Here is a 144179-nt window from a genome sequence, read left to right on the forward strand (position 1 = left end):
TTGCTGTAATAATGAGTCAAATGCTGAATATCTTGAACATCTCTGAAGAGTTGTGGATTTGATTTGCTCAGTTAACGTAAATTTGGTGCTAGACATGTATTGATTTGCCTGCGTATCATGGTTGCAATGTTTCATGGCCAGGGAGCAATTGAAGAATACAACAGGAATTGCTATGTTGCAGCAACATAGTTTAACTTGTGCTAATGACGGAATCAGTAAATTGTGTCCTGATTGACTGTTGTGACCTGCCCTTGGTAATTATGAAGTATAAGAAAAGTGCAAACGTCCTGAGAAGGAAAACAAAGTTTAATATGAAATATCAGTAGCTGTAAAAATGTTCACTGCAAATTTGTACCTGGGTACAAATCCCAAAAACATTATCAGGCAGTTAACTTGAAAGGCTCATCTATAGCCATGGTCACGCTGCAAAAATTCTTTAGGTTTAAGTGCTCAAAGTTTAAGTTCTTGAAGTTTGGCCTGCCTGAATGCAAACTTCACTAAAAACTTTGCGCAAAACTGTCCACTAAAATTGGGGAAATTTCCCTGACCCTTGCAAATCCTCTCAAAACTTGTGCAGTGTGAACGCATGCAGCTGAAACTACGCAAAGTTCGTCACGTGACCAGTCCACTTCCTGTGTGTGGTGCCTTCCGAAGCTGTAAGACAGCACCACTGATCTGTCGTAAGAGGGTAGAGATCAGTGGATAGGGTGCATATTGTTCTTTGTTGCGCATCATGCACACCAGTGACCCAAACTTAAAGAACTGATCGAGAACTGAAACTTTGAGAAGTTTGGCCACCATCGTAAACAGACAGGCAAACTTCGCAAACTCTTCCCAAAGTTAAACTTCTAGATGAATTGCCAGTGTGACTGTGGCTTGTAGTTGATCATAAGGATTAACCCTGTCATTGCCAAGGCAACTACATGTACGTATGATGTGTTTGATGTCAATGGTGTTGAATCATTGGTACTGAAAAGGATAATGGGGCCATTGGTTGCATAGTTGTTGGTTTTGAGTATTTACCTGCGATTTTTTTTTTCTTTTTGCCCATCCATAGAAATCAAAGACTACCCTCACATAGCCAATCAATAGACAAGTTTACAAATGTATTTGAATTTTATGCATGCGTATCATAGAGCAAGAAATGTGGATTCCTTGAAAAGAGAAAATTTCCTAGAGGCCTGCCCACGTCTTGCCTGATGCAGCAGAAAGTAAGGCTGGTATACAAAATTGACATGACAGACTCTTTCAACATCAATGAGATCAAGTACAAATGTAGATTGAGTTGGCATTGGTCCTTGCAGAAGGGAGGGGAATATTCATGAGTTTGATTACATTTGTAAACTTGGCCTATCACTCTTGTGTTTCATAGGGATTTGTTCTAATTTGATCAAAACAAAACCACAAATAAAAACATGCATTTGTCTCATATGTCAGAAATACAATTAGGTCAAAGAGGTGAACACATAGTTAAGAGAATGACAATCAGTTATGATTAGCACTAGTACATGTATGCCTGTGTCATCTGCCTGGTAACGTAGAAATCATACTGTATACGCCAAATATTTTGCGAGGTTTTTATTTTTGCGAATTTCGCGAGTTAGGTGCTATTCGCGAAATTAAAGACACACGAAAATATTGACTCTGATTGGGATGTGAATGTGACGTACTGGTGTACATTTCTCTGTTCAGTGCAGGACTCCACGATCGTGAATTTAACCACGCGCGAAATCGTTGGGAATTCCTGAATTGTGAAAATTTAGACTCGCGAAATATATGGCGTGTACAGTAATGTATAGGGGTGCTGTTGAATTCCTCTTTAATATCAAATGTGCAATAAAGATAAATTTTCTACCCATGTTGGGGAATGAGTGTGATGAAGGAGGGTAATTGATGATAAGTAGAGATAAATTGTATGTGAAGTTAACCATATCAAATATGAGCACGGGGGTCATCAAGTATGTCTTTGTTAGCTGTGGTTTAATTACATATTACATTGTTATGCACTCTGTGGAGAATACACAAAGTTTGTAACTGTAAGATAAAGAGGACTTAACATGGAAGCTGGGATGTAAAAGCTTTACCTGTTCTAAAATTTGAGAAAAGTTGGGGTTGATACTGAGGAGAATACTAACTTATATCCATGTTTTTTTTTTTTATGGTCATATTCTGTGCACATAGAAAAAAAATGTAACAATGTGTAAAATAGAAAGAACTGACCTTTTTTTTTTCTATGTATGAGTTAAAAAAAAAAATGTCCTTCACGTATGCTATTCAACTCAGTGATTAAGAGTTTTTTTATGCCCATAAATTAAAAAGGAGATCATTAATGTTTTATGCAAAAAAAAAAAAATATGGTGTAAATGCAGCATTACTGTTTGTAATAATGCCTGGATGAACTAAACATAATACAGTGAGCAGAGGACAGAATATTAGCCTGTGTAGGTTTATTATCAGATGTTGAGATTAAATGGTTGGTGGTAAACTAGCTTTGAAGAAAGAGAAATAGACTAGGTGTCATTCCTGTAAATGTCATTTAAACGTGCATTCTGTCACTGCAGGTACATTTTTGTGGTAAACTCAGTGACAGTGTGTTTCATTTTACGCCTGATATTACCTTCCTAATCCTGTTCAAGTGAACTGGTAGACATGTCCACCTTGGTAATGCAGGAATCCTTGCCTTTCACTTTCTTGGCCTCGTTTTCATCTTTGTCACTCCTTCGTAGATGGTACTCATTCATTTTGGAAAGTTTTATTTCCTGTCATCTCAGCTAACGTTCATTTTAAGTCTTTGTGTGTGTTCCTTGTGATAAATGGGCTGGAACAGTTTCATAGTGTGATTTGACCATACGCCAGCTTTACTGGACCAGTTTTCTGATACATTCATGTCATATTTACTCACGTATTGCATGCTACTATGGAGCTCTTGCAATCTCATCTATCAGAGTGCTCTGTCGCAATTGGTTGTTGCTATGTGAGACGGACCACTGGCAAGCAGCAGATTTTTTTTTTTTTTCCATGGGTAATGACTGCCCTAGACATTTGCCCAAATTTCAATATGTACAAGAACAATCGACTGTTGACCAATATTGTATTTGTGCACCCTTCAATCTTCACACAATATGTGTGAAAGCGAAACTTACAGCCTGTTTCATATGATCCCATCTCCTTTCTGATCTTGCGTTAGATAACATCTGTCATTGAAATTGCAGTACATGTACATTGTATCATCATTATTTTTTGTTCATATTCAATATATCAGTATTTTTAACATGGAAGCCAAAGCGTTCTTTACTTTCACCCTGTCAGCCAAATTTATCTGATGTTAAAAAATGGGATTACTGCAAGAAATGTATTGCTCCATGGAGTCCAATGTACAATGTATCCAAGGTTATTCCAGTCTAAACTATGAATGTTACTGATATGTTCTGAGGAGCATCGAATACACCATGTAAGCACCAGAGTTATGAAGAAGAAGTGAACACTCTCTCATGTATGACTGTTCAGATATCATTCTTGCTGTTCAAATGGCAGAGCAGAGTGATTGTTGTATCTCGGTACTGTGATTGACTTCAGAGTGTATTGTGTATCAAGAACTGAAATTTGATTGGAATAATGGATCTCTTCTTGCATAATAGAACTAAGTAAAATTGACCCTTATGAAATTGTATTGCATTGTTTTCACCCTGTGGATATATGTCCTTTGCTTAATTTTTGTAAAAGGATTATTCTTGCTATCAAGCAGAAAATTGTCTTTGATAAGCCTTCTAGATTAGTTTTCAACTCAAACCAGTTTTTTCTATATTGTGAAGAGAATCAGTCGGCACTTAAATTAATCAGCTGAATAATTGAGTATGATGACAGTCGTGTCAAAATGTTCTGATAAATCTTGTTTATTGGTAATATTCTGTCTTGAAATAGTAATCTTAACATATAAATGCTATCCTCCTGCCTTTTCTTCCCTTTACACTCAACTTTGAAATAATAATGATAATAATAATTTTAGAGAATCAGGAGGACAGTCTTAGTTATCTAATGTCTGTTTTCAACTAAGTTTCTCTAGATTAATGTGTCTCTAGTAATTCTAATGAACATGTTTCAGCTGATAAAGGATGAATGCGTTCAAAGTTTGCTAACAAAATGTAAGTCAGATGGCAAAGGCAAGCCCCTGAGAAAACTTATCAGAGGTGACAAAAACGTGCATTTATTATCTTCGTAATATATTACATTTGGGATCTCTGGGGTCAGCGACAGAAAACCATTTTGCAAATGTTGACTGCACTTGATGTGTAGCAAACCACTCTGTATAGTGGATATGTAGCTGGGCAGTCATCAATGTTATTATATCAATATGTAATGGTACATTGTAAGTGATCAAGTACCATGATTATTTACAAGTGAGTCAAGTATTAATCAACTTGCTGGAATTGGTTGTATCAAGATTATGTGGGGCATTTAACACTACATTTTGTCTTGAAAGCACGCATGTTATGATTATTATAGACATTTTGATAATCATTATCTTGACTTGCCTGATACATGGATAAAAGTCAGTCTTTTGTCACTTTTATCTACCAAGAACTGCTCAGCAAAGCCTCACCGTCTCCTTTTTTCTTTCTCATGTATCTTTATACAGACTGTGCCACAATGTCTAACCTTCAACTTTATTTGTCCATACCAGAGATAATGCATGCCTGTATTTCTTTATTTTACGAGTGCCATAAACTCCCAAGTTGATGAGGCTGACTTTGAGCCCCGTGTGGAAACAATCGGGAAGATCCTTAAAATTTGCAATGAAAAAGTGACTGTCGATCTCCATTTTGAATTTTTGTGTCAGAGCAAAGTTTTACAATATTGGTGAACAATTTTCAAATTAGTCTGTGAATTTTGATGTGTATTAACATGCATATTTTCAGGCACGGAAAATGCGCATTGTTATTCATCACCTACTTAATTGTGATATACTTTAGATTTACGACGGTACTCCGGATTTCTCAATCATCCATGCTTGAAAGCAGAATTCAAACAAATAGACAAAGTCAACATCTGAATAATATTAGTTTTGGCAGAGCCAGAAGGTGCCCTCTTTGGTGACCTGAAGAGTCACAGTTATGTTCCTAAATAGACCTTACAGTGTGATGTAGGATTAGATATGATCACAGACCTCGTCATGAAAGTCGTAATAGCTGCCATAGATTTACGTTAAACTTGATGCTTCATATATATTTTGCCTTCCAGTGACATCTTGGAAGAAGAGCATTCCATAATGCTGCCATAGAGGCTTGCGGGAGGAATGGGGATGGGGCGCTGTTACTTTGTTTTTGAATTAAGTATCACGATGTTCTTTTTTTTTCGCCAATATAGAATCTGTATGTTCTACTCAGACTACAATGTTTTCTTCGCAAAGATACGAAAATACGCAGTACTCGGCTACATGTTAAGTGTTTACAATGTCTGTGATTCACCACGTAATCCTTTTATTTTTGTATTTGGTTGCAATGTTCTGTCGAATATAAACTTAGAATGTGGAAGATGCATTTTTTTTTTTCGTTCTTATTTTATACCCGAAACATTATATTGGACACGTTTTCTCCAGATCTGTCAAACTGAAGTGAGTTCTGTAATCTGTTGTGGCAGTGATGGTTTAACGCAAAAAAAAAAAAAAAAAAAAAAATAGGCTGCATAATTCACTAACGTTTAGTGACATGTTTGTGTGTACATAAGAGGGAATTATTAAAAGGAACTGACGAATTTACAATATACACATGCTCTTGATCTGTTTCTGTTTTGTTTGCGTTTTGGTTTTCACCCAGCATTGGTGTGTGTTACATGTAGCTTGGTGACTGCTTGCTAAATACAATGTTAACATGAATAAATAGATGAATAAACATGAATTATGCATTTACATGAATTATTGTAAATGTATAAATGAGAGTAAATTACCTAATAATGATGTGTATGTATATATACATATATATATGTATATATATGTATATACTGCACATAGACCCCATATATATATATATATATATATATATATATATATATATATTTAATTCATATGCAGTTAACAATAATTTGACGATATAATACGAGTACTCCGTAAGGAATATTAGGTCTAGTATCATGAAGGAATTAGACATTTTCATTTTTTACACAACTTTTTATTCAAATTTATTTTCACTATTTTCACTATTTGTTAGTACATAATTATGTACATAATGATATAACATGTCAGAAAATGTCATTCAAAAAACAGTTGTCCATATTAAACATTCATGGCTTCATGCCACTGACAGTTTTTTCATACATACAAATTTAAGTACATGTACATTTTTACCTAGCGAATAATTCACCAAGAAAATAGTGTGGCATTGTATCCAAGGACTGTCTTTAGAGTTGGATGCTTTAAAAACGATTGTTCTAAAGTAAGAGCTCAGAGCTACATTGAAAATCTTTAGTATTCGTAAAAAAATGTACTGTACTCTCAATAACTGCAATATCAATAAATATCTTCTTTTTTTTTTCATTTTCATTATCTCAACCACAAAACTTGCTCGCGTAATTGTCATTATTTACCAACGATGGAGATTTTACTTCAGTTGAATTTTCTCACAGAAATTATCTGAATGAATGATGCCATGTTCATTTCACAACTTTAACCCAAGCTGATAGTCACGTGACCACCTGTGAAGTCGTATCTTTCACTGAATACCCGTGTCAAACAATAAGATACTTTGAACTTAACTCGTGAAGTTTGCCAAATTTAGGGAATATACTATGAATCGTCATTATCATTTATCACACAAAAGAATGGGCATGTAGATGACCAGAAGGGGTATATTTCTGAGGCAGATGGAATATGATGAATATTGACACAGACACAGACATACATTACGCATGCACACACAGAGACACACAATCAGAAAGCCCTCAACGGACAAAGTATTCTTTTTCATTCCGATTGTCACACCCGTGATTATAATATGGTTGTGTGTTCTGCTGGTTGGGTATTTGTTGGTATGTTGTTGTTGTTTTTTCTTTCTTTAGGCAAATCAATCAAACACTTTCACAATATACTGAAAAAAAGCATCTGGTTTTATGCTTCCAATGTAAACAACTAACTTAGGACACTTATAAACCGGTTTACTTCCTTTTTTTCCTTCTAATTTATTTGTGTGTGATTGTGTATCTTTATGTGAACTTGCACCGAAACAACAGGATGGTAACCTATATCTATCCTCCGGATGAGGAAGATTTTACACAAGAAATAATCCACCCTCACCATCTACGATACTTGTGAAACGGGTGTTCCAAATCAGCCATTGTTTTCACTACAGTGTCATATACTCTTCAGCTCATTCTGTTTTCTTGGGGACGGCCTTGCGATAGGGTGCAGAAATGACAATTTATCTTGTAAATAATAATAATAATATGCACACAGAATGTGAAACTAAAGAACTCGATTAGTGTCGATCAAGACACCTTTCGAGATAACCATTATCATGTATTATGTTATTCATTCGCATTTGAAGTTTTATCTTTCTCCAGACGACCAATCAATGACGCAATCCGGAAAGGCGTTCTCGGAAAAAAAAAAATAGAGACTTTCATGTGGATACTTGAATCAATGAACACGTGCTAAATTTCTTCAAAAACCAGATATGCGGGTAAAATAATTGCATTACATGGACATAGGTCTGATGGGCAAAGTTAATCGGCCATTAACACGATTAATGGTTAACCGACTCTGCGCAAGATGTGCTGTTGTTGTAGTGCAATAATTCTAAATAATTGGTCTCTCTGTCTTTGTGCGATGGGTAATGATGCTGCATATCATATTTGTTCAAATGTACAGTCAAACTGAAGTTCACGTGCCGAATAAATTAACAACCAACTAGTTAATACATGGAGCTATAATTATAACGCCATGATTGGTATAATTCGTATTGTAAAACTTCCTGTATACATTGCTTAGTAATTTTGTTTGTCATGTTCATCCAACCAACCTCCAAACAAACGGCTATACTGTTATTCCTTTTTGTTGCTATTGCTACATAGATAATAATTTCAAACATGATTATGTTATGATGAACATTCATATCATTTAACGACTAAACTCATTTTACGGATGATAATCATCATAACTTCACAAAATTTCTAATTAGCATGTGCTGGCGTTATTCCCTTAAATAACATTTTTAAAGCGAGTCTAAATTGCTCAACTGTACATGGTCAGTTGCCTCGCTATAGAAAATATACCAACACTTAACCTCAGTTAATGAAATTACACATGCCATCATTTTACTTGGGACCCGTTTTATAATTACGACTTCAGTTACTATGGTAACCGCCAGATAACAACCAACCAAAGTTAGCATTCAGGTACTTGCCATGGTTACTTGAGTTACCGTTTCTTGCAAGAAAAGCAATCCTGCTCATCCAATTGCCAAGTTGTAAGTTTGATAAAAAAAGAAACCAGAATATTGTGTACATATGGCGTACAAAGACATTAAATCGATCAAAACGATTCAAGTCTGGTCGACAACAAAACTCGAGAAACCAAGAGATATACAGTATATAAACATCATCTATGTGTATACAGATTAAATACACAGCTATGTTTTCTTTTTTTATTTCTGTCTTTTTGGTATTTTTCTTTTATCATAAAAGACAATTACAATAAGGTGACACCATTATATTACAACTTTTGTACAATATAGTTCTGTTAAAAAACTCCAACTTGCTTGATGTAATATCACACGCCGTATACTCATGACCGCTTTAAGTGGTTACCTCTGCGTGTAACCAAGCGATTCAAACACAATGAATACACGTAAGAATACACACCAACACTTCACATTGTTATAACCCGCAGAAAAGAGAGAGAAAAAAAAAAAGAAAAGAGAGAAGAAAATAACTGGAGACAGGTTTGGCACTGTGAGAGCAATACATTTTAGACTTCCATTCCAGTTATGAAGAAGATTCACCATATCAATACGCCCTTAAAAGCCACGAGAAAAACGCCTTACGACAACACAAAAGTGTGTTACTTCCTTTTGGTCTCTTTCTAAATCTCTTTTACATATTATTCACCATGACTAATCTTCACATACCTTTCTTTATTTTCTATTCATATCATCACACACTGTCACACACACACACACACACACACACACACCATACCCTCTCTTTTTCGCTCTTTCTCTTTAAGTGTCTCCTTGTCCCTCCATCCCTGTTGCTTTCATCTTCTCTTGCGCTAAAATAATGTATTCACAAATCTTGATAAGCACATCCTGTATTTAGACTTTCACGATGTACTTCTGACCGACTCTCAAAAGGGAGAAATTAGTAGCAATATTTATCGGACATATAATCATTTGTCCTTGTCCAATATATGTGGGATATGCATCTCGCATGTTGAGGTCACCACTGTTTAATAAATTAGTCGCGTGTATTGTTCTACTTCAAAGCCGGTCCGATCAACCCGCAGTTTCATCCGACTCTTTCCCCGCCCTCCTGCCAGAAGGTCCCGCGCCAGCCGACAGGAGGAGAATCTCATCGCTCATGTTCCGCGGCGTGAATTCGCTACAAGTCGTATAAGCTGATGCTTCTGACCATTACCAGCCTTCAGCATTGAGTCACCGGCTTTTTCTTTGGGCAGACTCTACCTTCCTTCCAGCTTCTGAATTCTTATACACGTATAGCCAAATAAGACTTCGCCCAGAGTTTTATGAATGAAAGGATCACTCACGACACGTCCACATTCACCGAATCCGCCCGACTGTTCCGGCAACAAAGAATTCTGTCGACAGTGTTCATACAAATTCACAAAGCAGGGCAGTAGAGTTCTTTAGAGCTCCGAAACGTTCATATGCCGGCACATACTCAATGATCAAAATTATCACGCCGAAGAGAAAGAGTTGTTGTCAGTCAGAGTTTTAACTCTGTTGATACCAATTGAAATGGTATTGTTAAACAATGGTGCCGAAAGAGTTAATCTTCCGGCCAGTACGATATCCGCTACTCCGTAAGCGGCGCGCAGCCCAAGAAGTCCGCGGTAAACTTCCGCGGGTATCCCGGCTCGGCCTCGTACTTGCCTTTTGCTACCAGGTAGTACTTCTTTCCTCGGAGCAGATAGGAGTTGCCTGCGAGATCGGGTAAGATCAGACGTGAAAAACAGAGTTCAAAGATGGCGGCAAAACTTCAGCTTGACGACTTTCTTGTTGAGATCATGTATACCTATGTAACAGATTTCTGATCCCAAAACCCGAAAAATCTATTGATGGAACATCTTTCCTTATAATAAATGTTCATACCACTTTGGCGCTTAGAGACATTTTAATGTGATAAGCGCTTCTTATTGTGAATTATTATTCTTATTTAACACCTTTTCCAGACAATTTCATTTTCCTAAAATGCACCAGTAGCGTATTCACGAACCTACACGAAGCCGTCCAGATTTCTGCGTAACAACAACTCTTCATGAATATTATTTCATTTGAAAAATTTCTTGATCCCTATCATCAGGTATCAAAACATACACATTCCTTATTTTTCATAATCATTTTATCGTTAGACATATTGACGCAATTTTAATGTGCTTTGTTTGTATGCATTTTGTGTGTGTGTGTGTGTGTGTGTGTGTGTGTGTGTGTGAGTATATGTATATGTGTGTCACAGTTTGCTGATTTTATGTCTTAAGTTCGATACGGGTAAACTGAATTCAAAGAATCCAAGCATTTCTGCTTGCCTAGACACCCTCGTTGCTCTTGTATACAATTTTCCTTTTTCATAGTTATGTATTAAGTTTGTGTTTTTACTGTGTCTTCTCAAGAATGCTGAATAAATTTGAAAGTGAAATGAATCGATTGACTAGAAGGAAGTGGTAATGATGCCGGCTTACCATCATCGTGACGGAATGCCGCCGTGACCTTGTTGCCGATTCCCTTGAAGACCTCCTCGATCATCTTCGGATAGCCCCGGTCCACGGCCTGCTTCTTCTCGTCGAACCGCCACACCTGGTTGCCCTTGAAGAAGAACGTCTTTGCCTTGGTCTTCGAGAGGGCGGCGTCCACCCCCTTGGGAAGGCCGAGCTCGTCCACGGGGCGCGGGTAGCCCTCCTCCATTCGGGAGCCAAAGTAGACCCAGTACTTGGAACCTTCGCAAACAAAGAGAAACACAACAAAAACTCAAACAATTAATTATTAATTGTTTGCTTTCAGTTCTACAAAGGGATTTTCAGTAAAAGGTTATAATACTCTTTCAGTATAAGCCGTTATCAAACAACCAGTACTTTACGATATAGATCGAAGATGACAGATATCATGATGATCTATTATTTACTGAATATCAATGTGCTGCCACTAGTAATTCTTTCTGTTTAGATATCTGTAGCACGTTGCTGAAAAACGATTCTTTTCGCGGAGTTTCAGTTTTTCAAAATTTTCTGCCGTGTTTTCCGTTCTGAACTTATTCTTAAGGGGAAAAAAAAGAGAGAACTATTTCAGCAAAAACTTCATATATCTAGCTTGCTCTGTCTGAAGTTAATCCTAACAAGGACAATGGAAAGGCGGCGTGAGGACAGACTTACAATGTAGCCTATCATTAGCTGATCAGAATGAAGCCGAGACTAGGGGAGTGGAGACTCCACAGCGATATACCCGATATCTCATTCAATTCAATTCAATTCAATTCATTTATTTTTCATTCTTCTTTTTCCAACAAAACATAACGCATAATATATTTGGAATTACATCATAAACATAAACATTCGACTTTGTAAAAGATAAATGATACAAATAAACAAAAGAATGCATACTGGCAAAAAAGTACAAAGTTATGCTTCAGTTGACAAAAAAAAAGAACTGAGAGGTCCACTAAAAAGCAAGCTTGTATGTTGTGAACCACTCAAAAAATGAACAAACTTATGAATTACTTACTTACAAATACTTATCACAGATATAATTTACGACAGAACGGAACAAGACAGGAGAAATACAAAAGACATGACACGACTTGACAAAAAAGACGGAAAGAATGGGAAGAGAGAAAGGAAAAGAAAAAAAAGAGAAAGAGAATAAGAGAGCTTTACCAGAATTATACGCCGACAAAATTCATCGTGTGAATGTTGTTCTAAATAGTCGACTCTTACCTCGGAAGAAGACCGTCCTGTCATCCCTGCGATGATACACCGCACGAATGTTGGCGGGAAGGTTGTACCACTTGTCGTAGATTTTACGTCCGTCTTTAGGAGTCACTAATAACCGTCGCCACGACCGCCAGTAATTTTTACCCTGATTGGGAAAATGCGAGAGTCAGTTTAAACATGACTGTATATGTGCCCTATTTGTGATAAAAATATACATGTATCATGTGTATATAATCATATTTGCTGTATCTTGACGAAACGGTGCAATATCACAACAATGTGATGTTACAATCTTAAATACAAACAATCAAACAACTGGAAAAAGTGTGAAAACCCAACAACCAACACGACCAAGGGCACTAAACATCGATAACAAGGACATTAGAATTTTATATTGTAGAACTTGGCGAAACTCTCCTGACATAACTGTTTAAACGAACCAATCGACACCAGAATAAAAGAGTCTTTTTAGCCTTTTACCAGTTTGACTAAAAACGCTATCGTCATGCTATGGCTGATTTTATATCAGTTGTCACCCTCTACATGCCATCTGTACAAAAAATAGTTAATGAATTTGTAAGATCACAACTGCTGATCTACATTCTAACACACATGTCGGAAAAAAAAAAGAACCGGTAGGATTTGAACCTGGCATCTGCTGCATTAATAATGTCTTTCTAAAGCTAGTGTCAGTTGGTACTTCAGTACTCCTAGGGTATGGGTATTTTTTTTTTCGCCTCAATTACCTTGAATGTATAAATGCTTCCACTAATAGAAGTCACAGCACTAAACCCTGCCTGACAGTACGATTTCCGTGAGGGTACCGTAGGGGCTAGCTTCGGCCGGGTCTCCACAGCATTCTTCACAACACTAGGTGTGCTGCCTTCCGGTCCTGTATTATTTGGGAAGAGTGAAAATGGTGATGAAACATGATGTCCATAAAAAAAAAACCTATAAGCTTTTGAAAGAAAGACAAAACAAGTTTGAAAAGTTCGAAAAAGTCGACGAAACGGCTAAGAAACGTGCATATACGCACACGCACACACACACACACACACACACACACACACACACACACACGCACCCTTCCGAGGGTCAAATTCACACGCAAACACATTCCTCGTTGAATGAACATAAAAGAGAAACGGAAAAGAATGAATATTATGAGAAATCTCTTCGGGTAGGATTTATAGATTCATGACTGTCGTGCTTGAAAATTAGAAAGAAAGCAAACATGGATACAATGGGAACATTCGACAAGAAAACACGACGGATATCGTTAAAAAATACAAAGGAAAAAAAGAGAAAAATACAGACATAAAACTTAAGAGAGAAAGAGAGAGACACACACAGTGAGAGATAGAGAAAGTGAGAGAAGGAGAGGGAATGAGATAGTGAGTGTGCGTGCAAAGTTAATAGTGTGGACAAACACGTTTTGAAGAATGCTTGGTCACGCCGAAAACTGTACGGCAGACACTCAAAGACAGAAGAAATTAAATCAATCCCAAGGCAAAGTCAAACTTGATGCAGAGAGACAGAAAAACAAAGAAGGAAAAGTTGGAAGGAGAATCATTTCAGTAAAGGCTATGAGGTATAGGAATTATGAACTTATCACTGCAATTGTCTGAAATGCGAGCATCACACTCATTAAAACAACGTGAGTCTGTCGGGCAAAAAGGAACTTGAAATCCACTCGTCAGGTAAGGCATTCCTTGAAACTGCTGCAGGATTCTTACTTTTGTGTTTTCGCCTTTTGCGCATTAATCGCAACCATTTCAGGCTAGGCCCTGAGGACCAACAGACACAAACACACAGACATGACATTGTTTAAACATTTGCTTATCATTGATTATTACATTTGGTTAAACACGATGTATGGCCTTTACTGTAAGACAACAGTGGTTCTAAGTACAGAAGATCGCCTCAAATCGTATAACTACAGTGGAAGCAAACGGCAGGATGAATGGCGATCGAGAGTATAGATCGCTGCCAAATTGAAGATTAAAAGGATGAAATCTAGAACACTTCCAATTCCTCATTAATGGCTCGTTATGGTGAATACTGATGACGTTTACTTCTTTTGTAGATGTGAATAGAGCGAGTTTCTCTGTGTAAAACAGATCCTTAATGGCTATTTTTTTTAAAAATAGTATAATTGTGTTCAAATGCGAACGGAGTATGAAAACAAGCACGAGGGATGTGATACTTTTACGTAAAACTGTAGTGAAAACTGTATCACCACGATAGTTAGTAAATGTGAATAATTATGCGGCAATGGTGATCTGATCGGGTGATCTGCTTTCATTCGAGAAAACTGTGTATTTCAAAATTAATATTAGCTGCTCCAAAGTTGTTTTGTTTTCCCATACAGGGAAAAAGAGCATGAATCTTGGCGTTATTTCATCACGTAAAAAGTCATAAACTGCAAAACACGGAGGACCAGAATCTGGGTGACGGTGTTTCACAGAGTGGCGAAAACGGCTCTGGTGTTTCAATGTGGAAAGCGCCATCTCTCGACTTGTCTTGTACATGGGAATGTCGGACCCTGGATGCAGCTGACGGGTGAAAGAGGTCTGAGGAAGGGAACTGGTGCGAGTTGCACAGTGAAGACTTCTCCCCTACCAGGGAGGTGGAAGGTTACCTCCCCGTACCCTACCAGTGCACCCATCCTGGTCTCTGCGGGGTCCTAAGTGGAGCCAATCAGTGACGTAAAAGACCAGCATCCTCTCTTCGTGAGTAAACAGGTCTCAGGAAGAACGGAGGATATTGGCTGTGCATGTATCAAGTATGTGCTCTGGAGATCATTCTGAGATAGTGTCTACCATCTTGCCTCGAAATGCATCCATGTCATCCAGGTAGACCTTTACTCTGACTGATAGTCTCGCTCCCAGACGTCTCTCTTTAAAAAAAAAAGCCTGAACGAGAGAAGCTTCTCACGAGCCGAATGCACGAATGTGTCTCTTTTTCAGATTCTCATTACAAAAGTAGTGCATGTTGAGGTGTGAATTCTCTTCAATTTGCCTCCCTCTACAAATGAAATTTGTAAGATCGCAACTGCTGATCTATACTTTAAAACATGTCGGAGGAAAAAAAAAATTCCCACCTCAACCGCCACCGCTCTGCTTGAAGATGCTTAAGAGATAAAAGGATGGAGAGAGAGATGAGGGAGGAAAACTGTAAGATATAGAAAATTAAAAAAAAAAATGTATACTAGTAAACAGACGACACAAACGCGCACACACAAAGGGAGGGGGACGCGCTGCAGATCGTACTTACCGTATAAAGCTTGTATCCCCAGGATGTCGTCTTTTGGTAGTCTGAAGTCTCGCATAAAGTGGTAATGGGGCCACATGAGCGCCCCTGGGTCGTCGGAGTGGTCCAACCCGAGTGCGTGGCCGATCTCGTGTGCCGCGGTCTGGAAGAAGTTATAACCTTTACAAGACAAAGAACGAGCAAACATATTTCATTCATCGTTCATCTGCTGATGGTCTGGTCTGTTTACGCCCTCTATTGTCATCTTTATTTTAATGAGAGCGCAGTAGAAGCAGGGACTCACAAAAGAGATAACCTGCAGAACATCATTTTGTAAAACTTTTCGAAAACTGGGTGCAGGTTGGAAACCCACGCACCACTCACCCATCCCTTGAATCTCCTGAGCCGCCACAAGATTTCATGTAAAGCCACACCAGAGACATACGACTATACATTGGATTACTATCAATACATAACATTCTGATCTGAGGACAGTACTGCTTAATTCGCAAGTAGGGAAAAGGGCTCGGATTCTGTATGGGTGCGGCATATTTTGAAGAGTATTTTTGTCAAACCAGACAGTCAAATCGCTTTGTTGATACCCCCTCTCCTTCCTCTTCTCTTCCTCTCCTCCTCCTCCTCCTCCTCCTCCTTCTTCTTCTTTTTCTTCTACTCTAGCATAAAGTCTTTTTGTTTTGTTTATCTTTCTACCTATCATAACTGAAAGGAAACATAAAATCAGACCACCGACCCCCATGACAATGATTTCTAAATTTCGCTAAATCCGTTTGCGAGATTGCCTGATATGAATACTCTGTGGGTTTAACATTTGTGTGTCTTGTGCAAATTATGGTTTTGACGTCATGAATGACTTTTGGAGAAAATGTATGGTTTCATATTTTTGAACATTAGATTACATGAGTAGCGGTCGTCAAGTACTTAACTCAAATGCATTTCACGAAATGATAGCTGCTGAATTAGTTCCCATCAAAACTAAAGTCTAATTTACATTAACGAAGCAGAGACAGCAATAAAGGTAATGTCACATTGGAATTTGCTTGACTCACAACAAAGAAGTAAACAAAGCTTTGCAGTGTGAACAGGACTGATATAGACCAAGAAAAAAAACCCTTTCCATTTCCATTCCTTTCGTAAAATGATGCCTTTGTGGTTTGTTCGTGGTGGTTAGATTTTTTCGGTGTGAAGTGTACCTTTCATAGATGGTTTGATCGAGCTGATAAATTTCTTAGGATTAATTATGGCAGAGAAAAGCCTGAAGATATTAAGCCTTTTGAAATTATAGTCAAAGTGCGTCCCCATCGTCTAGTTACTACATACCTCTATCATCGTCGTCCATCGTGAACAAATCATCGTCATCGAAGTGGATGTCGCCGTTGACTTCGCCCCAGCCGCTCTTCGGCGAGAAGGCGTGGGCGAGGTCTCCGTCGGGGCCGTCGAAGATCGGGTGCTCGAGGTCGTGCGAGTGTCGGCCCTTGAGGAAGGCGATCCGGATCATGGCCTCGTTGACGCGATGTCCGGTGAACTCGGTGAACTCTAGCGGGGTGACGTCACTCCAGACCCGGAAGGCCCGTTTGATGGTGTTCCGGAGTTCCCAGGGTTTGATCTGACCCCGAGTCGGGTAGTTGACGATGCTACATGCGAACGACATGAAAAAAAAAATGATGCTGCTGATAATGATGATACTAATAATGATGATCAAATGATAATGATGATAATAATAACATAAGTGATAAAAATTTTATCAAGATGGTAATAATGATAAAAATACTAAACTTTAAAGGTAATTGTAATGACTGATTAAGCCAGGGTAGGCCCTCTCCTTCGTCAAAATCGTGTCAAAGAGTTTGACCTTGCCTTTATCATTCATTGTGGTCTCGGTGAAATTCATAATCATCGCTGAACTCCAAGTGAACATTGTCTGTCATGTCAGCCTAGCGTCCTCGTTGAAAATGTGGAGGCTGCATCATAAGTAATTAACGAGCTGTAGATCTGCGACACTAATGTTTATGACACGTCTTCTCCCGGGTTGGACAGCGTGAACAGCTGTCTCGCGCATGTGTGAAACAGCATTCTTTTTTTTTTTAATTTAACAACCGCGTCGTATACGACCGTGGCAGATCTAAAGCTCGTAGGCCTAACTACTAGTCAGAACGGAATGAGATTAGTTTCCACCTTCTCACGTACTTGACATCATTTAAACTTTGAGAACTATCTGTGCTTAAAACAAAATGTGTTCTGTTCCAGGTAAATGCTATTCGGAGAGAATGCTCAACGCTCTCTCGTTTTCTCTATCCTCGCCTGCTCATAAGGTCCCCCTAATTTCCCTGAATCCAAAAGAAAGTGCGTCCACGCCTCCAAAACCAGAGAAGGGTATTTTGCAGAAGGATTTACCGTCATCATTCACACCCAATACTTTTTTTTTTTGACTGGCTCATGTGGATCTTTTTTTTAAATCTTTTTTTTTTCCTCAGACTTATTTTAGTATCTTTGGTTCGCAAAAAGTAAAACCAATATCAATATCCTTGGTTAACTTCCGGTCGAGCTCAGCCCACGTACAACGTGTGGAGGCGTCGTACTGGGAAGAATGTCTACTCAGCTCAAAAATAATTGTAGGTCAGTGTCACTGTCTTCTCAACAAGCTAGTTTAAAAAAAAAGAAGTAAAGTGATGAGATCTTCTCGCTGGAAAACAAACCACAAGAATAAATCCCTGGAATCTAAAAGGTTAAAAAGTTGCACGCGAATAAAACTCTTTGCCGCCGCAGAGCTCAGGTTAAGAATTCTGACGACCAGCTGGTTCTGACCGCAACCAATCAGAAGAAAATCCTCGGGCATGAATGGGAAAATCGGATGACTAATTAGATAACTTGTAGACCGCGTCTGGAGTCGCTTCCATTTGATTTGGTTCGAAGGAAACCAGAAACTGGAGAGGGTGAGGCTGGGCGGGTGTGAACGAGATGCGGACGAAGTGAAACAATCACAGCGATGTGGAACCGTTGTTTTATTTAAAGTACAGTCAAACTTTTCTCGCCGCGGGAAAGACGGCTGGTTATGGCTTAATGAATCGAAGCGAGAGGTGCATTATGTTAGCCGGGGGGGGGGGGGGGGAGAAAATTGAAGAAATTAACGACTTAATGATATCATTTATGTCGCAATCTCCTCTAGGAAGTAAAGCTGGCAAATTTTGGAAGCCGATTGAGATAGGGAGGGGGCAGATTGTTGATGAGAAAGGGGACGGGTGTGGTCAATGACTTCTTGGATGAACTTTAGATGGTTGCAGGATTTGTTTAACCTGTTCTTCTCCTTGTCCATTGTGTATGTGTGTGTGTGTGTGTGTGTGTGTGTGTGTGTGTGTGTTTTGCGGCGAGTCAATTTGTAAGATTAATGTGTCTGGATTTCTTTTTCATTATTTGTCTAGCATAATGTAAACTCTTGGCTGAAGCTCTTCTTAGAAATTCATCATCGTATAACTAAGTAAGAGAACACCTTTCTCTTGGGTATCGTGACTTTTCAATTCCCTGCCGACCTGCATGACATCGAGAAACAAATCCATGCTCCTTGCCTCGAGCGTGGCACGAACTGGGTTCGGGCTGGCATCCTCTGATTAAAAACATCCATATGAATTCATCCCAAATTCGTGCGATACAGAGGGTATTAACAAAAAGTTTAGAGAAAAAAACTTTATCCCTCTTGAACATTCATTCTGGAGCGAGTGAGGTGTAGATTTCTGAGGCTGGAAGCACAGGAGACAGGTAGAAATCAAAACGAAGGAATGCCAGTTTGTCATACACAACATTATCCATCCCCTGCGTCATTCTCAAACGATTTTGACGTTTCGTTGGAATGTTTCTCATCTCACGCGAGATTTCCCGTGACACGCCTGGTTAGACTGGCTCACATTTTGATGACACGGACACGCTCCTGTCTTTATCCGCTTCAGATCTACCTCCTCCTCCTCCTCCTACTCCCCGTCCCGTTCCTCCATACGTAGTTTAGGATCAACATCCTTCTGAAACACATTTGAAGCTTTCTTACCGGTGTCGTCACAAACAGTTTAATATATCAAAGTATTACGGTGCTAACGACAACGTTATAAAAGTACAAACAAATGGTATCAGCTACGTTTAATACAGAGAAGCAGTAAAGAACCCATTCGTCTGATATCGTATGTGCATTGCTACCACTCCTTTAAAAATCAGAAACAAGCGAATAAATCAAAGACATTTTTTTCTTCTTCTTCTAAAAAGGTAGGAAGACGCGACTTGGTCCCACTAGTTCACGGAACGATGATTTAACTTTGGCAATTATTTGTAAGGGAACTTATGTCAGAGCTGAAATTATCATTTCACAAACCAATCATGAACCATGCGCTCAATCGCCATGATTCTTCTGGGAGTCAATTCGATGTAGTGGTCCAAATCTGCTGGAACGCTGAGTCATGCTAAAATCAAAATGTAGAGCCATTGATAGAAACTTATAACACTATTTGCAAACAGATTATAAGCGACTTTAGCTATCCAAACGATTCATTATAATCTAGCAAACATTCCCAACAGGCCCCGGAGCTTGAATCCCACCGACTCCTAGCCAACTTGCCTCCCCGACCGCCTGGGGTCAGGGGTTAGAATGCACTCTCCTGTGAGGACATGACGAGAGCGAGTAAAGGTAATCGACGTCACACAGCGTATTTCAAGATTTGTCTTCTTATTTCTACAATTGTCCCTGGGCCTCTCCACGAATAAACACCGCTTCGAGCGTGCTGACAAAGCCATGAACGCAAACATGTGTATTTGTAGTATGTAGAGAAATCAGTTGCACGTGATTCTTTGTCGATAAAGTGTCAGGCGGCATTAGTTTCACTCCGTTAACAAGCGGAGGACGCTCCTCCTTCAAAAGCATCATGACACAACGTGAGAAAAGGGAGGAAAGAAGAAATTCCTACACATTAGTTAATGGATATCTTTCGGGAAGAGTATAGATGTTGTTGAATCGGTTACAGCTCGTTATTCCGAAGGTTCGTTATTCCGAAGGCTCTTTAGTCCGAAGATTCGTTATTCCGAAGGTTCGTTATTCCGAATTTCATTTTCGGATTAACGAATCTTCGGAATAACGAACCTTCGGAATAACGCCACAAATGTTCGGATTAACGAACCCTTTATCATTTTCGGATTAACGAACCTCTATAGGTATTGGGAATTTGTGTGTTTCGGATTAACGAACCTTCAGAATAACGAACCTTCGGAATAGCGAACCTTCGGAATAACGAACAGCACCCGTTGAATCAGCGAAAAACTTAAAATCAAATTCATTTTGGCATCTTGCTGATCATACACTTGTTATGCCTTGTCTCCTAGCCAACTGCTTGCCGAAAGTTTATTGTTAGGCTATGACAAGACGGATGGCTGCCATTCCTGAACATTAACATGCAAAAAAAAAAAAAAAAAAAAAAAAGACCTTCTCTGAGTTTGTTCACGCAAAATATATAGCAGTGATTGACAACGATGAAAATAACGTCCATGTGATGATAGCGGGATTATACTTCCCCATTAAAGTGTTTCACGATAAGAATTACGATCAATAAGCCCAATGATAATGATGATAGTTATGAAAATAAAATCATAATTCCGGGAATAATTCTTATCGTCATCATCATTGTTACTATTACTATCATAGGCCCACCTGTTTTCAGATAATAGGCCTATGATTGGCTATTTTGCCTCTATAGTACAGCTCTAGTACCTCTATCATATATACGTCACCCTGCATCCTTTTCTTTAACCATTTATTTGTACTGTGTCGTATCTTGCTTCTCGAAGTATTTCCCTTATATCTCTGTCTTTACTGGGGAATCAGGCAATTTACACTCAATGGCTGGAAATTCAAGATCAAAAGTTATACACTGGACCCCACAACAGAATGGTACACCCTAGGGGTCAAAGTTCACGGGGGTCAGCAGCCGGGGCGTAAATGCGATTATCGGTGTCATCTATGCCTGAGATTAGGTTTCAAAAAAAGGCAATGAATCAGATTTAATAACCATGCCTGTTTGCAAGAGGAAAGGAGATTGAATGCGATGTCTTCAAATATCAGCAGATTTTCTTCTTTTTTTTTCTCCCTTAAAGTATCACTGTAAAAGACTGACAGGTACTAAATCACATTTGAGGATCCCCGTGGGTGATATTAATTTTGTTTTCCTTGTTGCGTGAGAGAAGTTTTTCTTCGAAGTGAAGACATATTTTGACACCAGATTCCTGACAGGACCACAATAAAAACTAGGTCAGTTCATGTTAACGAAAGAATTGCGTGTGGCGGAAATCCAGTTCGAGGCTGACAGTTGAGAAATTGGTGGCGCTATACCATCAAAGTGACAGTGTTTTGCAAGACAAAGATGAGTTGATGTCCTTGTTTACCCCTTTCTCTGCCAATGAGTCAAATCTACACATCGGTCACACACATACCTATTGAAAGGCAATTAATGTGGCAGCCAGAGAATTAAAGGTATTGCTTACCATGGGAGCAGTGATTAAAAAAAGAAATGATCATGTTATCACATTTGATGCATATGTTTATGTTAGTTCTATCACAAAACATCCTACCATAATATTCTAAAAATCTAGCAATAAAGCATAAAAATATATAAGGAGATATCATTAATGTTCTTGATAAACCATAACTGTATCTTTTCTAAACAATTCCGAACAATTGTATTATAAGTACTGTTCACACTTTGTATATCTAACAGCAATTATCATCGATTGTAGTGATTGACATTTTTACATTGGTTGTTTCTATCCCTAACTCACATTCTAAAATTATTTTGAAACTCTAGAGCTGGTTTTGTTTCATCTGCAAATGGTAAATAATGCCTTTAACTTGTTAACATATCTAAGCGATGGAGGGAGAATAAATATGAACACCAACGCTGTGAACATTTCTCTCTTTTTTGTGTGTGTTTTTGAATATGTTGCAAGGTGCTTTTTTTTTTTTTTTTTTTTAATCAGCACGAAATTTCTAGTGTATGCGTTTGGCACAATTAGCAAAAAGACATTGCTTTTATCTTGACGGAGCAAGCGTATCAACATGGCAAAGAATGCAGAATAGTAGAAAGGTTATAGGTAAAACGTGTAAAATGCCACGAATTGTCCGATTAACAAAATCTTCATGAGCATCATTCGACATTTTCGCTGGTAAAATGTACCACTGAACATTATTAACTGACACTCTACCCTGATGGAACGCCCATTTTGATAATAGTACTCCTTGTCAGGAGGAGGTTTTTGTAGTTTGCGGTTTTTGCGTGTTGCCGCACGATCCAGTTAATCTAACCACATCCAGTTATTATAATAACGCTGCACCCCTAGTTATCGTCATCTCCAAAAAAGTATGTAATTATACTCATCCATGGTCAGTTGTATCCCCCCCCCAAAAAAAAAAAAAAAAAAAGCCAAATCATGCCCCCTTGAGGGCAATCCCTTACCGGCACCGATCACGGTGACAACAGAAGCATTCATCGATTCGTAGATTACGTAGATCTCTTATTATTATGTTTTGTTATAGTTGTTGTTGACTGAATATGGAATTTTGTGGGGGCGGGCATGAAGATTAATGGGGTATTACGAGTAATCTGTGGCGATCCTTGTTCTCGCAATTGTTGATTGATCACAGAAGTCTTATACACAACAACCTTCAAAAAAGTGCGCAAAATGTCAAAAATGGCAACAACAAGAGTAGCTTTCAGCAAAGGAGTGTGCTCGGAAAAAATGTAGACTAGACAGAGACGACATTCTACAGAACAATTCCATATTTCAAAGGGATGGTATAGTATTAGTTGAGGTGAGGATTCAGCTTTTAACTTTTTGCGAGATACGTATAGAATTCACTCTGTGATATGTTAAAGAGCATACATATTCTAGGAGAAATCCAAAGTTTATTTGATGAAAATCGGGTTGAAATGGATGAGATGTCCTAAATCAAGGTAAAACAAACGATCCTAATACAAAGTGGGTCCTATCTTTTGTTAGGATCGCTTTGTTTCCGATATCTCAGCCATCTCAAAACCAATTTTCATCAATTAATACTCTTTCAAAGTTCATTAGAGGTTTCTAATTATCTCATTAAAAAAAAAGTTGAAAACCTGAATCCCCATCTCAACCAAAACTACATCATCCTTTTAAGATATAGGCATGTTTCCCCCGTTACTATCCTAATGCTTTAAATGAGAAATTATAAACTTTGTAAACCCTCCAAACCACGTGCAAAAATTACAAACAGACACATCATCGCCATTTTCATCTAATACTGTATTTTTCGTACTATTTCGTAATGTATTGTTATGCATGCAATAGTTCAATGTTCAAAAATAGTTTTTGATTGTAAACTGTCTTTAGATTGTTTTTAAGTAATACAGGGTTCTCTTGTAAAGCAGTTTTGTGTGTTGAAGAGACTATGCGGCTGTATAAAGAATGCATAAATAAATAAATAAATAAATGAATAAATGAAGAGATAGATAAATTAACAAATGAGTAAAATAATAATGAATATATAAATAAACATATGAATAAAAAATAAAAAATAGATAAGGAGATAAACAAATACATCAACAAACAGAACAATCATCGTCATTAAAATCACAGTAATAATATCATTATTAACAGCAACAACGATAACACCCATAATACTGGCGTAGTAATAAGACTCGCTTGCTTCTTTGACAGTAATCAAATCTTGAGCTTTGGAAGCGTGACTTGGTCTTAAAAATCCTGCGCTAAAGTATCCCCGATTCAGTTGCTCAAAGGGAAGTGTGCTGATGCGAGATTTCTCTGCTCTCTTCTGGGTAGATTCTGATTATGATACCAAGCGGAACGCTTTGGATGACAACATCGACGTTTATTTGATGTGTGAATGGCCACTTCTCCCGATGAAGAAAATTCTTAAAAGGTCAGTATCATTCGTCGACTGACTGCTCAAGTTTATTTTATTCCCCTGAGCTTTGGTCGTGCTGTTGCACATGGGACTCATATTTAGGAATGTGTACCACAGATATATCTAGCCCTTTATGTAGCTGTAAATGCAGAAGGTTACGGGGTATTTAATTCTTGTGTCATTTTCAGGATAAGTTCAGAGATCATTATCAACTCAGTATCACAGATCTGTTGATGCTGTGTTGAGTAAGAAAAAATGTCATCACGTCTTCGCCTGGATCCTCCCATTTCTGCTAGACATCCTCCTATAAACTCGACGGGTATGACCAGTATACGCAGATGTAGAAGATTTCCAAGACATTGGTTGTGATTGGATTCTTCTCTTCTTTACACACATCAAAGATTATCTTGAGAGATCTAGCTTTCTTAGAATTGACCTTGATATTGCTTGTCACCTATTTTTATCAAAATATCAGCCCTCCTTCAAGATCCCAATGCATAGTACCACCAACAAAGGTTACATGCGAGCGTTTCTCGAAGTACGTGTTCATTCATGAAAAGAAAGGGATGGTGTGTATTATTAGGATGAGGGGTTGACGCGATATGAAAGGAAAATGTGGTTTTCATTCGAGGGAAAATCCCAATTCATCCGGGGAGATCAAGAACAAACTAGACACACGTGTTCTCAGTTTTAAAAAAAGACAAGATCTGACAGACACACACACACACATTGTCGAAGCGAGATTAATGTGTTCCTTTTTTTTTCGATGCACGTAATAGCCAAAAGAAAGGAAAAGAAAAACAAAGAAAACAAGGAAAGATTCTTTCCCGGAATCCATTGTTGTTGTTGTTGTTGTTCAACTGTCATCAAAGTTCAGGAAAGGCAGCGTCATAATAATGTTGTGGACTTTTTCTTCTCTGCGAGTATACCTCACACATCACATCTGTGACCACATTCAGTATATTCGGTTTCATTTTTTTTTTCTTCCACTTGCATGACTTACAGCCCTCTTGAACATATTAGCGGAAAGCAACAACAGCAACAGCGACAGCAACAACAACAAAAATAAACAAACAAATAAACAAATAACAACAACTGAAGTGAGAGAAGTTATTTCATATTAGAGTGGATGCAAAACCTCTGTAGGGTTTGAATATATACTGTGGTCGTTCACCCTAAGATGGAATTCTTCTTCTTCTTCTTCTTCTTCTTCTTCTTCTTCTTCTTCTTCTTCTTTTTTAACTCTAGTGGTGTCCGACCATTCGTCGACGTTTTTGTTTGTTTGTTTGTTTGTTTTTATTCTGTTTCCTTTTCAAAAGAAATACTTCGTGTAGGAATGTCCATAGTGATGACGACATTAAATTAACGTAGGCTTTATGACATAGACATGAAAATTATTAGAATTTCCACTTCTCTTTAAAGACCAGATGTACAAGTATGATTACCGTGCCATTCTGTCATTCATTCATATCCGTATTCCATAACTGTTCTAAACAAAACATAAAGGGGGAAAACACTGGAATTTTAAAACATGAGTGGAAGAGGATATTCCACCTCCCTGCTTAAACCAGCTCACGCACCTTCACCCTCCCCGAGGCTTACCCACTCAGGTACATTCAGGAAACCGTAGGGCAGCTCGCTTAAAGTTCATGGGTAGCGAGCTGTGAGCTCCCACGAGAAAAAGATAAATAACTACAGAGATATGTCATCCCACCAACAACTTTTTGTCGCCCCAAAACAGACGGTGCGTGGCAGACTGGCTTAGGAGGGGAATGCCCTTAAAATCACACATTATACCCGAACACTATTCTTCAACTTTTGTTGTCAAAATAATCTACGCACTTTCTTTTCTGTCTTCCAAATGCAATGGAGCCTAGATTGGTCAAATGTTGTGGTCAGGTGTTTTGTCTTTACGGTGTAATTATTATAAAGTTATTCAGCCTCAGCTGAAAGTGAAATCAACAGTTAATTCACAACGAAACAAGAAGATTTGAATGCACTATAGGTCAGGTATAGCTCGGCGTTGAGTTCTAAATCTTGCCCGTTCATCTTCTTCATTCATACCATATATAGTAAATACCTGCATCGTAAATGCTCTATGAACACAGTTCACTTTGGAAACGGGTCAGTCGGATTTCATTGAGTTGATTATTTCATAGACGCATCTCAACGCGTGTCCCGTCGTGGTGAAGAGTCAAACGGTATTATAGCAACTTTCCCGGTAGATTTTCTAATAACGTCGCAGACCCTACCTATCCCGTTGCTCTTGAATTGGTCAATTTCATTTCAAAATATTCTGAAAAAAGTACATTTTCCTTTAAGATATAAGGAGTTTATGAGAGAGACGTTTCCGAGGAGCGTAGAATGCGCAATTCACACCTAGGACCGTCTCGGCGGCGCGACGACCTAGTGAATGTCGTAGGGTGCAGGGGGCTTACGGTCTAGGGGCCCCCTTCAGGGACGTCGAACCGACGCGACGGAACGCCTCCTTGAGAGAGCGTGCAGCGAGTCGCAGTGATTAATGACACTTATGACGTCATACCGTCACCATCTTTCTCGACGTTAGTTCTTGAACTCTCCTTCTGCCTCCCATCCCTTGACTGTTTGTGTATTTCTTTCTGTCATGCGACGGGCCGAAAAGAGCTGAACAAAATACCTAGCCATAATATTTACCCCTTTCTCGCCAATGAGTCGAATGTGCACGAATTCCACAGACAAACCTATGGACAGGAAATCAATATGGCATGCAGAGGAGTAATAGCTCCATGCGAGTCGCGGGAGTGAAAAGCGACGAAGTAAAATGTCATTCCCGCCATCTTGAGGCAAAGACGCTGCTATAAAATTTACTTTCGACGTCGTCATGACAGATGTAGGTTCATCGTCAACGTCATACCAGACTATAAATCATTAATATGATAATATCAATATTCAAAATGTAAAACTGTATTCTCACATTTCTCTTCGTCTTTCAGGGACAGAAAGTCGCTGGCTGCGGGTTACAAACAGCGGCGGACTTACTTCCCCTTTACAATGATTGACACGAGACGTACTCTAAGGAATGCTCGTGGCATTTTTGGTTCCTTGTCAAAATTGTCTCATCTTTGTTTTCTTTTGTTTTGTTTTGTTTTTGTTTTTCAGGGAGAGGATTTGTCTAAGGTTGATTTTGGTCCGATTTGGCTAAAATCTTCGCTGATCAGGTACTTTTGTGTACTTATTCGTTTATGCATTTCATAATAAATGTCTCTTTGAGGTACTTCTAAGTAACATTAATTTGCCTAGTTTCTATGCACAAAAAACCGGGGGGGGGGGCAGAAGTGTACCACTAGCGAAAACTAATCATCAGCACTTTATGTCTATGGGAGCGATCCATGTATTCCTGGGACACTATCCTGGAGACTTTCTGGTCCATTCGTGGATTAACCATTAACCATCAAAATGAATCGAAGGCCCTACCGTGGTCTGTTCATGATTCACTTTTTGATCACTCATGGCTACTTCATGCATAATATATCATAACTCATTCTCTACCCACGGAAAATTCGTGGTGATAAACTCGTTCATTCATTCTGTAATCTTCGTCTGTTCATTACACATTTAATTCATAATTCAGTCAGGGTCTAAAGCTGGTCTAAATTTTCGTCTTTTTAAGGTCAACTTGAGGTCTAAACTCAGTTGTTTTATAGTCCATTAACGGTTTATTCATGTCAATGTAATGGCCTTCTTATGGTATATTCATTGTTCTTTTCTTAGATAATTATGGCATGTACTCGTTATCATTTATTACAATCTAAATGTGTGTAAACATAAATTAGCCCGAGAAAATTAAAGTAAATCCATCAAGATTCTAAGGCAAACCGAACATAGTCCATTTTTAAAAGTTTATACCATAATGGCTTTTAATGGCCAACAGTGCCAGGTCAATGGGACAAATGTGCACAAATCTCACGCACAAATCTATGGACACGTAATTTATGTGGCACAAAGAGAGTTGACACAAGTCGCTGAATCTCCTGAAGAGATTAAGAAACCCAAACCAACGTTACCACAGAATACAATCAAAAATTTCCTCTCTCACTGGATTGCAGGGGTGAGATTGATAGTCGTGGTTTACCACACGTCACGAAGGAGTAATATTCCCTTGATTTTTAACTAGAGTTTCGTGGAAACCTCACACCACTTCCCCCATTTACCCCTTCCCCTCAAAAGGTCACGAGGTCAGGACGAACGATGAGAATGGACATTATTGTTTCGCTAACAATTACCATCACAGTTAAACCCAATGATGAGAACAAAATTATCGTAAGGAACGTTGATTTGTTTGCCTTACTATAGTTGTGGGACTAGGTGACGAAATAATTGCTTATTGCATGCACGCGCGTTGTAGTGCCAATCGGTGGGGATGTGTATACAGAGACAGGAGCTATCGTGCTTAAGAAAAACCAGGCCTTCGGCTTCATTCAGGCTTTGGGTAACACGAGGCTTCGTTGTATTATACGGTCATTTCCGTTTATTACGACTAAACAGAAGAAACAAGATGAAGCGAAATGAAATGAATGAGCTAGAAACTAGATCTGTAGGCTCTGTCTAGTGTTTTCTTCTATTTTCAATCACATAGGTGTATTTGACTTCCAATGCTTGCAATCAACCAAACGAAGGGAACACACGACTACAGGGATTCATCACAGTTGTTCAGTTACTATAGTTCCTCGTTGAGATAAAATGGAAAATTGTTATAGTCAGCATTTACCGTACTGAATCAGACTAAACTATACTTGAAGTTCTGAATGAAAACAAAAGTCAAAACAAAGTGTCTCCCGACTTGTCGAGACACTCGTAAGGACCTGGAAATCAAAACGGACCTGGGAATAACAGACACGGAGACGCGTGACGTCACATCACACCTTGGCGCGATAATGTCATGGTTGACCACTCGTCTCATGGCCGAGCTTATCACCTTCATAGTGTCCGTCTTGTTCCGAGGATTCGTCTATACATGGACGGCGAACTAAAACCCCGGTGAATTCTCTGTAGCTTTCACAGACTACGAGTGCAAATTACAGAATGAGATGTATCTATATCTTAGCTCTGACAGGTATTCTTCCCATGAATAGAAGGAAAAATACAAATCTCTCTTCTACGTTATCTTTCAGGACCAACGAATATACATAATATCAATATCGTGTAGCGCAAAGCGCAAGAGAATAGCGGAAACATCGATTGTGGTAAAATACGCTGGCTGCAGACACATGCCCCGTGAAAAGTGGATAAACGAAGACCTTCATCGCTCTTTCTTTATTGCTCACTTTTAGAAAATACACCAACAAATAAACAGAGACTGGGTTTTTTCCAGTTTGCAACATTCACAGAGGCAAAATTGTAGTAGATACTATACGTTATCCATTTCTTGCATGTTCTCGTCTCCCCCCCCCCCCCCCCCCATACACATCTCAACCGACCACCACTACCACCACCACCAACATTGAATGATCTGGGACACCTCGGCTGGTTTCAAGTCATTTGACATGAATCGAAACTAATCGTACTCTAGGGGGACCATATTATAGTTTGGAAAAAGTTTGATTCAGGTTGTCATCTTTTAATACGCCCCAATCGGTGTCACATTAAACCTCCCATGTATTCCATTACCTCGATGAGAACACAAACAGTGATGACATATTACAGCTCCGGGATTTCGAAACAAGTTGACTAAGTGATTGCAATGTCAAAATGCTTCCCGTGGGATACTTTTATATCTCTCTATCTCATATTTATGTGATTTCTTACCATCGCAAGAACGATCTGAGAAGGACATCAGTATTTACTGCAAATTTAAAGAGAGCTTACGGGAAAAAGCCCTTTCTACGCGGCTTTACTGAACCTATTTAAAACGCCGCAGGCATACGATTATGTTGTTTTCAGAGACTTCAAAGTACGTATACAAAACCGACAACAGCAACAACAACAGCAGCAGCAGCAGCATCAGCAACAACAACAACAACAGAAACAACATCATCATCATCATCAATTTGGACGCATAACGCACAATATCACAATTTATGGTTTTATGGGAGTCATATGACGATACAGTATAAGTACATCAATGACTGGATGTCACAACTCTAGTGCGGGGATGAGTAATTTCGTTTTAGTTCAGAACTTCTATGAAGCTGAGGTGTGAGTTGGTTAAAGGGATGATACAGTTTTGGTTGAGATGGGGGGGGGGGAGGAATTAAGATTTTAACTTAAAAAACCCCCAAAAGATGAAATATAACAAAGTTGTCTTCATAAAAGGTGGGTTCCACCTTTTATTAGGACCACTTTGTTTTCGGCTATCTCAGCCATTTCAAAATCGATATCCATCAAATAAAATCCTCTTAGAATTATATGCTCTTTGAATTTCAAATGAGGTTTCTCGATTGTCTCACAAAAAAGTTGGAAACATGAAGCCCCATCTCAACCAAAACTATCCCATCCCTTTAAGTGTGTCACAGCAAAGAAGGTACAGTACCAGTGACCCTACCTGTAGGTGATGTGCGTCGAATCCCATTTATAGCGCCCTCCTGCGATGTCATACCGCCTAACTCGATGGTGACGACGATGTGGCCACTTGCGTGCGTAATCCGCGTTGTTCGATTCGTTGTGAATCGCTTCGCCAATATCCGGATAACCACATCTCGGTTCCCACATCATACTCCGCGTCCTGTCGTCCATCTCACCGTTCATCGGTATCCGATAAAACTCTTGAAATCTTGTAATTGCATCCGAAACCGTCGTAATATCCTCTTCCGGTTCGAATGTAAATTGATAATCCTTAGGTCTGAGGAAACCATTGTGTACGAGGTAGTTGTATTCCTGCAAACACAAAATTGTATTGAAATGTTATGTAATCTCCATGACAAACAAGTTTCTAAATGAAAAAGGGAAATAAAAATGTTGGGTATAAGCAATATTCTGAGGAAGTTTGTTACCTTGGAATAACGGATTAATTGCATGAGCGTTAGTCATTAATGTTACATTTGTCATTTCGTTCCCCCTTCATACTTTCGTGAGCAAAAGTGTAGTATAGCCTGTACTATGCACGGGGAACATTTCCCTGGTCTAAGAATCAGAATGATAATCCTGATCTTATAGGTTTGAGACCTGCTCGGCACATACCCGATGGGACACGTAGTCTTTCCAAAGTTTTTTGTTTTTTCTCCCGACCTATAGATGTGTTAGTGAGTACCTGTCAAAGTTTGGGTATCATAATGATAACGACAGGGCGGTCTGGGAGAAAGGCTATTCCGGTGGTAAAGAAAAGAAATCAGTGTCATCATTTTGCATCAGAATTCTCTCAAGACTTTGTGGATGAACTGCATATTTAATATTGAAGTCACATGACCGAAAAAGCGTTCACATCTCGCCGCCACCGCCACCACAACCATCACCATCATCACATCAACAACAAAACAGATTCCACTTGTGCAGTGTCTTGTGACGATTGCTTTTTGCATCAGATTCAACAGGTGAGATGAAGCAGTCCCTCCAAGACATTTTCCGATTGATGCTCCCACTTAGCAATGCTTATAGAGCGTTCTATTTTCGGACTGCACGTCGGTGACACCCTTGACTTTGCTGCTGACACGTGGGAAGAAGCATGAGCAAAGGATGGAAACCTGCAAAGTTGGCGTAACGAATCCGATTAGACCGGAAAAAGCACCCCGATGAAAGACGGGTCTGCTCCCAGACAAAGGGACGAGTCACCGGTCCGCGGTCAAGGTGTCGTCCTGTCACAACACTGCCAACCGTGGTGACAGCCAACCGAACTGTTGACGAAGAATTAAAATCCTCATCGTTCGAGATAGCTGGTGGATCCGTGACAAGTGATGGACCCGGAGTAAAACAAGACTCTCGACCTTCGATGGTGGCCCATGCCCTTGGATACGGCAACACAGAAGACAGTTAAAGGACAAGTCCACCTTCATATACATAAGGATTGAGAGAATGCAGCAATATTAGTAGAACACATCAGTGAAAGTTTGAGGAAAATTGGACAATTCGTTCAAAAGTTACGAATATTTTAAGTATCTGCGAAGTCACTGATGGAAGAGAAGACTACTACAGTGTATGATGTCACATGCGTACAACTACATAAGGAAAATTAAAAGAGAATTTCACAAAACTTTACTTTTTGAATAAAGTGCACATTTCTTCGACCTGCTACTAATGTATGTTAAGGGTAATATTATTCCCCCTGCCTTCTGAAAGAGAGAAGTCGAGTGCTCTTTTGTTATGCGAGAAAAATGGAAACATGTTGAATTTTCTTTATTCTTTCTTTATATCGTTGTACTCATGTGACATCACAAGCTATAGTAGTCTTTTCATCCAGCCGTGACGGAGCAGAAACTTAAAAAATTCATAACTTTTTAATGGATTGTCCAATTTTGCTCAAACTGTCACTGATGTGTTCTACCAATGTTGCTGCATTCACTCAACCCACATGTCTATGAAGGTGAACTTGTCCTTTAAGTTCAGCGGTACATTTGTTTTAACGATACATTACTGCAATGAGTTCCACCTCGCAAAACGCAATGCAGCAACATTAACGCAAATGTAAAACGCAGTCCTCCTTTTGTTGGCATACCTTGTTTCTTTCTTTCGTCATAGGCCCATTCCGTCGAAATAATACATAGAGAAATACAACGGAGCAAGATACTGGAGTGAATGGCCCGAATTCATGAAGGTGGTACAAATAAAACCATGGTATAAACCATGGACAAAAATCATGGAGCGCCAAGTGTCGCACGGAATATTTCGTTACGAAATTGGTCATTTCGTCGACAAAATGACCGTTTCATTAACAAAATTATCATTTCGTGGACGAAATGTTCATTTAGTTACAAAATGTTGTCATTTCGTTACAAAATAATCATTTCATCGACGGAATGGCTGATTTCGTAACGAAATATTCTATGCGACACTTGTCGCTCCATGGTTTTTGTCCATGGTTTAAACCATGGTTTCATTTGTACCACCTTCGTGAATTCGGGCCATACTGGTTAAAAGAACGTATGGATAGTTCTCTTTCACCTGTGCCTCTACTTGGCACAGCTGCTCTTCCTAGGGGTCCAGAAAGACAATGAGAAATAATAAAAAAGATACAAAAGATACAAATAGGAAAACAAAACAAAAGAAAATTAATATGAAATACTTGACCTCGAGTATTGCTATCAATGAGCTTCAGTGTGACCGATATCTTGCGTGGAAATTATTGATATTACACATTTGTTACCTACCCAGTGTAATAAAGTCTGAACTTCCCTTTAAAAAGTTCTGATTTTTGTTGAAGATTCGCAGGCATCTGGTCTCTTTGATACCTAAACCTCAACGAAAGTCCTCGATCTAAACAATTTGCTACGCACGCCTGACAGATAGAGAGTATTGTTTAAATCAACCTGCCAAATAGTGATAGAGTGTTACAATGTTCCAACATGCTTAAAACACATTCTGTAAAACTTCATAATCTAACTGGGTTTTGACTAAATCGTAAGAAATAGGCCTACAGAACAAATAAACAAACAATGAGGAAAAATCGTGGTATAATTATATAAAATCTCCAGAGGTAAAGTAGAGAATGATCCATACTTGAGGTAAACTCCTCTGCCTTTTTCATACCATAATCATGCGATGAAAGTCTATTTCGAGAAACGGCCAGCCAAACAAGAAGTCCGATTTGAAATTTGCTGAATTTCCCCCCAGTGTTGGCTGAAGATAAAGTTCGGTTGCCCCTACAGACTGACATCGATACGGGACCAAAATACGATCTAAAAGAGATACCCAGAAGAGCCCCCGATGACTTCGCTCATGGCTTTTACTTCTACCCCCTGCGGAAGAATGAACGAATGTTGGTCGATGTTATCAACCCCGGAAAGTGTTCGGTGTGTGTGTGCTTTTTGAGGCAAGTTTATTTTTAAGTTTCGTATGTGAGAATGCGACAAATATTTTTGCGAGACACCCACGCGAATCCCGTGACTTTTTCGAAGTTTTGCGGATTTAGTTGGCGACCACATGGAAGCACAGAGAGAAAGAGAGAGATATGGGATTGATTCTACTGATTAATAGCTGTAGACGATGGTTAGGTGACCATGAGATATCAGGCCAGATGAAAGGTCCTGTTTACCTTTCTTTGGGAGCAGTAGGTCAGTTGTATCACAAAACATCCTACCATATACAATTTTTGCAATAAAGCCTGAAATATAAGGAGATATCATTATTTTTCTCATTAAACCATAACTGTAGACAGTTTAGTCTGGAAACATTCTTATTATAACTATTGTTCACATTTTGTATATTAAACATTACTTAACATCGATTATACTGGTTGAAGCTTTTAAATTAATTATTTCTATCCCTTACTCACATTTTAGGACATTTGAAGCACTAATGCTGGGTCTTTGTTTCATCTCCAAATGGTAAATTATGCCTTTAACCTACGTTAAGCCGTTTAAATATAGTACCGAATTGAAGGTTCTCTCGTACCTCCTTGGTTATAGGGAATAAAGCAATTCATATTCTAAAGAAGCTAATGCCTCTTGTGCATTAATTTTCAGAGTATGCACCAGCTAACAGGCATTGACTGACCTGCAGTAAACAGTGATCAAGTATTTTTATTCGTTTACTTGTTGGTTGATATGATTCATAACGGTGATGGATTTGATAAAATCATTTTTTTCTCTCTCTAATCAGTTTATCAAATGTTTCTTGCAATGATTTACTCTATTTGTTGCGATCGCATATTCGACTGCCCTTCCTTTCCCTGAGCGCATGGTACATAATTATACACTATAAGCCCTAAATAAGCATCATTTATTGTTATTATTATCATGATCATTATTATGATTATGATGATGACGATGATGACGATGATGATGATGATTTTCATCATCATCGTCATCATCATCATCATTATCATCATCATCACTATTATTCATAAAGACAGAAAAGGACAAGTACACAAAGGTCAAGTTGTCCGAACTTTGTAGAATGACCGAGTAGTTGGGTGAAACGGGCAGATAAAGACAAAGATGATATAGACGAAAAAAAAATGATTCGATCTATAGCGATCAGCATTGAAGACTGCGTACCAGATGGGTGCATGGTGTCTGTGTGTCGCAGCAGTATCACAGAGATAGGATGATCTGACCAGGGAGGTAGGCATCTTGGTCTACCCCCTTGATCTGTCCATGGGGCTACAGTGTTAGCTCTATGGTCTGTCTCTCAACATTTCTTTTCATTATCACCCACACTGCACACAGCATGTGCAAAGATTCGCCAGAAGTTGCACGAGTGGGGGCAAGCTGATGAACGCCAGAAAACCTGAATCAGCGCAGACGTCTTCGACATGACAAACCGTGCAGGTGTGTTTGTCTGTGCGACAGTTTTGTCCTGTTTATGTGCTATGTGTATCCCTCCCTGTAGCTTTCTTCCTCCCCTCTCCCTCTTTTTGTCTGTCGGTACGCAGCCAGCCAAGCTGTGAACATTCATGTGCTCATCTAAACCGCTGAATGATTGCTGCAATGTAACGGTGAGTAAATGTTGAGTCAGAGCTAGAGTAGAGGTACAACTTGTTTTACACCTTATATATTAGCACCGCACAATGCATATAAACGACGCAGCGAGGAACCTTATGACATCAAAACATTATCAGGTTCCTGTTTCATAAAGTTGTTCATTAAGCCACGCACAACTTTACGAACATATGGCAAGCCGAGTGGGTTTCCTAATCATTGTTAATTTATTTCAATAGCTAAAGGTGAAATTTGCAGATGATAATGGTTATTCTTACATTTTAATACACGTTTTTAGTTGAAAGTGTATTTTCCCCACTGTACATGAAGTATTGACATACAGTTGTAGCCTACTTTGTTAAAACGTAAGAAAAAATGGGCACATATGTATACTGGCACTTCATATTCCAGTGATTCGTAAAGTCATGAGTAACTTTACGAACAGCTGTATGAAACAAGACTCTGAAGAGGTCTACCTTTTCACTATAGGTTTGTATGATAGCTTTGAATTACACATCATCACAGTCCTATCACAGATTACAGTGTTGCTCCTCTCACTGCTTGTAATGGTCACCTTGACAGCAAGATGTAAACTTGTTTTGATTTACAGACGGCATTCGATCGGCAGCCAGATTTTAATACAGCAGTACGTTCTCGATCCCCAGGGTGGTACGAGCCGAGAGCGAAAAGAAAGACATTTATAAGTATTTTACTCGAGTAGCAGACGTACAAGTCGGGGCGATGAAATGTCCGTGCCACTGGCGCGCGCAGTGCGCCAGACACCGCCGTACAGAGTGAAAGATGCGAATAGATGTCCAGCAAATGATATGATCGTCCTAATGGTTCAACCCACTCCCTCTTACAATTATCAAACAACAACCCCCTCAAAAAAAAGAGGGGTATTGAAACATACACAACTCAACCCGTTTAATAATATGCTTGTTGCAGAAACTTCATAGAGCTTATACGGCTTATAAAAATATAAAAGTAAAAGAAGGTAAAGTTCGCTCATCGATTTTTCTCTCGATAATCAATAAAGCTCGTTCTTTGCTTACCTGGCTGCACACCCTTCGACATGTTCGACCAATATTTTCACCAACCATGCCCCCCCCCCCCCCAGTATTCCCTCTCCCCTCTCGACCCAGGTGTATGAATAGGGTACCTAGCAACTCTATTATAAATGTCAGCTAAGGGCCCTTCCGGTAGAGCAGTGCCAACACTGAACAAACCTGAAGAGGCTACCCTAGATAGACGAGACCACAATATTATTATATCATTGTTATAATAATTGTTTTGGATATAAAGTCCAAATTTTATTGTCCAAGAATGGAAATTCTTTTTGCCCAATTGATCGTGGGCCCGGCAGCCACTGAGCAGCGCCAGATCGACGTTGCTCTAACCTTTTCAACTGTTGAACGGCAAACAAGGTAGCAGCAACTCCCATCTTTTAACGTCTTTTGGTATGACGCGGCCGGGGTTTGAACCCACGACCTCCCGATTGTGAGGGCAGCCGCTCTACTCACTGAGCCAACACATCGTTATGTAATTACCATAAGCTTAAGGACATTTTGACAGGCTGTCAAAAAAGCTATGAAGTTTTATTGTTTTGCTTTTTTAATGCCATGACGGATGGGAAGAATTCAACAATACGTGATGTTTAAAAAAAATAAGTACAACGTTAAGGCATAAAGAGAATCACACAAAATTTTATATTCTATGAAAAAAATACACAGTCCCTCCAAAGGCATATCCTACTATTCCCTTTGCCTTCTGAACGGTCGAGGCAAGTCAAGTGCTTTTCCATTATGAAAACAGAAACTATATGGTATTCGCTCTTCATATTTTCTGTTTATCGTTCCATTACTGTGACATATTATGAACCGCTGTTGCCTTTCGATATAGCGATGACGGCATATTCATTAAAACAAACAAACAAACAAACATACAAACTTAAACAATCATAACTTGTGAATGGATTGTCTAGTTTTCCTCAAACTTCTCTATTTTTTTCCTACCGGATATTTCTGCATTCACTGAATCTAAATATTCCCTTTAAAGGGATCGTATAGTTTTGGTTGAGACCGAACTTCAGGTTTCTAACATTTTTGGGCGAGATAATGAGAAACCTCTTCTGAAATATGAAAAAGCATGTAATTCCAAGAGGAACTCAACGTTTATTTGATGAAAATTGGTTTTGAAATGGTCGAGATATGCAAAATAGAGCAATCCTAATAAAATGTGGGACCCATCTTTTATTATGATCGCTTTATTTTACTTTGTTTTTGGATGTCTCAGCCATTCCAAAACCGATTTTCATCAAATAAACTTTGGATTCGTCTTAAATGGTATGCTCTGTACTATTTCATAAGGGGTTTCTTGGTATCTCACAAAAGGTTAAAAGCCTAATCCTCACCTCCACCGATACTGTACCATCCCTTTAACAATGAAGACTCCGAAGGATGTTTACTTGGCAAGGGGTATGTACAAAGACAGTTGATGATGTTTGCTCCCGTGGAAGTACAGACGTGATGCGTTTCATTAACACATGATTATTACGGCATAAGATGACAGTAATAAAACCCTAGCGAAAAACATGAATTTCTAATCATCTTTTGTCCACATCACTGGTGTTTTTAACAATACAAACAACCCGCTGAAAGACATGTTCCCCTTTTAAACTGAATGATTTCCTCCGTCAGCTGTTATCCAGTTGGCAAGACAAATAAAAAACTGGTTTAGAGCCCATGATCTCTCTTTTTGGATTCTCGTAATCCAGGAAAGTAAGGAATGCCGGAACATCGCTGTACTATTCGGGCGATTCGTTAGCCCACTAAACGTGGCCGGGGTCACATCCTTTCGGATCGGAGAAGCCGGGAGTAGACGTTGGGTCGTCTTGGCGCACAACCAAATATAACAGCTTGCGGACGGCGGGAATGGAAGAGGGGGAAAAAGCATCTTTACGTGTTATCGTCTGCTGCCGTGTAGTTCACAGTCACCCCGGTTATTTTGACAGTTCAGGTCAAGAATATTGAGAGCAAACAAACGAGACAGTGATGCGATCACCGAACAAGCTCGAAAAGAACCGAGATGAAAAGCCAATGCGAACAAAAGCATATGAGAAGCTTTAACATCAGTACGTACAGGCAGTAGGTAAGAAAGAGATTCACGAGTCCGAATTTACTCTTGGATGCTCCAGTAACTAGGACCTGAAGCCCGTCAGGGAAATGTGCGTGCAGAACGAAATAAGACATTCGAAATTGTTTGAGAAAGACATTTTTGTAATGCAATGGGAAATACACGAGAAAGTCACATAGTCAGGAGATGGACAGACAACAGAAGCATCACTGCATTCATTTTTCATGAAAACTACGCCTTCCATCAACTTGATACTGACATATGTAGTTACATATAATTATTCCCCCTGCTTTCTGAAAGCGGTTAGTCAAGTGCTCTTTCATAGTGCTAGAAAAGAAAATTTTTGTGGAATTTTCTTTATTTTTTCTTCATATTGTTGTCAACACATACGTCATAACCTCTAGCAGTCTCCTCATCCAGCGGTTTCAACACCAAAACTTTAAAAATTCACAACTTTTGCATCGATTGTCCAATTTTCTCCAAACTGTCACTGATGTCTTCTACTTATGTTACTGCTTTCACTCAATCCACATTGCTCTTTAGGTTTGGGTTCCCTTTAATACATAAGTTAACACGTGTATGAAATTGGCATCAGTAACTACAAGTTGGCATAAAATTAGTAACTACAACAGCCAACAACCAGGGCGGTTCCAATATTCTTTGGTTCCGATATTCTTTAACAATGGACTTTTGAAATTGATTTACAAACGTATTTGTAATAAATGCTTTAACCTATGTATCCTTTTGATGATGACATTGGTTGTTCTTTTAACGGCGTCATCAAAATTACAATCATTATTCGTCTTTCCAGGGGGTTCCTCCATTTTTCGCGCATTGCACATTGATTTTCTTGGTGACTCAATTATAGTGTTTCGATATTACGATGATATATCATTATGTTTCGCTATCGAGTTGTGTAGTCTGTTCCTTCACAATATGGTATCAATTACATTATTCCTTTATTACAGAAAAGATTGATTCTGTCGAGAATGGGAATATATTTGAATTGAATTGAAATTAAAGTAAATATTCAAAAATATAGGCCTATGTATTTTGAATTAAATGATGGCAACTATTGTGACTTGAATTCAAAGAAATGACAAATAATCTCAATCAGATCGATTGGAAAAGGGAGAGCAACATTGCGGTAAAATATTGTGGACTGAATAAAGTATACTTACTTTGGGTGAGATATGTAGTCTGTCTGTGAGAAATTGGGGGATTCTGGGCGGAACCGCGGCGGGGAATGTGATACCAATCAAGTTGAGGAGAGCGAGAATCTGTAAAACAGTTTCCATGGTAACCGTCATCCTGCAAATGAAAGAGGCAAGAAAAATGAAAAGACACACCGCGTTACAACTCCTGCAAAAATCTAAAGTGAGCGGTATATAGGGATGGAACTCGTGTTCTTGTTTATAGATTTCAACAGAAATTGTTCAGAGTTGGAGTTCTGAAGAACCACTTACACTTTTAACATTCTTGTCCAAATCTGCTCTAATTAGTGGTTGCGATCTGGAGCTAATGGTAATCAATGGCCAAGGCTATATACCACTTTAGTGTCTCCATGCCAACCTTGAGTGCCCCCATTACCGAAAACGAGTTATCTTCGCGAGTGCATTCCGGCTCCTGACCTTGTTGCTGACACAGCAGATGAACAGAACAAGGGACACAATGTCGTTGACCTTCTTCCTTTTACATTTGAGATGTCGCTTAAATAATAAACGCAGAGTCACCCACTGAAGTACTTTTCATGGTTGTGACGTGGTTACTTTGGATATTCATTTACCCAACACTGTCCACATGGCATCGGCTTCTAGCAGCGGGTCTGTCTCGTAGCTGTGTCTCGTGAAACCATTCTTTCATCCGGTCCTAATTGCTCTTCGACGTCTAACTCATTACTTTGCTACAAGTTCTTTTTTGAAGGTGGGTTCTACGACCAATGAAGCCGAGTTTGAAGTTTCCCTCGCCATTTTGCAGCCTATATCATCACTGTCATCCATCCACCCTTATACACTGTAGCAACTCTCGCGAGCGAACGAATGACGAACTTATGGCACATTAAACTGAATTTTTTTGTACCTGACGTCTCTTGATTTGAGAAGAAATAAGATCACGGAACATTGTGAGAGATCCTCAATCCACGAAAAAGTCCAAGTTAATTACATCCACTTTGCCATAAAACTATGTTAAAACAATTTTGAAAACATTGCTTTTTATGCACAATCTAATTACCCCACACTATTTATACACGCTTTAGTGACTTCCTGCACTTCTATTGATGGTCCATGATCATCATTGTTTGATCGATCATCATTATTGTTCGGCACGTCCAGGTCGACCATTGGTCGGTGTAGTGTGCAGTAGTGTCACCAGGAGCCGAGTATTTTGTAGGCGACCTCCCTTCACCATGGCCATGTGAGCACATGGTCAAGATCCCGAAGCCAAAATGCCATCCAAGAGAACTTGGAAGCAAAGGAACGTCGAGGAGAACAACGACAACTGGATCATTCGTATCAAGTAGGTCTCACACTCAAACATCTTGGTGAGGCGGGAGCTGCCGAATCCTTTGCTTCTTAGATAAGAATTCCCATGCGTGATTTTCTCTTTTCTCATGTGTTTTCCCTTCGGGCTTCTGCACAGGAAGCAGGCTAGGCCCCCCGTTCCTTTCCCCGGACGTTTCCCAGTGACAGCGGTGAGATGTAGGAGGGATCTACGCCACCCCTCTCTGAACTCAGTGGCCCGGGAGAGGTGTTTCTGAAGATCAAAGTCGGGATAAGAGTTTGAAAGCTACCCCATTAAAATTTGAAGGAACTTGAGCCCGCTGCAGAGAAACGGAGTAGAAGAAAGAAAAGAATCGGAGAACATGGCGCTGAAATACGAGACTTTAAGCCAGGCAATGTAACCCAAGCCGAGAGCAGTAGCGTATTTGGGTTAAGTTCAACATGTTACACGTCCTCGGTTATAGCACACATAATCTGATCCTGACACACCGCGCAGGATACACGCTTAATTTCGGTCGACGACTTCGAATGTTTACCCCGTCGTGGAAATCATTCGGTTTGAGAAGGGGTGGGGAAAAAAATTCCTATAAAGAAGAACAGAATTAGCATGCCTAGTGAGGTGATCTACCGCTTCTTCCTATATCTCAAAGGAAATGGCACGCTTTCTTGAACCAGCTCACCTAGTTAATGACGTCCTCCAGTTTCGCGTTGCTTCTGACTGAAAGAGAAAACACACAAATCCGTTCTCATGCACAGTATCAGCCTCATAAATGGCAAAAAATTGGTTTATATTTAGAAAGTATGTTTCCGTCACAAAATGTCCTCCATAGTCTACATTTATATTTACACTTGATCAAGTTTGGCACCGTTTTTGCATAACTCTTATTCCCACGGGTTCCATGACAACAATAAATAAATACACACAGAAAAACATACAGGTAATTTCAAAGTGAGATTACGATTATCGTGAATTTAATATACGAGAATTACAGACACAAAACTGGGAACATATCTAAAATAATGGGTCAATACTGCAAACATTTATACATACATATTCTAAAATCAAGGAGTTACGAGTCTGTTTGAATTCACTGCAGTTTTTTTTTAGGTTACTCTGTTGTGACGGATTAGAATAACATGTTTGGTACATGTATTGATGTTTTCTTCCAACTAATAGGTCCTACCATCTAAGTGTGAAAGGCTCTCATGAAAATGGTTTATTTTTAAGTAGGGCTAGGTGTAATCACTTTCATCAATGAAACTCATAAAACATTGTGTCAGAAACGAGAATTGTTGAATATCATAAATGAATTTTGAGTAGACAAGAAACATTAGGGCACTGAAAATTGAGCACCAAAATCCCTAATTCGTCTTTTTTTCTGTGCGTGCTTATAATATCTACATAATCTGTCTCTTCAGCTCTTCTTGAGTGATTTTGAAAACCTCAATGTCCTTTTTTTTCTCCTCCATCGATCCGGACATTTCAGAATTATGTACGAACTAATACATCATGAATCTAAAGGGGGAGGGGTAGTATCGGTGAGAATGGAAGATTAATTTTTTGGAGGTGCACCTGTTGAGACAAACAGTTGTAGAAACTTTTCTCATGCTGTACTTCGTATGAACGCGTAGTCCACTTCCCTTTAGAAGATATAGGATTTTTCAATCTGATAGGTCAATTGTTTCACACTGCTCCCCGTTACCGACGGCCTCGAAGGAAACCGGTCCAGCAGAGCAAACCGGGGGAGGAATTGGGAGGACGTCGGTGATGAAGACGTCACGAAACAAATTTTCTTTTCGAGATTTGGGCCAAAGAGTCGCCGTCAAGGATAACTGTAGAAAATTGGTAAATTAGATCACAACAGATGCAGAAACAATCTGATGCGTAAACACAAATAGGGAAAGGTCACAGAGGGACATATCGCTCTCCAGTGCGTGTTTGATTCGCTTCCCCGCCCTGAAGGTTTGTTTCACCCGCTTCTCTTGGTGTAGCTGTCAGTCGAGGGGAGACAGTCGACATTTCCAATATGATTCTAAACATTGGCCCAAATATTCTTGTCTTTTTAACTCATCATCTGGACGTAAAGTCTACCAATACGTCATAAATTGACTAGGCAGTCACACCTAGCAAACCAAACACCGGCTTTGTACAAACGTTTAAAGCGGGTTCTAACTTGGGCATCGATGAAGATTGTAAAAATGACCTCGTTTCGATAACCTCAGTCACTGCCACTCCTCAAGAGCGCCCTCCGATAGATTCCCTCATGACCGCCATTGATGGCCATGAAAGAGAAACCGCTGAATTTTGTTAAGTGACATGAATGATTCCGCCTTATAGTGGGCAAGCATATGAGATCATCATGGTGCACGTGAGTCGCAAACATTGCCCACTGACACCGCGAGGATAACCAACCCATGTTTGCGGGTTGGACCATTTGACAACCATCAGATATTTACAAAAACAGATATCGCATTCTGGTCGCAACGGTACATTTTCATACAGGTGATGGAGAATATACAAGCGACATAGTGACATTCCCCCTCACTACCCCCACTACTTACAAGAGTAAAAACAAACAAACAAACAAGCCAGAAACACCCACCAATCTCCATTTATCAACTACGACTGAGAGAGGGCGTACAGTAAGGACAACAGAAGAATGATAACAAAACCATAATGACAAAATGAACATCGTTTACCTGAATCTTGTGGATGAAAGAATGTTATGCAGTCTGTATTTCCAGGATGTACGGAATGAAACTTTCCAACAAGGCTTACCTCACTCGACAACGCATCAACATCAATGTAAAACATCGGCTACCGGCAGCAGGCAGTTCATTCTTCTGAGTATAAGTCCATCATCTCATCGAGACATTAAAAGAATCTCCAGTATGACATCTTAATACAAAAGCTTCCTGCTATCTTTATTTGGCGCTTGATCGTCCCTCTAGTATTGCACGTCGAGATAAACGCAGTCACAGACCACAAATAAAGTGCGTTTCGGATTTTTTTTCCGTAAATTTGTCCGTGGGAGATGACAAATAACTAATACATGCAGATATTTTCTGTGTCTTCGTTTTGCTGTGACTGCGTTCATGCCTATACTCGTCAGCTGCGGTGATACGGTTGTGTATTTTCTTCAGCATCAGTTGCCTAGCAACGGATGTCACCGCAGAGCGTCATCATCTGTAAAGCCGATGGAGTATACTAACTATCATTTTTCTATCACGAGCTGCTGATGCACTCTTTCTTTCTTGAGTTGGATATCCGGTGTGTCGGATTCCTCTGACAGATACAAGGGAATTTTGTTACACGCTGATTCAGTGTTGATGTACATCCAAGGATGGGCTGCATTGTTATAGCCACGTGCGGTTTGGGTTTAACCGCCTCAGAATTGTTTTCCTTTTTGATACATGATACCACCGAAAAAACAAAAATCCAGAAAGAAAAAGTTTGCCATGTTCCATGAGCTTTCACTCCGTTGCAGTATAGTTTGAGAAATGGGTTACCATCTTCAAATCACAGCCAGCTCTTAAGTAGATTGCCAATACGTTGTGGGTGGGGGAAAATGCAGGAAATGACTCCATTCTCTATCCACAGAAATTCAAGCAGCATCATCTTCGAACAAAGGCATCCTGTCGATATGAAATCATGAGAACACCTGTAACGGTTACCATGGTTACTGAAGGTGTTCACAGCACACAACCTTTAGATGCGAATAATGAATGAAAGCCACTACAGTCTAATTATGTATTGGTAACATGTTTGAAGTGGGTTCAACAACCGACTGTGTGACTGTTAAAGGGGTATGGAAGTCATACCGCCTTGGGTACGCTACATCAGCCGATGAATGAGGTGAGAAGAGTTGCTGTTGTGAGCTAGCCTTTAAAATCTTACACAGCAGGTCTGCATCACAGCAGCCACAATTTGTGCCTCTGGACCGAAAACTGCCATGCCCTCACACCTTCAATTGATAAGAAATGATGCTTGCATCGCTCACATGCCAATCATATTCACGTGGCTATGACGTATACTTTGTACTAGAATCATATTCCTGTATCTATTTCAGATAAGCTGAGAGCCACCTCGAGTATTAAAGGACAAGTTCACCCTCATAAACATAAGGATTGAGAGAATGTAGCAATATTAGGAGAACACGTCATTGAAAGTTTGAGGAAAATCGGACAACCCGTTCAAAAGTTATGAATTTTTGAAGTTTTTGTGTAGTAACCGCTGGATGAGAAGACTACTGCAGTGTATGAATAACTTAGATGTCACATGCGTACAACAATATAAGGAAAATATAAAGAGAATTTTACAAAATTCCATCTTTTGAAAAAAGTACATATTCCCTTGACTCGTTACCGACATATGTAAGGGGTAATATTATTCCCCCTGCTTGTAGAAAGAGACAAGTCAAGTGCTCTTTTATTATGCGAAAAAAGTGAAAATATGTTGAATTTTCTTTACAGTTTCTTTATCCTGTTGTACGCATATGACTCACAAGCTGTAGTAGTCTCCTCATCCAGCGGTTCCAACACAAAAATTTTAAAAATTCATAACTTTTGCATCGATTGTCCAATTTTCCTCAAACTTTCACTGATGTGTTCTACTAATATTGTTGCATTTTCTCAATCCTTATGTTTATGAAGGTGAACTTGTCCTTTAAAGAAGAAAGCTGAAGAATTTTATACGCGCAAATCCTTTTTTGCCTTCACAAACGTTTGATATCAGGGACGGTTTTCTGTATAGGACATATACATAGAGCAATCTCATGCCAGTTGTTATCCCTGCAAGTAGCATCTTATGGATGTTGATAAATCACCTTTTCCTGTTTGCTTTCTTGTTTCTGATTTCGTTGCATTGTCAAGCTATAATTACTCAAGGACTTTGAGTTAAACTAGGTGTTTTCCTCACTTTTGTTTGTGCATGATATAGCGCCCATTCCTTTATAGACAAATACACCCATCGTCGTCATAAACATCCAACGAAAACAAAGAAATCGGCATGACAAATTTACTTTCATAACGCTATAAATATTCACAGCACACGCCGACTGCACCTCTGATAGCATTTGATACCATAAACGAAATCGGGTTCATTGTGACGTAAAATGCTACATCACCACGTGCTGCATGTAAACCGCATCATGTCAGCCGACCACAATTTCCTGATTATGGTGTTTGGATTATCTGCAATTCACACAAGAAATGATCGATTTCCTTCAGAGGTGATGAAGAGAATTTCTACTTAATGAAAGTAAGAACAAAACAAAATAAAACATAGAAAGAGGTTTAAGTGCCACGTGAGAACTTTCATGTTATGGACTTTCTATAAGCTTTCATCTAATGCAAAGCTTCCGATAATCATATTATTCAATACTAATGATTAAAATCTTTGCAAGAAATGCCATCTATAGTATAAAACGGGAAATGCGTGACTTCTGCATCATTGCACCCACTTATATTTTAGATTTACGCCATTCTTTGTTTTCTGAAACACGATGCCAGATAAGGCACGTTTCACTGACTGCACGTGCCTAAGTCATATCTCTACCGAAGAAATGATTCTTTCCTTTTCTAACTTGAATTAAAATAAGAGGAACAATCACAACATGATCCAGGCACACAGAATGAAAGCACCTATAAGCTTACTTCCTAGAAAATGCCATCCTAGCTCGCGAAGTTAACTTAGCGAGGTCACATCGTAAACTTCTGTCCAGTAAGAACTTTTCTCTTTTAGTTATCAGCAGACCATGACTACAAAAGAGAACCTGTAAAATTCCATAGGACGAGCAAGAGTGGGGTGTGTCCTAAACAAATGATTGATTCCATAGGTAAAACACCTAGCCCATATTATAGCTTCCACCCCTGCCGACCTGTAAGGTCAGACATTATAACCAAATTTCAAGTCAGGGTTGAGGATAGGGATTAATAGGAAAGAGAGAATACATATGTCACCATGGTGCTAGTTCAAACTACTTTCGATTTCAGTTCCGAAGAAGAAAGCCAGTACTCCACTGATTTCTCCTTGTCGTCATTGAATGCTGCGGGAGACGTCCAGATGGCTTTAGATAAACGGATCTATGTTTGAAGTAAACTTAAGACCGTTGCCATGAAACAGCGCTAGTTGATGTTAAACACTATTTTTTTTCTCTCTTTCTGTATTCATTGAAACACAATATACGTGAACATATCAAAGATGAACATTAAATCTTGATGTTTGCGATGGCTGGACAACTCTGATAGACAATGTGGTTGTCAACACGTCGAGAGAGAAATCCTGCACTCAGGCTAAGGCGAATACATTTGTTTTCAGTCTCAATCTTCAGAATAAACTGACGCAATTCAGCATGACTGAACATTCAGTACCTCAGGAGTGTTTGCGGACGAGACTCACAACAAACTTTCTGCCACCAGCTTGCCATCGATCTTCTGACCACTCATCGCTTGAGCTACTCATACGTCGACACGTCGCAGCAACGTCCACAATTCATCATCACGGCTGAGCGGTGCTTGCATACGTAATGAGCAGATACATGGTCATGAATAAATCCGTGTAGAACGAGTATTTCTCGTCAGTTTTCGACACTTTTAGTATCGACTGAAAGAGAAAACATAAGCAAATATGCTCATGAGCAAAATAAACGGAAAAGAAGAATATAGAATATCAAAATCCCTCTCGAAGTTCGGTATTGTATTCAAATATATTCCTTCACGTTTTAAATCCAAAAAACTAACCTGAAATCTTTCATGCCCCTCTAAAATATGGTGAAGACTATGTCCGCTAAAGTATATAGTATCACAATAAGGGCACGTTTTCCCATCTTCATTTCAATACGGGTCAGGAACTAGCAAAATTCAGAGACATGTCTAGCGTCGAGTTTAAAAAGATTATCCTCGCATTCGCACCGGAATTCCGGGTCTGTGATTGGTCGAAATCTGTCGCAAGACGCGGCGTGTCGCATTGCGTAGTATCCATTGGCTGCTGACTCAATGCTGTGAGTTTTAAATGTTAGGTTCCAGATTGTGATCGAATTTTCACTCTCTATACAAAACTTGAACTTTACACAGGAACCAATGATGTGTATGTGAGTGTGCACTTACAATGACCCTGAACAATGGACCTGGCTGCCACCTGTCCCGAGCTCTGCTGCAAGGCACATGAATGCTTAATCAATTATTCATGTGGATTGTCCCGAGCACTGCTAGTCTGAATTCTTGACACAGGGTGAAATGCATGCACATGAAAGAAGTAAGCACATGTTTCCATGTGCTTGCACACACCACATTTCAGAATGAACAAAGACTAGCTGCGATAGTGGGATTCCTCATGAAACATTCCAATCCTGGTCATTGTCCACGACCATTGTCTGGGTATCAACAACACATTCCACGCGTGTTCATTCACTACCCCACTTCCAGTAAGAAAACATAATTTGCCTTGTTTTCAACAGGAAAATTCACAACCTTAAGAATGGTGCCCCTCTTCATTTTTTAAAAGTCGTCAGGATTGAGATCGCAAGATTACTTTCAGGGACCATTCTGCCACCGACCATCCACTGACCAATCATCGCTAGACACTCGGGGGAAAGCGGCTTCGTCAACTGGCGTCAGAACGCAGTTACAAAGCGGCGACTTTGTCAGTCCTATTTTGTTTGCGTTCATTGATCATGGTTTTGTCTCTCTTTGTATCTGTATGTTGTTATCCACTGACATTTAAAAAAAACAGCTGTAATCCACATGGCAATAACAAAACGTATTTACTTTAATTGAGCAACACTTTTCCATTGACATTTGTCTATTCGTATTTCTTTGCCCATTCACAGATTCACGAGGACCCATGGCGTGCAGTCCAAACGTGACGGAAGTACCGTGAAAGGTTTTACGAGCCTGGCCTCCTTGCTAGGCCCTTTTTTGGCATGGCTGTCTTTGTTAAACTATAATAAGCCTTATAGGCAATACCGGACCGTTTTGATAATGTCAATTAGCAGTTACCCTGATCTATCCCTGAGGCACATCTCAAGACGATAACACTGTTAGCTGCAAACAGACAGATCCACAACAGTTCTAAATTCTGACGACTTAGTCATGATGTATTTCAATGATACTCAAGGATAATTGTCACTTTTGGAGGCTCACTCGTACTAAGCAAATCCCTTCGAAATTTTCACGTGGTACTAAGCTTAGGCTAAGAGAGAAAAACTATTAATGCCTATAAAAACATTCAATTTGCAATTGACGAATATTTAGATGAAGGTAGTCATTTTCATGAGGCAGTTTCATTCGACTCGTAAGGTTCTTAAGACTGAATGTAGGTTAACAGGTACATGTGTCATTTTTCTCGACGTAAAATCGTTGGTACATGTAGTTTTTTTTTTCTATACATATATTTTCCCCTATATCCATCTTTTCTTTTATTTTGATCTACTCTCAAAAAATCTTTCCTTCACCAACCCTACACAATTCTTTACACATGCTCTCTGCAAATGTCTCCTTGAACTCGTTCTTCTTCTTCTGTTTCTTATTAAACTGTTGTTCGTCATTCTTATTCTTCGTTCTTTTGACTTTATTCTGTCTTCCTTTTCCTTTATATTTTTCTTGTTCCCTTTCTTCTCATTTCAATTGTCTCTATTTCTCGACCCTCCTCCTCAATTTCTACCATCCTCTGTTTCTTCGTCTACTCCATCGGCAACTACTCGTTTGATGTTATTTTCCTCAACCATGTCCACCGTTATCCCCTCCCCACACTACCCCACACACATTCAATTCCTTTTCAATAACGCGCCACTTAACACCACCTTCCCTCTCGGCCGCCTGTTGGTTGGATTAATCTTGACACCTCTCTGCCAAAAAATCCCTTCCCCCTCTTCCCTGTCTTCACCATGCATTTAACTCTGACATTGCCAAAGGCGATCAGTTCTTATACAATGTCAATAACATTTTTCGATCTGAAGGTTATGAAAGGGTTAATTGTATGCGAGTGGCGACTGATTGCTATCAACATCGTCGGGACGAACGCTGCTGAGATTCCTCCCGTTGGAATTCGTCTGGGACATGCTAGGAGCGCGACGGAGATACGATCATTTCCCTACAATCTCAAATCCTTACTCAAGTATCTCGTCGGGTATATTTTAATGCGGCGCAGTTACGATCGTCACATTCCGTTTGTTCACACGAATTAGTTAGGCGCATGATGTCAGGAGTGCGATGGAGATACGATCATTTCCTTCAGTCTCAAATCCACATTCACGTATCTCGTCGGGTATGTTTTAATACGATCGTCACCTTCCGTTTCTTCACACGCCATTTCTTCTAATGCATGCCATCAGCGCGCGTGTGATGCAGGTACGATAGCTGTCATCCATTTATTGACAAGCCATGATCGGGGCACGTTTTCAGTGCGATCCAGATTACGGTAGGTGATAGCTTTCTCACGTTTGTTCACAAGCCAGGCCGGGCACGTCTTCAATACGATGTAGATAAGATCGTTGACTTCCGATCAATCTCACACCGAGGCCGAATCCAATGGCTGGTAACATCCGATGGAAAACAGAAAAATAAAAAAATTGCAGTCACTGTTTTTTGTCACTGTCAACATCAAAAGAGTTATACACTTCTACATAAGATACCCACAGGCTTCATAAGGATTTAAGCAGTTGCTGAAGGCACAGTAAGAAGAATTATTTCTTAATTCGTACAGGATTTTAACACGTGAACATCCGCTTGTTTCTAGGGGCGAATCGAGCGATTATCACTATTAGTTTCATTGTCATCATCAGCATCATCATTCATAATGATTGTCTTTTTCTATGATGCATCATACCGTGGCTCGTTCCTTTCCTAAGAGACTGTGAGGAAAACATACTTAGCTCATCACGAGGAAGACAGCTAACTTGCTAAATGAATGCCCGAGTAGAGTTAAGATCAAATCTGTGTACACGTCTTGTCGTTGCGAGCAAACCCCTAGAGATCATACAATTTATCTATGGGGAGTAGGGCGGGCTAAACGTGTTATTTGGCGGTAACAACATTTCTTTCCACGCCCATACAGGAAAGTTCAAGATCGAGACAGGTAAACATTGCAGCGGCGCGCTGTAATTAGCACCGACGAATGAAGCCGTTCCTTACAAGTGTTAGAGAAGAAGTAGACCATTAGATTGTGACCGACAGAGATAAGCAGCCGCAAAGTCAATTACAGTGAGATATTTTCTCTCTCACTGTCGAGGGAATCAAATCACAACACGACATTAACCTTCTACCCCCTGGAGCATTCGTGTTGGCATGTGCTCCTATACTCCGTCACTCCCCCCCCCCCCCCCCCCCCCCCCCCCCACGTTTCCCCCAATGTTGTTCCTTGGTGTCAAAAGCAAAGATGACAAGTTTCCCTTTCTCGGTTATTCGGTTAACAGGACTAACAATCCTAACACTTGTCCCCTTTTCTCTCTAATATGATTACACCAGATGTTGTTAAGACGTCTGTTCGAAGAATAAGCACGCATAGAGAAATAATCGCCCACCATCGATACCATACAAAGAAACAAAATACACAAAAGGAATGGTCCAAAGTACGCCAAAGCCGTGGTGCCATTATAAACATATTATTAGCAGAAAAATAACAACAACTGAATTTGTTCGCGCTCTTTCTTCTGCAGGGTCTACTCTTTATATAACCACGTTGCGACGGTGTACGACTTTAATAATGCTATTTTCCCTTCTTTTATGCAGTCTTTCCTATGAGAGAATTTGCATGCACGTGGAGCTTAATCCATGTGATGAGTAGAGCAATAACACTTGTGAGATGGCATATCACAATAGAATGCGACGAGAGCAAACGGGCAGATACCCTACGGGAAGGAAAAGTGCGTAAAAACTGGCAGATTAAAGCCAACAGAGGGCGGTATAGGGAGTGACCATTGGAGGATGGTGTCGCCTGAATTGAGGAAACTGCCCACTGTCCAGTGTTAGTGAACTATAAAGAAGAGGATCCAGCTTTCACACTCATCATGACCAGCAACTTTGCTCAATTCAAAATGTTTTTTTTTCTTCGTTTGTACGATTGTATTATGACCATAAGATCAATATACATATATCTACCAGGTAACCATGGTAAAGGTTGCTTTCTTCCTCTCTCCTTCATTGAAAATAAACTATGTGATTACAGACTGTAATCTAGTAATATAGTTATAATCATTTAGGCTTCTGGCACCCATCGAAAGTCTCCAACACCTCTGCAAGAAGTATGACACCGACAACAACATCAAGACACAATTTAATGGGATACGTTTTAATCCGTTTGTTAAGTTTGGAGACAAAAAAAAAAGTTGCGCCTTGAGATGTTTTCTGAAGACTTTTTTTGGGGGGGGGCGGGGGAGGGGGGATGGGGGATTTCATTTCTGCTTGTCTGCCAGATTTCTAGGTTGATTGATAGAAAACACGTAAGCACATGCACTGCAACATAGTGGCACTGGGAGAATTTCCTTTCCTTTAAATCACTGTGCTTGGTCCATAAATCACCAGTTTGACGGTTTTATGGGTCCGGCTTCATTTCGGGCAGCTCAACGTGACCGTCGCAGAGGAGGTTTCTCTTACAACAACTTCCGACCAATCAGAAGTCTCGAATTAGCGCAAACTTTGTTTGGACACTTACATCACGGAATCCAGTCCAATCTCCCAAGAGACGAGGAGCTTATATCCCTTTATTTCGTGAAAGACGTCAGTCATACTAGCTGTATCATATTCAAAGTAAGACTTGTGACAGAAAAAAAAACAACCTCCAAACAGCACAGCCTTAAACGCTGGCCCATGAACTTTCTTCGATGCGTGTACGACATCAATCACGGAATTACCTACTGATTTCATACCCACAGTGAAGCACAGTTTCCCTATACAGCCTAATCATGCTAATACTGAAGAAATGTTAGTCATACTAAATAAGCCAGTGAATTATAAAAAAAAAAGTTAGCCAGGCTAGAACATGTACGGTCCTATGATGACAACGTATAAAGGGCTAGAAAAAAAAAAATCCAACAACACCCTATTCACACCCAAACGCAAGTAGATTGAATCAGAGATACGAGTGACTCAACAAAATGAATGAATGGACGAGAGGATATCTAATTTTAGTTCGCAAGGTATATCTCACATGAACAACCTGACCGCAAAGTCTATGTCAACGGGACGAACATGGGGCAAAGTGTGACTGAAAATAGATTTAGTAAAGGGCTGAAGAAGGTGACTTAAGGATCATAACTATGTGGAAATTGAAATAGCTAGGGCACGATTGTTCGTCGTTTCTTTCTCACTCTTTCTCTTACTCTCCCCCCCCCCTCTTTGTCATAAAACTCTGGGGAAATAGTATTGTCAAGGGTGACTTAATACACAGGATATATCTTTCCATTTCTTCATTGAATTCTACTCATGACAAAACCACACTGCCAAAGCAAGCAATCATGCCATCAGAAACAAACAAACAAACAAACAAACAAACAAACAAACAAACAAACAAACAAACAAACAAACAAACAAACACAAACTACAGTGTAAATAAGACATCAAAACTCTGCAAAACAAATTCCATTCACCAAAAGTAAAAAATTGTCAAATAAAATGTCGAAATTGGATTGTTTGGCATAGGGATTGGAAACAAAATTCCACTCATTGTATTTCATAATATATTTTCACTCATATACTAATCTTTTTTTTTTCTCAACTTCAATAAGTGTCTCTCACATCGCTCAGTTACCCTTATTTCTCTCAGCCAGTAGCACAGCTGTTACACAGCATTATTACATTTCAATTTTACGTTTTACGTTACAGTTTTTTTTTCATCGGATTTTCGTCTCGAATGATCCTTTGTATTTGCACTGAACGAGTCAAATGCACACAATTTGTGTGCGTTGGCTCGGTGGGTAGCCTGTCTGCCTCCGACCCAAGCGACCCGGGTTCGAACCCGAGTCTAGACTGAGCAATGTTGTGTGTAATTATACCGTCCCCTCTAGCAAGAGGCAAAACACTCTGTCCCTCGGATAGGACATAAAATGGAGGTCCCGTGTGTTAGAGAGTCACAAGTCACAACTCATGCACGTATGAGATCCCGCTTCATTTATCTCAAAGAGCAGGGTGTTTAACCCGGACTGAAGTGGTCCCGCCTCACATCCAACTGGACCCCATGGAAGACCAGCTTAGCGTAGCTGAATATGGGCTATCCAGCTATCTTCTCAGATGGAAAATGAACAAAAAACAAAAACAAAAACAAAACACAATTTCACACCCTATAGACACTAACTGAATTTGGCACACGTAGACGAAACTCTGAATCTCATCACGATTTAAGCCGACATAATCTTTACAAGAGTTCAGGACCCATTCTAATTCTCTAAACCAAATGACATATCATTCGACAGTTCTAAATGTTAGCCATACTGTTTGGCAATATAGATATATCATGGCAATAGATATAATCTTATACATGATACAGTGACGTGTGCTGGAAACCGGTGACCTGGGGAAAACTCGCTGGCATATTGTCAATTTCAGCGATTTTGGAATTTACTCATCCACCCCAAAGATGACGTCAGCAGAAACATATTTCCAGGTTTCGTCATAGCTACTAATATAATCTCTCTCCGTATCCTCTATCTTATTCCCCCTCTCTCCTTCTCTCTCACTCGATCTCTACCTCTCTATCTCTCTCTTCCTTGGCATCTTTTTTTTTTCTATCTTCCCAAAAGCCTTTTTGACTGTTATCGCTGTACAAGTGTTTGATTCTCTTAAACAGCCCATATCGTTCTCACAAGAGTATTTCCTCTCAGGGGAAATACACCCTTTCCGACAGGGGATCCCGACCGAACTGAGGTTACCAGAGTGTCTGTCTGTCTGTCTCGAAGTTGTAGGTATAACCACGGCTTCTCTGCGACTATTCACCCACATCCTCGTTGAATAGACTCGTCCCAAGGAGACAGATTCTAAAGGCTGTCGGCCATCACTTCGACAAATCACTTTTTATTTGCCGGGCCCCCTTTTTAGAGGCTATTCTCGAATCGTACAGTCTCGCTGAACCTCTGATTGTATTCCTGATTTTGAGTGATAAACATCGAGGTCATTCATACTGATTGTGCGTCACATTCTTAGATATCCTTTAATGCCATTGTTGGGGAAACAGCGTCCAGTCTTTTCACGATGGCATCTTGTATACGAAGCATTATATGAAAACACGACTCACTTGGGATTTTTACCAAGGCGACTGCGTCAATACATGGGTCAATTATTTGGGGCATCAACAGCATATTTTTTCCTTTTTTATTAGCTGACCACAAACGTATGGTGTTTTAGACACAAATAAAACAGAAACACCGCTGGTCAGAGTTTGATACAGCTAAGATATCAAAAAAGAATGAATTACCTACATATAGGATCAATGTTTCCTCATCATGTTCATCCCAGTAGTATTTCACGAGTGGATAAAGTTGAAGACGATATTTATCATCATGTTTAAACACTGTCTGTAGTGTATACTTAAGATACCACAATGACGCTGCAGGCAGAGCGACTATCATTAAAGGGATTGGTTAGCCAACGAAAAAGCTACTTCTTTCAACAAGGATGCGACGATTCAACGATTCAGTTATTAGCAAATTTCTTGATAGATTTGTGTTGTTGAAATCACAAGAGTGACGCTCGAGGTGAAAACAAGCCCTGTTCGGTCCTGACGTAGTTTGTATGATTAGATATAATAATGGACTTTCTAGTCGTCGATTAATTTCCTATCGTTGTTCAGATTTCACTCAAACGTGACATAACTTGTCTTATCATACCTATTCTGATTATACTGTCAGACTAACAATCAGGTTCAGATAACATATCTTCATGAAGATTTTGCTTCACAATAATGCGCTCATTCTGGGGGAAAAAAGAGTATAAGCTTGTTCGAATTCAAGTCATCTCTCCAAACGTTTAGATTTAAAAGACTCCAGTTAGAAACTTCTTAACATGAAAAGGCAGCGTATAAAAACAAGAAAGATAGAGAAGTTCTATAGGAATATGCAATAATAAGTGCAAGCATTCAAGCTGCAAGCATATCATGTAGGCCAAATGTGTTGTCTGAAGGAGATGTTTGTGTGAGTGTGTGCGTAATGTGTGCGTACATGTACAACCTTCAGGAGTCGAGTGATTAACACAAACCGCAACACATTGACAAAGCTGTCAATTTTTCAGAACAATTATTATTCACAGCCCAGGACACAGGTGTGCCTGTTTCATCCTATGTATATGCCATCATGGAAAACAGAAAAATCTACGAGTTCAGTCTGGCAGAAAAAGATTGCACAAATGCCATATTCCACCATTCTAACTTACAGAATGACTGGTAAGCGTTGATCTATTAAATCTATCTAATGTGTGATAGTTAAATCTTGACACCAAATGTTGGCTTGCTACGGGAACGCAGTGGAGATTTGCTTCTACAGGTGTACCTTTAAAGGAAACCTTCATTGCATGTAATGATGACTCTAATTGCGTTAAGCTAAAGAAACAAAACTGTAAATGTTTATTGAGTAGGAATGTAGAGACAGAAATACGCCCAAAACGTTACAAAATTTACACACTTCTCATTTTCAATCACGTGATGTCTCTCGTTTACAGGTGATGACGTCATGGCCTTACATCTTCTTCATCGGTTTGTTTATCAACAGTTTTGTCAATCGCAATATTGTAACTGCTCTCCCCCCCCCCCCGAAATTAAAGTTATCGGTATGTCATGATTGTCACCCAACCCATTGAAGCTATAAACACTGAAAAAAAAAAATCGGTGATTTTTTAAATCTACGATTCTAATGAACATTATCTCCTGTTTGTTTTTTAACATTTCGCTCTCTTGCTTAAAGTAATATCGACCTTAAAGTGGTGGAGCGTTTCGCGTACATGTAATTCGAGCCTGGGAGGAGTGAAAGAGAGGGGAAGAGGTTCCCTAACAGACAAGGTCAAAATGAGAAGCATGAATAGACTTTTGTTATTGGCAGTGACAAACCGTAGCGGCGGTGAGTGAGCCAAAATTTGCCGAGGTGTTGGGGGAAAGGATGGGATGTCTCGCGGCGAAGCTTAAAGGCATAATTTACCATTTGCAGATGAAACAAAAAAAAAACAGCATTAGTGCTTTAACATGGTTCAACAATATGAGTTAGGGATAGAAACAACTACTGTAAAAATTTGAATCCGAATTATCAATGTTAAGTAATGTTAAATACGCAAATTGTGAAAACTATCTATAATAAAAATGTTTCCAGACTAAACCGTCTACGGTTACGGTTTATTGAGAAAAACACTGATATCTCCTTAGATTTTAGGCTTTATTGCGAAAATTTTATGTGGTTAATAGGATGTTTTGTGATACAACAGACCTACACATACACATCAAATGTGATATCTTGAATATTTTTTTTTAATAAACTGCTCCCAAAGGAAAACAGGACCTTTAATCGTCTGGGGTTACCACGAATCGAAAGAGATGTATGTTGTGAAGCGGGATGAACAACAACAGCTCAACAGTTTGCCTTTCTTTTTTTGTCATCGGTGTAGCTTGTAGTTAATAAGATCATCGTGATAAAGAGTCTTTTCGTTTATACTCGTTCTCTACTACCACGGTATGTCACAGTAAATAACCCTCTTCTAAACCAATATTAGATGTATGTTGTTCTGTCTTTATTAATGGTGTGTTAATCGATTCGAAGCAAAATGTCGCAATGAGATCATCATACCAGAGATATCCGTTTCCAATGCATATTTTTTCTCACAAGATATTACCCTCCCTCCCCCATCTTCTGTTGAAGCCGCAGCGCCACCGGTCGCTTGATTGATTGCCAATGAATTTCAGAATGGGGTTGGGCAGCCCAAGGAAGCTCCTTTGGTAGCCATGAGACATGTGAAAGTAGGATACATTGTACTAGTATAATATCGATTTAGCGTTGATTTTTGTTGCGGTTGGTAGTCCCACTCCCCCCCCCCCCCCCCCCGGGGGGGGGCGGGGGGGGGGGGGGAACTGCACTTACAACGTATTTTGGGGGAGAAGAGAGGGATTATTAGGCTACTGAGTGACTTACACGTGACAAGTAGGCCTATATCATCGTCTTCCACGCAGCCATTATAAAATCATACGTAATACCTCCTAAATCAGGTGATGAAAAATCAGCACTTTGCGCTGTATTTATATATAATGTGTGTGCCTGAGCGGGGATGTGAATTTGTGTTGGGATAGCACAATTTCTATCATCTTTTGAGTGGGATTACATTGTCCCGTACTGTTACATATTTCCGAGAACTCGGGTAACATCCTGAAAAAATAAACTCAAGCTTCAACTTACTTCAAATTCAACGGGCGATGAGCTACTCAAATGAAAAGAATAAGGACATCTGAAAATCAAATCGTGTCTCTGACATCTGCCAGGCGCACAAAATACCTGGGTGTCCATATCGATTCAAGATTGAATTTCAACAATCATGTGGATACCGTCACCAAGAAAGCTAATGGTACTCGAGCCTTCTTCTCACGCAACCTACGTCATAGCAGCCAAAAAGTCAAAGAAGCTGTCTACACAACATTCATCCGACCAACTGTCGAATACGCAGCGACTTCATGGGATCCGCACACACAACGGAACATACACAAGCTTGAGCAGGTTCAGAGAAGTGCAGCTCGATTTGTCACGGGCGACTTCGAAAGATCTAGCAGCGTCACAGCCATGCTCGATCATCTCAAGTGGCCTCCACTGCAGGAACGTCGCTCCCAAAATCGTCTGCTGATGATGTATAAGATCAGACATCACTTGGTTGACATCCATTGGCAGACTTACCTGACCCAGCTCTCAACATCTACCAGAGGACACTGTTCCCGATTCACTATCCCCCACACCAATACTACAGCGTATGCCAACTCATTCTTCCCACGCACCATCCGGGACTGGAACAGCCTGCCTGTTGATCCTGCCACATACCCATCCCTCATCGCCTTCAAAACTGCGCTGAGGGAACTCTGTAGGATGTAACTCTTCATCCAGAGATTTTTACTCGCACCTGTAAATATTTTTCACCTGATTTCAAATTTCTGTTGCCCCGGTGCGGCGTATGCGCATGTTCTCGCAGTGCGTTCATCCTCGACCATTTGAGGGCAGCACTTTATCGGAAGAAGAAGAAGAAGAAGAAGAATTGATGTTGAGGAGTTGAACATTTCTCACAGTTCCCTTTATTTTCCGCGACAGTCTGCCGTCGCGAATGTCTTCTTCGCACGAAATGATTCCACATGATGCGTCTATAAATGCGTTTATGTGAATCCCCACCCAGCCTGTTCAGCAAATTATTGCCGAAAACATGATTTCTTATCTTTTTTACCCTTTTGTTCCCCTTCGTATCCCGACATTCTCCACGTGGTTTCCAGCACCGCAAGAACCGTCACCTGTATCGAAGTACAGATTTTCAAACGTATGCACCACGGGTGAGAGAGCACATAGAGACCCACCTACTGAGCAGAGAAGTTATTAGATTACTGTGTAGGGAACAGTGGCTGGCAGTCGTAACGCACGTGAATTGATTACCCAGATACACCAAGAAGTCAAGGAAAACGGCCTGATTTAATTTTCGACCCTACCTGAACGTGGGGAGAAGTATTTGGGGAAAAATAAGACCTTCTCAACTCTTGCTATACGCAAGTGAATGCAATTTTATTTCGTGACTTTTCAAGTTGAAAACGCATCGTGGGAAGTCAGGGTACGGAAGAACCGAAATAAATTGTTCCGTGAGGGGAAAAAAGTAAGAGATGATAATATTGAGGCAGCGAAGTACAGTGTAGGATCTACTACGCTGTATTCCGATCACTGCAGTTACTGAACTATTTTACATTGCTCACTCAAGGATTGCTATATGTTTCTCATTATTGGCCGAATTACGAAAAGTCTGATACAAAAACAGTAACTGCGACGAGAAAAACAAAATCCTGCTCATCTGTGCGAGGTTTGTATGACAAAGCGCTTGCATTTGCCTGTAATGTTTGAAACATTAACGGTACACTCGCTTGATACCGACCTAAATACACACGATAAATTATAGTGCAGCATGCAACAGAATTATACATCTAAGTCGTAACAACTATTTTCATGATTGTCATTTGTATTCAACAAGGCTATTAAAATCTTAAGCAGGGAAAAAGCGAGAGCTATATTCCTGTATCACGAATGGCATGAAATTGATAAACCGGGCTGTTGGAGTATATGTGATTAAAAAAAAAGAAAAAAAAAAGAAAAAAAAAACCTTTTGGAACCAGCAGGCAATTAACTGAGTATATACAATAGTATTCATTTCAGGCTGATGCCATTATTTCGCGCTCCTATCCTCGTTTGTCAAGACAAATATGGACATTTAATGGGACAATTATTGCCACTGAGGTCACTCCGCCGACGACAGAATGACCCTCTCGAGATCCATCAATCATGGTCATTAGAATCAGTTTACAGGTATAGACAGGACATGGATGTGCGCAAAGTTTGAACTCGGGTACCTGGGACGTTCGAAAGGCAAATAGTACCCTTAACAATGAGCTCACCGTCGAAGCCATTCCCGAGGGCACTGTGTATAGTAAAAGTATAGCCGAATTCAGGAATGAATCGGAAGAATGAATTTGTCCTATACCGTGAAGCAAAGATGTGATGCAGAGATGCTTGCAGGCATGTAATCACATATCTCTGGAAGTCAGCAACGAAATTAACCCATTACTTACCAGGATTGACGTTTACGAGGATTACCATTGGAGTCAAGGAGTTAAGTGACTTTTAGAACTTTGCAGCGGACGCGTCGGCTGCAAATTTTTATCACCCGTTCACTATTTACACTGAGTATCAGTCTACCTTTGGCGGATGGTGATTGTGGTATATACACATTCCAGAAATTTGAAATACCATTCATTTTCATTTCCCCTTCTCTTGTACTTTCTCTCTATCTGTCTTACCTTCTATCTTTCTTTCCATCCCGTCCTTATCCTCTTTCACTGACTATCCGTTTGACGGACGCCTTTTGTAGGTGTTTCAATCAAGAGGAGCTAAACACATTTTTCGGGAAATCCTTGAAGTCTTTGAAAACTGGAGAAAATAATACAGAGCATGGACCAGACAGAACAAAGGCAAACGTTGTCTGCTGTTCTACAAGAGAGCGATTATGCGCAGAGGTATTAGGTATATGTATGTGCCAGTGAATACGGCTCTTCACAATGCCATATTATGTTTCCTCCCGAACCGGATCGTTAACTCTGGCAACGCGGCGTAGAAAATTACCTACGATTTTCCTCGCCTCGTCTGACACATTAAATTCCCATAACAAACCAATCTGGCGAAACTCGGATTGAGAAAAGGGAGTATTTACACTCATTTTCTGTCTCTGTGCTATTTAATGAGCTGGGCATCGCTGGTTGTCTCGCACTTCACTCAGCGTGTCCCCTTCTCGTTAACCTGTGACCGCTGTCAGATATTTCGACAGATTTCATTCATCCATGTGTCATTGTTTTCCAACTCTCCATCACCCTGGCTTTGCAAGCGACGAAATCAAAGCAATACAATATTGGATAATGACAGAAAGAGATAAAGATGTAGAGGGGTGAAGATGTACAATGACATATCTTTTTTTTTTAAATCAATTGCCATCTTCTGTACAAAAGTGTATGTAAGATCGTAACTGCTGATTTACATACATGTATCTTACATACATGTATCTAACAAACATGTTAGAAAAAAAGGGAACCAGTGGGATTTGAAACCGTCATTTACTACTTCCTCGGCAGCAACACTACCACCAGGCTATCCCTTTCGGAACAAATACTCAGGCTTCGAATTTCGGACATGTTTGTCAAAATGTAGATTAGCAGTCGCGATCTTACAAGTAGATTTGCATAGAGGGTAGCAATTAATAAAAAAAAAACCCCAACAAACTGTCATGGCACAGTTTGGATAACGATTTTCCACTATCAGAGCTCTTCAATGCAGTTACGTATAAGAAGGGTATCCGTTGTGCCTGATTTATGCAATTTAGGGTTGTTGTTACTTCTTTTCAGACAGATGTTCTTGAAACTTGCGAGGGAAAAGTTCACGGCGCCGAAAATACACTTCATTCTCTTCTCGTCGTCTGCTCGAACACAGGTGCAGTCATTGAGAACCAGATTTAAAGCGCCTTTTCGCCCCAACGTGAGAATTGCAACACGAGAACAAAAAGCAAAACCTGTCAGTGAATGTTGAGTGCAGTTCCGGACAAACACGGACACACAAAAGACTGAACAAATACGACCAAAAGTTACGACCTTCCTTCGAGGCGGGTAGTAATCTATCATGGTGTTAAGTAAGAAGTCCACTCGATAGATCTAGGCTTCTTTGTAAATGTGACAGTGCATGTGATTTGTCTGAAACTCTTCAGTTGTATTCCTGCGTGAAATATTTCTGACCCATCATTTTTCTTAATGACAATGTTCCATGATTTAACTAAAACTATGGGGTAAAATTCATTCATTTCATTCATTTCATTTCATTTAATTTATTTAATTCTTTCGTTTTTCAGCAAACATAACACAAAATGAATCAGAAGATATAACATAGGCATGTATTCGACTTTACATGATAGATAATGGTTAACAAATTAAAAAAATACATCCATACCAGCAAAATACAAAGGCATGTTTGTGCAGAAAAAAAAAAGAATGATAAGGGATAGACAGCTTAAAGATCCTGAAAGTAACAGTATGACTCATTTCATAATATATTATATAAACGAGTACATTATGAGAAAACAAGTCAAGATCATTCTTCCTCTTGAGTATGTTGGAGGTAACAAACAAACAAACAAACAAAGATATAAATACAAAAACGGGTTTCTGTTGTTGTGTCACAGTCACGTTATAACAGACAGCATATTTCCAGCGTCCCCATTCCTATAGAGCATCATCTATAAATCAGGTCAATATTCTTGCAATTTAGCTGAGACTGTCGCTGGTCTGTTCATCTGTTTCTTATACCTCTTTGGGGCGTAGTCGGCATGAAATGTAACCGTTTTGCGCATCGTCGATCGGAGGAAAATTCCACTGAATTTTGGCCGATCACATACACAGCGTAAATATATCACATTATCATATTCCACGGTCAAATTTGTGATCTAATATAAAAGATCTACTGTGGTGAAGGTATTATAGTCAGAGGGTTGCGAGCAATACCAAGTGTATTCAAATTTACACTTGTTATTAAATTGTCGGTAGCTTTTATACAAAGTGTTGACTCTCCCTTTAAATTGTTATCAACAGCGCCCCCTCCCCCGCGTTTCAAGCGTAGCCTGCAACCGACTTCTGCCGACCTGTAATGAGCGAATAAATAACACCAAGTAACGTGATTATGTGTTGGAAACCACTGCTGCTCTACATACTCTGCCACCGACCGGAAGCCATTTGTGACCAGGATAAAGAAACACATAAAAGTCATTCATTTGGATGACCATGAAGATAAATCTAGACACAGCGATGACCGGAAAGGTTTTCGCCTTTCTCTCTCTCTCTCAATGCTTCTTACAACTGCTTGTAGAGCTACAGGTGCAGGTCCTGAGCGATGCCTTCAGAGCTATTCAAGATCTTTCGAGGTTGGTTGGCGCATGGAAGTAACCTCCATAATGATTGGCATACCTCCTAGAATTCTCACACATGTGACAGAAAGAGCCAGAGAGCGAATAGTGTGGGGGTGGGTGTACAGACATTCAAACATAAAGCTGATTATGGTCTTCTTTATCAACTAGGGTAGCCTCTTCAGTGTTGCCACTGCTCTACCAGAGGGCCCTGCCATTATTATTACCCTGGCGTTGCCAGGTATCCGTGCATACATACCTGGATTGAGAGGGACGTGGTGGGTGAAAACGTCCTATCCAAGGACGTACAGTAAGCACTGTGCGGGATTCGAACTCGGGTCCCCCGTTTGGGAGTCGGAAGCCTCATCCACTATGCCACAGCGTCCCGAAGATTAAAATCATGACACTAAACTACTTTGTAAATTTGAGCACTTCTGATGGACGAAATTTTCAGTCTCAGACTCAAGACATAACTCTGACCGAATGGTAACCACTGAGGCCCTAGGAGATGCCCCGCCCGTAAGCTTTCTGCGTCGTTTGCGTCTTCGTTGAGCCGCGCAGTATCATGTAAATAACAATAAAACATATTAACCTCTCAGTGTTACTTCTATGCTTTCATAATCACAGCATACACCCCGTGCATCAATGTACTGTCAGGATTACTGCCTGCTAATGAAATCAGTTTGGGCAGTTGCATGATTCACGAGGATGATATCAATTACGAGTATACTAATTACCCTTGATAAGTGAGTGTTAAGCAAAGTTGTACAAAGTTGTGCAGGTGCTTGCGTTGCTGGCACATCCTAATAGAACAGTTACTGCGTATTACACTCGATGCTTTACAATGCTTCCGAATTCGAACAAACGAACAAACACTGAAATCAACAGACATGGTAGAGAAACACTGGATAAACCCAAGAGGCGTAGAGTGTTTCAAGTACAGCCTCACAACGATCGATTGCCACCAACACCGATATAAAAAAAAAAACAATTTCCCGCCTTGTCTTGTCTTTTAATCTCTTTATTGTTCAACACCTCTTACAACGACATGATCATATATCTATCCTTACGGACGAGGTCAATTTTTTTCCCCTCAAGGAACAAATTTTTCTTGAGGTAGAAGAGTGTATATAGGTTACTACCTACATGATGATGAAAAGAAGGGATCGAATTTTATGGATTAACTAATGTCAGATATCATTCTTACCACATTGCCACATTGTGCTGAATGGGTGCACGCTTTGGCGGAATACAAACTGAACCTGTGATACCCATTTAAGGCTCACAACATGAAAATATTAATCACTTCCTATGCTGTTTGGTCTTCATGTCAAAATAACAGACGTATGTTAAAGGATACATGTAGAGGAGGAGGAATTGGCTCTTTGTGACATCTTGCATGTCCTGTCACAGCGGCTATAGCAAAGATAATTCCGAAGTACCAAGTGTAACCTCGTTCGCAATGTTTGTTAATTATTGCCGGCGAAATACGCCGGAGAGCAAATTCACGTATATATGCAGCCTAAGGAAATATTACAGGATGAGTTCATTGAAATTTGAATATCCCCTCAAGACGTTATGGACAAGAACTTATATCGGTATAACAGTGGACATGAAATCAAAATTACCTGATATACTTCAGGAGTAGCGTGGTCATGTGGTTTAAATAGTGGATAAGACTCTGGACTCTCAATCAGAGGACCCCGAGTTCGGATCTCCTCCAGTGTATACGTACTTGCTTGGACAAGATGTTTTTACCAACCATGTACCTCTCGACCAGGTGTATAAATCTGGCAACGCTATAGTGTAGTAATACTGCCAGGACCCTCTGGTAGAGAAGTGTTAACACTGAAGAAGCCAGCCCTTGGATAAAGGAGATTTGTTGGTACGCTACATTGCCATTGCGGTTTCTGTCTATAACAGCTGTCGAAAACGGCTCTTCTCGTTCTGAAGTAAAGTACAGTATATATCACGATAGCTACTGAATGATGGTACATGGAATCTTCACGTTTCAAGTTTTTACCTTTGTATATTTCATTTTGTCTAAATCATCATGTCCATATCTCTTTAACCTGCTCCGCTCATATTCGTCGTCTACCCTGGAGATAATTGGGGGCTCAGGGATCTCCTAATGTAACTCTTTGAGTGAAAGCAACTCGATGAAAATAGAACATATCATTATTACCCAACACGCGCCCTGGATTTCACTCCGATAACAAATCCAAAAAACAAATCCAACGCACGCAAACAATAATTGACCAATACATCCACTGAAAAAAGAAAACTGTAGACTTCCAGGACATGATCACTTGTATAAACTTGTTCCACATTTCCGTGTTGCAACGTTCCACATAGACATGGCAAAGCCGGTCTCCACGGTATTATCAAAGACTAAATTTCACGGGATTCCTAATTTATTTCCTGAGTAATGAGTGCCTACAGGGTCTTGACTTAATCAATGTTTGATTATGTTCATTACATCTGATAAAGGAGCCATTTTGGAAGGGGGAACGAAGGATAAAGTCGAAGGACACTGTGAATGAGAAAGCCCATCTAAAAAGAAACCACAAAAGATCTGCACAACAGAATCCAGCCCACGACGGTCAAAGAACAGACAAGATAACATACACAGAAGACTTTCCACGGGGACTATGCGAACGACATTGCTCGGCTAATTCATCTTTTCCGATAAACATAAAAAGTAAAAACCTTTCGTGTTAGCATCTTTACTTTGGCTTCACTGCTTAAGGGGGCCTGAGGCACGTCTCACTGGAATTAGCCATAAAAAAACCCCAAATACTTCCGGTATGTTTACATTTGACAGTCAAAATGTAAACATACCGGAAGTATCTTGTTTTTCGACTTCCGAATGTGATCCATATAGATCGAATGTTCAGATGTTTAGATGTTACAGAGGAATTGATTTTCTTCTTTTCTTCAATGAAGTGCGTCCTGTTTTACAGAAAATCATGGGAGCAAACTGGACACTTTGTACGGACAGAATTAGATTTGTTTTTATTTGTTGGGCCTATGTGTTGTCATCATCTCGATTATTATTAGCTGGAGCAGTACATATAAGATCACGGCTTCAGTATGCCTCGCTTGTCTGAGAACATACGCCTGTAAGACATGTAAGGCATCTGCCGTTCGGCGGTAACTAGCCCAGTTGAGTTACTCGTGTGACGTCACTTGCCCTCTATGAGTTTTTCTCTTGACACTGAGGTGTTTTCTGACATTAGCTGCTCCCATCATCATCATCATCCAGGTACGCGGTACTTGAAACCCGGACAAGCCAGAGGCTGCCATGGCAACCACACGGGGGCAGTGGTTTCTTCAGTGGTAATTATCGTCGCCGCGCCTTTTACATGGGATCCAGATTTTGAATGTCTTTTGACAGTGTAGCATGAATGATTGAATGTTCCTACAGATGATGCACATTTATCATGATAATGCCAATAAAACCATTGATTAAGTGTATCTAGTGCAATAATGACAAATCCCGTGATATGAAGAATCTCATAACCTTAATTCATAGCTGCCTTTTCAAAAACTTTCCCCCAAGCGCTGGTGTTTGTTGTAGACAATTGGAAGTTCTCCTTTCACGCATCTGCGTATCTTTTTGCAGTTTTATTCACGTCCTGCGTAATTTCAGGTACCAACTGGCCCTGAACAGGTCTACATCTACTTTGATTCGCTCGCTTCTTTTATTCTATCAGTGTTGAAGTTATGAATTGCTCGTTTGCCTTGACACGTTGCGTTACAACGCTAGATTGATGGGCTGGAATTAAAAAAAAGAATGTATTTCTCATCGCCTAAGGCTAACGCTTTTATGGATAGCAGCCGCCTACTGCCGATTAGAAGGTTGAACCATGTTTGTGACTGAAAGATAATCTATTTCTTTGGAATAAATGTGTGTACTACGTAGGTAAACAGGCGAAAGCTAGATATGCGTTGTTCACCTGAATTTGACCACAACTTGTGATAACATTCGCTGTATAAGTGATTTCAGAGGTTGTCGGTTTTTAAATCTTCCATTTACCATTGGCTGCTGAATTTGACACATCTTCACAAAGAATCCTGGTAGACCACCATAGTTCTCTGTCCTCTTCAATTGTTGGAGTAGGAAAAAAATCTTGCTCATTATGCACCTGGAACGTAGGACCAGACATTGTAGATATTTACATGAGAACAAAATGCATCATGACGAGGAAATATTTGTGTCGGAAGGTACCGAAACATTAATAATCAGGGCGAATCGTTATTCACCACAGCCGCATAATTCCTCAAATATGGATAAGAGCTCAGCTCAAAAAAACCTTCAGTTTGGTCCTCAAACTCTATCAAACTTGATCAGGTGGCACAGAGAATATATTATGACATTCCAGTGTGCATGTTATAAATCCACGATCTACGCCACTTGGTAACATTCCATCAGAAGAGAGCATCTAATTTCAGGCGAACATCCACAATTTGTTGCCATAGCTGATGTTCACCATTTCTAGGAAGAATCCCTAGTGCGATATAGGATGTGACTCTCTCTATCAACACTGTGGGTCACATTAGTGCATTCAGAACCTCACTCACGAATCGCAGTCGGACTAAATCCAGCGAACGGGCCCCAGCGAAGTAGTCCTGAAGTGTGAAATACGAACTTGCGGAGATCTGCGTGCGACGCAGATTGGCTTCCTCGTTCAGAGCCTCTCCCTTCAAGTTCGGTGTGGTCGCGCAACCGCTCGGCTTGGATGCCAAACCTCACACTGACTGAGGAAGATGAACGAGGTAGTAGGCGAACAGCTCAACCGCTCTTCCGTGTTGTGATCATTTTATTCATCGACTCTCCTGTCTTTCGAGACCTACATCGCTGCTGCGATCGCTGAACTTTGCTCTCGAGAGTTTTCCTTTATTTCTTTTTTTTTTTGCGCCATCTCGACGAAGGCACTTTTCTTTGAATGAAAAACAACAAAATCACAGTACCATTGACATGAAGAAATACCCTGTATCTTTTTTTTTGTGAGATGGGGAGACGAGTTTTTTTTCTTTCTTTCTTTTTAGATAACGTCGCTGTGAGTGGTGAATGTACCCATCTACGCACGCATGCACCGAAAACTTTTGCTGTTATCATTGTGAGCTGATTGGCCGAGAGAGATCAGCCGCAAGCCAATCACGTGCGAGAACAGTCTGCGCTGGCCCCGTGTTAAAACGTGAGTCGATTCTTTGGTTTGTGTTTGTTATGGTCTCCTTCTTTAATAATGCGGCAGCAATAACGACATACTTTGCTTGGATTCGGGGCGAGGTTAAGCACACACTGTCCAATCGTTTCCACGCCTCAATAAACTTTGCACGCCTTTTCCGATGTTTTACATTCTTTTGGACCCTTCCTTCCTCTACTTTGTTAAAGGCAAAAAAGTCCAGCTAAAATTTATTTTCGAACGCAATAAAAGAAACTAGTATACTTAGCAGGCAACTATGTTTCAGATTTTGTTGTGCAACAGAATATGTAATTTTCGGTTTGGAATGATCACACTTCTAGTGAAGAGAACGTCTATTTTCTACAGTCATATGGAATGATTGTTACGTATGATACTTCGCAGTCGAGTGCCCGAATGAAGGTGCAGGTATTATTTCGGTCGAAATTTCTTGGAAAATCGACTGAATAGAAACTATTAGTTCTCTAAGAATACAAACCTCCACCAAGCCTACTTATAGGCCGAATTGTCGTCACTAATACCTTAGAACTGTGAACCTATCCTTTTTGAACATTCTGACTTCAGATCACGCAATCCGGCTCACTATCACAGACTGATCACTTCCTCGTTTAGCCAAAATGAAAATGCTGGAAAACCAAATCGCATTTTTTTTTTTCCATCGAACCGGTTTCTGCACTTTTTACGTAATTTTTCAAAAAGGCAAACTAACAACAGCATAACGACAAATAAATATAGGCATACACTTCACTGATAAAAACGTCACCTCACCGGGGGAATAAAGAGTGATAAATTGTAACTCTTAGAACCAAACCAAGCTTATAATTTGATGGATGCGTATTTCACAACCCTAGCTCCTCCCCATCCTCCCCTTCTGCTTGTCCTCCGCGTTTATTCTCCCGCATCGATCAAGACAGAGAATCACACCCGCTAATAAACATTCAATATGATATATACCAGCCAAACTCAAAAGATCGCAAGATTGTGCTACTGCTATGCTCATAATGATAGTCATGTGCATAAGTGAAGATAATATATATAACTAAAAAACAAAACTATAATCACGCACACCTTAGCAATATGTTTATATATCCACACTTCCATAGCACATATCAATCGTGCTCGCTTATCAGGTAAATGATGAATAATTGTTTTATCTCCTCTCTCTCTCTCTCTCCTGCAAGGTTCATAGAAAAGTGCGTGCTCTTAATTTGCTCCTCTCCGACAAATCAACAGAATATTTGCACAAACACTAATTACCACGTTTCCTTGACAATCACCAATCATTGCTCTGGAAAATATTCAATCCTCATATCCATGGCACAATATCGCATTACTTATTATCATGACAACCACAAAATCATAACTTGAACGTACAAACTTATCAAGTCACATATCAAAGCTTTGAAATGGTATTGCATGCAATTCTACAACTCTACAGCTACTATAGTGTAGTAAACCATTTAAACTGTCAGTCATTTTTGCATACATGTAACTATGTTCTTTGCGCCGAAAACAGGCATTAAACGGTTTCAAGGCAAAGCGGTATAGTAACCAATGTCTCTCTTCTTTTCATCAGTAACAAAAGCGACGGAATGTTTCAACTTTTGAAAGGAAGTCTTTTCAAACCAATGAAGGCGGAATAAACACCTGCAGATTTAAGAAGTTGATAAAAGAGACCGAGGTTGAGAGTTATGCGGTCAGTAATGTGGCAGCACAAACATGGATACGTAGTAAGGATGCCCTGTAAAACGAATGAATGTTATTAAGTTTGACAAGCAAATGCCAACACGCTACCAATCATGTGATGAAATCTCAGATTACTTTTTAGGCATGTGCCCAGGATATCGCTAAAAGTGATACCTTCTTGTTTTCTTTTTCTGTTTTAACTTGATCATGTTGATATGAGAAATAAATTTGGGCACATCATACAGTCAAATTAAAGACCCACAATGATTTTCATCATTCTTATATTCTAATTATTGCAAATTTCACTTTAAAATATCATAATCAAAATCAATACCGTCGTTATGTGAAAGGTTAAACCTGCGGCGAGTGGCGAGCATGGCGATTGAAACAAAATAAATTTTATTCCAAAATGTTCATCAGACTGGCAAAATTTAAATGATCTCCCAATCTCTCTCAAGATGTTACTATGGAGGTTTTAGAAATCATCATAGCATTATTGCATCGTCATCGGATTATTACATTTTTAGAACATGATTGCGGAAAGTATCCCTGAAATCTTTCACATCCGAGGGCCCTAAATTATTTCACCGTGACCATTTAAGCAGCCATATATTGATCATGATTATCAGCAGCGTGTCTGCATCACCTATATAGGGGGGGGGGGGGGGGCGTGCCATTACTGAAATTAGGGACAACCACAGGTATTCAATGTCATAACTTACGTATAGGATTAAAGTAATATTAAACAAAATAAACATTTTTTGAAGTATTGCATAACCATTATATCGGACGTGAATAATTTGTCTTGGATGTTCGTACTCCACACCCGCTTACGTGTGTTGTGATTGTGGTGAACTATTCCAAGTATCAAGAGAGAGAGAGAGAGAGAGAGAGAGAGTTGGAGTTGGGGGGGGGTAGAATTAGGAAGAGGTTTTGGACAGGGAGGAAGGTAAGTAATAATTAATCAAAGGAGCCTAATACACTGAAGCGTGAATCCACTCTTTGTTAATAAAGTTAACTCAAACAAACAGAATGGTAAATGTTTCAAGGAAATCGTCCTTAAAATAAGGGGGGATTTTGTAGGATTCTATATCTTAATTTTCTTTTCTTTTCTTTTCTTTCCTTTTCAACAAATGATGATATTACTCACAATTACATAATATGCAAATTAGAAGGTAGGATAACATCATCATCATCTTAGAAGTCTTAAACTGACAAATTTTCATAAAATGTTACTTGTTTTAGATACTTTATAACATTTGATTATATTATATAAAAAGTATTGATATTAAATTGTTGATATCATAGATCTTAATGTAGGCCTACATCATATCTACATCAAATTATTCTCGAGTTTTTAGGGTTTAACTTGAGCATATTATGTAGTGAAAACTTCCTTTTAAATGTTATAGATTAGATCAGATCAGATGATTAATTGTTTAGCATAATATCCTCAGCATAATGTCAAATCTGTTCGAACATTGGCCGGTCTATTAAATTAACGTATCGATTTATTTGATGGATCAGTAAGTTACTCGTTTATGAAGTACGGACCAATATATTATGATACTCATTACCTAATATGATAGCTGTAATTGACTTTTAACTAACTGAATGAAGCTGAAATTGATTAGAAGGTTGATTGACTGGCTAGAAGACTGATTTGGAGTACGTCCTTCATCATGAATATCGGTAGGATGACAAGCGCTTCAAAATAACCATTACAAGCTGTTTTGTCGTTGCAAACTGAGAAGTATTCTTTTTTGTTGTTGTAATGCAACTTTTACAAAATTAGGATACAAAATGATTTTGAGTACATACCACCCTGTCATAGGTTAACTTGTTTGATGATTTTTCCCCCTTTCAGGAAATTTGAGATGAATAGTATGAACACTTATTATGATATCGTGCTTTTTGTTTCAATGAATTCTTATACTCTGAAAATGAGGAAAACAGTCGTTTCAGCTATAATAAATGTACTGTATATTGATAAACATACTATAAACAACATACAAAATAAATGGCGAATTCATAAACCTAAGCAGCCATGCTTTCTATCATGATAGCAATGATTTGGAAAATATAATATAATCTTGCAATTTTATCTTCCTTTTTTTTAACTTCCCATGGGGCGTACTGGTATTCAGCCCACTCAATAAAAAATAATTGGACCAATAAAGCAAGAATGTTTTATGATGTCACGGAGGAAATTCGTGGCATATCTATAGTAAACAAAAAAAATCAATCTAAGTATGTAATTATGGAAATATTTATGCATTGCATTACAAATATCAAAATGTCAACAGGGGAAGCAAATAAAACCAAATTCCCAACAGACTTGTATGCAGGGCAAAATCTCTCCTTAGCGAAGTTTCTCCCCCAGGAGTATGCTTCAAAATGGCTATTTGATTCTTGGTTCGGATGTCCTTCAAGGTAATTGGATGATTTTCCATTCCGTAAATATAGCGACGTCAAATACCACAATAACTTTAAGTAAAGCCCTTTTTATTTAATAGCAATTTCTGTTCTGATTGTACAAGACTTTGCTATCCGACATGCAAGGAGCTGTTAATGCAAATATTTACCCCTGCGTCGGTGCTGTCAAAGCCTCCTATGGCAAATGCTCATTAATACAACAACCTCTTTATACAATGACCCTCTTTCATGTTAGTGTGAGCTCATATACTGCGAAGCTAATGAGACCTCGGTATGTTTACCGTGCAGGCATAAAAATGGACGAAATGTTTGATGTCCATGGAAATCTCGAAATGACAGACTGTGACTCAACGACTAGAAAAACAAATCGAATCTCAGTGCTTCTCATGTTTGTGCAGGATTCACGAAATAACACAGATTATGTTTTGACATCATATTTTCTTTGTCAATATATCAGGTGTAATAGAATCACACAGATGCAGACTAACGACTATGCTGTGTGTGCATCTAACGCTGGTGACATTTCCAAACTTCGTGCAAATGATATATTCTACGAAATTATTGTTCAATTTCTCAGCACAGAGTTACAGGGGACAGTCATAATTGCTACCCTTATCAGGAATGGCAATGTGCGAAATCAATCGTGAGCTCACCAGACATTCTGTATTATGTTTCCTTTTCTTTTCTTCTTTTTTTTTGCAGCTGGATATTGAAATTGTGAATTGAATTTCCGCATATCAAAAGAGAGCCGCTCTCTAAACCTTACCTTCAAATTTCTGACGGGAAGCTTCGCTATTTGTTTGCTTGGCCTTAACGAGCAAACGTCCCATGCCGTTATGTCACGTGATGGAATGTAGCGTGGTATGACAACACGATATCTAAAATTTGGACCATCATACAACAGCAAAGGTGGCTAAAATGTAGAGCGCTGATTGAATGGTTTGCGAGTAGACGGTTACATTCAACTTTAAGAGCAATTCCAAGCAGTCTGTCTTTTTACCATGATTTTAATCATCCATATACTAAGGTATCATACTATCAGGCATTCAGTAAATTGTTAAACTCTAAACAATATAGCACAGTAGCACTAATTTCCAATACTAGTGACGTTAGTAATGACTTTACTCGCTGGGGCCTTCGTGGAATCTTTAAAGAACCTAACAAAAACAAATGCAAGTTGACTTAATTGTGTTGATTTATAATGCCCTGATCATTACTTAATGTGGCCAAGAATATCGAAATACGTGCAATATATCTTACAATAACTTAGTAACAACTTTTCTGCTATCTTCCTTCATGTGTCTTGCATGTTTCCGTATCACCAAAGATTCATCACAAAAGACACTGTATGGAATCACATACACGTTATGCTCAGTCTTGGGGGAAAACGCATTCCAATTTCGTTTGTAAATAATATTACTATACTTTATCGGTGATTTGGATTAAATGTTTTGGAAGTTTTTTTTTTGTAAGTGGATCCAAGTAATCTGAAGAAAAATGGCCAAAAGATATTAGAAATATATGGTACATATTTACATATTCTACTTGCCATACACATTGTATTATAGAATATGCTCAAACTATGAATCAACACAAGCAATTATGATTATGTTTGCATTGCACAGGCCATTCTAACCGTTCATTGCGCTCACCATATAGGTCCTACTAACCAAAACTGAGAATCAACTCTTCGGTCATGCGTGTACTCATGCCTGCATGGATACAGGAATACAACCGCTCGCTCACACATAGTTACATATAGGCCCTATACGATATACATACACATACACACGCATACATATATACACACATACATATATCCATCCATACATCAATATACGTGCGTACATACATCGAATATATTGTGCGTCACAATAAGTGTCTGGCATTATCTGCAGTCTTTCTGCATTTCCCCTCATCAATCAGAAACGCTAATTATCGGCGTTATAATGGGCACTGTTTATTAGCACTGCCCTGCTGGCCCGCATAGAACAACTCTCCACACGGCACACGTTGCTACCCCCTCTCTAAAATAGATCTGATACGTCACACAGGTAAACACATGTTACCTGCTAAGACAAGCGAAGATACTGAAGAGGCAGTTTGTTGTGTTTACTTTTCAGGCCCTGGTGACGATTTCCAAATGGCGGTTCCGATGGATGTCCTGCGCGACGCGAACATCCGGATGATAACAAAGAAGATGACTTCCTGACAGCGCTCGCATCCTATTCGTGCTCTTGAACACCTAAACTTGACAAGCACTCAACAACCATTAAGGGCTTGGTTGATGAATCCAACCTAGAGTTCCGACCTTCGTGCACATCCTACCTCAGGAGGCCTTGAGGTCTCATCCGTCTCCGGAACTAATCCTTGAGTAAATGCTCGTCCATCCCAAACCTTAAGGTTATCACAACAGCTCCGGAGCTAGTTAAAAAACGGCTCCCCTTCAGTTAGATTTTCGCAGGATTTTACTCTAGTCTTGGCAGCAACATTCTCCCTGTCCCATGTCCTCCTCAGCAGGCAAGGAGGAACGGGATTTTTCAAACTGCCCATCGAACAATCCAATCCGTAAATTCACTAGGTTTACATTCGGTGGAAAGATATGGTAGGAGACATTATGCATACCAAGTTGTTTTAGGGGGATCACTAGGATGAGGGAATAGGAACTCTGGCGATGTCTATCTCGACATCAGTTTATTTTCGTCTGTCAGTAAGGGCGCGAAGATGGAAGTAAGGCGCGGCGTAAATTTTCTAACGAAACGTGCGCGCGGGCAATCTCTCAAGCCCCTAATGCATTCCAATGCTAGTTTTTCCTCATCTTCCGTAGACTGCCAAACTAGGCCTGATAATTTTTCTTGCTCCTTCCTCTCAGCCTTTGCTGGCAAAAATAGGTGTTCATCCATATTAGAAAATAAGATTGATAACATTTTATAATCAAAATTTTTCACTATGACTCACTGCATATCTTCATATGTCATTGGAGGAAGAAAAACCTGTCCTCGTATTGGCCTACAAGTCGTATTACAGCAACTCAAGATGTTGCACTGCCAAATCTTTAACACGGGACCAATGAGAAATGAAAACCATCCTATCATAAAGACGCGCGACCGAAATTCGAATGCATTAAAAACAATAGTACTATTGATGAACGTTTTCATGTCCCCATCCTCGCTATGCGGATGATTATTATCGTGATGGGGGCATGATTGAGGTCGAGGGAATAATATTTACTCATGAAAACCGTGTAAAAAAAGCAAGACGAATTAGTAGAGAAAGTAGCTCAAGGATCACAATTTCATCTTCCTCTCAAATTTCTCGGACGTTAGGGGAGAGAGAGAGAGAGAGAGAGAGAGAGGAGATGAAGAGATAGAAGCCATTATTGACCCTCCTTCGCACTTCCATGACGGAAACGGCTGGCCTCCGGAGGCTAGCTTGAGCCGTAACGTTTTAGACGTTCTTTGGCAGACCGAAGTCGTGCTTGACCAGGAGTTGACGAGACCCAGGCTGCGGAGGGGAAGAGATAACGATGATATACAACTAACGATATCTGTCAAAGCTTTTCCCCGCAGACTGAGATACCGTCTGACATCACAAATCGCTTATGACGTCACACCATGCTGAGTTTATCAAGATAAAGACAAGCTTTTCTCTTCGTATCAAGAAATACGTAGTTTGTGTAGAGAGGATGCAAACACAACTTTACTTCGTGTCATCGCACGACAAACGCTTTTCGTGTTTTACACCGGTTGACCTCTCAACTGCTCTATAATTTGACGTGATAGATGATATTAGATTAATTTTCCTGACCACCTCTTTGGGCAATGAGGGCAGCTGTTCTGTTACACATAGTAAATGAATAATGACGTGTAATAGCAGTTTTTAACACAATTCTTAATCTTGCGCATTAGGGTGTTAGCTTGCGTGAACAAGGCGTGTCTGCGTATGAATGACATGCGGTTCCCCTAATTTTAGCGTAAGTATTAACTCTTTCCTGTTTTTTAAAGGTAAGCAAAACTCTTTGCCAAGCGTTCTACATTTCCATTCAAATTTCCCTTGAAATATTATTTTGATTAAAAGTTTAATAGCATATGAAGGAAAACATGACCATGCGGTAAGCAGTGCAAAATTGGTTTCTTCCTTTAATTTGCTTTTGTACAGGTTTTGAATAGTGTAATTATGAGATGTTCTTCTCGAGATTTTTGAATGGGATACGTTGTAAACATTTGATTTTCCCGTGTCCATCACGTGATCTTTATTGTGAGCACCAATGGCTCAAATTATGTTAGACTCCACCCCTTTTTCCTCAAATATTACAGCTAGAGGTTGACCATCCTTCTAATTGAAAAGAATTCCCAGCATATTCTTGCTCAGTCAGAGTCCAGCGATATGATCACATGAACCAAAATTTTATATAACATATAACACACATCGGTCTAAAAGAAGGAGACATAGGAATTATGACTTGGCATCAAAGAAAGACTTTCTGTTTAAAACCACATTTAATCTAATAACATGGAACCCGTCTCAATTTAATCATTTTAGGCCTATCGTCGAAAACGAAACAGGAGCAATGGCACCCTTTAAACCCATCCATTGCAGCTACTTTGAGCTGTGAGATTGGCCGTCAGTCCATGCTTCAGGAACGAATGTTGATTCATTTAATTCAGACACAGTGATGTCCAAAACCTAGTCGGGATAGTCACGTCTCATGGTACTAGCTAGCACATTACAGATTGGCACATATTTCTTGTAGGATGATATTGGAACATCACGTATTTGGAATAGTATTAAAAAAAGGACCCAAAGGGTGCAATGCTTGATAGCTATACAGTTGTCATATGCTGCACAAACTTGGCATTACCATTTCATTGTCAAATTTGAATTCATTGAAATCCGAACACGTGATCTTGCATCATGCTGAAAAAAAAAGTTTTTCTTGATGAGTTGCAGATGAGGGTGGGTTTCGAAGATGGAAACTATAGCATTGATGTAAACAAGCTTTTCATCATGCAGATCGCTTGTAATCGAAATTGACTGCAGGCGGATCAAGAAGTGATGTATAGGGCGTGACTCCTTTGCACTGATATCAAAGGATGCCTATACTTTCACGAAATCAATTTGCACGAATCAAACCTCGCTCACACGAACACGACGAATAACGCGACGCGACGGGGCAGGGAGTTTGGCGAGCAGCGAATTGCTCGGTGTCTGTCAAATTAAAACGTGGTAATGACCTTACCAACACTGCGTCTATTGACCCATGATCGACCTCTTCCACGCTGTGTGGCTGAGACAAAAAGCGATGGCAAAGGGAGGCAGGCATCCAAGACACGTTAAAGGGAATTCCGGACCTGATATACACTGTTCGTCTGCTCAAGGAAAAGTTACACCTGCCTGAAATAATTACAAGGTTAATGGCATCGAGAGGAACCTTGGGGGAGAAGAAATTTTGACATGCCTTTCATCGTCAAAACAGCAATCAAGCTATGTTTATTTTGAAATATCTGATGTACTAAAGCTAACACATTTATCAGTAGAGATGTGCGTGAAGAAATCGCACATATGCTATACGCTACAAGCAGATACCATTATGTATACTAACTCAAGATGGTTATCACACAGGAACATGACATAACATGCTCTAACAAAATGGCGATGGTACTTTCTTTGTCTGGGTTCCATTCTTCTTCGTTTGATTTCTTTTTTACTTTCCCTTCTTTTATCTTCCTCCTCTTCTTCGTTTTCGTCCTCATGTCCAACTTCCTTCATCTGCTGCTCATAATCTTCTTTCGTCATTTCATCATTCTCCCCTTCACTGCTCAGCCATCTTACTTTCCCTCATCTACATAATATTATTCCTTATTTTTTCTGTCACGTTTTTCCTTCATTTTCCTTACTTCCTCTTTTTCTTTTTTTCCTTTTCTCCTCCTTTTTTAATTGTTTTCCTAACATTTTCCTTTCTATTTTGTTTCTCCCTTCCTGATTTCGACGTTAATGAACCCAATTGATATCCCTTGGCAACTATCACAAAGGGGTTCCTATCGTGCTAATTAATCAACGGATGCCGGGAGTCGGAACATGAAGAGAAGGGTACGGGAGATGGATGGGTGTACTTTAATAGCTCAAGTCGTAAATGCTCACTTGTAAATGAGCGCCCGGAGCCGATGTTTGTCTTAACGCCAAGGCACGGAGCGCATCCTGGCCCCGTCCGTCATCGGCCGGGGTCGGTTTTTCATCTCCCCATCCCCGGCATTCCAAAGGAGCAGAAGGAGGAGGAGGAGGACGCAGAAGATGCATGGATTTATCATATCACCGGGTCTCTCTCTCACCCAATCCCTCGCTGTCCCTGTACCTCCCCATCCCCTCCTCCCCTTTCTATCTTCTTACTGTTAGCGATTGCCAAATGGAACCGTATAGTAAATCACTTCAGTCTCTCAGAATGTGCAGATATTACATGAATAACGTCCCCATTTTCTAAAAATGAAGTGCGAATACATTCATATAGTCTAGATATGAATATATTATAGTCAAATTAATGAAGTCTTGCGTCAGTTGTTTTAATTGTACCTGAATTAAAAATTGCCATTTGAAAGGACACCTGATCGATGAAAGCTAATGGAAATATGATTATTTCATAGTGTTTCATTGAGATATTGCGTTACATTGATCATTAGTTGATCACATGACTACTCATCCAAAGAATCTACACCTTATGGAGTCCCCTCTGTCCAAATATGCAAATGCATTCTTCTGTGAAAGCAGGTTTGTCGGACCAGTGGAAGCTCATCTAATTGTACCATTTCAGCAAATGGCACCATACACTTGTCATAACATGGTCCAACAGCTTGACAAGGATTTGAGGACATTTCTGACTTTTGTTTGCGAATTTGTTTAACACGTGTAGGAGTTCATAGTCTGGGTGCCAAAGCCACTTTTTGGGCCTAACCTTGTTTTACCGTCCACCCAATGTATTTTGATGGTTTTACCCTATTTCGGGGGTGCTGAATCCGAATCTGGATGATGCAACTCTTGCATCCTTGAGGGTTTTGAGATATTCAAGATGGCCGCCAAAATGGCCGCCAAAACCGGAAATTCCCACGTATTTCCTTCTAAATGGTGAGATATTGAAAACAATTAATGGTATTACCCTATTTCGAGGGTGCTGAATCCGAATCTGGATGATGCAACTCTTGCATCCTTGAGGGTTTTGAGATATTCAAGATGGCCGCCAAAATGGCCGCCAAAACCGAAAATTCCCACGTATTTCCTTCTAAATGGTGTGAAATTGAAAATAATTGACGATTCTCCCTATTTGAAAGGTGCTGAATCCGTATCTGGATGATGCAACTCTTGCATCCATGAAGTTTTTGAGATATTCAAGATGGCCGCCAAAATGGCCGCCAATTAAAGCCGAAAATTCCCATGTATTTCCTTCTAATTGGTGAGAAATTGAAAACAATCGATGGATCTACCCTATTTCTAGGGTGTTGAGTCCGAGTCTGGATGATGCAAACTTTGCATCCTTGAGGGTATTGAGATATTCAAGATGGCCGCCAAGATGGCCGCCAAAATGGCCGCCAATTAAAACCGGAAATTTCTATGTATTAGCTTTTAATGAGATAATACAGTGTTGGTGGAGATGGAATTGGGCTTTTAACTTTTTGCGAGACACCATTAGAAAACACTTACCAAATGTGACTCTGCACCTCAAAACAGACAAAAAGTCGCCAGACACGAATTTTTAGGTAAAACCATATTCTGAAAAAGCAGACTTTAAGCTTTAAAATGATGTATAACTCAAATCAAATGGACTCTCCTAACCTATCTAAATATTGGAAAGAAAGCACAAAGTCAGGAAAAGTGTGAACTGAGAAAAGAGGCTCTGAAGTACAGTGTCTATTCAAGCGCTTAATCTTTACCAAACTGTGCTGGCTGTGCGATGAATGGGACAAAAAACAGGAAGTACACCACCAGAGTAACAACAATGAAGGGATTATCAGATTATCAGATGCCTCATTAACACATTCTGTCCATAATTAATGCCAACTTTCAAAGCAGTAGCACTATCCTTTCAAAAGTTATTAGAGTTGAAAGTGAAGAGTATGGACAAGGTTTTTTCAGAAATGAGAAAGGGATTCTAAAGACACACCTAATCACACTATTCTACCAAAAATGTTCGAGATAAACTGACACCAAATTTTAGCATAATGTAAAAGAAGACCCGCTCTTTCAGAAAATATGAAAAAGTCAAGTTCGGCTAGGTTGACCCATTTCGCTTATTTTCAGTCCTCACGCAAAATCAGTGTGTGCGACTTTATGTTCGTTTTGAGGTGCACGGTCACAAATAGTACAGAGCATACCATTTTAAGAGGAATTCAAAGTTTATTTGATGAAAATCGGGTTTGGAATGACTGAAACATCCAAAAACAATCTAAAACAAAGCAGTCGTAATAAAGTGTGGGTCCCACACTTTACTAGAATCGCTCTATTTTGGATATCTCAGCCATTTCAAAACCAATTTTCATCAAATAAGTGTTGAATTCCTCATGGAATTACATGCTCTTTTATATTTCATAAGAAGTTTCTCATTATCTCACGAAAAAAATGTTAGAAACCGGAAATGAGGTCTCAATCAAAACTATATGATCCCTTTAAATGGTGAGAAATAGAAAACAATTGATGGTTTTACCCTATTTCGAGGGTGCTGAATCCGAATCTGGATGATGCACCTCGAGATAGTCAAGATGGCCGCCAAAATGGCCGCCGAAACGGAAACTCTAATGTATTTCCTTCTAATGAATGGTGACAAATTGATAACAATTGATGGCTTTACCCCATTTTTTTTTTGACTGAAAGATTTCAGGTTTTCGTCAATGGCACAGTTTGAACTTGCTGTATATACAGTGAAACCAGCTCTACCGGTTATCTTTGAGTTGTTACGATACAAGTGTGCCAGCAATGAACCCTTCAAGACTACAGATGCGGTTGAATAATCGCAAGATTACACTTTCCTCTACATATAATGGATAAGTTTTGAACACTGACAACAAATGGACAAGACATGTTCATCTAAATCATGTTGTGATAGTGATGTAGAGAAGTGTACTGAAATTACCCAACATTACATGTCTTAATCCATGAGCAGTTTTAATCTCTTCATCCATGAACCCTCAAATTGGTTATTTGGTTTATATTGGTATTACAAACACCCATACGAGGGGATGGACAAATCACCGGCGCAGGTAACGCGCCGTGAAAAAAAAAAACTGAATAAAAAAACAAACGACAACATGGAAGGTAATAGTTGATAATCCAGTACTTACGAATATCATAATCGCGCAGAGTGCTTTTGAAATTACCCTGATTGATATCTACTATAGTGGTCATGGATGCAACCATTTCCAATGACCTAATCAGAATATGCGACAAGTTTCATAAGAATACGAGGCGAGACTCGTCAGAATACAAGACAAGTTTCAACACCAAATAGCAACATGCCATAATCTAATTTTACTCTATTGATAGCCGAAAAGGATTAACTTCACATCTGTGGAGCCATATTATTGGCGACCACAAGCATTATTTTCTATTAATTATGCATAAAGACATTTTCAGTCGTATCTTTCTTTGTGTTTGCACGTTTCAGTATGATGTCAATATCACTTTTTTTTTCCAGTATGTGTTAAAGTTCCGTTTGAGACATATCAGAATATCTCAGTATATTACAATACCATTGTGACAGTCATTTTGGATGTCAATAATGTTTGGCTGATTTGACAAATTCGCTCAACTGAGTTGTATTTAAGAATACAAATTATTGCTTTTCACCCTGCATGGGTTTAATCCCCCGCTTCGCGTTAGAGCACAATACTTCGCCATTTCAGTATAAGAAAATGTTAAGGAGTTTCCGTTCATACAGGACATTTATAGATGTCCGAAAACCTTCAAAGACCCTCAGCACCCTCGAAATAGGGTAAGACCATCAATTTGTTTTTAAATTTTTACTACTAAGAAAAAATATATTAACTCTAGAATTTCTGCCACTTATTTTGGCTGTCATCTTGGACGTCTAAAAACCGTAAAGAATGGACGAATTTCAACAACCAAGTTTCGAGGGTGCTGAATAGGGCCTAATATTTACCCATTTTTGACAGTTATTTTGGCGGTCATCTTGGACATCTCAAAACCCTTAAAAAAGGAACACGAAAGTTGCATCAACCAGGTTCGGATTCAGCACCCTCGAAATAGAGTAAAACCGCCAATTGTTTTCAATTTTACACCATTTAGAAGGTAATACAGGGCTTACATGGAAATTTTCGTTTTTGACGGCCATTTAGGGGCCATTCTGGCGGCCATCTTTATTATCTCAAAACCTTCAAGGAAGTAAGAGCTGTATCCTGGAGCTTCAAATTCAGCAAACTCAAAATAGTGTAAAACCACCAATTGTTTTTTACACCATTTAGAAGGAAATAGGGGGTCTACATATGAATTTCCGTTTTTGGCGGTCATTTTTTGCGACCATCTTTATCACCTCAAAACCCTTAAGGATGCAAGAGTTGTATCCTGAGCTTCGGATTTAGTGCACTCAAAATAAGATAAAAACCACCGATTGCTTTCAAATACATGGGAACTTCCATTTTTGCGGCCATAATGAATATCTCAAAATCTCCAACAATGCAGGAGTTACACCATCTAGATTCTGATTCTGCATCCTCGAATTAGGGTAAAACCATCAATTGTTTTCAATTTCTCACCATTTAGAAGGAAATACGTGGGAATTTTCGGTTTTGGTGGCCATTTTGGCGGCCATCTTGAATATCTCAAAATCCGCAAGGTTGCAAGAGTTGCATCATCTAGATTCGGATTCAGCACCCTCGAAATAGGGCAAAACCATCAATTGTTTTCAATATCTCACCATTTAGAAGGAAATACGTGAGAATTTCCCGTTTTAATTGGCGGCCATTTTGGCGGCCATCTTGAATATCTCAAAAACTTCATGGATGCAAGAGTTGCATCATCCAGATTCGGATTCAGCACCCTCGAAATAGGGTAAAACCATCAATTGTTTTCAACATCTCACCATTTAGAAGGAAATACATGGGAATTTCCAGTTTTGATTGGCGGCCATTTTGGCGGCCATCTTGAATATCTCAAAAACTTCATGGATGCATGAGTTGCATCATCCAGATTCGGATTCCGCACCTTCCAAATAGGGAGAATCATCAATTATTTTCAATTTCACACCATTTAGAAGGAAATACGTGGGAATTTTCGGTTTTGGCGGCCATTTTGGCGGCCATCTTGAATATCTCAAAACCCTCAAGGATGCAAGAGTTGCATCATCCAGATTCGGATTCAGCACCCTCGAAATAGGGTAAAACCATCAATTGTTTTCAATATCTCACCATTTAGAAGGAAATACGTGGGAATTTCCGGTTTTGGCGGCCATTTTGGCGGCCATCTTGAATATCTCAAACCCCTCAAGGATGCAAGAGTTGCATCATCCAGATTCGGATTCAGCACCCCCGAAATAGGCTAAAACCATCAAAAAACATTGGGTGGACGGTAAAACAAGGTTCAGCCTCTGGCACCCAGACTATCATGTTAGTGTGTGAGTTAGTCTCATCAAGGCCTTGTCATTTGGACGATCATGCTCTCTGCTCTGTTTCACGTGTAAGGCGCCTCAACTCTCACCTCACACTCGGACTGCGTGTGGAATGAAATCAATTTCAGCTTTACAAAAACGGATTTGTGATAAAATCATGTTACGCACTTACTTTTTATACATAATATAACTAGTAGTATATCCATGCATTCTATCTTTTACACACTTGGAGCTTGCTCGGCTGCGGGTAAAAAAAAAAAGCAGCTCCATTGTCCTGAACTGTCTCCACACACGATGTGTGTGAGGAGTATAACGAAGAGTTTTCAACCCTACACGATATAATGATGATGGCCAAGTAAATTACGCACGATGTGTGTTGAGGGTTGAATACAAATAAAAAGTGAAGGACATTCGAAGTAAAAATACATTGTAGATTACACAGTCTATCGGTTAGAGACTTGGTTACACCATGGAGCTACTTACACTGTAGCTCCATGGTTACACCTTCATTACTGATCCTATGCGTTTGTTCTTTATCTTTACATGTCCGTCGAGGAAACATTGAATGTTTGTAAGCCAGCAACAACTGGACCGACGACTTATAGTTTGTTAAGTCTCCTTCGAATGATATGAGGAAACAGGGATAAAGTGGCATACCCATTGGCTAAAATCGTTACTTCCAGGGCTGATGGAACCAAGGAGGTACTAGGCAAAGCTTCGCCTAGTACCTCCTTGATGGAACCAGGGACCTCGTTAACGATGGGCCTTGGTATTGTACACAAAATGAACATCATATCTCAATATAACATACAAATCCTTTCACTCAGATTATTGTGCTAGGTGGTTAATCCTCCATTTCCAACAACTTCGTTTTGGTACAGTTATAAGTCACATGCAGTATATAATTGTATTTCTGTTCAAAGTATATTCCTATATTATAATGTTGCTGCGTCTTTGTATATCTATGTACAATTATGTGTAAATGTTATACTGAAATCGATGAAATGGAATGAAATGAAATGAAAAGAAAAGAAGGGAAATGCACGACAATTATTTTAAGGCTATGTCGTGTATTGGCTAAGCCTCTCGAGTCATTATTATTAGCATGTGCTATTTATTAGCATCCTTATGTATGTAATATGTATCATTGTGATTTATCAAATTTATGTATCATTGAACTTAGTAATTTACTCATTCATTCATTCATTCATTTATTCATTCATTCATTCATTTATTCATTCATTCATTCATTCATTCATTCATTCATTCATTCATTCATTCATTCATCCATTCATTCATTCATTCATTCATTCCTATAGATAGATAATTGTGGGCTCGAACCCTGCCCTGCGCGCATCCTTGGACAATTTTTTTTTTTTTTTCAGCCACTAAATTCATCTTCAACCAATATGAATACTATAGGCAGGGATGTGGAAAGAGTCTCTTTCCACCTCCCTGCTATAGGCAATCAGTACCTGGTAAATTCGGGGTAATAATCTTGATAGTGGCACTCATATAGGTATTACTATTAAAGAAACGCGCAAGTGAGGACGCTACCCTGGGCAGGTAATGTTATGATCATGTGTCATTGTCGTATTTTTACTCCCTCTTTTCCACGGGTCCAATTCAAATAAGTTGCAGATAGGGTGCAGAGACCACACTTTCTAGCTGCTGGATGAACTGAGTGAACATACCGTGTCATTTCTATACTTTTTTGATGACTTGATAGACTCCTGACATTGAGTATTGTAGCATAGCAGAAGATGAGAAATCGAAAGAGAGAGGGATAACTTGATGGAAATGGAGATAGATAGATAGATAGATAGACAGATGGATAGATAGAGGGGTGAAGAAGAGAGAAGGTGAAAAAAAAAGATAGGAAGAGGTCCTGAGGTAGTTTATGTGAGTGAAAGTAATGTCATCCTTCCGCCTGTGTGAAGACGAAATGTGTCGGAAGTCAAAATGGTATCAACACTATGTCAATCAAACAGTGAGTGAGACATAACATTTTCTATGATATACCATCGCGTGAGCAACGCAAATCTCGTCTCGTCCACAAGACATCTCGGCCCCACCTACATCCACCTCATTTACCAGCGGTCGTCACCTGATGAACGATAGGGTCACATGACCCTTATGGGGGCGGCGCAGAAGAGAGTCGGTGGGGGCTTGTTGTAACACTGGGGGAACCCGGAAGGGGAAGGGAGAAGGGGCCGAATTCCGCAGATCCCTGTATGGTAATGCGACCACTTTGGCGTTGCGATGCAATTAAGTCATAGCGCACGCCGGCTATTTGGAGTGACAGATTTTCGTGAAGGGGGCACCTCACTTCGGGGTTACAGTCATACATTATTACAATATCGCTCCACGACTGGATTCATGGACGTAATTAGAGCGCAAATCCTGGCAGTGTCATGAATTAGAGGTAGGACCCTATATTATTGCTCTATGTACTGTCAAAACGACAAAGAGAGAAGACGAAAACTCGAGAACCTTTATCCCTGTGAGGAATGCAGCTTTAATTTACTCTTCTTCTTCATCAGTAATGATGGAATCAACTCAATGATGCGGCGAATTTAACAGTCCTGCATTGTCGAAAACCAGTTGGCTCGTACAAGCATCTTTTGACAATTGTGTATTTGATATGCCCTGTTACTTTCTGCAGATACAAACAGCCTTAGATATTGCCCGGAGACACGATATGACACAATTACTCTGGAGGATTGTCATCATGAAATAAGCTTGGAATATAGTATGTGAACGTGATAAAATCAGTGAGAACTGAGAAAAGAACTCCTGCAAAAATAAATCTAAATTGCGCGACACGATATAGGCTAATGGCGATATAATAACGATGAAAGTGAATAGACACCGTAAAGCTTACAGTGTAAGACTTATAAAATATACACACTGAATGTATATACACACGTCATAGATTTATGAAACTACCTGAAGACTTCGAATTCTGCATGATTAATACAAATCAGATTCATAGTATCTCATCACTCACCAGCTTCGAAGATTTTTGTCCGCTTCATTCAATGGCTCGACTTTCATTGGATTCTCCAAGTAAGGTATTTTCTCCCTCTGAAGTCCTTTCTGTCCGTCTGTCCGCTTGTCTGACTCTTCACCCGTCCATTTCGGATCGAAGGGGGTCAAAGTGTACCTCTAACCTCTGACTCGCTTTTTTTTTTTTTGGTCCTACCTGTCAGTCAAAGGCAAGACGGAAACAAGAATCGCAGGTCATAAACTTACAACTTTTCTTTGGGGAAAATCCCACGCGTTGTTGGTGATAATTTTTTACACGAGCAAAATCAATCAAGTCATAGGTTAGCAGGCGACAAAATCGTAGACTACCTGTCGTTTTTAGTGAGGAAAAGTGCTGAACACAAGTCGAACAGGAAGGGCAGTTAAACATGTGCATCCTTGGAGAACTTCAGCACCCAATGAATAAAACGTTTATGTTGTCTCCGGAATCCAACTCGTGTCTGTCACGTAAAATCCGACGAGTCAGCTCTCCCGCGCCAAACACTCCACTCCGAGAATCTTCTGTCCCTCAGTGACAAAAGATACGAATTCCTCTCTCCATCTCTCTCTCTCTCTCTTTCCCCTAATTTTCCAGAGGTACACATTTGTTGCTAGGTCCAAGTGAGAAACATTCACTGCACATAATGATCAAACCGTAGTCCGTAATCACCTTTTGCCCTTGTAGTCTATTATGGTTCCCGACTGCATGTAGCGAGCTCGAGTAGATCCTACGCTAGATTGATAAGCAAGGTGAGAACGCCGAGGGATAGTGCTCCCCTGCCTAATCCCAGCCCGAGCCCAGCCCGTCAATGACAGTCGCTTCGCTCGCGGCCTTCCCCGTACGGTGGCGATATAGGGTGTGGAGCAAAATTCCCACCTTCTCCATGAACCTCACTCATTGTACTATAGCATCCTTGAATCACTTAGACAACGGTTTATGCTCCCCCTTTCTAACACCTGACTTTTGGCGGTTGTTTTGACGTAACTTGTTAGGCAGCCTAAGATTTGTTTTTCCAATTCTGTAGACTTGAAAAAATGAATGTTGGTATATTGTTCGTTATAGCTGCAATTATTATCATTAGCAGTATAATAGTAGTAGTAGTATAGTAGTAGCAGTAGTAGTAGCAGTAGTAGTAGTAGTAGTACTAGTAGTAGTAGTAGTAGTAGTAGTAGTAGTAGTAGTAGTAATAATAATAATAATAATAATAATGATAATGATAACAATGGTACTACTACCATTACTACTGCTACGACTACTACTACTATTACTACTACTACTACTACTACTACTACTATTACTATTACTACTAGGCTTACTTTATATTATTATCATTATTATTATTATTATTATTATTATTATTATTATTATTATTATTATCATTATTATCATTATAATTGTCATCATCATATTGTCATATCATCGCTGTTACTTCCAACTTAGCACTGATTGCCGATAATAGTCTAATTCACAATCAGTACAAATATGTGACATCATTTGCATATAGCTTTTAAGAAAAAGGGATTTTCTGCGGCAGAAAGGGATTCCATTGTGACAGAAAGAGATTACTCATAAAACACAAATTATACGCGAAACAGAGACGCGACAGTCTCATGCATTTCGAGCTTCCAAACTTTTCAGACCGCAATCGGCAAAGGAACACGTACAAACTCTGCGACAGTTGTTCTGCTTGCAAACTCATTTGCACATTCAGACAGCGACAAAACTCACCCCTGAACAATGTCGCAACCCACATCGATTAACTTCCCTTTCCCCGTAGTCTCCAATCAAATACATCATTGCCATCAGCTCTGTGCTAGCGATGACGAAAACATAGGAGCACAAATTGCATTTCTTTTATATATACCGCTGATGAATGTGACAAAGAGTATGCGATTGCTGTTGAGTAGATATCTCTCAACTCATATCAAAGTTATTTTCGAAACTGATTTTGGTTATGAATTGATAATTGTCGCAGGGACATCCGCCTCACCATACATCTGTCAGAAGCATCTTTGCGCTTCTCGCAAATGAAAAAAAAAAGGTGGGTCTATATTTGAAGTCTAGGCGCAACGGTGGAAGAAGAGGAAGGTGATTGAAGGAATTAGAGGACTGTCCGCCGTTGTCATGGTTGTAGCGTCGGAGGCGAACCTCGCCATGACCCCTGATTGGTCCTCTACTCGCGACTCTGCCTCCAGAGCTACTAGGAGGAGTTGATAGGAGAGGCAGCTCATCAAAACTTGAGACAAGAAAATAATAACTTGGTGTCAACAACTACTATTTAGCGTTCGGGATTAGTTTAACGTCAATCCCATCTATCTGTCGGGATATAAACATTGTATGATAACATGATATGACCGTTATATGTAATAGTCCATACATCAATGTATTTCAACATTGCAAGTATAATTATTACCAAATATACAGTCCATTTGGCATGGATATGGTATTTTGTGGCTTTTATTTTCTACAAAGATGCTAGATAACTAAAATCTTCTGGACTGTTTATTGAACATATACAACCACAGATTATCATAAAAGGAAGGTCAAAACGGTAAAATGCTTTCCTCTGTACTGCCTGCTAAGAGTGCAAAATGACACGCTTCTTCTTCTGCTTACTAACACTTTTTTTTTTGTTTCTCTAGAATTTTGTCTCATGTTTGTTTTTATACGTCTGACTTCTAGTATTAATACGTTGTTAGGATTTACCATTGTGCCTTTATTTTTGCAAAAGGCATCAAAAGCCTCCATAACCCTTGCTTTCATTGTAAAATTTGCTTCACACTTGAAAGTAAAAACAGCCGTGATGTATTTTAGGGAGTCAATTATCTAAATTAGATAAGCACCAGTGCATCTTAAAGACAAAAAAACAAAACAAAACAGAATGTTAAGAGTTGATAACAAAAGCTTACTCGCGTGTGAACAACAATGCATGCGATAAAAATAGGTTGTACTATGATATACCCATAAGCAGCAAGGACATCTGGGTATTATGTTAACTAACATGGATGGCTCCACCCTTCGACTGGTTCAATCCAATCGCCATAAGGTTTATATAGTGTGGCCCCTTTCAATAGAACCTCGAGCGTTATTTGTCCTCTGCGCGTTATGAAATGATAGTGTTTAGTCACGGACATTGTAGCGCCATTAGTGGTCATGGACATTGTAGCGCCTACGTGTTCACGCGCACATGCTCAGGATAGAAAACTTAAGTATAGTGACATACCAATTGACCTAAAAATTGTAAATCACCTTAAATGAACTAAACCTTCCAATTAGGAATCATTGTCAGTTTTTTTTTTTTTTTTCCGGGGTAAGTCTTGCCTCTATTGCTGGGTCTGTATACATATGATTGAAAGTGAAATTGAAATTGAAATTGAAATTGAAATTGAAATTGAAATTGAATTGAAATTGAAATTGTGATTTGAATATGATTGTCGTCCGCATCCGATTTTATTTAACACAATAAATATTTGAAGTGTATAAGAGATGGATCTTATTGAGGCTGGTAGCTAGCCTCAGCTATGCCACCAGAAAATCACACATGGTTGATTTTGTTGTTATTTCCATCTGCAGTTACATGATCATGATTTGGCAAATCCTGTCTGTCCCCTCTGAATGTATCATATGACTGATTTTTTTTTTCCTTTCATGAGTCATAACAGAATTCGAGTCAGCTGAACATAAGTGAATACTCCGAACATCAATATTTGTCGAGCGACTGTTTATAACAAAGATCAGGCGAACTGGAGCACTCATTTTTCTCCATCCTATATCTATATCCACAGAATAATGCTTGCATCAACCTCTTCAATTAAATGTCATTCTCAGTAAGGCAATTACGAGAACCCCAGGGGTTATTGTCATTTCAAAAAAAAAAAAAAAAAAAAAAAAGATTGTTGAGGGAATATAAAAGTAGAACGTGTTGCCCCCGGGCTTGCTAGACAAAATAACGAGGTGGTCCTTTAGCTTTGTCCAACAAGCCATTGATGTCACTTTATTGCAGGCTTCTTTGAGGGCAGAAGGATAATTGCAAAGAATTCTTCGTGAGGTTGTCAAATTGAACAGTGCGATGTACGACATTCAACACAGTATACTGCCGACTGCGCCCTGTGTTACTGCTCGTGCACTGCAATCTGTGCCATCGAATATTCTATACAGTCTTAGTATACTTACTGTTTATTGCTCAGCCCAAATCCTCTTCTCCATTGTCTTAAACAATTTATCATTATCAGGATCTAGCAGTATAGGTCTTCTTAGGGACAATGTCAAATATTAATACAGTGTAACGGTTGAAATGATACCACAGGTTTTTCTCTGTATTGCAGTGTGATGCCTTGATAATCCTATTTTGCCGTTTCAAACAGCTGGCGACTATCGAAATAACGAAGTCCTCGGGACAGGCACTTTTCTTTCGTTATATCAAAATGTCATTATAGCCCAACAGTGAAGTATATAAAGATATACAAATTATAATTTTGTAACCCGTTTATCCTTTTATGACACTCGCAAGCATAAATATTCCCGATGTTCCCGTCGAGAGAATGGTCATAGTGGGAGGTTGATTTTTACTTCGTTGTATCGAGAATTTCGTTGTGACTGTGTTCGTTATAACGGGAGTGCACTGTATCTGCTTACAGGCGATGTGACGTCACCAGTGTAAGATCACGTGATCATATCTTCATCTTCATGCACTGTGAGTTCAAGAGACTCTCGCTGCAGAGTTCATCGCCCCTATACAACAATGCGGCTGACATGTGTAGCCCTAAGCGTATTTGCACATGTTTCATTTAACGCTATCAAGCCGTTGACCCCTTTAATTGCTCGAAGGCTAGCCTTTGAAAGCACGGAAGTATCATTGCCGAATTGCAGGATTCCATCCATGATCATAGGTATCTCTATAACAGAATTATTGTATTGTTTGCAGATTGCAATTCACGTTACTTTAAAGAGCCGTAAGACAAGAGAGCGTTCCCCATCATCAGTCTAATTCATCCTAATTAGATGGTTCCATGGAATTGCAATGATGCTGGCGCGGACCTGCAGAAAAGCCCTCCAGGGCCCTCTACTGAAATGGAAGGAAGTACGACAACCGGGGCATTACGAGAACGTGAGGGAGTGATCAATTCAAAGGATGCCTTGAAATATCCTCCTATCAGAGAGGTGTAAAGATTCCCCTCTCTCCTCTCATAAATCCTATTGGATTGCGCCTTCCTCTGAGCGCCTTAAGGTTTGACTGGTCTCCAGGAGATGTGAGCTATAACTACCCAAAACTCGCGAGAAATTCAGTGCTCAGTTCTGATTATGGCTGGTACCTGACTTAATGTTTGATTTTGAGACTTAAGTTTGATTGCATCATTTTATGGGTTTATTGCCACTTGGTCTACTATCAGATGGTCCCAGTTCGTCTAACACCACAACGTTTGGTTTACTATCAATTTGGTCTAAAGCTCATTTGGTCTAATCCTCACTTGGTCTAATGCCCAGTTTGGCTAATTACCATTTCGTCTAATGACCAGATGATCTAATTGTCACTTCGTCTATGTGGATTTTTCCCACTTCGTCTATAATATCATTTGTTCTATTGTCAGTTCGTCTAAATTCCATTTAGTCTATTCATCATCTGATCTATGGACATTTCGTCTAATATCGCTTGGTCCACTGCCCGCTCGGTCTATATTTCACTAGGTCTAATAGACAGTTAGTCTACTTTCATTTCGTCTAATTTTCGGTTAGTCCACTTGCCATTTCGTCCAATGAGAATTTCGTCTAACCACCGTTTAGTCTGATTTTCATTTGGTCCAATTTCCAATAGGGCTACTCTCGTTTCGTCTACAGACAAGATACAAATAGGGCTATCACAAAATATTCATATTACTAACCTTGCGGTGATTGAAGTACAGTTCATGTGAGGTATATGTAACCAAATTGTGATTTCTTCTGTCTATTTTACATATGGCTGTGTAGTTTGTGCCCCCGTGTCTGAATTGTGGAAAGTTTACAGGTTATAATTTCTCCATGTGACTTGCACTTCACAAGTAACGTATCTCAAGAAGATTTAATTTGAAAAGCGCACCCGCTCAAATTCGGCCGTGTATGCATAGCAGTGATGTGAGCATCGGACGTAGTGTAAATGCATAGTAGACCACTTGGGTATTAAACTAAGTGGTCATTAGACTAAATGGTGGTAGACCAGTTGGGTATTAGACTAAGTGGTCATTAGACCAACTGGTCCATAGACTTATTCATAAGTAGCCCAACTGGTTATTAGACTAATCGATAAATTGCCGAAGTGGATTTAGCCTAAGTGGTTGGAGCCCGAGTGCGAATTAGACGAAATGGTAATGAGACAAAGTGGGTATTAGACGAAATGGAAATAGACGAATCGAGTATTAGACGAATAGGTGATGAAACCATGTGGTATATAGACCAAATAGTAATATACTAAATGGATATGAGACGAAATGGGCATAGCCCATCTGATAAATACACGGACTGGTCATTAGACTAAGTGGCAATAGGACTAAATGGTAATTAGACGAACTGGTTGTAGACGAACTATGATTAGACCATGTGGGTTGAGACGAAACGGGTATTGGACGAAGTGAGAGTAGACTATTAAAGTGATATATCCCTATTTTATGTAACAGGGCCCGGATAGTTTGACTTTATGACGAATAATTCCTCGGGAACGTGTATGGCTCTATTCAAGATGTTACCGGTGGTTCTAAAAAACTGTTAAAAGATCCAACCTATGCAGAAACATTTATTTGATAAAACATGTTATAAAATATATAACGCACACTCTACTTGCTCCAGTGCTACATTGTTTAAATGAATAATTTTATCAATCATTTGATTTTTCGCCAGTGACTTTCAGTAGCGGAAAGGTGCAGCAAGAATATCGGTCAAACTCAGTGGGTAAACAGTAAAGTGGAGTGGATTTACACGGCTACAACCATGAAAGTGGGTCAAAATGTGTTGTGACGAAGGAATGAATTAGGTAAATGATGAATTTTAGTTCAGCGATAAAGGTGCATGTTCAATAGCTCGCCTCTTTCAGAGTGAGCAATTTCTCTTTAAAGAAGATAGGTCCCTTTAAAGCGACAGGTAGTTTGGAGTGATGAATCCTGAATGCCTGTTGCTCTATAACCCGGACCCAGCTAGGAAGTCGCTCCGAAGCTCTTGGCTGTCACTCTTTGATTGAGAGGCACTAAATGCCCCGAAGCTAGGACCTCCTTCTCCACCTTACACATGATGACACGTAAACCATCGATCTCTCTTGGCCATTGTTGGTTTCCTGTTTATCCTTTATGACACTCGCAAGCACAGACATCCCTTATGTTCCCGTCAAGAGAATGGACATATTGGGAGGTTGATGGTAATGCTCGTAAGCTAAATATTATTGAAAGCACAAAGCGAGGGGGAAGAAGAAGAAGAGGAAGAAACGAGCGCTGACGGGAGGTTAGCCCAGAGCCCTCTCAACTCACTGCTCGAGATTTATATGCAGGGATGTATGTGATGATAAATTGATAATGGAGGTAATCGTCTCAAACTGAGTGTGCTGCTAAGTGGTGAGGGTGGTAGGGATCATGTGACAGGACGAAGGCTTCTGTCGTTGTTTAACATGACCAGGATGACGCTAAAAATCGGAAGAAGGGGGGGGGGGTTGTGTCTTGATCACCCTATTGATGGTGGTGATCAGGGAGGTGACGACAATAATTGACAACGTTTGCTAGTTGACCAATTTGTAAGGAGGTAGGACCTACTGGGGGAGCTGTCTCGCTGCTCGCCTACTATACCTCCTTAATTTGACAACTCAGATTGTGATGATGATGATGATGATGATGATGATGATCATGATGATCATGATGATCATGATGATCATGATGGTAATGATAGCTGTGATGGTAGTGAAAGGTTTAACACGACAAAGATGAAGATAATAAGAAACACTCAACAATCTTTACCACACACGTTCTGGATGACGGCCCACGAGTCAATACGATCACGTGCAGCTTTGACATCGATTTGAATCTGGCATTCTGCCGCAAGCATCTCTATACATTTTAATTCATGGAAGTTGCCTTCACAAATGCATAGCAAAGTAAGATGTATAAGGATTAAAAAAAAACAGGTATTGTCGATGGTGGCGACAAAACGTGGCTGCCAAAGTGACAAAGAATGTCCTCATCTTTAAGATTTTTTTGTCAAATTCAACTGGAATTAAGTTCTTTTTCAAAACCTAAACTAAAGTCGAGTGAAGCCGCCTTTGGGCGTATTTGTTATGTCCATACCTCATTTAACATGAAAACTAATGGTACTTGCGGATTGTTCAATATCAAAAGGTTCTGGTAATGGCTTTTTGACACTAATTACTTCGGTCCCGAGGCTACATATTGATGTAAGTGATACATCAAGGGCTTAGATTCATTGTTCATGTTGCAAGCTTTCCAAGGACACAATAGCCGCTGTTCGTATATCGCGCCATTTCAAGGAGACTCCATTAGCTGCAATTAACTCTCAAAAGTATTTGTCAGATGCTACGCTGTCATTGCAATATCGACAGGGTTGTTATCTGAAATATACCGCTCTTTAACCTCTCATTTCTGTGTCCTGTTTCTTTTCGCCATGAATAATTGCAAACTGATGTGACTTGTGTGTTACCACCCCCGGGCTGCACATGTCTAAGTTGGCAACGGGGGAAAAAAGAGACGAGATGAAAAATATGTTGAATTTGTCTATTGGAACGGATTTATACCAATTACAGCAGCGAGAGCTATATCCTCTGGCATCGTGTGTAACGATCCATGTAATCGTGAGTCAACGTCACAACCACAGAACTAAGGGTTCCTTGATGATATTGTCAGCGGCCATATTGAGACCCTGTGGGGCAGAGCTGTTGTACAGTGGGATGACAGGACGCGAGAACCTGAAGAAGAGTCAAGTAGACACGCCACATATGCTCTTTCCTGTCATGACGAACATTCGTCAAACTCTGGCATACAACTATAACAACTCTGATGGACTGACAAATCAGCAATTGAAGCATCATTAGGGTCAAACGCAACTTTTTAGGCCTATTTTTCATCCAAATCTTGCCGAAATGGGAACCAGAAGTTAGGAACGACTTATTCTATATATAGGATGCAACAAGTACCGTGCTAGAACGTAGAATTGAAATTTAAGTCTCCGATAGGGAGTGCGAGTCTTTAAATAAATCAGTTTCGTGAATTAGCTGTCCTCAGCAACTACCAGCTTCAAATCTTCCAGAGGGTCAGTCAAACGCAATCCCGAATGATCAAAAAGTCAACAGTGGTCACTCAACATGCTTGACCATCCTGTTAAAGAGCATCCGATAAAAGGGCGTATCCTACAACTATGACGGACTGCCTTGGACATGGATGTGATGGAGATGAGGTGTAAGAAGGAAAGATGAAAGAGAAGGAGGAAATGGACAAGAACGAGAAAAGAAAGGAGGAAAAGGACAACAAGATGAAGAAAGTGTTATGACAACCAGAAGACTCCTCCACCTTGATCTTGGTGACGATCTCTGTCCTTAATCTGCATCACTCAAAACTGACCACCTTCATCATTTGTCCGTAATCATCGTCTCTACAATAAAAGTGTCGTTATCGAATCAATCATTCAATCGTTATCAGCATCGATCACTACAAACCCTCTTCAATCATGTTAATATTAGGACACTCGACGTCTTAGCTCTGCTTGACATAATCTTCCTTTACCTACGAGCTCCAGATGTACAGTGCACAAACTTCTATCCATAATACTACATACAGGGCTAATGCCATAAATAAAGAGAGCAGCCTTGAGCTCAGAACGTAGAAGAACTTTATTCCATTGGTACTCGCAACGTACTTCTTCATGATAAGTTTTATGTGTGATATATCTAACGTACCTTGCACTGGAATAGAAGTTGGCGTATGTACTCAAACACTACGGAAAGTTGAAAAAGAAGGCTACTGTTCACATAGTGCCCAATATCTTCAAAAACCAAATACCCACATTTTCGATAAAACGTTGACCATGAAAGGCAGAATATGGCAATGCCATTGCACATTATGCAAAAAGCATAAATATATCAAAATGCAGTCAAGTGACTAAGCTTCGTCGGGTTCATTGGGGCTTTTGTTTGGAATTCGAACGGTCACGAGTCCATTTTGATGTTGAAAAAAAATATATCAATCTATAGAATTGTCTAATTCCGCTTTGTTTTATTTCTTTGTATTTCTTTGAGATGCTGTTGATATACAGGAAGATTTACGACATGTAACAAAAAACAAAACAAAACAAAACAAAACAAAAAACCCAGAAGATTCTCTGCGGAGAAAACATCGCACAAGATTCTTCTGTCGTGAAACAGCCGAGACTTTCTAGTGATAAATTGGTCTTTAACTTATCAACCCGCATTACAACCTTAAAAAAAAAAAACATAAAAAACTTTACTGCAGTGGTTTACGAAGCAGAAAGTGAAAGAAGTCTAGACCTTAAACTTGACCAAAAAATAGTCCCAGACAAAGTGCTTTACGTGCCCTTGGGATTACCTCAGATTCTTTCATCACCCCGAGAATCGAATATCATTTCACGGTGGACCCTGTACCATGAAGAAATGTCAAACCTTTAGCTGTTCTGAACCTCTCTGAAATGAGCGTTGTATTTGTTTCATCGATGGTCAGTTTTTAGGATAGCCGTGTCCAGATAATGAAATACTTCCCAGACGAATGGGTTTGGACGTCTTGGGACTGAAGCGTGACCGAATAAGAACAACACCAGACAAACTGACCTTTCCAGGGTTCCAGTGGGCAGGTAGGTGCGTTTGTTAGCGCTTGTTATTTATAGACCTGCACCACAAGATGGACAATGCGTGGGACTGAGCAGAGATGATCTCTAAAATTAAACTTCAAGCAGATAAAGCACAGTGCACTTCCGAGTACTTTTGCAGTTGCGCCTATCATTAGAGACAATGAAATATTGATGGATCAAATTGTTTTTAGCTTCTCTGTTCACCTGTCTGCGAATTGATATTGCTATAGAAGAATCCATGGTACAAATTCGCTCTCATTGCTTCAAGGACAGTATCAAGCAAATGCCCATGGTCTAGATATGGATCGGTGGAATCTCTATCGAATCTATTTAACATCTTCTCGTCTTTCTTAACAGAAGTTATTTTCGCAAAGAGGCATTGCATGTAACAAGCAGAAAGAAACAATAACGAATGTTCTGACAGAATTTTGATTTCATAAATTGTCATGTATGCACAATGGTACCTTAAACACGATAACACTTACCGCAAGCCGCTTTCAGAAGTGTCGTGTGAATGCAACACCAGTTACCATTAAAGGAAACCAAACCCAAAGAGCAATGTGGATTGATTGAAAGCAGCAACATTAGTAGAACACAGTGAAAGTTTGAGGAAAATCGGACAATCGATGCAAAAGTTATGAATTTTTTTAAAGTTTTGGTGTTGTAATGACTGGATATGAAGACTAATAGAGTTTATGACGTCATGTATAGACAACAATACAAAGAAAATAAAAGAATTCCACAAGAATTCATTTTTCATGAAAATTACACATTCCATCAACACTTGCTATACTGACATAATATGTTAAGGGTAATATCATTCCCCCTGCTTTCTGAAAGAGGTTAGTCATGTTAGTGCTCTTTTATTAAGCTAGAAAAGTGAAAGTATGTTGATTTTCTTTATATCTGATGTAAAGCTATATGCCAAAAGTAAAGTTTAATCTCTTTGATGCTTTCCGCATTTCGACAAATTCGCAAAATGCAGATGGGAAGCAAGTGGCGTTAGAATGGAAGAAGCAAATGACCACGAGAACCGTGTGGACGCTGGACAAAGTCTACGGGAGTTTGAAGATCTAGTGGGGAACGGGTCAAAACCTAGGCTTCTCCTGAATGTGCAATAAAGTCCGACACCATATTGCGGATAACATGCTAATTTCTTCTGATTGCGGCATGTCTCAAAAATTCGTAGTCAAGTGCTTGTTTCCCTCTGAAAAAAAAAAAAAATCGTTATGCTTGAATTATTTCAAGATGAAGAACCAAAATGAGAAGAAAATAAATGAATTCTGAATATACAAATTCTAGTGGTAAAGCAATAGAGTATTTTAGGATAGTTTTCTCAACAAAGTTCATTTCCTTTTTATGTCTTAGCTTCCTCGAGTGTGTTCCTGAAAGCGCTTTCCTAAGATACATTTTCCTAAAAGTGTTTTCCTATATGTGTTTTCCTCAATAGGTAAACGAACAAGATTTTCCGTGTAGTGGCATTTCCCTCTAGAAAAATAAAGAACATTTAAGAAGGAAAAAGAAAACATTTACATTTCACGAAGCAGAGATCCATAAACAAAATATACAAGTAGGCTTATAACTCTAAAACTAGAATTTCCCTACTAAGAGGGTGAAAGGTTCATCTCTCACTAGCAATTACAACAAACCTGAGATATATCGAACATTTCAAAATTTCCAATTTTGTTTGCGCGCTCATTTTAGATTCTTGTAAGTCTTTGAAGAATATAGTAGGAGCTTAGTTACTGGTATGAGATCTCTGTTATATTATGGACGCCTTCATTACCCCACTAAAAGAAGCGCGTACGTACTTCATCATTCTCTAATTACATTATAAATACGAAATGAATATTTCCGTTCACTAGTAGGGGTGTGTTGCTGTGTGTCTTCACCGGAGGTTACAACAGGCATGACTGCTGCCGAGACGCCCCCATCCCTTCCCGGGGATTTGTGAATGAGGGTCTGGCTTGTGTATGTCAGGGTGAGGGCTCTATTCGTTGTAATTTTGTTCTCCTTGTCCCAATGATGCTGACACACTGACTCTATACTGTAGATCATTATCAGAAAGGAATAAAAATGATATGAATGGCTGGAGGTCTCGATGGGATGGCTGCAGAAACTTCAGTTTAACGACTCTATCTTTACCATTGATGACTTGTTTGTGTCGAATTCCTGATGAATGCTGGGTTAACAATGAGTTTATGTACCTGGGACTTCACATCCCTGTGGGGTTTTCTGTGCCAATCGGTACTCGTAGTACACAAAGGCTTAATGGTTGTCTAAACACGGTTCAGCAAGCAATTCTGCTCGAATGCTTTGTCATATTTAAGATGGGACGATGGCTCAGATCTAAGTCGGTGATTGGTGTGAATTGTTTGACAATGAACAAGTTCACTATCAATCCTGTTGCGACAGGACGCTATGCCGTAACCTGGTATACAACTCATGTTACAAAAGATGAACTTACTTTAATGAATGCAGGGATATACCACTTTCAACAGTGTGACCTAAATATGATTACTCCTAAGTTTACATAGATATTGATTTCTGCTGTTAACTGACTGAGACCTGGTTGTGTAAATCAAAGCTATGAAGCGATTAGCGAGAAAAGTTTTAATGAGGAAAACCCGACACAAGCGGCTTTGAATAACATGTTTGCCGAAAATGTCTTTTGGAGGGTAAATAATTCAATCGTATCATAATTATGTGCAAAGGTATGCAATATAAAAATCGAACAATTTGTCATGGAAAAAACAAGCAACTGAAAGACATTCCATAAACAGGACAACCTAAAAATGCACGTGGCGACGGCGGTTGATATATCATTGGTGCAAAACGCCATTGTTGATTCTGACGTTTTTAATGTTAACAATGCAAGTTTTTAACGTGAATACAGGCATATTTTGTTGTTATTGTTGTTGTAATTGTTGCTGTTGTCGGTGTTGTCGTTGTTGTCGGTGTCGTTGTTGTTGTTCGTGTTATTGATGATGTGATATGCTGTTTGTGTTTGAAATTCATCCCTGGTTACTTTTCTAAATAATCTGACGTCTTAGAGGTACGATCTCATTTAAGCATCGTTGAAGACTCCCAGATCGTATTTTGTCTGCAAGCGAGCAAGAAATACAATTACTGACGAGGTCGTTGTAATTCAGAGATACATTTAAAAAAAGAGCTAGGGTTGAAAATTCGCAGGGCGAGGACAAGTACCAGAACAAAGCACGTCAGGATATGGTCAGAAATGTTGACGAAAAACATCACTTTCAGCCGATAAAATTATGGAATGGGTAAAAGGTTTCATAGTCCAATACGTTTCCTTTTCTGTGGAGTTGTTGCAGTGATCATGAACACAAGCTCTGTTAAAGGGATAGTATAGTTAGTATTGGTTGAGGTGAGAATTCATCTTTTTTCTTTTTGCGAGATACTTAGAAACCACTTCATGAAATGTTAACAAGCAGACAATTCCAAGAGGAACTCAAAGTTTATTTGATAAAAATCTGTTTTGAAATATCTGAGATATTCCCAAACAAAGTAAAACAAAGCGATCCTAATAAAAGGTAGCTCCCAACTTTTGTCAGGATCGCTTTGTTCTGGATATCTCATCCATTTCCAAACTATTTTTCATCAAATAAATAATGAATTCCTCTTAGAATTATATGCTCTTTCATATGATAATTTTAAGAGGTTTTTCATTATCACAAAGAAAAAAATCATCATTTAAAAAAAAACACGTTGAAACCACAAGCCCCATCTTAACCAAAACTGTGCCATCCTTTTAACTTTAACAAAAATTTCAACATTGTTGCCAGAATATCCGGTATAGCTGAAATGTATTTTTTAGTACACAACTTATTCGCCCATGAATATTCAAATTTGTTTGGGCATTGCATCAATCTTTTCTGAACGAGCAGTTACATTTCCCTACAAATAATCATTGCTGGGATACTGCGACATGTAGAAGACCGACGCTTTCCTTTTAAATATCATGCTTACCACAATCAAATTTATGTCAAGATTTGCTTGTAGGTCAAGCCAGACTGGTGAGGGTTATGACATAATAACCCATCCAATTTGCATACTATGATATTACTACTGATATCACTGTTTTGTGCAAAGTATGTCGAATTCTTAAGATTTCGTAACAGTTCCCTTTTTGTGGATTCGATTGCGATGAAAGCGTCAAACACTCTTATTCATTAGATTGCTTGATCTTACTTCTGCGTTAAAACAAGCTTAAAGGGATCGTATAATTTTGGTTGAGAACTAACTTCAAGTTTCTATATTTTTAGGTGAGATAATGAGAAACTTCTTATGAAATATGAAAGAACATGTGATTCCAAGAGGGATTCAACGTTTATTTGATGAAAATTGGTTTTGAAATGGCTGAGATATCCAAAACAGAGCAATTATAATAAAAGGTGGGGATCGCTTTGTTTTACTTTGTTTTTGAATGTCGCAGCTATTCCAACTCCGATTTTTATTTAATAAACTTTGAGTTCCTCTTAGAATGGTATGCTTTATACTATTTCATAAGTGGTTTCTTGGTATCTCGCAAAAAGTTGAAAGCCCAATCTTCATTTCCGCCAATACTGTACCATCCCTTTAAACGTGGTGTGTGGAATTGCGCCATAACGTTGTATAATTCGATTTTCCATGACTATGGCACTGCTTCTTTTTAACTTACATTGATACGCCGCTACATTCGCATGTTATCACATTCTTTTTTTTTTCTTTCTCCACCGTCGGCCTCGTGTAGTCCGTCGATTCAATTCAGTGAAGGACGTAATGCCAGGATTTTTATGTGGCAGTGACTGAGCAGTATTTCTCCTTTAAGAAGTACAATCGTTTTTATACTGCTGTAATGTCATTGCTCTGTATCCTGCCATTTCGGTTTTTCAAGCACAAATTATTCTATCCCTCCCTCTCTGTCTCTCTCCGACTTCGAGGACAAGTGAATACGAGTCCATGGATCTGAAGGTAATGACCAATATGCAGCACATTATGATTTCCGCATCTTGACCAATCACCGTGACCGCTCTGTTCCCTGTTCGCCGGACATTTCGCGTAATTCGATGGACATCAACAATCGAGAAGGCTATGACGTCATGCTTGAGGACGAACGATGGAACTCCTCCTAGCTTCCGAATTCAAATTGTCTTTAAGGCTAAGTGAACTGATGTCATCTGAACATTGAGAAGCGAGAAGAAATAGCAGTAGGGATCGAGAGCTTATGATTCACCATGTAGCAAAGGAGGTCAGATTCGCCAGTTCGCAGCGGCAGTAGATTTCGAACGCAAGTATGGTTTTCCATGGCAGCGTATTGTGATTATCATTACTAAGTGATCGTGAAACAAAGTGATCGTGAAACAATGTGATCGTGAAACAAAGTGATCGTAAAAATGTTGACACAGAACTTGGCCAGCTGAACAATAAAGGAAGAGGCTCGGGCTAGGTCAACAATAAGGAAGAGACTCCGTAAATAGAAGAGGTCCGTGAAATGTCACGATTTGATAGAAACCTGTCGCGGCTTCGAGGACTTTGCTCTACAAGGGACTGTCCAACACATACGACGTGACTAACCTATAGACAGTTACTCATATGGTTTATTAATGAAGTTAGTATCATTTTTGTTTTGCCACCCATTCGAAGTTCACATTCGTCAGTTTAGAATGAACAAAGACTGAAAGCTCTGCGAGGATACCTGTTAAATAGAGTGATAAAATGACATGGTGCAAAAGGAATAGGTACCTTCGTTTGGAGCACACCTCCAGAAGGTCATGAATATGCATTATAAGAAAGGAATATGAACTTCAGAAAAGAAAGACATACAGCGATGAAGTGAAGTAAATTCTGGACCAGCCCTGAAAATCATGAAAATCGTAATGTAATATATAGGCACTCATTGAAGACAGCCTCGATTTCAAATTTGTCGAGTTGTACTGAATGAGCTGTGTGATAGGCAACACTCAAATGGATGAAGAAACTCTCGAGAATAAGGAAGTCTGGAAAATAGTACTTAATGGTATATAGATAATATCTCTGAACAAAATTTACTTTGAATCCGTTTCCAAAATGGTTACTAGGGGCCTATTACACTTTTTATTCATCACTTGTCTACAAGTATATGGTGAAAGTTGGGCACGATTCATCGGATCACTGATTTTTATTTTTCATTTTTTTTTTTACTTCGTTGAAGCGCTGAATGATGATTATCAATCTCAGTTTGCATGGCTTTTCACGTCGTCGATGCATACTTCACAATTTCAGTTTCATAGTGAATATAAAAAATGAGAGTATTTGATTCATACCGAGAAAATCAATACAGGTTTCTTACATGGTATCTGAAAGATTAATAGCTTGCAGGACCAGGCTATTTAAAATAAAGACATTATACAAATGATGCACAGGATAGAGTGTGTTAGTGAAGGTGCGGCGCGCTCGAGAGTATTGACAATGGTGCGACATGCACGAGGCGCAGCCGAGTGCATGTTTGCAACCGTTGTCAATACTCGAGAGTGAGCCGCACCTTCACTAACGCCACGAAATAATCCTGTGCATCATTTGTTTTATAAAATGGGTCGAAAACTAACAGCATTATTCACGTACCTTTGTGGGTCAATACCAGTCAGCTACATGTAGCACTCGCTCAAAAGTCAAGATGTCCGAAGATGTTCGTTCCAAACATTTACGCACGTTGCACTCGGAAATCCCGCACATAAGTACTGTACGTACGTATAAGAGTATACGTACGCCACGTGTTATGCACAAGAAAGGCCGCCGGCTGTTGTGGCAGCCCGAACTAGAAGTTGTTTACAAGATTGACAGCGCGTATAGTAGCGCGTGACGCACTTGTAACAACTGATTGAGTGCGCACTGCTAGTGTAAACATTGTGACGTACGTCAGGCCCCGGCCGTGCATTTACTAAGAAATTAATGCACGCACACGTGACTCATTTCAGCGCTTCCAATTGGCTACATTCTTGAACCCATTTTATAACATAAAATGATGCACGTAAAATATTGTGATATACTTTAATGCATCAACGGTATCGATATGATCTCGATTGTATACATAAACCTTAGAAACCTCCCGTTGTTATGCATGTGACCTTGAAATAACAAACAAACAAATGCTCTGATTATTTGACCCATGGTCAGGCTCGTCACCTTGTCCCGGGAACAGTCTTCGAGTTGTGGTCGACACTTAATTCGATTATCTGTAATTGACTAATTCCAGCGGTCGCTGAGGGCGTAGTGCTTAATGTCATATGTCAACTCGAAAGTCGGAGCGGGTCTGAGGAGATCACCGGCCAATTAACTTGTTTGGAGTGTACCTGCATGCGCGGATCGATAGAATTGTGGGGTTGTGACAAGTATCATACAATTACGGGAATTAGGGTTCTAGCGACGGCACGGTGCACGAGCGAGATTCAACATGCCTCTCCCGTCGAGGTTACAGAAGACGATCTCGACAAAGTCTGTCTATTTTTTACGACAAACACAGACACAGACACAGACACACAGACACAAGCAAACATAATAGGCCTATAATTTGTATGTGTTTATATGTATAATGTGTATAGAATTTATATATATTTATATATAGGTGTGTGTGACCGTGCATCACAAAACGAACAAAAAGTGGCACACATTAATTTTGCGTGAGGACTGAAAATAAGTGAAATGGGTCAACCTAGCCGATCTTGACTTTTTCATATTTTCTGAAAGAGCAAGTTTTCTTTTACATTATGCTAAAATTTGGGGTCATAAAACGAGCGGGAAAGTGTGTTTTTTAGCAGTTTATCTCGAATATTTTCAGTAGAATAGTGTGATTAGGTGTGTCTAGGGTCCCTTTTTCATTTCTGAAAAACCTTGTACACACTCTTTACTTTCAACTCTAATAACTTTCAAAGCAGTAGCACTATTCTTTCAGAATAGTGCTACTGCTTTGAAAGTTGGCATTAATTATGGACAGAATGTGTTAATGAGGCATGTTTAATTTCAGCTTAATCTGATAATCTCTTCATTGTTGTTAGTCGGGTGGTTTACTTCCTGTTTTTTGTCCCATTCATCGCACAGCAAGCACGGTTTGGTAAAGATTAAGCGCTTGAAGAGACACTGTACTTCAGAGCCTCTTTTCTCAGTTCACACTTTTCCTGAGTTTGTGCTTTCTTTCCAATATCAAGATAGGTTAGGAGAGTCTATTTGATTTGAGTTATATATCATTTTAAAGCTTAAAGTCTGCTCGTTCAGAATATGGTCTTAACTAAAAATTCATGTCTGGCGACTTTTTGTTTGTTTTGTGGTGCAGGGTCACATATATATATATATATATATATATATATATATATATATTCATAATGCACATACACGTACGTATGCTTACATGTTATATTGTAATACATAGTTATACATTAACCCATATATTTCCAACCTTTTTTATATTTCTGCAGGCCTTACTTGTCTTGAAATTTACAAAATTGTATCATTGTTCATTTTTTATTGCATTGTTGTATCAATAGTATAATGTGTATCCAAATGTTGTAATCATGTGTTGGAAATGAAATAAAACGAAACGAAACGAAATATAAATACGATCACGTTTATACGTAGCATATATATAATGTGTGTGTGTGTGCGTGTGTGTGTGTGTGTGTGTGTGCTGCCTGCATGTATGTTTGAATTGTTTTCACAAGTGTCCAACAGCTGATATTCACTGAAATACAGTTGGACCGTATATGAACGTATACGAATAATTCCATCACTTATGGCAGTACTAAAATGAAAAGTCCTTTAATAGGTCACGGGCTCTGGGTTGGGAGTTCACAGACGACTTTCAAATATTGAAACAGTCCTAGTTGATTTTGTCGGTGAATTAAAACTTACAGGGAACGTACAGAAGAATCAGAAAGAATTTCATTTTAAAAAGAGAGACCTAGGGCCCTACATAGCCAAAGGCTAGTTTAAAAAACGTAAAAACGTGTCCCACATAATACCAAACTTGTTTGCGATTTTAGCGCGCTTCCAATTTCTGTCAATATAGACTTTTCGCTGCTAAGTGCGCGTACCCCACCTGGGTCACAAAGCAAACAAGTTGCTTCAATTCAGGGGGTTTGTTGTCAAATTATCGCTAATTTAGCCCCAACGGAAAATAATATTTAGCGCAGGGGACATTCAGTCTTTTGTGTACAATGCTTGGAAAGCATGGCGGACCGTTTACACGATGCAAGAAACGAATCGACGGGTGAATATTTTGTCTGTAGCCATGCCTACACCAAACTGGATCAAGAAGTGTTTTTTTCTTCCCCTGCACACTGTAATGAAGACCAAAACCACAATTCCATTTACATTATTTCATTAATATTGAGCAACCTCTCGCAATTTGATGCACCTGCCAATCCTCCTGATGCTACAAGTCTTCATATTCATGTTATTTTCAAACTTATTAAGATGTCTACCTCAAACATTTTTAGGGAAGGTTAGAAAAACAGCCAGCCCATCCACCGATTCCACGATGGAATATCAAATCCATATGATATCGATCAAATGCTGCTACGTTTTGATACATAATGATATGCCGTCTTCACCCAAATTAACTCTACCACGGCAAGGCTAGTCAAACAGCGCAATCGAATGAAGAAGAATGTTTCTATGAGATATGAAGATCGATGACTTGTAAGTTAGTGTTTTTATACCGCTGAAGAGAATATGGTATCTAGAATTTTTCGTTTAAACTTTTGGTATAATATTGATGTTTCCGTTGCTCCCCATAGGGTCGTGCTGTCAGTACTGATGTGTCTGCGGGGTGTATTCGAACTCGGAATCTCATGTTGTTCGTTGTGAGTTTTACGCACTATGAAGAACGTTCCCCCTGTCATCCAAACTGACCTCATCGACTGTATACTCGGTTGTCTATAGATCGTCCTCTCTTTTTTCACAAAGTAACTTGATTCCAAGGTGGGTACATTTTCTTGGATCATCAACCTTCTTACCTGGAGGCATCTTGAACATCCTGCCGAATCAGCGATTTCGTCGTCATCAAACCAGGGCGGCATATTCATGATATTGATGACAGACAAAATTCTCCTACGAAGAGCATTCCATTATGGCAGAAAAACACTCTATAAGACCACATTTAGAGTCAAAAGCAATACGGGTAATGTTGTTGAATATGAACGAAATTGCCCCCAATTATTATCAAGATAAAACTACGTTCTACGTGATGGTCCTCTGAACTGCAAGGATGTCTGTGTTTTGCTGTTTGAAGATATTCGAAGAACAGACTTATTTTGGAAATGAATATTGATGTTGTTCTGCTCAGTTTACGATTGACTGGTTCGGTAATCAACAAATTCCTACTAGGACAACCAGAAAAGCGAAGACAGCTGGGCCCCTTATTCCTCCAATATTTCGATTTGTCTCAAATTGCAGCGGCTCATCCCGGTACTTTAGTCCTCACGATCCCATCAAAATGGAGAACTATCGTGACTATGTGGTAGAAATTGTCGGGATTACATATGTAAAAAAAGTGAAATTCATTGCAACTAACCTTCTAACCGGTCTTTAGGCTCCTCACTTGGCATGCACTATTGAATAAAGCATAGGAAGAGTAAGAGATTATGTTAAGATTTGGCCATTTTCAGCCATTAACGACATACTGTAAACCCGATATATTCGCGGCATGAAAATTTCGCGAATTTGAGCCGACGGCCTCTCTCGCAGCATGAAATTTTCGCAAATTGCCACTGGCATCCAACGCATATTGTGCAGGCAAGAACTTTCGCGTGCATTTTAATATCTCGAATGTTGGCGAAATTAACGATATTTAAATGCATGTGAATATTCCTCGTTTTACGGTAATCACCCTTTAACCCTCTTTGACCATTTGTGTACTTTCAGTGCCGATTAGCACAGAAAACCCTATAATGTTTTACACGTCATCCAGAGTCCCTCACACAGAATGGATTAACTGATTAATGTAAACTTAAAATTTAGATCTACTACAATTTTTATCAACATCGAAACATCTAAAACCTCTTGTCATGTCAGCATTTTCTTCACAGTCTGATTATGAACGAATTTCGGAAATTTGATTTTATGAATTTGAGAGTTGTTTTTGATGGTGACATTATTTTTCTTTCTTTCTTTCAAATAAAAACAAATATAAGTAGGGTCTACTAATGCTACGTAGTCTGTTTCTGGGCACGAACTCGCCAAAGAGTGAAAACCTGACATTACAAGGGTGGTCATATGGAAAGAAAGATAGAAAGAAACAAACAAACAATCAGTGGAACTTACGTAAAATGATTGGATCCACTCCTTGTAAGGTCGTTTTTCGATATTACGTTTCAAATTTGGTTATAGAAGCTCGCAAATACGAGACTGAATTATGCTCATTGAGTGATCCTCACATGTGATTCACGTAATTCTTCCAACATTTTCTCGAATGTTTTCTGTTTCTTTTCCCCCTCTTTTCTCTTTTACCTTTATTTAGCCTCAAAATGTTTCAAGCGCCATTTCAAATCAGTTTCCAATTTGCTCGCGTACCCTATTACCACGCCCCATTGGAAACTTGCTGGTGTCAGTTTAATAGCGACCCATCCAGCGTGACGAAGGTCAAGTTAATCTCGTAACGCAGCGACCTCGCCCGGTTTAATAAGCACCAGCATGGCGTACCGTATGGTGCAGAGCTGGTAACTGCATCGCACGGGTTGCGGCCATGAAAACACATCCGCTCGCCTATCGAATAAATGCGGAAACGCAATTACAATACTTGAAGTGCAATGTATGAGGGCACAGATCACGGGGAATAAAGCATCCGTTTACTTGACTGTACGAAAATAAGGGTATAAATTCGATAACGTGATGTTTCCAGTACTTTCCTCGCTTGTTGGCATAACCATGTTGAGGGATAATGACTTCAGCAGTTTCTGTGCTTTGTTAGTCAGTCAGAATTGCAAAGCCTTCAAAACGTAGTGGTTGCTTTCCCAATTAAAAAATGTTGAGGATTCGAACGGAATATTACATAAACATGATGAATCCAAGATAGAATAGTCCAGATAAACAGAATATGAGGAAAGCAAAAAGAGAGAGAGGGTGGGGGAGGGAGATCACGAGTAACTGTATCTATGGGCAACCATGAGACTTTTCCTGTTTGAAAAGTTTGGCGGGAAACACAGAAAATTGCAGTTATAGGAGGCTGCGTCGACTAATAACTTAATGGCATAACTTGATCGTGTCGGAAGGCGGCGCCCATATCCTGATGGATTAGAGTAGGTCTAATTACATCACAGGTATCTACTGCATATCATTGCAGTGAACGAACTCAGTGGAAAGTTCAGGCGTTTCGCACACTCATTCCTAGAAAGCGAGGAAACCAGAGGAATGAGACCACATTATAATAAGCACCAGTCATCTTAATTCCAGTTATTAGTAAATGTTTCACTCTTATGCAAATCATCAAAGACAATTGATGTCAAACATAATGTTACCATCGTGACAAGATTATTAACGTCATGAATGGTTATAAGTACAGTGGTGTGGGAAAGATGTGACTGATGTGACAAAACTGCGCACATGAGTTACAACATGTCTGGCATAAGCCTGTCGAATATGATGCCAGTCGATTTTAGTTAGTTTGGACGCATCTCTACTCGCTTGTGAAAGAGAACATTGTTTGAAAATAAAACATGGAAGAAAAATAAACTTGCTTGGTAGGAACTTGTCATTTTGAGCAATATACTTCGGTGAATTCTCATGGAAACCAAGTAGAAGGAGAGACTTATGACCTTTCTGCGCGAGTAGATATGGGGTCCTCTGGGCATCATAAAATATCATAGTTGCCATTTGTAACGTGAATATGACGTCTGGTACTCCTCATTTTCCTCATCTTAGATATTGTTAACGTTGTGAACTTTCCTGAATTTTCATGGAGACTTTGGCTCCGTCCATCCCGGAAGATGTAAAAGAAGTTACTTTTATAAATAAGTCTTGAATACGAAAAAAAAAAAGAAGACTTTTCCGTCAAGACCAAGCATAATCAATGGTAAAACATGATAAACAAGAACAAAAACATCAAAAGCAATAAAGCAAACAACATCAAAAAACACACCATTCATGGACACACAATTCAATACAGGACAATGACGACTTGCGGGGTGTACTGCAGCAGTTAGAAAAATGAATATACACAAATCAGGAAATGGAAATTCGTAGTGCATCTTCGTTTATATTACTATTCAACAAAATAGTTGTACGTGTATCTATATCACGAAATAATCGAAAAGAAAGGTTATTGATAAAAAAATAGAGTAGCGGAATAACAAACTAATTAAAAGAATGGAAGTGACGAGAAAGAAAGAAAATGTTATATTCATGATATATTCAGAGAAAAGAGGTGAGGATACGACAACATAGAAACACGAAGAACAAGACAAAGATGGAGCAGGATGTAATGGAGGAGAAGAAACGGAGAAGTTACGCGATGCTTCGAATACCAAACGATAAACAAAGTATGTTGATACTTAAGTTAGGCCAATGCCTATCAAGAGCTGTACTAAACTAAAAATCAACGTTGTCTACCATTTTTAGTTTTAAACTGCTGACATTGATTTTCCATAGAAATCTTCTCACCGCCACTGGCTGAGTTTATTGCGATGCAATTTGTATTTTACCTTCGAGTTACAACTTCAAGTTACGGCTACAATGCTAACAGATTTATTCAATTTATAATAGTTTACGATAACTTGAGTTACCCGGGAGAAATCAACCTCTTGTGATATCAAACAACTTTCCGCTGAAAGAGTTTTGAGAAATATGTTGAATGCCGAAAGAATTTTGATCATCCGAATTTAAGACAGATTGGTCACCTTGGAAAAAGTTTCCGTGGTGATCGTAGCACATGTATTTCCCGCCAGTCGCTTAATCCGTAAAATGTTCCTTGTCAACCTTCAATCTAAGGACGTGATTTTCATTTTCTTCATAACTTAACCAATGATATATCATTTATCTTATTTCAAACAACCTTTAGGACAAAGACGTTGATTCCCCTTCAAGGTGTGGCATACATGGGACCAAGCTATACAACAGATAATGCATGATACACACATCCCACATCGTTGAGAGTTGGCGTAATGTACGACGCAAAGGACCTACGCGTGATAATGTTCACGCCTGCGTATCTTCTGCATTCTTGACCAATCGTGATCGTTATAGTCAACGCTTTGCTAGCTGATGATCTTCAATCAACTTTGATGGAAAAAAATATTAATATTGTTCTTTTTTGTTCAGGTCAATGCCCCTATAAGTATTGTCACTTTCTGCCAGCTGTTGGGTTGAGGTGACCATTTTATGTGCATGGCAATTTCAATAATATACTTTTTCTTTCCGTAGTAATGACCTCTAGGTGATCATGTGAATACTTTTTGTTGACGTCGTTATCTTCAATGTTCCAGTGGGTTTGAGCGGCTGGATTGGGGGTGCCTACAGCGCGTTTTCTCGTCGTCAGTCACAAACTTTAACCAACGGTTTAATGTGCCAATATCCGACCAAAGAGGACGTCCCGTCACGCCCCAAAGGTGAGCGGAGGGAACCGTGCAGTTCTCTTTGTTTTCGGGAATTCCTGCTCAGACACCCAAAAGCCTCTTACGACCACCGAGAGAGCGGGTGTGTTACCCAAGTAGGACCCCGGGAATTACCTGGTTTTTGAGAAGAACTGCTAATTAATGCGTCGGAAGTGCAGTATCCGCCTCTTAAACATTTATTAGCTGGTGCGTTGCCACATTTTTTCTAACCTATAGCCATAGATAATCACCCACAAAATATGAAACAAAAACAATACAATACGTAGACAAAACGTTACACAAACAGAAACAAGAACACACATGATTAGGTACACGTACGTATGAAAAAAAAATCCACAAATAGACAAAAAAGAGATGACCTTCATACAAGTATATATAAACGCTGAAGCATCGAAATTAAAAAGAATCGTTCTATAAAAACTCACCGTAAAGGTCCCTTCTAGTACAATTGATAAAAATGATTTGCATCATATTGTGAACTAGAACTGTGACTTTTATTCAGACACAAACAAAAATTGAGTGATAATGCGTTATATTCAAATCACTGCTGGAATAGATGTGTATACCACAACAAATTCAAATGGTTATTTACTTTCTTGATTCTGAAGTGTTACTTCTTTATCTCCCCGACAAATACTAAGTAACTTGATGATGCGTTATGACTTTAGTGAATGAAAGAAAATCATTCAAGGGCAAGGTATCAAACACGAAATTCAGGGTTAAAGTCAGATGCAAAAACACATGATTTGTGAAAGCATGGTTTTTCCCGCGTTGTGCCCACTATGGAGTTGAGATTAGCCCCAGTCCAGGCTTTAACGTCCAAGTCACACTGCTGCATTATAACAAGGCGTGGTTTCGATGTAAATGCTGTCTTCTTTATAAAGTATTGTAACATGGTTGCAGATTTTAAAAGGACAATGATTTATATCAAGCATTCTTGCTAATCCTAGAAAAGAGAGGAACATTTTGTTACATCAGATGACCATTTTGTCTTTGTTTTCATTTGTAAGTGCATCTCGACATCAAAGAAGACTGCTAGTAACCTACGAAATTGCCGATAGCATCTCCAAAATAGAATACGATAATGCTTTATGCTGAAGACGAAACGCCCCTGTGTGGAAAGATGTAATTATTCAAGGTATCAATTCCTCATTTCAAATTATATCTAATCTCCAGGAATTTCCCAATTCGGTCTATACTAGGCGACTTCTGTGCTGGGCGCGCAGCCAACGGGTCCGGAGTTGAAATGTTTTCATTGATGTGACAATCAAATGCCCAATTAAACGTTCAAGGATTACAATCGTCAATCATAATGAATGTCAATTACGGGGGCTTAGACTCAGGAATATGGAGATTATTAACTCTGACATAATTCTGTGAATCTATGACGGTTGCGTGTTGTCATTTGAAGGGGCACCCGTCCTACGGAGATAGATACATCAGGTCATCACATATTGGGAGTGATATGTCATGAACTTGTCAATCGGCTACATGACAGAAATCGAGCATGAAAATCCACAAACAGGTTATTGAGCGATGGCAGATACGGGATGTAGAAAAGCTAGAAAAATACCAATCATTTCGTACAGGCATGCTGATACTTTCAGAAAGCGAAAAAATGACAAGTATTCTATACAACGAAGGCAAAACGGGATGTTTTCACTACGCAATTACGACTTAAAATTGTTTAATTGTCATTCTTACAAACATTCCATTTCAAACTGTACAGCATTTAATATGTATTTACAACAAATGCTGTATAAGTTTGTATATTATTTGCCTTAAATTGTAACTACCCCTTCTACAATTAAAAAAAGATGGTAAGATCTACCCAAAATTTGAATATCGTATAATTATGATTTTCAGACAAGAAAATAGATGAATGAAAAAAAAAAATGCTAATTAAAGCTGCGTGGGCAATCATGAACGAAATCCAATAACTACTGCCTCACTGATAACCTACTGACACAATTCTTACGTAAACCTTGAGACTCACTTGTACGCAAGGATTTATCAATGCAAGATGTTAAAGTGATATTCCTCAAAGATTAAAATCAAGCGATCAAAGAGGTGAAATTTTCTACAAAATTTGGCTAATACCATACAAGGTATCAATCATTAAAGCTGGCTTGAGCATGATTTGGAATCACACATTAGCGGTATGCAGTAATACAGTGATTGCTAACATCTAAAGATAAGGTATACTCTAAAGGTTAAAGAAGAACAGAAACTGTAAGGTTAATTCTCTCATCATGCTCATTGAAAAAAAAAAAAACGACAAGGTCATGGTAGATGGAGGTACCTAAAATGTTGCGGAAACATTGGTAATTGAACTTCTCTATCAAGGGTCTCACGATTTCTTCTTCTTTTTTTTATCAGCGTATGTGTAAGTGCCCTGCTGTTTTTCGTGCTTACTTTTTTTTTCGTAACAGTAGTGCCGTTCATATTGCCTCTCTTTGACGAAATATCGGATTTCGTGAGCTTCGTGTGAGGCGATAGTACGTCAAGGACTGTTACCGGTTTACGACTCAAGTTCGTCATGTTCGCCGAGAATTGATTTACCGTCTCCGACGATGTGACAAGAGGAATATCGTTAATTCCCGGTCAAAGTAAATGATGGATGGTGACTACATTCTACGCGGAAGACGATGACGGCGGGTGGGAAATCTATGATCAAAACAAAGTTTAGAGGTCGCGAAGTTTCGACAGCCGTGGGAGAAAGATGACATTCTGATTCTTGGAGGACAGTGCGATGGGGATAGCTGCCGTCGAATAACATGCAGTGTAGTTTTAGCGGCATAACATAATTCGATACGAAAACCAATGACAACAGTATGCCAGCTACACTTCAGTTTATCACTGTAATCCGCGGCATTAATTACCGACTGTGATGTAGGTATTGGCATTTTATGTTTGCGTGTGTATGAAATAAAATCTGCAACAGTAACCCTCCATGTTTCATGGCCGCAGGCGATTTATATTTTTCATCATCCTCGTCCAGTCTAGTCCACGTCTAGTCCAAACTCGGGTATAGAGCGTGTTTAGAGTCTCGTTGGCCCATTCGTTTTTCATTGAATTGCTCTGTTTTTTTCTTTAACATGTTAATCGTGGTAGTAACATTAGATTTATGCAAAGGATTGTAATTATTTTATTGTCTTGAAAAATAAATATATTTTGAATTGAGTTTTTTTTTTTTTCCTTTTTAAAAATCAATACGCACGTGAAAGATGTTTGTTTCAACGCGCCACAATACTTTTGCCTTGGCCTGGGTTAAAGTTACAAAATAACACCAAGCAAGCAAGGAAGTTATCGAACACTTTACTAATTTTCTTCAAACTTCACCGGATCCGCCATCGGGGCTGCATAGAGCCTGTGGTTTTTAAATAGCCAGGGACCTCAAGACGTACTGAGCATTCCTTCCATGCCCTCAAAATATAGTTTTACTGATGTTTACGCAGACGTGGAAGCAGCTGAAGACTGGCCGACTGTAATGCCACCCATCATATTAAATGATGTAGATGTACTTCAACTTTAAGAAATGTCAACGGACATTGTACGGATCTGACAAGTGGCTGCAGAAAAAAAATTCAGAACGCGTTCCCAGGCGTGGTATTTCACAGCAGTCACTGGACTTTTTCTCTTCTGTTTAGATCTACAGCGTCCGATCTTGCATATTTAGTTGTATACCAGTTCACGTTTAACTCATCATCGCCGGGCTTCATGTACAGATGTATGGCAATCAGGACTCAGGCCTACCCAATATGCTACATTCAGTTCTCGTATTACTAAATCAATTCCAGATCTCGTAGTTGGATCTTCTAGAAGTCAATATCTGAACTTTTTTTTTGTCGCTGCAGACCCTGGTGGCTTTGATGTGTACAGATTTGTATAGAATGAGTTTGTGTATATTTAATCTGTGTTTGTTAATTGGTTGATTTTCGCTCTAGTCTATCTTATTCACGGTAATCACTAATACTGGCAAGTTTCATTTTCACCGCATTTTAGAGTTATGTAATCAGCGCATTCATATATAGCATGAAAGGAAGGCTTATTGAAGTTATTGAATATTTCAAAATATCAAAGTTTATGAGAATTGCCTATAGAACGGTCAATCCAAAAACGTGGTCAACTACGCCACCAGGACCTAAATGCGCTAGTCGTATGTATTTGTAAATGTCAAGACACTTATATGACAACACTATTAATTCAGACAGGCCTACTTGTGCGCCAGGGGGGAGTGACTTCACACTTCCCAGTCAGTCCCACTTCAGCAGCAAAGATCATTCGCAGCATGAGATATCTTTCCCTGGCTAGTCATCAAATTCCCCGGTGAATTTGTCATAGAAGTCAAGGTAAGGAAACGAGATCAAATTACCATTGCAACGATGGATCTAATCATCAGCTTATCGAGGTGAACGGTTCTTACCTGCCTTGGACGCCCTTTTCCGTCGGGATCGCTGTAAAACAAACTCATTTGCTAACTCATTTCTGATGGGAGGTTATTTTTGTGTGTCGAGCTTTCATTTCAGCAAGGTACCTTCTTGATTTCGATGTTGACGAGGGACGGCTCGCTATATACCTCGTAGCGCAGAGGTCCCGTCATCACCTCGGAAAGGTATTTTGAATGGTCTTTCCTCATCTCGGTCTACATGGATGCTTAATTTCTACTTTGAAGTTAGTTCTTCTCCGATCGCAGTCTTTAAACGTACCCGGGGGATCAGTTGAGTGCGCATGTATGTGCGTGTATCATTCACGTATGTGTATGTATAAAGTCTTCCTTTCGTTTTCGGAATAACGAACCGTATTTCATTTTCAGACAAACAAACCTTCAGAATAACGCAACTTATTTAATTTTCGGATTAACAAACCTTTGGAATTACGAACCTTATGTAATTTTCGGATTAACGAACCTTCGGAATATTACAAACATCACCCTTTCTGACACCAGCGGTACTACTGCCACACCGGCGTGGTAAGTTGACCAAAAGAAGTCAGGGAAAGTCAGAATCCTTCTTTTCCTCGTGATGTTACTTTATCGCGTTGTTCTTTAAGATTCAAAAACGCACTTTCAAAAAACGAATATGGATTAATCATTGATTTTACTGCTGTTCAAAGAGAAAAGTAACCGAATAAGGAGGCTAAGAATTCACAAACACTATCTGAATTACCTGCAAGTCTACACAGTATCAACCTCGCAACTTTTCCCAGGAGTATCCTGTAACAGACTTAATACAAGTCATACAAATCTTGTAATGCTAGACTTGGATTTGTAAGGAATATACTTCCTTAATCAAAACGCTTGAAGGTTTGTGTAAAAAAAGCGTTGAACTAGTGATAAAATCGAGATGGAAAGTGCTATTGAATATCAGGGCATTGGTGTAGCGTGTCACATTGTGTCACACTTTTTGAATGTGCACTTTCGATTGATATGTATTGTTCAATCATTTCATTTTTGCACGTTATGGTGTTTTTAAGACGACAGAAACATTACACTTTTACAGATTTCTGATATTGTATTCTTGTCACATCTCATCATATGCCCATTTGTTTGAAATAAAACACGTGTCTTCATGACACAGTTATTTTGTTTGCATTTTAAGATGAGACTTCACGTTTAATTCCATCACGGACATCGTAAATCCCATCTATGTTATCTAATTTTCAAAGCTATCACTATTTTTAAACAAAATGATTTTGCAGTCAATGATAAAATTTCATTCAGTAATGAATGATATGCATCGTTACAAAAGATCACAATTCACACATTAATGTTTTATCATTACGGGCGTGCATATTGAAATCATAACTTGAAAGACGAAACATCTTACCTATGCTTGACCATGTTTAATGTCATAAACACTTTCAAACAAAACCCAACACGTCGAAAATGAAAATACAGATGTAAACACGTGCACAAAGTCCCTGAAGTTTGTTTGCTTGTTGCTTGCTTGCTTGCTTTGTAATTTTCATTAGGTTGGCTGAACGCTGGCTCCGAGAATTAAGGACTCGCACATCAGATAGAAACTCGACAGTGATGACATCCCTGCTAACCGGCAACCAAAACGAATCGAGGACCAATAACCCTAACGTTGCCCTTTCCATATCGGACAGTGCCCTTTTGGCGTCTTCCTTTACCTTTTCACTGCAGCACAGCTTTACATGAAGGTTAAAAATTGCCAAATCCGCCTCACGAATATGGTCTCGTTCCCTATTTTCTTCCTATGCGCAAAATAGAAGCAATTTGTTGGCGAGATAGGGCGAGATCGTCCCGAGTGACGTCAACTAGAACATAAATAGTTATTCTCTCGGCAGTTGTAAAATGATTTTGATTATTGGAATGGCTACGTGGTTTTCGACTTGATGAGAGCAAATTGGCGTGGAGGAAATTATATACTCTAGCCGCTCTGCAGAATATTGTTGTGAAAAAAACGGACGCGGAAATTGGACCTTGTGTGAAACTCCACAAATTGCAGACTGTAGATGTATACGACCAGCTTTATCCAACGAGAAAACAGACAACAACAAAAGCAAACAACTTCGCAGCATCAGCAACAAAAGAAACAATGGCAATATTTCGAGCCAAGTTCATCGATTTCGCAGGGTTTCACCGAAGATGAACGAGGGGAAAGCGATAAACGTTGGAAAAGTGAGCGCAATATCGCGACACTTCCACTTGGTAGTCAGGTATGGTCGCATCTTACAGCTTGAATAATGGATGCATTTTACGCAAATAAGAAGTCAAAAGGTTAGAGTAATTGCGGTAAGATTAGCATGTATGCCCAATCCATTCTCAAAACATCTAGAATAATTATGATACACCATGACTATGAATCCCCTTTGCCACAATTATCTATCTTGCTCTCCAGTATACTCTCGTTCCATGTCTTTATGAAAGTGACGTCATCCTTCACTATAACTGTAGACGGTTTAGTCTGGAAACATTTTTATTATAATTATTGTTCACATTTTGTGTATTTAACAATACTTAACATCGATAATACGGATTCAAATTTTTACAGTGGTTGTTTCTATCCCTCACATTTTAGAATTACTTTAAAGCACTAACGCTGGGTTTTGTTTCATCTGCAAATGGTAAATTATGATAGTCAATAATAGAACATAATGATTTAAATTCATTAATGTATGTACATAATTACAATTCAAAGCCAACGTCCTTGGTGTTTCTGCAACCGCAAATGTAACATCCTTCAATCACATCTTTCAACTTCAGAATGCAGGTCTAACGTCTAACAGGAAACCAAACACTATAGTGCACATGATTGAAAGTAAACTGGGAACATTTTTTCGTGGAATTGGAATTGACAGAATACTGTCGTCAGCGGAAATTGAGACAATGTTACAGAGTCACATTTTGTGCCCTCCCACTCTTGACTATTACTCACCCGCATGAAAATATCTCGGCAACACGGAAACATAACGGGATATCATTCATTTCATTTTAGTCAAACATAATAATATTGATTCATGTCACGGCAAATGAGAACAGCTAATGGCAGGGTCAAGGTACTTTTGATCTTGATGTTTATATTGATTGTGAAACTCGAAGTCGGTATGATGGAGAGATCGTGGGCCAAGCACGCTGAAAGACGTTGCGTGGTCCGGAGCCTTATGTTCTCTCTAGAAAATGAGTTCTTGATGTGGTTGTTGATGTTTTTTGAGAAGCTACATAGTTGTTGTTAAGCATTTCTTTTTCTCATAAATTTCGACATACACAGATGGAAAGTGACGAAATTAGTCAACTTTTTAAAAAGCTGAATTTGATCGATAATGTTTTCAAAAACTTTTACAAAATTGTAGTCAGTTCGGTATGAGAGTCTGAGACCCGTATAATAAACACTGGTAAAGGTTTCATCGGACCTACTTGATTTCCGTATGCAGGTATAGTTTAGATTTCTTTTAAATCTCATGATACTATCATATCCATAAAGAATTTCGGAATCAGATAAGGGTTGTGTTAATCAGTAATGAGGAAGTCCGGCGGTGAAGATCTTTTTGCTTGTTTGAACCCATTCAAAATACTTTGCTATATACATTCCAGACCCGAATGTTGATGCATGGAATGTATTAACAAAATATTTTAGTGCACACCGGATTGGAGAGGAATAAAAAGAGACGACGCAAAGTTACTTTGTCTGTATGGTGAGATATGATTTTATTTCACCTGCAGCTTCGGACGATCATCTACCGTGCAGCAGTTTATCTCTCTGAAGAAAATTGCAACTCACTCTGTACGGCTAAAGAAATTATCAACAGGCTGACTCACTTATAGTACCAGAAACATTTCAATTCTGTCGTATATGATTATCTAATGAAGAAGCTATCATAATGTCCATTACACAGATTCAGTACCATCGATATAAACGAACGGAAAACGTCGAAACCGAAACGGTATCAAAAGAATAACACTTTGAATTACACGTTTCAAAGAATTTAAAAGAACAGTTCAGAATTACTAAGTGTTTTCTAAATAATGAATATCATTGTTCTCATACAAAGATACAAAATGACCCACAGCCATTTACCAACGGCCACCCATTTTTGTTCCACGATTAACTTGTCGTGTCCATTACTGAAAACCCTTAGACCAACACATCAGAGAAGGATTACCCTGAAACAAACAATCTATATAGTTACCAGCAAAAGCCGTCTTGTCTGGCAATGTCTGGCACAAGCACAAGCGTTTCCTCTGTAATTTTTCACAATGTTTTCCTAACAAAGTTAGTGTTTGCCTTTGTGTCATATTTCATTTCGGGGGAAAAAAGAAATCGTTAATATGTTTGCCTTGACCTGTTCGGATTCAGCTATTCATTTGACTGATTTGCGGTCTGATTTTAAGGATGTTTTCGTAGAGAAAGAATGTAGTACAATAGTCTTGGATTGTTGAAAGAAATCACCCTTTGTTAACATTATCCTTGACAGTCTTTGCCAACAATATTCAAAACAGGAATTAACCCTTATTATGCAAAGACATAGGTATACACACATTCTTACACGCTTATTCTACACACGTTTTCAGTCTTAATTTCTAAATGTATATTAACCTAAAACTTATTACGTACTTGTCTGAGGTTGCAGAGGAAACGAAACTGGCAAAAGCAATGCTTAATTCCAAAGGTTGTCTATGAGCTCGTTAATTAATTGCTTGAATTGATTAAAGTTAATTACGTTATTCCGCAAAAAAAAGTAAGCGTGAACGTAGGCTACCTCCCACGAGAGTCTGCGTAGAACACGACTATTATTATTTCTTTTTTTTTCAGATCAAAAAATTTAACAAAAACTAGGCGGTGCGCCCTGTCCTGTAAGCAGGGCTCGATATTAGTGGTGGCCCGGTGGTTCGGGGTCACTAAAAATTAATGTCGGACCGCCGTTTAGGTGTCTCGATCGGGCACCTTAATTTCAAATTAATGAAATGTTATAATATTTCATTTTATTTTGAAAAACTAAAATTTAAAATTCAAAAATTTCATTGGTCCGACAGGGGCACCAGAGGAAGATGTAAGTGTCCACCACCCTGAAATAAGGTAATGATCAATTCGCTTTTCGTCGCATGTCCGGCAGAAGGGCTTAATTAGTAAGCTCCAGAGAATGCCAAATTTAGAACCCTGACTTAGAAAGTTTTACAGCATGCAAACCTCAGAGCCCTTCTGCCGGGCAGGCAACGTTTTTAGATCATAGTCAGTGAAAGTTTAAATCACGTAGCACTGGATCACACCTAGCCACATTGAGGAGATCGTACGGAATGTTTGGTCTAGATGTGTTCTGGGTCTGCGGGCCAAATGTTTCAAGTAGGCTACTTCGACTTTGACTGTACATCTTCGGGTGCTGTTCGTTATTCTGAAGGTTCGTTATTCCGAAGGTTCGTTGATCCGAAACACTCAAATTCCCTATACCTACAGGTTCGTTAATCCGAAAATGAAAAAGGGTTCGTTAATCCCAACATTTGTGGCGTTATTCCGAAGGTTTGTTATTCCGAAGGTTCGTTGATCCGAAAATAAAATAGGGTTCGCTATTCCGAAGACCCGTTATTCCGAAAATGACCTAGGGTTCGTAATTCCGAAGGTTCGTTAATCCGAAAATGAAATAAGTAATGGTTCGTTATTCCGAAGATTCGTTAATCCGAAAATAAAATAAGGCTGGCTATTTCGAAGGTTCGTTATTCCGAAGGTTCGCTGATCCGAAAATAAAATAGGGTCCGTTATTCCGAAGGTTCGTTAATCCGAATATATGATAAGGTTCGTTATTCCAAAGGTTCGTTGATCCGAAAATGAAATAGGGTCCGTTATCCCGAAGGTTTGTTAATCCGAAAACGAAATAAGGCTCGTTGATCCGAAAATGAAATGAGGTTCGTAATTCCCAAAATGAAATAAACTCATTCTAATGACAAAATACGTTTTCGTAATAAAAAAAAAACTGCTTTAATATTACGCAATGAAAATTCGATATTGTCTCTGGGGAGGATGATACACGTGTATGTAATATTAAAGGACAAGTTCACCTTCATAAACATAAGGATTGACAAAATGCAACAATATTAGTAGAACACATCAGTGAAAGTTTGAGGAAAATTGGACAATCGATGCAAAAGTTATGAATTTTTTAAATTTTTGTGTTGGAACCGCTGGATGACGAGACTACTACAGCTTGTGAGTCATATGCGTACAACAGTATAAAGAAAATATAAAAGAAAATTCAACATATTTTCACTTTTTTCGCATAATAAAAGAGCAATTGACTTGCCTCTTTCTAAAGGCAGGGGGAATAATATTACCCATAACATTTATCGGTAACGAGTCAGGGGAATGTGTACTTTTTTCAAAAGATGGAATTTTGTGAAATTCTCTTTATATTTTCCTTATATTGTTGTACGCATGTGACATCTAAGTTATTCATACACTGCAGTAGTCTTCTCATCCAGCGGGTACTGCAAAAAAACTTCAAAAATTCATAACTTTTGAACGGATTGTCTGATTTTCCTCAAACTTTCAATGATGTGTTCTACTAATATTGCTACATTCTCTCAATCCTTATGTTTATGAAGGTGAACTTGTCCTTTAATTTCAGATAAAGCACGTCGTGTTGCGTGAAGAAGTGGCGTATCACAGATCAAGAATCTTGATTTTAATTCAATCTGAACAATTATTTACCTGAGCGATTGGATTTAGAGCGTAGGGGACTGTATCATTTTTCTATAGCCTTTTTTCAGACATCCTCACATTTTTAATAATAATAACAGTAACGAAGTCATATTGCAGGTTTGGAATGAAGTGCTCCATTATGCCCCATCACCTTCTCAATACTGTAGTCGGGATCTTCGACATTCAGCGGCTCCGTGTAAATATGATCTCACATCGTCCACCTTCATAATGGTTATTTTCAGCACTCGGTATCATATTTATTATGTATGATAACGACCAATATAACCGCCAACATCTATACGTATATGTTTGTTTGTTTGTTTATTTGTTTTTTAATCAATTGTATCAATATCCAATGACGGGGAGTGTTTTGTTTTTGTAAGCTGCCTGCAGATAGTCCCCTTTTTATTTTGTGTCCGTATGTATGTGTGTGGGGTGTCTATCGATCATCTGGGCTATTAGTGTCTTATAAAGAGATTTATTTCTTACAGGCGAGGTGTTCTAAAGGAATATTATAGTTTTGGTTGAGATGGGAGATTCTAATTTTAACTTTTTGCATGATAATTAGAAATCACCTGTGAAATTGAAAAAGGATACAATTCTAAAATAAATTCAAAGTGTATTGTATCGAAATCGGTTAAAATGGCCGAGATATCCAAAAACAAAGTAAAACATTTGGCCAAACAAAAGGTGGGTCCAACGTTTTATTAGGATCCCTTTGTTTTGAATACCTCAGCCATTTCAAACGAATCTTACGTGCTCTTTCATATTTCATAAGAAGTTTCTCATTATCTCACAAAAAAGTTGGAAACCTGACGCCCCATCTTAGCCAATACTATACCATCCCTTTAATTGTGAATGCCATCCCTTTATTTAAGATGGTGACCGCGGTCCCCCCCCCCCCCCAAAAAAAAGAGATCATATGTTTAAAGAAAGTGAAATGCATGTAAACTGACAACTCTTTCTTTTCACTTCTAATAATGGGTACCGTAACTTGAATATCCAAATAGTATACACCTAAATATGTGTCCAAAATCGGGTTTTACACAAATATGTCATGGCAAAGGCTATTACGTAACTTTACGAGAGCTAGAAATGATACAAAGCACTGGCTTACATTTTGTCAGTTACCATAACGACATGAATTCCATGTGTTGCCATGTCACACAAAAACAGTGGAAAACTGCATTTAACTTCTCATTGAATTCATGCAAAAATTATTTCTTACCTAGTGACTGATCGGTAGGACAAGTTCGATTACATTCCACTCTTCACAGTGAAGCTTATTAAAAGAGATGTTACATTTGAAATCTGCTTGTTGAGTATATTTCATTGTTTATTTGTTTAAAAGCCTTAGATTTCAAGTCCACGCATGTGGGATTTTTTTTTTCCTGCTTGAGACATGTTAGAGTCGCAGAATTTGGTAATTATTTCAAATAATGAATGGATTATCCTGACAATGATGAAGAAGTAAAGGAGTGGGAGGGGGCGAGCTCATCCTCCAGAGGAGAAAATACCTCTACTTTCATCGTTAGTATACATGCAAAAATGAAATTACAAATTACGACGGCATTCTATACGTCGCCGATAAAAGTTTGTATGGAATTGCGTGTGTTTGTGTGTGCCTGTTTACATGTGTGTGTTCGTGTATGTTTATGTGTCCAAAGAGAGCATGAGTATGCTGGCATCTCCTTTTCAAAGTGAACATGCCTCTCTTGAATTGTTATGATGATGATGATGAATTTTAGACTACCGATAAACGTAAGGCTATAAGACGACGATAATGGGGGTGAAAGCGGATAAGATGGGCATTTAAACAGTAATTTCAAAGGTTCTATGTACTTGACCTCAATACACACACTCACACATATGCGCACACGTATCAACGAACGCATAAGACAGTAATTACAACACTATATTTTGTCACAACAAGAATTTTACTCTATTTTCGGAATTTTAAGAGTATTATTTTATTTTCGGATTTACGAACCTTTATTTTCGGACTAACGAACCTTATTTCATTTTCGGATAAACGAACCTTCGGAATAACGAAACTTATTTTATTTACGGATTAACGAACCTTCGGAATAACGAACCTTATTTTATTTTCGGATCAACGAACCTTCGGAATAACGAGCCTTATTTCATTTTCGGATTAACGAACCTTCGGAATAACGAACCTTATTTCATTTTCGGATTAACGAACCTTCGGAATAACGAACCTTATATCATTTTCGGATTGACGAACCTTCGGAATAACGAATCTTATTTCAATTTCGGACTAACGAACCTTCGGATTAAATATCTTCGGAATAACGAACCTTCGGAATGACGAGCTGTAACCATATCAGTCAAAATTGTACCATGCTGAAGTTCATTCCGACTGAAGAGACTAGAACAAATTGGCCGCTATGAGAAAAATAAACGAAGTAAAACAAAACAAAACAAAACAAAACAAAACAAACTATGAGCAGGATGGCCAAAAACACTTGCAAAACTTGCAATCCGGCACAGATTTGCAAAATTGTGTCATCGCGGCCGTCCCAGCATCAAAATGACTGATGCCACAGTCGTATAACAGTGGATTATACTGCTAATTTGCGTTTTGTACAAAAGAAACTACACAGAAACTTTCCGTGAAAAGAAATTCTACTTCGACATTCGGTGAAACTACTCTGGATATAGGACTTACCCTAAGAAGCCTACTATTGAACACTCTTCATCACACACACACACACACACACACACACACACTCACACACACACACACAGATGATAATAATTATATTCATTCTTCTTTCTGTGAACAAAGAATTATTAGACAGAGATTTTATGAAGGCTATGGTTTTCATGAGGCTAAAAACTTGTCTTTATAAATGGAAATTAAAATTGGCCCTATAGGAATGATCCAGTGGCATTCACAAGGTCATCATCGCAATCCTTATTACCAGCATCCGATTTCGCCCAAGAGCTGATCTGTTGCTTTAATTTCACCGCTCTCATCCGAATAATTTTCTCTTGGGGTATTTTTTTTTTTTCTTTTGCAGGAAAGACATTGTCTCTCTTTCTTACGAGTATGCTCCGACGGGGCAGATGTTACAATTTGGGATTACCTGTAATTCCCCCTACCAACACCATCTTTTGCCAAGTTTTGTGGAAGACCTCAGTAAAGGCATACTCTGCATGGTTCACATGAGAAGCAGATTCAATCCTCGAAGGGTTTGCATTGTCAGCACTTCACTTTCCCGGGAATTTCGCCCAGTCATGACACTCGAACATCGAGTGCAGAAATAACTTTTCCTTTCTTTCTCGTCCCATTTTTTTTTCTGTCTTCATTCCGTTTTCCCTCGACATCACATATCTTCCATTTTCGAAAAGTGGCAGGAAAACCCCGGGGACCTTCGAAGAATGTTTTCCACTCAAACTACTTAGCTTCTTACTGAAATCTTACGCCCCGAGCGAGTGGCTCAGGAAAAATGTGTAAGTGAAGCATATTCCTGACAATCTGTCAACATGGCGTACAATGGGTGGTTAACTCACGAACCCAGAGTCAAGGGATGGATTTCACCGAAGATATGTCGGATGGGGGAAACTCGAGCCGTGGACTACAAAGAAAGAACAAAATGGTGCGATTCCAAATTCGATGCAAAAACAGCAGAAAAGACTGGTAGCTTTCTGCCGCAGTTTATTGTAACGACATTGTGGGTGGTTATGCATGTAACAAAGCCATAACCTTGGGGATGGTAGCTAAAAGGAAGAAAGTCGAACAGACTTTACTGTCTTAGATGTTCCAGATGAAACTCACCGGACACCTTTATGGATAACATCAGAGGTCAACGTCTGCTCGTGTTTCCCTAACTTATAATCGTCTTTCCAGTATGCCTCTTTCTCTTCGGAGATATAGCGTATTTAAAAATCAGTCATTTCTGCATTTGGTCACTATAATAACAATCCTTGTACAAAACATTAAAAGCTGATCGAGTTACAATTGAGAAGGATGTGAATTCACCGAAAGACGCTCCTTATAATACATTGGCGCCCGGTCATTCCTGTAATGTAAGTAATAATAATGAGGTCAAAGGGTTTCTGATAATCATGTATGAATTGTTATCTGAATGATTTTGATAATAATCTTATAATGGTTAGAATCACCCTAGTTATCAACTTGATTATAGCCAAAGGTATGTTTGTATTGACTAAATCATATACGCTAAGTGTTATTGTATTCCAGATTGAAAGAATGATTCATATGCGCCATGCACATCAAAGAAGGTTGCGTCCCTTCATAATTCATGCAGATCCAATGAATGCAGAAAAAGTTGTGAAACCCTTTAAGAAAGTTTGAGAAATTCGGACAATCCGGACAGTAGTTCAGAAAGTTTTGGTTGATTACTGGTGGCGCCCTCTCTGGACAAGAAATGCACAATAATCCCCAATGTCAGGGAAGGTATTTCACAAGAAGTAATTCTTCAAGGACACTGAAAGAGACTTGCCGTATCCCGCCCTTTTACGAAATAACATTTGCCTGAACATATGTCAGTGATAAGTCAAGGGGGTTGTAATTTTCAATAACAAATGGAAGTGAAAAAAAAATCACCGTTACCGTTCACAATAAAACAAGGCAAGTGCCATAATGTGTCTCGCCCATTCGCGTACAAGAAATTGTACGCGAATGGGATATAACAGATAAAAAAAAAGATATAACAGATAAAAGGAGATATAAAAGGATAAAAATTTATGGCAAAAAGAATCGTGCCATAAAAACTTTACATTGGGCCCTTAAAGTTCGTTGACCCCTGCCTGTGACCTTTGACCTTGTGGTGACCATCCACTTCCCAAGGGACATGTATCATCCAAGTTTAGTCACAAACGGACCTATGGATCAAAAGTTATGACCCATAATAGAAACGCGCCATAAAAACGTAACATTGGGCATTAAAAGTTCGTTGACCCATGCTTGTGACCATTGACCTTGTGGTGACCATCCACTCCCCAAGGGGCATCTACCATCCAAGTTTAGTCACAACTGGAGTTATGGATCAAAAGTATAAGTTTATGTATAAGTTTATTCACAATACACTTCCATCTGTTTTTATGGATTATTTCAAACGTTGTAATGAAATTCACTCAAAAAACACACGGCATCAATTCAATATTTATCCATTCTGTTTCCGAACAACTCGTGCCCAAAAACAGTCGATAAGGTTTCACGGATCTAATGTTTGGAACTCCCGAATTCCGGAAAATCTTAAGAAGCTGCCTCTGAACAATTTCTAGATCATCCACTCCCCAAGGGACATCTACCATCCAAGTTTAGTCACAAACAGACCTATGGATCAAAAGTTATGACCCATAATAGAAACGCGCCATAAAAACCTAACATTGGGCTCTAAAAGTTCGTTAACCCATGCTTGTGACCATTGACCTTGTGGTGACCATCCACCCCCCAGTGACATATACCATCCGAATTAATTCACAAACGGACCTATGGATCAAAAGTTATGACCCATAATAGAAACAAGCCATAAAAACTTAACATTGGGCTCTTAAAGGGATCGTACAGTTTTGGTTGAGACCTAATTTCAGGTTTCTGACATTTTTTGGTGAGATAATGAGAAACCTCTAATCTAATGAAATATGAAAGAGCATGTAATTCTATGAGGAATTCAACGTTTATTTGATGAAAATTGGTTTTGAAATGGCTGAGATATCCAAAAAGAGCGATTCTGATAAAGTGTGGGACCCACACTTTATCACGATCGCTTTGTTTTACTTTGTTTTTGGATGTTTCTGTCATTCCAAACCCGATTTTCATCAAATAAACTTTGAATTCCTCTTAAAATGGTATGCTCTGTACTATACCAGAAGTGTTTTCTTGGTAGCTTGCAAAAAGTTAAAAGCCCAATTCTCATCTCCACCAATACTGTACTATCCCTTTAACTCTAACTTACCTGGGGGGGGGGGCATAATGCCCCCTCCCCCCCCCCTCTCGACGAATTCCGTGACCAATCCGCCGCGCAAAATTTTTTGACCGCGCCGCTCGCTGACTTTTTACTTTCAAGTCTTGCGCAACTTTTGAGACCAAATTTGTCGCGCCCGGGCATACTGTTCCGAAGCCACGCCCCTTCAAAAAATTTTCGTCAACCCCAAAATTGCTCAAAAATGTGACCTATGGATCAAAAGTTATGACCCATAATAGAAACGCGCCATAAAAACCTAACATTGGGCTCTAAAAGTTCATTGACCCCTGCCTGTGAGCTTTGACCTTGAGGTGACCTTTATATATGGTAAAATGTGAAACTTTGTAACACCCCTCTTCCCTCAAAGTTTGATTGCAATTGAAGCCCAGAGTAAAGAGTTATTGAAGTTTTTGCAGCGTTACGGACAGACGACGGACGGACGGACGGACGACGGACGGACAGACGCCACAGGCGATCCCTTAGTCTCCCCTCACCTCCGGTGAGCTCGACAAAAAAGTGTATCATTATAATACAGTACCTCATGCGTGCATAAAGGGCTGGACAAGAACATGGTTTAAAGACAAATATTAAACCAAAGAGTGTAATCTCTCTCAAGTTCTAACAACATTATCGGACCTTCTTGACTATAATGATAATAGTGATAATAATAAAGATGATAATTACAGGGTTTTCTTTATCCAAAGTAGCCTTTTCAGTGTTGTCACTGCTCTACCAGATCAAGGCCCTGTCATTTTTACAGCTCTAGTGTTGTCAGACACCCATTTATACACCTGGGTCGAGAGGTACATGGTGGGGAAAAACATCTTGCCAAAGGGCGTAGGCACTTGACGGGATTCGAACTCGGGACTTTGACTGAAAGTCAAGCGTCCTGTCCACTATGCCACAGTGCTCCATGCCCTCAATAGTGGTAAAAAGGTTTAGCAGTTCCGTTTGGATTTTTGCTCGCATCAGAAATTCAATCCAAAAATTATCCGGGTTTCCTCTAAGAGATGTCTCTTCATCAAATCCGTTTCGGACTTCTAGTCGTTAGCCGTTTCGTAAACTTTGAATTACTTCGCTCAACATTTTTTTTAAAGCCTCGGCTGTATACCATCAAGTGCGCTGTAGGCTAACCTAGTAAATGTTAAACCTGCAAAAGAAAAATAAGCGCAGCAAGTCAAGACAGCTTTTTGAAGGCGAGTTTGATAGCTGAACGCAGAATTGCAGCTTTAGGGGAAAACAGATTAACCCCATCAGGCGGTTGAATAACGTGTGGGAAGAGGAATTATGGGATATTGATAGTTCCGGTGGGTGGTCTATCGAAGTTGTTAAGATGTCTGTGGGAGAAATATATCACGCAGTTTATGTGGAGGACTGTATGTCAAAGGTGCCATCCCTTCTATGCTGAACTCAACTTATGGATAGTTTCGCGAGAAAACTGATGTCTAGAAGATAGCTGTCGTCATTGCAAACACACACAAACACACACAACCACGCAAACATATACACATACACTCACACTAACGCAAATCAGAATCGCGAGGAAATGGCGAGAAGATCCGTTGAAGAGGAATGCCTGTCCAGCTATAAGAAAGAGTAAAATCTTTTGAGCATAACAGGGAAAATTTGATCAAAATCATTAAAACAAGGAAGTTATGACGTTTTAAAGTTTCACTGTTTTTTTCTGGAACAGTTCTTGAACAGTCAATACGAATATGCAAATAGTGAAGTGATGATGTTATCCCTTCACAACTTGCAATGTAGTTTGTACATAAAATTTTATCATGAAATTTCTTTTTTTTTTTCATTCAAACACAATTACGTACAGTCTCAAATCCTGATATATCTTGCTGATCATTGTTCTGAACTTATGCAAACAGGAATAACATCATGATACTAAAAACTTTCATCGGCTGGAGATGATGAATAATTAAATGACTGAGCTTCAACCAACCTTGAATTGTAGAGGGCAAGCTTTCGTCCTCTCCTGAGGAATAACATCATGTTTCACACTTTTATAACAGAAATGAATTTTCGTCAATTTTTTTTTTGTGCATGATAAATGGATAATTGTTAGGTGATGACATCATCAGATAACTCATTTGCATATTCATATCAAGTGTACGAGAACTGTTCTGCAGAAATTACCAAAACTTTATTTTTACATACCTTTCCTAATTTTCATCCGATTTAGATCAAATGTCCACTGTTGCACTCGTAACATTTTACTCTTTCTCATTAATCTAACTTATGATTGGACTGGTATTCCTCTTTAATGATAAGAATCAAAGATCTAACGTCACATTATGAGATACTGTCTCAGAGTTGGTGGATAGAAGACATCAAGGCAGCAACCTTCGCAGGCATCTTTCGTCTGCGGCGACGAGTAGATGGCAATAACATTGTATGTCGACTCCTGTGATAGAGACATTTCACGACGTGATCCAAAGTCGATGAACGAAACAACTTCAAGGAGGATGAGATGGTTTTATCTTCCTGAATGTTGTACTGTTTGCGAAAGTAATATTTAAAAATCATCTTCTCTCTCTGCAACGAAGTGTGCTATAACATATCTTGTACCAAAGGTTTGCAGTGTTGCTTTTTGTTTTTATATTGGAAAGATAAAAAGGGAGGTTTATCAAGCGGTCGCCTGTCGGTGGTGAATCTCCCCATCATCCTTTTTACCATGCTTGTGTATCATGAGTTTTATGCACAAATCTGCATGCATAAATATCTTGCATTATTTTTTTTTTGATAGATTATAAAACAACGTATCGTGCGAAGGAATATTTTTCAGGTCAACTTCATCCAATGAGCTACACTCCATCTTTAGAAACAATTCTTTCATACTTCCAGAATAACAGAATTGTTAAACTCGTCAAGTGCCGTCGCCAAGCAACAAGTGCCACACCTGTTCGCCTCCGTGAGAACGACAGCTGAAGTTTTCGGCGGAAAGTTTCAAACATCGAAGACCATCGGCACTGTGCCTGCCAACATCCATAACCCCGAAGACGAACGTTAAAAGTTACCTGCCTCCACCATACAATCACATAATCGATGGGGGCTTTTTCTGACTCGTAAATCCCGAACTCTTGTGCCCCGACTACCACGCAGCGTTATTATTGTCGCTGCATCCCTCCATGTTTTGATTTCGTGACGAGAGACTTACGTGGGATTTGATCTACCTTTTCGTCCCACACCTGTTTGCGATTGTTCAACCCATGCAATGAAGAGTTCTACTTTTTATCACACGCTTCCTCCCAACCCAGATCTAGAGAGAGAGAGAGAGAGAGAGAGAGAGGGAGAGAGAGAGAGGGAGAGAGAGAGGGGGGGGAGGGGTGGGGGAAAGGTAGCTATCGAGACTATGTTCTTTACCATATTAAAGGATAATGAAACTACTTCTACGCTTTCAATAATGTAACCCCCTGAAAACCGCATTCTTTTCATGCACTGCTCCGATTATGAGCTGCCTCAATATTTCTGGGCTATCTCTTCCACATGTAAGGCCACGGAAACTAATCTGTTCCAATATTGGAGAAGGCGGAGAATGACATCTGACGGAGATAGGGAGAAATATGATTTTCTGCCTTGCTAATGTCTTTCGTGGAAATGTGCAGGACAATATGTGGCTTTAGATAGGAAGATACCAAATCTTATCTCTATACACACGCACATGCATACATACTTTTTTTTGGATAATTTTTCATTCGAATTTCGTTCAGTTTCATATCAGAAAGATCATAAACGTTCACAGAACAAAAACAAGACGTCATACAAAAACAGACTGCATTATACACAAGCATAATACAAAATAACATCAACTTACACTATATAAGGACAAAATACAGTAATAAAAAACATTCTGCAAACTAATATTAAACTTACAATATAACTCTTTAACAACAACAAAATCCTACGAAATCCGTTTTTTTTTTCACACATATTCTCGCAAAAGCCCGCAAAACGGGAACATCAGAGATAATTTGCTTAAAAAACAAACAAAAAAAAACAAAAATGCACATACACGAGCACACGCACACACACACACACACGCACAAACATACGAACACCCATACACACACACAAACCAACACATCTATACATAAATCGCAACATATTCGCTAAGGTACTGTTAATATTTTCTATTTTTTATTTATTTGCATTCATTCATATTTTTTTTTTTTTTAGTGTGGGGTCATTCTTTATCTTTATTATTTTTTTTCTACTGATGTTGCGAAAGTCCTCCAAATCATTTTAAAGTGTGCGAGAATTGTTGGAAAACTGGTTACAAAAGACTTGTTTTATGATTCTGTGTACCACATTAAAAAAATAATGTACGGTTTACACTGGAAAGTTTGAGAAGTGAAATCGCTGGACTGAATCACTGCGACCTCATCAGTCACTGAATTACCTCAGGACACCATTGTATGCTCATAAACTGTCAAATTCAGATTTTTCAAACAAACAGACAGTCTCGCTGTAATGGAGTTTTCTAGAAAAGGAAATATGTTGACGATATACCACATTTTAAAATTCCCAGCTCTGTTTGAATCAGAGTTTGATGTGACAACTTTAGCCATGCAGTATCCCCCCGGGCAACACTGCTAGTTAGAAAAGAATAGACAAATAGAAGACGGAAAATTTACAAACGATGTAAACACCAAATCATCTCGCGGGTCGGATGTGACATCCGGGTCACATGAGGTTGGCCTTGGGTCAAGGCTGCAAGTGACATGATGAACAGTAAAGAGCCGAGCAAGACCACGTGTGGCGATTCCTTTTCTATTTCCTTGACGTCCGACCGAGGATGTTTTTGCCTCGGCTGCAAACATAATGAATGCATTATTGGAACAAATCAGCAAGACGCAGCTAGTGCACTCATGAAAAACACAATTCAAACTTTAAAGAATCAATTGGATTCTTTATCAGTTGATTTGTTATTCTTTTCTACTGCCTCAGATGATAAATGTTCTCTTTGAACTACTATCCCTCCATCATTGAAATGTTATTTTATAATATAAATCATTGGACATGGAGATCAAGGTCGGTTTTTATTTGATTATCCATACCTTTCTCTGATGGAGCCCGGAATTCACTTTCAGATTTAAAGGACAAGTTCACCTTCATAGACATGTGGGTTGAGTGAATGCAGCAATATTAGTAGAACACATCAGTGAGAGTTTGAGCAAAATCGGACAATCCGTTAAAAAGTTATGAATTTTTGAAGTTTCTGTCAGTCACGGCTGGATGAAAAGACTACTATAAGCTTGTGATGTCACATGAGTACAACGATATAAAGAAAGAATAAAGAAAATTCAACATATTTCCATTTTTCTAGCATAACAAAAGAACACTCGACTTCTCTCTTTCAGAAGGCAGGGGGAATAATATTACCCTTAACATATGTCAGTAGCAAGTCGAAGAACTGTGCTCCTTATTCAAAAAGTAAAGTTTTGTGAAATCCTCTTTTTATTTTCCTTATATAGTTGTACGCATGTGACATCATACACTGTAGTAGTCTTCTCTTCCAGCAGTGACTGCGCAGATACTTAAAATATTCGTAACTTTTGAATGGATTGTCCAATTTCCCTCAAACTTTCACTGATGTGTTCTACTAATATTGCTGCATTCTCTCAATCCTTATGTATATGAAGGTGGACTTGTCCTTTAAGATACGACAGTAAATGATCGTATGTAACTTAATGTATAAGGTTTTGTTCACACACTTTTCATGCACAATACGCATTTTTATATTGTTACAAAGAAGGAGAAACGATAAAAATGTCACATACAAAGAGATTAGACAGCAGAATTTGTTTTGCAGAGATTCTATCCCTATGCACTGGTGGGATTAGGGTAAAATCTTTTCATGTTAAGTTAACACGACACTGGTGTAAATATAATGTCAATTTACTACATAGATTATGTCATATGTATACTTCAGTAATTCATGACACCTGGTCGTCAAATATAATATTCAAAAATATGTAAGCATTGAACTCCCTATTTGCTAAAAACAGGGGAGCAACATCATCAACTCCAAGATAGATACGAACGATAATACACCCAGGAAAACTATCATTCACTGATGTTATTATCAGAAAGATATATCAATGTTTGGTAGAGGTTTTTTTTTTTCTTTTGATGTTTCTCTCCGTGTATTTCCTGTATCATTCCTTTCATTCCAATAACTCGCCTTACTGAAGGCTGAGAAAATGGAATACAATGAGGCACTGGGTATCAGTTTTGCTCAAACATCACCACGTCACGGCCATGAACTGGCTTCAGCTCAGCGGTGGTAGGGGGTCATCCCACGAGACGGACACCCACGAGTCATACGGTTGCTGTTTATTATTCTGAAGGTTCGTTATTCCGAAGGTTCGTTATTCCGAAGGTTCGTTAATCCGAAACACACAAATTTCCTATACCTAGAGGTTCGTTAATCCGAAAATGAAAAGGGGCTCGTTAATCCGAACATTTGTGGCGTTATTCCGAAGGCTCGTTGATCCGAAGTGATATAGGGTCTGCAACGAAACTTCAGAACAACGAGCTTTGTTTCATTTTCGGATTAACGAACCTTAGGAATAACGAACCTTATTTTATTTTCGGATTAATGAAACTCCGGAATAACAAACCTCATCACATTTTCGGATAAACGAACCTTCGGAATAACGACCCTTCGGACCAAAGAACCTTCGGAATAACGAACCTTTGGAATAACGAGCTGTAACTAAGTCATACAGCCCATGAGTTCGACACTAGGCATGCTAGGCAAGAAACGCCCATTACTTCGACACTAGGTAAAAACATCCCACGAGTTCGGCATGACAACATGGGGCTTAAAGGGAACACAAACCCAAAGAGCAATGTGGATTGAGTAAAAGCAGTAACATTGGTAGAACACATCAGTGAAAGTTTGAGGAAAATCGGACAATCAATGAATTTTTAAAGTTTTGGTGTTGGAACCGCTGGATGAGGAGACTACTAGAGGTTATGACGTATGAGAGGACCACAACATAAAGAAAATATAAAAGGAGTTTCACAAAAATTCACTTTTCTAGCAAAATGAAAGAGTTCTTGACTAACCGCTATCAGAAAGCAGGGGGAATAAGTGCTACCCCTAACATATGTCAGTATCAAGTTGAGGGAATGTGTAATTTTCATGAAAAGTGAGTTTTTATTGAATTCCCTTTTTATTTTCTTTATATTGTAGTCCACTCATACGTCATAACCTCTAGTAGTCTCCTTACCCAGCAGTTGCAACACCAAAACTTTAAAAATTCATAACTTTTGCATCCATTGCCCGATTTTCCTCAAATTTTCACTGATGTGTTCTACTATAAATATTACTGCTTTCACTCAATCCACATTGCTATTTGGGTTTACTTTCCCTTTAATATGTCGGCTCGTAGGTCTTATCAATTATTTGCTTAGTGTTGAACTCATGGGCTGTATGACTCATGGGCTGTATGACTCATGGGTTGTATGACTCGTGGGCTGTATGACTCGTGGGCTGAATGATTTGTGGGTGTCGAACTCGTGCATCGAACGGCAGAGCCGTTGCTCGGTACATAAGCAGTATAGGTGATGCGGGTTCAAATCCCTGCATGGCTGTAGTTCCATATGATTCTTTTTCTTTTCACTTGTGGTGTTCATAATGATACAGATAGAGCATACGATCTTTTTCACTCCGAGTAACATCAAGAAATAAGGGCTTTTTACACTCGTAAATTTTTGCTTAGCCCCGGACCAACGGTGGGGCTAAGGGGGGGGGGGGAGGGCTTAGCCCCACCGTTGGTACGGGACTATCCTTAGCCCACTTTCTGTTTACACTCGTTTTTGCCAAAGTGGGCTAGCCCCACCGATAGTACGGTACTATCTGGCCCTGCAAAATAGCAGGGGTTAGCACCGCAATTGCGGTGCCAAGCAAGTGAGTGTAAACAGAACGAAAAAATAATCCTGGGCTAAGCGACGGAGACGAAGTCCGACCCTCACTGACCAATCAGAAACGAGGTAATCAAGTGCTGCCGGTGCGTGCGTGTACGTGTACAGTACACAGCGTAATTATGAATATTCATGTGGTTTGGAAAGTCCGGGGCTAAGAAATACGAGTGTAAAAAGGTCTGTTTTCTCCTTAGCCCCAGACAAGAGATAGTACGGGACTAATTGGCTAGTGTAAAAAGCTGAAAAAATTGGTACGGGACTAACGATAGTCCTGGGTTAGAGAAAGACCGGGGTTAAGAAACACAAGTGTAAGAAGCCCTTATAACTAGAGTTGTAGCAAAGTCCCTTTATTGTTATGCCAATGTATCAATCTATGCTCTAATAGTGTCAAAACCAAATGTTAAACATACAATAAGGATTATGTTTGTTTATTTGCTTGTCTGTCTGTTTATTTGATTGCTTGCTGGGAGGACCAAAGCTTTGGATGAAGTTGTCTTAATCAGAAAACCTTTAAATTCAATTGTGGAGAATAGTGCCTCGAAAATTTTGCACGACGAAAGAACAGAAAAAAAAAATCGAACAGTGGTTTCATTGTAGGAATATGACTAAAAGTGTGATGTGATTTATTGTCAGCGTCTCTTCCCGAATGGACCCGAAAACCTGGAGAAGTGCAATGTTTGAGAATTTCAACCACAATCCGTGGTTTTCTCTTCCGATGAAATTCGAAAGAAAGCAAAAATCATCAACTCATACTGGAATAACAATCGTGAATTCTAAAGGCGTTTATCGAGACCTGTGGCCACAGATGACAGAGCCATACTGGCCACTGTATACCATGCTAAACAGTGGTTCTCAGAAACTGCGCCCACTCGAAATACTTAGACATTTTCAGTGGAACTGCACACAAATTAGGTTAAGTGGGGTTCAACTGAGTTGACAAAAACATTTTTCTTTTTCGCGACAGTTCTGTTGTCGCTTTGCTCAGTACATGATAGCAAAGTAAAGTCACATTGTGATTTTGTCAGGTAGTAAACTTGCTAAGGGGGTAAACGCTGCATTTTTTAGTACAAATGTCCTACTTGGCACAGATGTTCCCTAGGGCAAATTAAACTTTTTCATCTAAAGAGACAATCTGTATCTATGCAAATAAGCCTTAATTTGCATAATTTATGCAAAAAACATAAAAAATTATTAAAAAATATATGTGCGTTCAGCAGAAATACCTAATATGGTAGAAGTATTCTATAGAGTATGTGGAAACATTCCTGCAAAAATGTATTTCATACCTAATTAAATTAATATAGAATTTGCATAATTATGCAAGTTATTGTGCAAAAATCTGCATTTTTGAAAGAATTTCTTATCTATCAAGCACTGGATCTCGTAGTACAAAGTTTGAACCTGGGATGGATGTTCCTTGGGTCAAAAGCAAACGATTCATCTAAAGAGACAAACTGTCTCTATGCAAACAGCCTGTTATTTGCAAAATATGCATATTAATATCTATACATAGATAATCAGAACAAACAAAAAGCAATCTTGTGACAATGTCTCAAATCGGTTGAACTTGATATCCCCAAAGCTAATAGAATAAGACAATATTCTCTCAACAACACTCTTCTGTTGCTTGAATTGTTTTCATATCATTTAATTAACCCAAGCATTTTATGCATAAATTATGTAAATAAGTATACAAGACGTAAAGTTTCGAAACATATTTATCTTTAAAATCATTTTACTATCAATATTCCCTCATTGTATAAATACTTTGCAGGTTGTTAAAAATAGCACATGATAGTGACACTCTTTAAATATGATTATAACTATATATATAACAGTAGGTCCTACATAGGAATAGCACTGATATCATGAATATCGGAACAATATTGCTTACAAAAGGAACTTTTGTATTTTATAGAGTATATTAGATGGCCTCTACAATTACTAGGATGTGATTTATCAAGAGATTGTCACATGCTACTGTTTGTAAGGATCGTAAATGTCATATTCTCCCTGGTTGTGATTGTTTTCCCTTGGGATAATGTAACTCCCTGGCGGTCCTACAAATATTATATTCCACCACATACTAGCTAATACATGTATAGATGATCATGACCTACATGATCTTGAAGCTTTAAAAAAATTAATTATGTTAACTGGTTTTGTGTAAAGACGTCAGAGGTTAAAAAAAACACACACACAGTTAAAAATGTAAAAGGTAAGAATGTCAGAGGTTATTGCGTGCATCAAGATTAACTGTCATGCGACCCATTTTTATACTAAATGCAATGACAGTGATGACTATACTATGTCACTGAATGCCATGTCCTTTCCTACTTATCATTAGGAAATAAAAACACTTGAGAGGGGAGGGCTTAACATTTTTTCGATAATCAACAAGGGAATCACTGTCGGGTAGAACATGCACAAATATGTAAGTTTCATGATACCTTGATTCACAAGGAAAAGTGATATATAGCACTTTCATTAGAGCTTTGACCTTTCGCCGGGAAATTTCCCCGAGAATCTCCATTTGGTATAGCTAATACCCGTCATTATTAAGTTTCTTAAAAAATCCTACAAGCATTGCATAAATATGAGGGAAATAGTGAAATTTTAAGGGCCCAATTGACCTTGATCTTTGACCCCTGACCTTTGACAAAAGACCCCTAAATCCCTAGAATATTCCTGCCAGTACCAAGTTCCATGAAGATACCTTGAACCATTTGCGAGATACGGAGAAAAAAAGTGACATTTTAACATTTTCACCTGACCTTTGACCTTTGATCTCTTGGTCTAAAACTCTCTGGAGAATCTTACTTTGGTAGTATATGTATGCAGTCACTAAGTTTCAAGAAATTACCTTCAAGAAATTGCATAGATATGGGGGAAATAATGACATTTTGAGCATTTACCTTGAACTTTTTAACCTTTGACCTCTTTGCCGATTTTACTTAAAAACTGCTTAATTAATTGCCCCATCATACGTCATCCTTGGACCAAGTTTGGTGAAATTTGCTTGAGTTATCTCAGAAACTGATACAATTTGTTAAGTCGACCTTGACCATTGACATCTGGTACATTCGGGTTTTAATATGCGTAATATGCTAATTAGGTGGTATTTGCATAGAGAAATAGTGTTTTGATATTACAAATCATTTCCTTTTGACTAAAGGATATGCATACTACTTTGGTAGTTTTATCATAAAATGCAGTTCTTAGACTGTGAGAAAAACTTTAAAAATAATGTTTTTACTTTACTTTCTTTAGTAATTATGTAAGTTAGGTGGTAATGATAGTTCAATTATTCAAATTCTTATCTCATTTTGTTTCACAGAGTGTTTACAACGGGTAAGATATATCTATAGGAAGAGATTTAAGGGGTTTTTAATTGTTTACAAATCAATTTGCATTTAACTTGGATAATTACGCAAATTTTATGTTTATTTGCATAGTCTATCAACTAAATCAACTTTTTCAGGAATTGTTTCCACATACTCTATAGAATACTTCTACCAAATGAGGTATTTCTGCTGGATGCACATATATTTTTTAATAATTTTTATATGTATGTTGCAAAAATTATGCAAATTAAGGCTTATTTGCATAGGTACACATTGTCTCTTTAGATGAAAATTTTTCATTTGCCCTAGGGAACATCTGTGCCAAGTAAGACATTTGTACTATAAAATGCAGCGATCGCCCCTTTTCTCGCCCTTTGGCAAGCCTGCTAAGGCCCCTGGGACGTACGTGAGTAGTCCTAATTAACGGTATCAGAGACTTGGTAAACAATTAATCATGTTTCATACCTTTCTTTTAGGATTGTTTATGCAGGTTTAATCGTTGACAAAACATGATCGTGGTCATTGTTGACATAAAGATCCGAATGTGACATTATCGTGATAATTCGGATATACCTAGACGATTTCAATATTTTTACGCGACATTTCATTTCATTGATTAAGTTTCCACACAAATCATACAGTGTTGTATTTACAACATCAATCCATGACAATGTACAGTAACACATAAATCATAAGTTCCGTATTTACAAAAAAAAACAAAAAACACCCAAACATTTACATGACACAAAATCCATTGAAATCATTCTCATTGACCGAAAATACCAAGAGTTTTGAATACGGAAGGAGAAATCTTTAAATATTCAATTCTAGAAGATGCACAAAGTTGTTTACCGTTGTTGTTGTTGTTCTCGAAGTTGTTGTTGTTTTGTTTTGTTTTGTGTTTTGTTGGTTTATTGTTGTTGTTTTGGGGGTTCGAAAATGTCATCCGTTGCCAGTCACCCATGATAATAACTGAGCAGGGAGGTGGGGCGCGTACCTTCTTGATTTGAGTTAATGGTGTCTGATGGAGAAGGATCTGTTTAGAGGGTCTTGTGACTTAAGGTGAATGTCTTCAACACCCGCGCCCATGGTGACTGGTGTGTATAAACAAGAGCTTCCATGTGGAGATGCAACTGTCATTCCTTAATCGCAGGCACTGAAAGGGGACGGGGGAGGGGGTCGGGAGCTACAGTGACTCGCTTGCATATTGAGTTGTCAGAGACTAATTCATAAATATTGACTCTTTAATGTCAATCAATAAACCTTTTGGCACTTTCCTTGCAGTTGTTATATTGAAGGAACCCCAGTCAAGAAAGGTAATGGTTGTGTCAAATTTGTCTAAAATCCAATATTATATCATTGAAAACTTTCAAAAAAAAAAAAACCATACACCAGCAGTATAGTCGAGAACAAAAATAGTGAACAACAGAAAGAATCGTGACAGGGTCAACACTGATGTGAAGGTGATTCTCAGGGGAACTCTCAGGATAGTGTCATTTCCTCAAACCCGGGCTGGAAGTTTCCAGCCAAAGTTGCTACGCTTTCGACATCGTGCTGAAAGAAGAACGCCATAAAGTCTATATTTAGCTGTTAAAAATAATAAAGGCTGTGAACACAACCTGATGTGAACAAACAGAGAGAACCGGAAAAGATTACGCTGATAGGTCTCATCATCTGAGGAATAAAAACAAACCGCAAAAATTATTGTTGAAAATAAAATTCCGGGTGCATTTCAATTCAATCGTCATCTTGGCTGACTGATGTCGGAAAGGGTCAGTGGCTGAGAATAAAATGGCAATTTTACGTTTGCGCGAATCTCATGGCTGATGGCTAATATGAGTGACAACCAAATCTGTTCTATGAAACATAATTTTTTTTTTTTGCACGTTTGCTTCAGGGAAGGTTCCTTTATGTCAATATAGGGTTCAAACAACTACATCCCAGGGTTAAATTGCCTTGTATCATTTCAAGAACAGACGAAGAATGAAGAGAGAAAAGCTTTGATGGGTTTTCTTTCAAACCTGTCGATTTCAAGTTATCAACCTCTTCTTTTTACCCTATTAAAGTTACCATACAAAAGTTTGGGCAATAGTGAAGTTGCCTCCTACTCTGACTAGCGCAAAATAAAAAGTATACACGTCGTGTATCAAAGTTGATACTGAGCGCATCCTAAACATTATAATTTGGTTGGTAGTCACGGGGTCATCAGAAATCTGGAAAGTCATTGTTATGATGAAAACACGAAATACCGGTAAGAC

At 39.1% G+C, this 144179-nt stretch overlaps 1 protein-coding gene across 1 annotated transcript; it reads right to left on the bottom strand.

Moving 5' to 3' along the window:
* Window positions 1-10023: 10023 nt before the first annotated feature.
* LOC139744077 (interstitial collagenase-like) lies at window positions 10024-75893 on the bottom strand. Its single transcript, XM_071654534.1, has 9 exons — window positions 75813-75893; window positions 40207-40336; window positions 30865-31196; window positions 16742-17055; window positions 15428-15583; window positions 12898-13043; window positions 12155-12296; window positions 10907-11161; window positions 10024-10148 (listed from the first exon to the last, which is right to left on the bottom strand). Exons 1-9 carry the CDS (start codon window positions 75833-75835, stop codon window positions 10024-10026), a joined length of 1623 nt encoding a protein of 540 aa, XP_071510635.1. The 5' UTR covers window positions 75836-75893.
* Between the last annotated feature and the right edge of the window lie 68286 nt (window positions 75894-144179).

This window comes from Diadema antillarum, unplaced genomic scaffold (genome assembly GCF_040938485.1).
Source record: "Diadema antillarum isolate AM-2024a unplaced genomic scaffold, OU_Dant_1.0 seq00001134_RagTag, whole genome shotgun sequence".
In the NCBI taxonomy this organism is placed as follows: Eukaryota; Metazoa; Echinodermata; class Echinoidea; order Diadematoida; family Diadematidae; genus Diadema; species Diadema antillarum.

Coding starts and splice junctions, on each gene's coding strand:
- LOC139744077 (XM_071654534.1), bottom strand. CDS start 75,835: ATGAGACCTCAAGGCCTCCTGAG. Junction 31,197..40,206: donor GACTACATATCTCACCCAAA/GTAAGTATACTT, acceptor TTGTGTTTGCAG/GAATACAACTACCTCGTACA. Junction 10,149..10,906: donor GGCATTCCGTCACGATGATG/GTAAGCCGGCAT, acceptor CCGATCTCGCAG/GCAACTCCTATCTGCTCCGA.